The sequence below is a fragment of the Narcine bancroftii genome, chromosome 3 (assembly GCF_036971445.1).
Source record: "Narcine bancroftii isolate sNarBan1 chromosome 3, sNarBan1.hap1, whole genome shotgun sequence".
NCBI lineage: Eukaryota > Metazoa > Chordata > Chondrichthyes > Torpediniformes > Narcinidae > Narcine > Narcine bancroftii.
Window position 1 is genome coordinate 273912420 of NC_091471.1, and position 144179 is coordinate 274056598.

Genomic DNA, 144179 nt, shown 5'->3' on the forward strand with positions numbered 1-144179 from the left:
GGCCAGCGTTCTGGAGCCCAAACTGTGATCAATCTTTTCCTCATTGACCTTGGGGTCAATTTTTTTTTCTTTTAAACGGCTGCTTCAGCCAACTACCTCTGCTCCGGCTGGGAATCATTCCAGGAAACCACAGTTCACACGACTTGGCACATCCATTGATTAATTATTTGTGATTCTTTTTTTTTTAAATGTGAGACCTGACTTGGAGTACTGTGTACATTTTTGGGCACCTTATTTGAGAAAAGATGTGCTGGGGTTGGAGAGGGCTCAGAGAAGATTTACTAGAATGATACCAGGAATGAAAGAGTTAGCACATGAGAAACTTTTGTTGGCTCTTGAACTGTACTTGATGGGGTACAGAAGGATGAGGAGGGCCTCAGAGATGCTTTAAATGCTGAAAGCCCTGAACAGAGTAGTTGCGGCAAGACTGCTCCCCATGGTTGGGGAGTCTAGGACAAGAGGGCACAACTTCAAGATAAAAGAGCGTCAATTTAAAACAGATGCAGAAACATTTCTTTAGCCAGAGTGTGGAGAGTCTGTGGAACTTGTTGCTACAGGGAACTGTGGAAGCGAGATCGTTGGTTGTATTTAAGGCAGAGATTGACAGGTTTTTGTTAAGTCAGGGCATCAAGGGTTACTGGGAGAAGGCCGGGGAGTGGGGCTGAGTGGGAGGATGGATCAGCTCATGATTAGAATGAAGGAGCACACTCGATGGGCCAATTGGCTTACTTCTGCTCCTATATCTTATGAATTATGACTCATGCTGGCAACTTAATGACGTTTCAGTGAGAGTCATTGGATTGCAAAGGTCATTAAACATTCCTGCATTCAATGCCCTTTACAGGTTTGTTAAATTATATATTAATATTTAATTGCCAATGTCCATTCAGGTTGAATATAATTTGTCATTGGTCTTTGAAGAGTCAGCTACATCCCAATAGATCTGATACAACAGAGCAAATATGGGAAAAGCCAGGTCATTGGTTTCAATGGCTGTCATTGCAGCCGTCTGAACCAGCCACGTAACATGACAGTTTGTAATGCTAAATCTTCAGCTAGAGTTGAAGGTTAAACCCATCGTAAACATTGTTTGTCACAAGTTACAATGTGATCTGACATTAGTCATATTGTACGACATACTGTGCAGTTCAAGACACACACCTTTTGGGTGATTTACTATTTACTATTCCCTGGTGCATGGAATTTTAATTTACACAGACAGCACAGAAACAGGCCTTTCCCGCTCATGAACCAAATACCCCAGTTGACCTACAACCCCTGTAAATTTTGAAGGGTGGGAGGAAACCATAGCACCTGGAGGAAACCTATGCAGACATGGAGAGAACATAAAAACTCCTTACGGACAGCACCAGATTTGAACCTGGGCCACTGGTACTTTAATAGCGTTGCGATAACGGCTACACTAAGCATACTGCCCTTGTGCCCCCAGAGATCACATCAACCATCCAACAGGCATTTACTCAAATCCTAGACTAATCTCATTTCATTCTTCCCATCTCTCCTCAAATCCCATCATTTAACTCTGCACAAGGGTCTATTTAAAGTGTCCAATTAATTTCCAACGGCATGTCTTTGGGTTGCGGAAGGTAACCTGAGCAGTCAGAGGGTCTTTGGGTTGTGGAAGGTAACCTGAGCAGTCAGAGGGTCTTTGGGTTGTGGAAGGTAACCTGAGCAGTCAGAGGGTCTTTGGGTTGTGGAAGGTAACCTGAGCAGTCAGAGGGTCTTTGGGTTGTGGAAGGTAACCTGAGCAGTCAGAGGGTCTTTGGGTTGTGGAAGGTAACCTGAGCAGTCAGAGGAAAGTGGAAACCACACACGAGTGCCCAAGATCAGAAATGAACCCAGGCTGTTGGAGATGTAGGGGCAGCAGCAACCCTTACTGGGCCCTGTACAAAATGGTCTTGCTGCATCAGGACTTGGGATGCTACCTGTCACACTGCTCTGCCACTGGCCAATCACCAGCTTCCAGAAGCCACACACAAATCATACATCTATCACATTTCCTTTATTCCTCCTCACCTCTGCCAACACATCACTGACCTGATTGAGAGAAGGGTCAAGAAGGGCCCAGGCATGAAATTCCAGTTACCCTTCACTTTCTATGGACGTTGCATGACCTGCTGAGTTTCTCCAGCACTTTATTGTATTGCCTCGACCACAGCATCTGCAGACTTTCTTTTAAACACAAGAATTCAAGAGTAGGGAGGTTATGATGAAATTGTACAAGGCATTGGTGAGGCCAAATTTGGAGTACTATGTACAGTTTTGGTCACCAAATTATAGGAAAGATATAAACAAAATAGAGAGAGTACAGAGAAGGTTCACAAGAATGTTGACAGGATTTCAAGGTTTGAGTTACAGGGAAAGGTTGTGCAGACTAGGGCTTTTTTCTCTGGAGCGTAGAAGATTGAGGGGGGACTTGATAGAGGTGTTTAAGATTTTAAAAGGGACAGAGAGTAAATGTGGATAGGCTTTTTCAATTAAGAGTAGGGGAGATTCAAACTAGAGGGCATGGTTTAAGATTGAAGGGGGAAAATTATAAGGGGAACATGAGGGGAAATTTCTTTACGCAAAGGTGGGGATGTGGAATGAGCTTCCGACAGACGTGGTCGAGGCGGGATCACTGATTACATTTAAGGAAAGACTGGATAGTTACATGGATAGGAGAGGACTGGAGGGGTATGGACCGGGTGTTGGTCAGTGGGACTAGGAGGGTGGGGATTTGTTACGGCATGGACTAGTAGGGCCGAACTGGCCTGTTCTGTAAGTGGTTATGTGGTTATGGTTATATCGGCAAATAATCACTAACTGCAAAAAAAAGTTGAAACAAGGGAGAGCATTCAGGTGCGAAATGTCATTTCATTGAATGAAGGATCACCCCCATCATAAGAAATCCCCCTAATTCATCTGAACACTATTTTGAATCTTTACCATCATTAGTTCAGAGCCAATTTATCTCACAGCATTTGGTAAATGCAAATGACATCTAATTTTGCTTCATATTTTAAGTAATTTAGAAAGATCCAGGAGTTCAGTGCGGTGCGATGAAAGGGCTCTGCGCTGTTGGGGTTTGGAAAACATTCAAAGGGATAGAGAAATCTGCTGTGAGTACATGGAACCCAAAGAGAGTGGCACCTTTTAGCAATGCAGATCCTTTATCTGAAGGTTCTCACCACACTTCTCTCTGAGTTTCCTTCGTGCTGAAGTCTTCACCGGACATCCTCTGAAAGGGAAGCCTGTTCATTTACTTGTGGGTGGTGATGTTGCCTGAAAAGATGGATGGAAAGAAATCCTTGTTCAAGAGACTTCGGCCTCAAAAATCAAGATGTGGCTTTAATTACTGCTGAAAGATCAGCTAAAACCAAACAACGAAGACACTTCAGCCCCAGAGATCGACTCTCAGATCAAGCTAATACTCCTTTCCAAAACTGTCAAAGGGCAAATAATCCAGCACTGAGTGCCACAAAAACCCATCAATTTCATATCAGTGAATCTATTGTTTTGTTTTTTCTTCTTCTTTTGAATCAAGTAAAAAGGTCTGTTACAAAAAAACATGACTGTGTCATCAAGCACTCTCATTAAAGTTTCTGCAGAGCTGTCAGTGAGACGGTGCTCATTGCTTTTACCTGCATGCCTCTGACAACTTCAGAAGATATAGAACATTCTTTTAAATCAACAGTTTGTCCCCTTCAGATAGAATTGTGATAATACAATTTTAGAGTTGCAATGTTCTTTCTCTTTCCACCCAATTGCAGATGAAAGCGAATACTTGGAACTCAATGTCTTACTCAGAAATTTCAGTCAGACTTGGAAAGAGAATTGAAACTGGACCTCTGCCCCTTTTGGATTAGAATTTCTCCTTCTGTTACCAAGAGTAGCAAGCTGCTCGAATAACATTTCACATGTCCTTCCATATTAGCAACTTGACAAAGGGGTCATTCCACCCTTACTAGTTACTCAATGACAGGGAAAGCCCAACTTGTTCTTGTAGCTAACCCTCCCAACTTGATTAATCCAATCGACACGATGATTAAAGTTTCCCATAATTATAGTCTTTCTCCTTTTACACACTCCTGTTGATTGTTTTCTACAGCGTGTCCACTCTGGGGATTGGTACACTCCTTAAGGCACCATCTTCTCCCTTTTTCTTCTTCCTCAGTTACCTCCAGCCAAATGAATTCAACATCTTCTGCACCTTAATCCTCTCAGAACTTTGTATTTTATCTCCTCTTAATAGTCCTACTCCTCCACCACTTCCGTTCCACCTCTTCTTCCCAATATACAGATATTCTGAGTCTTAATTTTCTTGATATACATTGATGAAGGGCTCAAGATCGAAACATTAGTCTTTGCTATATCAACACATGCTGTGAAGTGTGGAAAGGGCATCCCTTGCATCGAAGCTTGGCCAGGCCAATCACTGCAACAGAAAACCCCATACTCACTTAAATCCATTCACACACACACTGTTCCTTTCTGAAGAGTGGGGTATCCCATCGAATCCCACAAACTGACTGAAAGGAACATCATCGTCCTATGGGATGGATCACCAGAATAAAGTATACTGTTTGACCTGCTGAGTTTCCTCAGCTTTGTGTTTAATTTTTCAGATTTGATCTCCTTTTCGACAAAATGGTTGTCAAATCATACCCATTTATCTTTCATTGCGCCATTAGCTTATCCCCATATTAAACTGATGATTAGTGCAGCAAGATGGTCATCTTCTGCAGGGATCCTTTTTTCTTTGATTTCTCTGTCTTTGGCTTTTTCATTCTTCAGCTCTCCACTGGAAAACTTTTACTGGGTATGTTCAGAGTGGGAGTGCAACATTACACCTCATCAACCCTTCAAACTATCCAAAGATTATCCAAATCAGTAAAATAAATCCAGTTCTGCAGACAGGCATCGCCACTTGGTCCTCATGTTGGTCACTCTTTAGTTGGCCACTGGGTGTGGCTTTGAGTCAATTGATTGGCATTGCTACTGCATACGACTATGCAGTATGAAGCATTAGGCAAACAGTAACCTTCACACCATCTGTTGGATCCATTTTAGACTGCAGAATAATGAGACTCTCATGACAATCAGCAGTGCTTTCATCAATGATACAATCAGTGCCATCTGTCAAAAGAGACAGGATCAGTGTCTTGAGAACTGAAGAACTGTGCAGATAGCAACAGGTTTTGAATTGAGGCAATTGCTAGAGTAGGTCAAGCTAAAAAGTGACATTAGTTACACTCCTACTGCAAAAGTATCAACAGCAGTATCCCATCATTTACCAAACGTCTTCAACATGATCCTTCATCATCTGTTCATCTCATATCATTGCAGCTAAAATTCACAAAACTGACAACTATCCAGAGAGGCCGAATTATCACATTTCAAAATATTGCAACAGTTTGTTTTATAATTACAATGTGGTTCTGCGTGTACTGAATATTCAGATTATTATTCGCGCTAAACTTTATATGACTATTTTAATTACCAAAAAAGGCAACACAGTTGGCGTAGCAGTTAGCTCGATGCTGTTACAGCACTAGCTGCCTGGATTCAAATCCAGCGCTGTATGCAAGGAGTTGGTACGTCCTCCCCATGTCTGCTTGGGTCTCCTCTGGGTGCTCCGGTTACCTCCCACCCTTCAAAACGTATGGGGGCTGTAGGTTAATTGGAGTATTTGGGCAGCATGGGTTCATGGGCCGGAAGGGCCTGTTTCCATGCTGGATGTACATTTAAAGGGAAAACTAAACAAATTTATCTTCTTAAATTTTTGGAGGCCTGATTGAGCATTCATAGGTATTGACTCTGCACAACTCGCACTTTGCATTAATCTCATTTATTATGAACAACTAAAAAATAGCTGTCATCTTTCCAAGGATTGTTTTTTTTTCTGCAATGTTGCTATGAATCTTTTATTTTCGAAGTACTTGCATTCATACAATTCAAAGCCCTTCATTCAGGGAATTGTACTTCAGAAGATTTGTTGTGTAACCAAAGACTCTTGTAAATTTCTACAGGCGTACTGTGGAAAGCATTCTGATTGGTTGCATCGCTGTCTGGTATGGAGGTGCCAATGCACAGGACAGGAACAGGCTTCAAAGAGATGTTAACTTGGCCTGAGTCATCATGAACATTAGTCTTCACTCCATTACGGACACCAACAAGAGGTGGTGTCTCGAGAAAACAGCCCTCCATCATCAAGAACCCTTGCCACCCAGGTCAGGCCCTTTTCTCACTGCTACTATCAGGAAAAAGGTACAGGAGCCTGAAGACAAGCACCCAACAGGACCAAAACAGCTTCTTCCCCTCTGTCATCATTTCTGAATGGATAATGAATCAGACACAACCTCACTTTTTCCTCTTCTTTCATACCAATTTTTTTTAATGTAATTTATAGCAATTTTTGCACCTGTGATACTGCCACAAAGCAATTAATTTTAGGACACAAGTTCACACAATAAATTCTGATTCTATTATGCAATCTTTCTTTGGATGAAACATTAAACCAAGGCCTTGACTACAACCTTGAAGATTCCAGTAAACTGTTTCAAAGAGGTGAAGAGGCCTTATCCTTGCTCTCCCTCAACCAATATCAAAACCAGCATATTTTGTGGTCATTTACCACAACAGTAATTATGGTTAAGTGGCTTATGGTTAAAAGGTTGCTTTTTGCAAATTGTGTCTTTTCAAGTGGTATTGCATTAGCTGGAAAGAGTTTTGGAATGCTCTGAATGAAGAATTGAAGATTGTAATAGCATGTCACGGCAGTGTAAACAAATGCTGCAGTCATGCTGTATGCAAAATTAAGCAAAAATGATTGATGAACTGATGTACAGTAATCACTGGGGAAAGAATGTTGTACTTCAAATATTGCCATGGCAATTTTAACATTAAAGTTATTAAATGAATTAACTTGAAGTTCAGTGTGGCACTTCTGACAAGGCAAGTTTATATTTTTCCAAGCCTCCAAAGCACTTTATGCAGTAATTTAGTGGTAGTTTATAATTATTAGTCTTGGCCATTTTGGCCATCTCACTCAAACCAATGTCCCTCAATATGGCATCCCATTCCACAATCTGATATAGAACCAATATTGGGCTTACTCCTTTTTACAATCATGCCCTTGTTGTTTAAGGTAGTTATTTGCTGTTACTAGTTAAAGTCAGTCCGTTTGAAATGTTTAAATCAGAACGCAGCATTTTAAAAAAAGATTGTTAAAATTACCTGTATCCTCCTTTTTGAATACCCAGCAATTTGGTCACGTAATCTTTCAAACATATAGCAGTCTGTGTGTAAAAGAATGAGATAGCTTAGTTTGTTCAGAGAAAGTAAACTGAAGTTTTATTTCTTTATTAATTTCCTGGTCATATTTTACTCCATTAGGTCAGGCAACATGGAAATTTATTTTCCAGACATTAAAAATGCAAAAGGTCTTAAAATGATTAAACTTATTAATAATTCTCTTCTTTACTTGTCACGAAATATGAACATTCAGTTGTATTTTAACTTTGAAGTAACAATCGCCCCCTTTATGTGCATACCAAAAACATAAAGCATTGTGGCTTACATTTGTTATACTTTTCCAACAGAAAATGTTAGAAAAACTCAACTGGTCAAGCAGCATCTGTGGAAAGAGAAACAGTCAATATTTCAGGCTTGCCACGTGCATTTTATTTTATTTTCATTTGCGGACAGAATTATCACCCACTTCTGACCACCAGCACACATGAAATCTCTCAAAACTCCAGTATGATCTGTTTCCTCTCCCTCCTCTGCCACCCTCTCCCCCAATTCCCTTATAATACTTTATAACATTCCTACTTCTGGACAGATATAATTGACATTGGAAAAAAAAAATGAAAAAAAAGAGAAAAATTAATCAACATATTTCCTTTAAAAAACCTGGCTAAAAGTTTTTATGACTCAATACACCACAACTTTGAGAGCTACCACAGAACCAAGCTGTTTATGGATCAATCAACAGAAATATATGACAAGAAATGAATAATGGAAAGCTACATGTCCATTATTTGTGAAGCTCAGCGAGCAACCAACCTGCACCTGTTACTTCTGCGTTTTATTACATCACTAGTTTAAGCTGCATTAAACCATAGTAGCCCAATGGAAGGAGAATGTACCAACCATTGCAACAAACATTGGTGTAAACAGCACAACATTGTGGTGTATCAATCTGTTGAAGAATATTCCCACCTTTTCTGGTGTAAATTATATAATGGGCCATGGTTTCATAAATGCTACATCATCCTTCACATCTTCACTAGGTCCAGGAACAGCTGCTTCTCCTCCACCATCAGACTCCTCAACGACAAACTCAATCAGGGACACATTTAAGGACTCTTTTGCACTTAATTGATTTTTTTAAATTCTCTCTGTATTGCAGTGTTTACATTCATTATCTGTTTACATTTCTTTATTTCTTTACATGTATACACTGTGTAGTTTTTTTTGCACTACCAATAAGTGGTAATTCTGCCTCGCCCACAGAAAAGAAGTATCTCAGGACTCTATGTGATGTCATGTATGTACTCTATCGATAAATCTGAAATCTACTCCAATGTTTCAGTTGAGGAACTACTAGGATTTCAGAAAACATGAACTTCACTCTCATGCCCAAATAGGTTTGTAGCAAGTTCCTTCCCTGGATACATTAGGACCACAATTTCTTATGCCTTGGATTCCACTATATTTACAATCTTTAGTTGTGAAGAATGGAACAAAGCTTGTGGCCACACACCTATCAGCTGTTGCTTTACCACTGTGGTTAATACATCTTTTGGCATTATTTCTTAATTTAAAAATGTGCATTGGCTCCACTTTGGTACCATCCAAATCCTTTGACAATACAGTGAAGCATTTCAACACTATTTCTAACTCAGAATGCTCTGCCGAAATGGATACTACCTGTGCAAGAAATGTTCTGCCCTTTTGTGTACAACTATTGGTGAACATTTGAAACTGCACACTTTTTGTCACCTCAAGAGGAGCTGAAGATCCAAAGGGTCCACTGCTTTTTCTTGTACTTTGTTGGACTCAAATAAACTGCCATATTTCTATATTTACACAATAAATACAACTGAAATGTTCTTAAAGTGCAATGCATCTTGAAATATACCAAAAGGATTATAAATAATATAACTATGGCTTTTTGGTAGACTGATCCTACTGTTTACCTGAACCACATAACAGACACTTCATTTGAATTCATGAAATAAAATGTGGCTTAACATGATAGAGGTGCTATCTGACTTTTTGTTGTTCAGAATCATAATGCAACATGTAAAAGTGTAAAAATATTAAAACCCATGAATAATTTGGAAAATATATCCTCCACCTTCACACAAGATGGTGCTATTGGGCTGTTCTGACAGAATGCATTAAGCCTGAAAACTATCCACTCCTTCAGAAAAAGGGATTTCAAATTTTTCATTACCAAAGAAAGTAATTTAGTGATGGTTCCAAATACCTGGTAATGTGGCTTGGTGTTACTGCTTAGAAATTTAAGTTAGTTCTTCAACAGGTAAATGTCCGAGCCACTGGGCTGAGACATCTGTTTCTTCGCAGACTGAATTTGCTTTAGCTCAGCCCAATTCTCTCATTTTCTTGAAGATGTCTGGATGCAATTTTACAAGGTGCAAGCTCTACAACCCATGAGCACACCTTAGTAAGGAAGGAGGGGAAGCCATGTTGGAAGTAATGGAATGCACAAAAATGCTGGAGAAACTCAGCAGGTCACACTGCATCTCAAGGAAGTACAGGTTTTAGGCCTGAGCCTTTCGTGAAGGTGTGAGCAAAAACTTTGCAGGTACCAGAATAAAAAGGTTGGGGAGAGGAGGGAGCAATGGGCTGGAAGGGGCACATGCTAAAAGGTCAGAGGTCAGATGTGAAGACAAGTGGTAGGGTAGGAGAGAAAAAAATGCAGTTAAATTTAGACATACAGCACAGTAACAGGCCACTTCTGCCCACTAGTCCGTGCTGCCCAATCTCACCCCGTTGACCTACAACCCCAGTACATTTTGAACATTGGGAGAAAAGTGGAGCGCCCATAGGAAACCCGTACAGACACAGGGAGAACATACAAACTTCTTAGACAGCAGGGATTTGAACCCCAGTCAGATGCTATAAACAGCATTATGATAACTGTGCCCTCTAATCATGTTACGGGGAGCTGAGAGAGAGAGAGAGAGATGGGGTTAATGGAACTGGGTAAGTCTATGTTAATCCCATCTGGATGGAGTGCCCAGATGTAATATTATGTACTTTAAGCTATTGCTCCTCAATTTGCAGGTAATGATGTTTTGGCAGTGCATGAGACCATGGATGGACCTATCTGTGTGGGATTAAAATGGTTAGCCACTGAGAGGTCCCTTTTATAGCAATGAACACAGAAAAGTTGATCAACAGAACAATCTCACCATCTGAGGCAGTTGAGGTAGATGATCACTGCAGATTCACAAGTGTGGCCTCACTTGGGAGGACTGAATGGTGATGAGGGAGGAGGTCTGGGCGCAAGTGGAACATTTTGTGCGGTCACTGGTGTGGGTATCCAGGGAGCAATTAGTGGGAATGGATAAATGGACAAGGGAGTCACGGAAGGAATGATCCCTGCAGAAAGCAGAAGAGAAGAAGATGTGTCTGGTGATTGTAGGTAGCAGAAATTGAAGGATATGTGGGAGCCTGTCCTTGCTGCATCTTCGGGTGGAGAAAGCCATGTGGGAAATGGAGTAGATCTGGGTATGGGCCGAGTTGATGGCATGAGAGGGGAACGCCACGTGTTTTGAAGGAGGACATCTGGGATGTTCTGAAATGGAAGATCTCATCCTGGGAGCAGATGAAACAGAGAAAATGAGAAAAAGGAATAGAATCCTTGCAGGGGACAGGGTGTGAAGAGGTGTAGATGAGGAAATTGTGGGAGTTGGTAGGATTGCAGAATGTGTAGAGTTTTCTCTCGAGATGGAGACAGATTGAGAAAGGGAAGAGTTGCCAGAGATGAACAAAGTGAATATGAGGTCAGAATGCAAGTACAGTACGACTCCGATTATCTGGAATGGTCAGGACCGGGTCTATTTCAGATAATTTTTTTTTCCTCAGAGAACAGGTCATTTTTTAAAAAACATCCCAGTAGCAACACCAAATCATTTGTGACAGTGTTTAAACAACAAACAAACAACGTTTAGGCTTTTTAACCACTAAAATAATGTTTAATTCTCACCAAAAAAAATTGCTGGCCACTGCTGATCTCCGACACCTCCCACCGCTGTGCACCCTAGAGACCTGCTGCCGGCAGGAGCCCGAGGTCCCCGGTAAGTTCAGCTCTGAAAAATTTCAGACAAATTAGGACTTCGGAAATTTTAAAAAAGAATTTAGATAACTGAGGATTTCAGCAAAGCCAATTTTGGATAATTGGAGTTGTCCCGTACTATTACCTACATCACTGTTGACATCACAATGGCTTTATCACTGCAGCAGTCATTCTTGAATAAACATAATGATTTCACAAGTTACATTTTAACCATTTTATTAATTAAAACTGTTTTATTTATAGTACATTTACAAGTATTGCAATTATTTTTGCTGCAATGGAAGTGCCAAGTTCTGGACTTGCCAGAAAGTATGATGATCATTTAATGCACCCAAGTGCTGAAAACACCTTTTACATTGTCCCTAGATATTTACATGTACAGTAAAAATACGAGCAAGTCAGTTCAATCCATCAGTTCACAAAGACGAAGAGCCACTGGTCTCCCTTTGATTCCTATGGAACTTCTAATTGAATTGCACTTCCATATCCATGAAACAGAGGCAATGCATTTCAGTAGGAAACACTTCATGATTTAAAATGGAAAGTTAAAATGCAACAAGGTTCCAAAAATGCTTCCAAAGGAAAGCTTTAAATATATTGAATTGAGTGATTCATTTCATTTCAGTTCAAATATTGCAATCACTGAAGAATGCCCTTCAAATAATCAAAGTTTAGGGCAGTCAAGTAAATCAATTATATAACGCATCGAGCAAGCCCATTTTCTTCTGGAGGATGAATAGGTACAAATAATTGGCTGCTATAAAAATGCAGGAGGTTGGCAATTTATTATGAAGATCTCTGCCCAAAGTGATGGGCTAAAAATGTACCTTCACTTCTTCAAGTGATACTTTTCAATTATCCTTAGGGAAATAATATACTATACATGACAATCTCTATAACTGGACATAAATCCAAGTGAAAATAATGAAAAGGCATTTACTCCACATTAAAAATGTGAGAAAGACTGGGTTTCTTTTTTAATTTTAACTGAACTTCTAAATCCTATTACATCAACATAAAGATCCAGAATGGAGCACAGGTAACTTTAGCATCAAGACATTGTTCCTCAAGCAGTAATGTGAAATGAAAGACAACATGCAGTTTGAAATTTTACGTTACCATGGTTCATTTCCATCCCTGCTTCGCCAAACATTAAAAGATGAAGAGAAAAGACGATATCTTCTTAAAAAATAAAGTTGGTAGAGTTTTTATTTTCTCAATATCTGCCACAAATAGCCACATTCCATTATGCAAATCATTCTCAAAAACTCTGAAAACCTTGGCCGGTACCTTTTGGGAAACAGTGTGTTCCAGGTCAACTAAATTGTTTAAATAAAAGATGCTAAATGTGATGTATCAATGTATAAAATACATTTCCAATATACCTACCCAGAAAAGATCCTGGCAAAAAAATCCTTTCAGCTGACTGGTGATATTTAGGACACCAATGTATTGTGTGCATCTGAGTCCGCACCAAAAATATACTTGTCAGTGGGTAATACGACAGGAGAGAAATTATGCAAAATTCAAATTATTTTTTTTTAATTTTAAATTTAGATAAGAGTGAAACATGGAGACCTTTCCCATTTGTGTGAGACAGTTATCATATTTTGAGATGAAGCTTGGTAGAAGCCACCTCTGCTTATTTTTGGTGAGGCTGGAGTGGGTACAAAACAAATTTTGAATGAATAGAGGAACTTCCCTTTTTATTTGCAAAGCTTACCAAAGACGAAAGTCTTGCACATACTGAGAGATTTGGCCTCCTACTCCAAAACACCACCAGTCAAAAGCATAATAAATTCATTTTTTGCCCAGGAATCATTTTAAAATTCAGATCTAGACAAATTCCTATATCCTAGCAACATTCAGGTATATTCACATATATTCATATCCACATTTACTGATCTGTACCATATGCTGCTAAGTTGCCCAGGAGAGTTATAGGAATTTTGGGTTATATGTAAAATACTGATCTATTCTAATCAATTTTTTTTCAATTCTCCATTGGGCAAATGAAAACTTCCAGCAATTTTTCCACCTTTACTAAATCTCAGCACTTCAGATTCCAGGTGTGACTAATCCTCAGCTCTCAGAATGAAATGCCTCCCAATAGACATCTACAACCGAAGAACTAAGTTGTCTTCGTGGAAATATTATGCCCATTCACCCATAAGCCTTTGTAGATACGAACGAAGGATTTTGATACAAACTCAAGACCTCCAATCCAGATCACCAAAGTGCATGATTTTTTTAAAAATTCTCCCAGTTAATGATTTTAATAAAGCAGCAGACAATTTTAAGAGGCAGGCGTAGAATTATAAACTACATATTTCCCTTCACTCTTTCCATTCTTTACACTAACTGCATAGTCTTCTCCACGTTCTTCAAATCAGTTGGGCCCTACTAAAATGTACATTAAAACTGCACTGACCAGCAAATTATGTATCACTGAGATACAGTTTTTATTATAAAACTGTCGATGAAAAAATTCAAGTTTCTATCATTTTAATGTTGGAAATATATTGTATCATTGATCATTAGGCTGGTAACTTGCGAGATCAGATGCAAGAAAAATGCATTTTTACAAAATGTAATGATTATTCACTGATATTACACAATTGATGGAAATACAGTATTAACAACTTTAGTCAATGGAACGGTTACCATGTATTGGGTTGCATCACATTCGTGTACACCATGTGTTACCTACTGACAAGCATGCTCTTGGATATATCTTTAGATTCCATGTCTGATCAGGAAATCAACACTTACAAAGCAAGCCAGTTTATTTTGTAAGTGATAGGCCAGACGATAACCAAGAGATGGGCTGCATCTCAAACCACTTCAAGCAAGTTAGTAGAGGGTTTGCAGTTCTTCCACAATTCAAATATTTTCAGACTTCCAAACAGCAAGAGCCAGTTAAAAATAATTCTTTTTAGCAGATATGTGGTCACCACTTCAATGTTTCAAGATAAATTTTCAACCCCATGCTCACACAGCCTTGAAGCAAGCGATGCGCCACTTTCCATTAAGCAAAAATGGGATGATGTTGGGGCTCACTGAGCAATGGTCAATGCAATTTAAAAAAAAGATACCTTTGAAAAAATATTCCCTTTTTTCGTATGAGGAAACAAAACTAAAATAGATTGAAAATACCCAGAGATACAACAGCTAGGTTAACCTTAAAATGCATTTGAAGCTTCAAATAATTATGCAACGGAACAGCAGAAATCTTCCACTGCTTAAAATTCACAGCAGTTCGACCACAGCAATGCGCACACAGGGTTGTTTACCCACAGTGAGATGAAATAAACATAGCAGCTTGTCCATAAGAAAGTTTTTTTTTTAAAAAAATCGGTCCCGTAAGTTTAAAATTATAAAACAAAACAGTATGGAAAAAAGGTGAGTATTCATATTTGAGTTGACATTTTTAGAAAAGAGTTCTTGGTTAAAGAACCTTCATTTACTCTGGCTTCCGTTGTGCCATGCATAATACAATAATTTAACTTATAAAATGTATCACGGTAGTCAAACATTATGAAAACTGTCTTTAAAAATAATTCAGGAATTGTTTGTTGAATTCTCGTTACTTGGTGAACTTGAGGCAGAGGAGGACGATGAGGAGGAAAAGTTCATTCTTGATAAATCAGGAGGATTTGTTGCTGTGTTTTGCCCACTTAAGCTTTTTCGACAGACTGGACAAGTGTCATGCTAGGATTAAAGAAAGAAATGTTTTTTAAAAAAAAACAAAAAATTTCTGGTGAAGCATACACATCCATTTTTAAAAAAAATCTACTATTGGAGTTTATTTTCTCACCGAGATTTAGACAGACAGCACGGTAACAGGTCCTTTCAGCTCGTGAGCCCATGCTGCTTAATTGACCTACAACACCCTGAATGTTTTAAATGGTGGAGGAAACCAGAGCACACAGAGGAAACCCACGCAGACACAGGGAGAATGTACAAACTCCTTACTGACAGTGCGGGATTCGAACCCTGCTCCTGTTCGCTGGTACTGTATCAGCGTCGCGCTAACCATGCCTCCCTGATTTCAGGCATTGCAATTTTTTTTTTTTTTTAAAAACCAATTCGCCTTCATTTCACTAATTCAAATAATTTAAATTCTATTAGAAGCATACTGCCAACAATTTACTTTAATTTATGGGATTACTTTTACTTGAAATATAGATCTCAATAATGTTAAACAAGAAAATCTGCAAATGCTGGGGTCCAGCACATTGCACAAAAGTCCTGAAGAGACTCAGTAGATGAAGCAGCGTATACAAGTAAAAGACAGTTAATGTTTCGGGCCTGAGCCCTTCATCAGGAATGCAGGCAGATGCTCAAGTAAAAAAGTGGGGCAGGGGTGAGAAGCGCAGGCTAATGGATAAGAGGTAATAGGTGGATACAGGTATGAGGGTGATATCAAAAATTAACACAACGGATAGCATGGAGAAACCAAATAGCTGGAAAGTTACAAGGGAAATCTTCCCCAACCCGCTCTCCCCCCCCCCAAAAAAAAAGAAAATCACAAAAGTAATTCTGAGGAAGCTTCAGAAAGCAGGGAGTGAGGCATCTACGTTGAGGAGTTGAAAAATAAATGTACCAGTTATTGAGCCTGCTGGTCCTTATCCCACCAATGATTTCTTTGTGGATGGAGCAAGCTGAACAACAGTCTGGAGTTTATGAGACACGTAGAGCTGCTGGTAAATCAATTTAATGTCCATTTCGACTTCATCTTTATCAGTCCAATCCTTAGCCTCTGGCATCTTCTGTTCCTTACTACGACCAACTTCTTTGTTCCCTTCCACTCATTTTTCTTCACACTCATTCAAACAAATCCCCAACCTCCTTTAGAAACCTTCTGCCATCTCAACTATCCCTACTTTATCTGCAATTGGTATTTCTTCTCTTTAGGTTGGTCCATTCCAAGACCTACTTTTGGCCTCAAACCCAACTGAACCATCCCCATTTCACCAAGATTGATAGCCATCCACCTCCTGTAACACAAGACTCACCTCTCAACACTATGGTTTTTCATTGGAACTGTTTTACGAGCTTCAAACATTTTTCTCCTTGCAGGTAAAAACAAATGCCATTCACTTTTCGACAACTTTAAACTCCAAGTTGTTATATTCTACACAGGTCAGTTAATCTATTACGCATCATGTTACAACTAGCATCTTGAGCAGAGTTTATATTTCAGTAGCTTAACACATTCAAAAGTCTTGCATTTTATAACAGTGGCCATGCCTATGGATCCCTGTACTCCTGTTAATAAGAACCAATATTCTATTCTTTTAAATGGTTATCCCATTTAAATAAATTTAACCCAACTCAAACCTATCAATTCTTTAGCAATACTGTCCTCAGATTTCATATTTATTGTCAGCATACAACCCTGAAATTCTTTTTTACTGCTGGCGAGGCAGAATTACCACTTATTGGTGTCCAAATAACTACTTCAGAAGGTACACATGTAAACAAATAACGAAATGTCAAACTGACTGTGCAACAGAGAGAAAAAAAATCAATAAAGTGCAAAAGTAAAGTGCGTCCCTGATTGCGTGTGTTGATGAGGAGTCTGATGGTGGAGGGGGAGCCGCTGTTCCTGAACCCGGCGGTGCGAGCATCTCATTCACATTCTCTGATCCATCAGCAATAATGCCTTAAATTGCTTCTGCTTCCTCACTTTCAATTAGCTACTAAAACTACTACACTGAGCACCATCAGAAACTCAATTCCTTTTATCCTTTCTCTGTCAGTTGATACAAATCTATTTCTTGCCATTTATCATCCAATTGGACAAAGGATCAGATATGCCAAGCTGAGACTTTGAGGTGAGCAACTTGCAAAACTAAATCTAAAGCAAGACTGCAGACACTGTGGTTGAAGTAAAAACATGATGCTGGAGAAACTCAGCAGGTCAAGCAGCGTCCTTTATAGAGCAAAGATAAAAATACATAACCAACATTTTGGGCTTGAGCCCTTCATCAAGGTATATGAAAATGTAGGCAGGTGCCCCAACAAGATGGTGGAGGGGAGAAGCACTATTTCAAAGGGAGAACACAGCAGCAAACAGGGGAAGGAGGGATGGCTCTGTGAATAGAGAGGGAAGGGGGTGGAGAAGTGAAGACAAAGAGTAAGGGAAGGGAGGAAGAATCAGAAGTAGCCAGGAGAGGTCCAGTTGGAGAGTCCCCAGACGGAAAATCAGGTCTTGTTCCTCCAATTTATGGGTCATTTTGGTGGGATTGTACACGAGGCCATGGCCAGACATGCAAGTATGAGAGTGGGGTTCAGAATTAAAATGGTAGACCACTGGGTGATCCATGTCCACTGATGCTGACAGAGTGAAGGTGCTCAGTGAAGCAAAAACTAAGCCAGTCCAGTAAACTAAAAAAAGAAAAACTAAGAGTATTCAAAATCGTATTTCTTTTTTCAGTTGGGGTGGTGGGAAGAAATGGCAGAAGTTCAACAGAAATTAAATATTTCCAGCAAATGGGAATTTACACTATGCAGCTTATACCACCATAATGTTAAATTTTATTGGTTTTCCACATGTCATAACAAGGGCATTTGCTTACTTCCTGATTTTTTTTTTTTAAAAACAGAAGGTGTATATAGATACTGTTGAGGCACCAAGAATTAGTCGTTTTTCTTCTCCTTTTTAAAACCAGATTCTTAGTACAACTCAAAATTGAACAGGAATTAAACTTGGGACTTTCTGGTTTACTGAGCCACTGGGAACACTTACATACAGTAAAATTAACACAGAAAATCTGATGTGTTCTCAGCAGTAAAACTTCTGAAAATATAATCCAATCTGAATGGTTTCTGTATGAAAGCAAGGAAATTTCAGTTGCCTTTATTCATACAAATGTCATCATTGCTTAAAAACTCAAGAGCTGAGAAAAATCCTGACTTGCGCAGAACCAAAATGAGCATTTTTCCCATAACTTTTTAAAGCCAAGTTATTAAACCTGCCTATTTGGACTGTGCCATGAAAATGCTCGATTGCTCACATTTGCTTCAGAGAAAGTCGAGTCCACGACCTACACAATTTACAGTCAGAGACTATCATTTCCAAAAATCAATGGAGGAAGCAGCATAAATATTTAAATTTAGACAATAGAGCACAGAAACAGGCCATTTCAGCCCATGAGCCCATGCTGCCAAATTACACCCAATCAAACGACAACTCCCAGTATATTCTGAACAGTGGGAGGATACAGGAGCCCCCAGAGGAAATCCATGCAGACATGCCGAGAACGTACAAACTCCTTACAGATAGTGTGGGATTCAAACCCCACTCCCAATCGTGGAGCTTTAGCAGCATTGTGAGCTAACAGTGCCACCCCCCAAAAAAAAAAACGCATTTGGAACTTTTATCCGCCTGATAAATGCATGAGGTGACTACTTCATTAACTAGGTCGAAGGAAGTTTTCACTCATCTTGGGCTCTCAGGAAATTACATGAATGTGCTGTGTTAGGACTGACCAAGCCCTTTCATTTATCATCTCCAAAATCTCTAAACTCGCTTTTCTGGATTTTTGTTATTCCCGGTGATTGACGAGATAAGTAAGATGCAAGGGCGCTTCCATATATTTTGGCACGTCTGCATAGTTCTTCCACTTTAGTAAACAAACAATTATTAACAAAGATCATGGAAGTGGAGGGAGGTTTAGATTGTAGATGCCTGCTGCAGTGGTCCACACCGAGAAAATATGCAAATATAGATTGATTTGCCATTGCAACAAAGAAGTACTGTTTTTCTTATGATAAACTAGAAGTAGTGCATCAGCCAAATGTGGCAAGGTAGAAACGACTAAGAATTTCAGAAAAAGAACTCCACAAACATATTCTCAAATGGCAACAAAATGCTCTCCCTGATCAAAAAACAAGTTAGACCCACATTTAATAAGATTTGAAGGTAACCAAGGTGAGAGCAGCTTGTGATTGAACTGAAAACAGAGCTACTGTGATTATTGTCCCCTGTATATGGATGCAGGCTATGGTTACTGCCACTTCTACTTTTAGTAGCTGAAAAACTATCTCCAACAATTCGAAAGCAAAGTATTGCAGCATCAGTAATCGTTGATCCTAAATGTCTCAGTTCTGCTGACATTAAAGCTAATGCAGGCCAGTTTTGTTGGTAAGGATGTCATTCATACGTAAAATTTATGAATACCAAGAGACCCACTAACACATTCATATGTGCAATTCAATCTCAAAAGCCACCAAATATATGTTCAAGCAGCTGACATGGCACAAAGCAGAGTTCCACTGAATCAAGACAGTGTTTCCATCTATTAAATATGTGAGCCATACATCTGCTTCAGACTAAAAGTTAAGGATTACTGACACCGCAATGGATACTCATTTAACAATTATGCAAAAGTGAATCAAAATATCAAATTTTATTTAAAATAGTATAGCTTCTACATATGCACTACAATTCTTACATCCTGAAGCTAGACAGATATTTTGTAAAAAATACAATATTAAATGGCATTAAAAAGAAACAATATAAAAAGTAGTTAATAAACATTCAGTTATCCTTGTGCAATAGAACAGAGTCATCTTGTGGGGTCAGAGCAGCTCCTGATTTGTGTAACAAGAGGAGGTTCAAGAACTTCATAGGTGTTAGAAACTTTTCTTGAACCTCGAGGTGTTGACCTCAGGCTTATGTACCCTCTGCCCTAAGGCAGTTTGTGACCAGGGTGTTGATGTTCCTTTATGATGCCTGCCAAAAACTGGAAAGGGCGGTTATCTGAAGTTGTTAAACTGCAAAACATTGAGTCAGAAGATTCACCCATTATCAATATCAAGAAACAAGACTGGATAATAAGTATTTTTCTTCCTGATATTAAGCAAAGGTAAGCAAGTCATCCAAATGCTGTAAGTGGAACACCCCATTTAGCCAACTTATCTAATAGTCAATTAAACTTTCGACAATCTGTACCCTGCCTCTGTTTAAGCATTGTTACTTCAGAATGTTTTGCATGGTTTATTGATCAGAATCAAGCTCACTTTTAAAAAATATATATATTAGATCGTACCTTTCATGTTTCCTCACCCATTTGTTGAAAACAAAAATGTTCTCTGACTTTACTACTAAAATGGCCTGTATAAAAAATTTATGATGTCTTCTTTGCTTAGATTCTTCAACCACAGGAACACAATTTTTTCCAACTCTCACCAGCTGAAGAATGCTCTCCGCAACCATGGGCAAATGAGGACTCTTTGGTTAAGGGGAGCAAGAGGGGTTGATTTGCCCAAAATTTTACACGGGCCCACACTGTGAACAGGCCGCCTCACATCTCACCTCCGGGCTGCTACCTCCTCTGCGAAGCGGCTGCCTGCTTGCTGAATGGGCGGAGGGGGTGTGGGTGTTGGTACACGGCACCCATGACCTTCTCCTCCACTGCCTCCAGCCCAGCCTTCGCGGCCTGTCAGCCCGCCACACTGTCCAGACCTTGTTGAGTTGGGGCCCCAGCCTGAGCAGAAAGGTACAGACAGTTGTGGCGAACTGGTGCACAGGGGTGGTCAGCCAGCTCCTGGGCTTGGCTTTGTTGAGGTTCTGCAAGTGGTTCACACCTGTGTATTTCTAAACATCCCCCATCTGCAGGCCCACCACATATGCGCCTGCTGGCCCAAGTACTCAAATCCATCATGCATGCGCAAAAGAATAAAGCGCAGCCAGCCAACGGACCGTGGGACGGGATGCAGCTGAAAGTAAGGCTGCGGCTGTGAGGGAAAGAAGGTGAGATCAGGCAAAGCCGGGAGATGGAGCTCTGAATCATTCAGGTCTCCCTCTCCCCTGCTTTGCCCGAATTTTCCCCATTGATTTGACCAATTTTGTTTTTGGGGGGGTGGGGGGGGAGCGGGTACCCCTTGGTTTGTGCACCTATGTCTGCAACAACTCTGTCACATGTTGAACAGGAGCATACAAAGCAAACAAGCGTAAAAAGAGCAAACAAATACCCTCTCGCAACACAATATTGTAGATTGATGATACGAGGACATGTCTTTATTATCTCTTTGAACATATTTTTAAAGCTACATTTATATTGGTTACAAATGCTAAAACTCATCAAGAATCTATCCTGTATTTTAATATTACTTTTATATCACTGTGCATCAAAGAAGTGATAGAATCAGTTCACCTAACAGGACAGTGAACAGATCAAACCTAAAGTCAGCTCCATCCATTTTGATCTCATGCAGGTCATAATAAAATTTGTTACTTGCCACATATTATACAAATTTGAAACAGTTTTGCTTCTTACCATTTCTAGCCACGGTATTATACAATCATTGTGGAATAAATGGTTGCATGGGAGTTGCCTAACTGTTTCTCCAACACTGTAATCTTCTTTACACACAGGGCATTCTACACCAGAACCTATCAAGAAAGAAATGACACATTCAATTTGCTTACAATTACTGTACAATTAAAAGCCTGTTTAATGCAAACTAGTTGTCCAAATTAATTCTTTTATGCAAACTTGGACACAATCCTCAGGTATCATCTCAAAGGCTGCATATGACTTTTAGCTAAAATAAAATCTAGTCACCTTGCTGTTTTTAAAAAAAGTGGTTTTAAAACTGCGATAAAAATGGAGGTAGGAAAGGATATTAACAATGGGGAAGAAGAGAGGGGAAACATTAAGCTGGTGGGTGCACTTTAGTCTAATTATCTCAAAATTACTTTTGTCAACTAATTACAATGTACACAATCCTTTATCTGGAACCCATGGGGGTCAGTGCGTTCTGAATTTCGGATTTTTCCGGATTTCAGATTAAAAGCCAGCTGCCCCAGATTTAAGCCCATCAGAATTGTGCTGCCGTATCCATCCCTTTCCAGTCGCACTGCCATCTCTCTCCCTCGCACTGCTCACCCGAGTCGCACTGCCATCTCTCTCCTTTCCCCACCCACCCGAGTCGCGCTGCCATCTCTCTCCCCCCCACCCACCCGAGTCGCGCTGACGTCTCACTTCTTTCTCTCTCTCTCTCTCTCTCTCTCCCCCCCCTCCCCTGTACCAGCACCAGGAAAAAAAAATGCCGGCTTTTGGAGCTTTCTGGATTTTAATGTCCGGATAAAGGATGTGTACCTATATTAAAATTTTTAATGAGCAGATTTTTTCCCCTTTCCCCAAACAAGGCAACAACAGAAAAAGAAACATAATACAACATTAAGATCTGATACAGAGCTATATTCAAAACCAGCCATTTAATGCATGCCATTCCAATCAGCAAGTCCCAGCATATTTACACTAGGCATCCAGAGGCAAAAAAAACCTGAAAAACCTATTTTGTACAAGGACAAAAAATAGACTATTCAGCCCTCTGCCCGATTCACCATTCAGCATGGCCAGGGTTAATCTTTCCTACTCAAACCTCAAATCCCTAGATTCCCTTAATATCTTAAAATTTTATCTCTCTCTCTCAAATATAGCCAGTAATTGGTGAAGAAATGACTCCTCACCTCTGTCCTGAATAGCTGACCCCTTACTTTAAGACTGTAAATCACATAGAAACCCTGCATCTGAAAAAACATCATATCCTCTGAAGAATTGAGATTGTACTCGTTAAACTTAAGAAAATCTGGGCCTGGTCTCATTGTCTCCCTTCATATCATCCTTCAAATCAATTACATGATCATTTGCAGCATTCCTTTCAGTACGTATATCCATCCTTGAATTGGGATATCAGACTGTACACAATATTTTAGATACAGACTCATTGGGGGTTTGGACAGCAACCTTCTTTCAACAAAGACCCATGTATTCTTTATCTTCCTAAAAAATTTCACAATGTTTTTAACTGTACAGTGGGTGAAGCAACTGCTTCATAGCTCCAGTGTTCCGGGTTCAATCCTGACAACAGGTGCTGCCTGCATGGAGTTTCTCTGTTCTCCCTTTGAGAGCATGGATTCACATGGTCCATTGTCAATCCAAATCCACAATACAGAAAAGTACCCAACAGGTTGATTGGTTCATGCAACTTGTTCCAAATGTGAGGATGAAAGGCAGAAGTCAGCAGATGATGAGGATACAGGGAGAACAAATAGGATTAGTGTAAAATGGTGCTTAGTGGGCCAAAGAGGCTGTCTACTCGCAACCCTACCTAGTTTTGCATCGTCTGCAAATTAAAATATCCTTCACATGATCCCCTCATACATAAACACAAACTCCTGCACAGAAGCCCGTCACATCCTTTAGGCATAGCCTGCCAATCTAATTGTCATGCTTTTTCTACCTTTTTTGTCCTGTTATGCCAGCATATTTCTTTCAATATCATACTGCCTATTGTTTAAAACGCCTGCATGACATTTGGAATGCCAATTCAATGTTTAAAGACACCACATTCCCTATCTTAATTTAATGTATTCCATGAAAACTTAAAAAAATAAAATAATCCAACAGGTTAATTCAACATGCATTAATTCAGGAGAACCATCATTTCCCATTGCCCTGCTCTGATGTACTAATGAATAAATTGCACCATTTTATTGATCGTACATGCTCGTGTAATCTTCGATACCCATCCGAGCAAGTAGTTTCCAAGGTCAAAAATTTGACCTGTGTAAAAGTCACGCCCCCCCCCCCCCCCCAAGAAAAGTGGTGCAAAAAATTTAACAATTGCATGAATATATACAGTATGACTGATAATCATGCTTAAACGGTCCATAATTTCTGGTTTACTCATTTATTCATTTTGAGTGGCGTAACATTGATACTAATCAATGCAATTGCTCTCAAATATATGGAAGCTTTTCACTATCAGTTCTCCCTAGTCTACTTTTGTATTCTACTAATTTTTTTCATTCCAAGTGCCTTGAACCTCCCTTATTGAATTCTGAAACTTTCTTAGTCTTCATTATATTACCAGAAAAAGTGGCAAGTCCAAGTCTTTTTCTCTGATCTAATACAAACTCAACTTCTGTTACTACCAGTGTAATTACTGTATTTGCAATTTAGACAAATCGCTTCATGCCTTAGAAAAAGAAAGGAAGCAAAAAAAAAGTGGCAAAGCATCATTAAGTGTTTTGGAATAATATCCAGGGTATTACCTAACCAGACATCCGATGACTAACTTGTCAATCTGATATCAAATGCGTTCCTGGACTCATCTATGAGTAGAACCGCAGCGTGCTGTTAGTTTTCAGAGATGGAATCACATATGGTGTACTCTCCCGTTCCAGATACTTACTTTGAACTCAGAGGTTGCAGAATTCCACAACACCTGTTAAATATTAAGTGTATTATGTGATGTTATAGGTGAGCACCTCAATATGCATCAAGCTACAAATATCTCACCCTAAGAGCGAAGCTACTGTTGATCACTCAAGTGATTTCACATTTCATTTTGCCATTTCAAGGCACCCTTAAGCTATCAATCATTTTCCTCATTACATCTTATCACTAGTTCAGAAACACAGACACGAAAGGAATATACAAGTTCATTTTTAGTTGTTACATACAAATCAACAGTTTTGTTCATCTTTCTACATCTTTAATTCTGTCCCTCAGCCTCTTGTGACTCACTTATAAAATTTGATACAGACATCTAGAAGTGTGTTTTTTTTTTAAAAAGGAGATTATTTTTATATAAAGCAAGAAATTTTCAACTTGTGGAATGAGTTGAGATGTCCTCAATGTATTATTTTTGGACAGGAGTCTACACTAGAAACAGTTGAAAATTCAGCACATATTTGTTTTGGAGCTTAATGGAAAGAGTTGCAATTTAGTCACTTCATGTCGTATAGAGGAAAACAAAAGAGAAAAACATTAGCAAAGCACCTAAATGAACATGTTCCTTTTTTACTGCACCCTTAGTCGAGCAGATCTTCATCTTGATGTCAACACAATCCTTACCAGTTGAATATGGAGAAGTATCGGGGTACAAGATCAACGCAAATAAAAGTGAAGCAATGCCAATGAATAATGCGGATTTCACAAAGTTTAAGAAAGAATCGCCATTTAGATGGCAAACACAAGCAATGCGATACCTAGGTATACAACAAAATAAAAACCTCGGCCATCTATATAAACTCAATTACCATCCATTAATGAAAAAATTACAAGACGACTTAGAGCATTGGAAAGACTTACCACTAACACTGATAGGAAGGATAAACTGTATTAAAATGAATATTTTCCCAAGGATACAATACCTATTTCAGTCATTACCAAAACACCTAACAGAGAAATTCTTCAAAGAGTTAAAGAAAATAGGAAATTCTTATGGAAAGGGGGGGAAACCGAGGATAGCACTAGATAAATTAACAGAATGGTACAAACAAGGAGGCTTACAACTACCAAATTTTCAGAATTATTATAGAGCCGCACAATTAAGATACCTATCAGATTTTTATCAAACAAGGGAAAAACCAGATTGGACCAGATTAGAACTAGATAAAATAGGGGAGAAGATACCTAAACATATACTATATAAATGGGATGAAAAATTGGTGCAACGTAGGAATTCACCGGTATTGCATCATCTGCTTAACATTTAGAAGAAGATTCATGTAGAAAGGAATAAAACAAATTACCAACTACCAAAACTAATATTGACGCAAAATCAGCTAATCCCTTTCACAATAGATAACCTTTCCTTTAGAGAATGGGAGAGAAAAGGGATCAAAAGAATAGAAAATTGTTTTTCGGGAAATAAATTATTATCCTTTGAACAAATGAAGGATAAATATAATATAATTCACGATACAATGCTTGCATACTACCAACTGAAAACCTACTTGAAGGACAAATTGGGAAACAGTCTGAGGTTACCAGAAGGAAGTAATTTTGAATATGTGATTACAGACACAATGATAATTAAAAAATTTGTAACAAACATGTACATCAAACTGCAAGAAAAGGAGAACGAGGAAATAAACGGTAAACCTAATCAAAAATGGGAACAAGATCTAAACATAAAGATAAAGAATGAAACATGGGAGAAGCTATGCTCCGGAACTATGAAAAATACAATAAACACGAGGTTACGCATGATTCAATATAACTGGATACACAGGCTATACATCACACCTCAAAAGTTAAATAAATGGGAGGAGTCACGTGATGGAGTAGTGGCCGGACGGTGAACTCCAGCCCTCTCCAGAAAAGTCGGGAAAACACAAAGGCACAGAAATAAAAGTTACAGAAAAGTGAGTATAAAGGTGGAAAGAAGATGGCGACAAAAAAAGAAAAATCGAAAGCAACGGTAAGAAGAGAGGAAGAGAAGACAAAGGAGGAAAAAGGTGAAGGCCTTACCTGTCCGAAGAGGCCCGCTGCGGAGAGAGAAACCCGCTCCCTCAGGTCGGTAAATAATGGACTACAAAAATGGCTCGCAGAGCCGAGTAAAAGTGCGCAACCGCGCATGCGCGAAGAATCGCACATGCGTGATGCGAATGAAAAAAAACACACCGACGGGAGGGGGGACCAGCTGGGGAGTCGATCTCCACAGCCGGCAACGACAGCTGCAGAACACCTGCAGCAAGAAGAGACCACAGAAGACAATAGAAACAAGAAAGAAGAGGAGGAAAGGGCAACAAAGAAACAACAGATGGTCAACCCAGATGAAGAAGAAGAGGAAGAGTACGGTGAAATAGAAGAAGAAAAGAAAGGCAAGGTAAAGGATATACTTGCTCTTATTAAAGGATACATGGAGTCATTTAAAGAATGGCAAACACAGGAATTTAAGGATTTAAGAAAAAGAATAAACAACACAGAAGAGAAAATAAATAAAATGGAGATGACCTTAACAGAAATGGGAAAGAAAATGGACAAGATGGAAGAGCGGGCAGTAGCAGCAGAAATGGAGGTAGAAGACTTAAAAAAGAAATTGGAGAAATCTAATAAAAAAACTAAAGAGACACAAGAACTACTAGCTCAAAAAATAGATACAATGGAAAACCATAACAGAAGAAATAACATAAAGATAGTGGGCCTTAAGGAAGATGAAGAAGGCAAGAATATGAGGGAGTTTATAAAAGAGTGGATCCCTAAGACCCTAGGATGTCCAGAACTACAGCAAGAAATGGAAATAGAAAGGGCACATAGAGTATTGGCCTCTAAACCACAACCACAACAAAAACCAAGATCTATTGTAGTAAAATTCCTAAGATATACTACAAGAGAAAAGGTACTGGAGAAGACAATGGAAAAAGTAAGAGAGGGCAACAAACCACTGGAGTATAAAGGGCAAAAAATCTTCATTTATCCAGATATAAGTTTTGAACTCCTAAAGAAGAGAAAAGAGTTCAATACAGCAAAGGTGATTTTATGGAAGAAAGGGTATAAATTTATACTAAAGCATCCAGCGGTATTGAAAATATTTATTCCAGGACAACAAAACAGACTATTCTCGGATCCAGAAGAAGCACGAAAATTTGCAGAACAATTACAAAAATAGACTGAGGGAGGAAGACAGGTAATGAGAGTTAAAATGATCACGATTGATATGTATGTGGGTAAAGACAAAAATAGACTGAGGGATGAAGACGGGTAATGAGAGTAAAAATGATCACGATTGATATGTATGCGGGTAAAGAGGTATAAGAGTGAATAGAGACAATGAGCATACATGAATGTATCTGTACTTAGAGGAAAATATAGATAGTATAGGCAAGAATTAATAAGGGAAGGTAATGGAATAGAGAGAATAAGGAGGGAATTAAAAGAGTGACCTTTGTGACATATGAAAAGTGAAATCTTTTCTGGGGGAGGCGGGGTGGGGGGAAATAGCGGTCACTGCAAAATCAGTTGACGCTTGCGAGTGGATTCGCAAATCCAAATGGAGAGGGGAGATGTGGTTGTCCGACAAGGGATAAAGGACAACTCAGGAGGTGAAGGGGAGATTGGGGATAAATAAGATAGAAATAGGAGAATAAGGAAAATGTTGGATGTTGTAGGAATGTTGTCTTATAAAGAGTTGAAAATAAGAAAACAGAAATGGAAAAGGAGGAAAGGTAATGATGGAAAAACGGAAAGAGAAGATAAACAAAATATAAAAGGGCTACGCTGAACTATATGTCTTTAAATATTAATGGAATACATAACCAAATTAAAAGGAAGAAACTACCAAATTTAAATGAATAAATGTATTCCATTAGAAAAAATAACATATAGGTTAAGAAATAATATTGAAATATTCGAACAAGTATAGGAGCCTTACATTAAATACAATAGCGAAAACCTACCGGGGACAAACATTACCTAAGTTGATGGAAGGAGAAGGAAAGAAAAGAATGGACTCAGTAGAATTTCTGGTGTAATTTTGTTGAATGACAACATTGTCTGACTGGCTTAATGCAACCTAGATTGTATACCTAAAATGGATGAGGGGGGGGGGGTGGGGGGGTGGTTTGGGAGGAAAGGGGGGGGGGGAGAAAAAGTCACTGTATATGTGTGAAAAAGAAATAGTGTATATCATGGCTAATGTGATTTATGGTGTGAAAAATAAAAAATTTTTAAAAAAAAGTTAAATAAATGGGACCCAACAGTATCACACAGATGCTTTCGCTGTAAAAAGGAAACGGAAACAACAATTCATGCAATTTGGACATGTGAGAAAGTGGAAAAATTTTGGGAAGATCTAAACCAGATATTAAATAAAATCACAAAAAGCAATGTACCAAAAAACCCAGAGATCTTCCTCCTATGTAATATAAGAAACAAAGAATTTGGACTCGATTTGGATGGAGCACAAAAAAGATTTGTTATGATAGCCCTAGCTGTAGCAAAAAAATGTATTATGTCAGCCTGGAAATTAGAAGATAACTTGAGAATACAACAATGGTACATAGAAATGAATAAATGTATTCCATTAGAAAAAATAACATATAATTTAAGAAATAACATTACAATATTTGAACAAATATGCGAGCCATACATGAAACACAATAGAGAAATCCTACCATGGACTTCCACCACCTAAAATGACAGAAGGAGAAGATAACGAAAAGAACTGACTCAGTAAAATTTCTTGTTTATTTTTATTAAGTGACCACATTGTTTAAAGGGTTTAATGTTCTTATAGATTGAACTTTATATAAATGGGAAGGGGGGTAAGGGAGGGAGGGAAGTGAGGGGGAAAAAGGGGGAAAAAATGACACTGTATATATTTAAGAATAAAGATGTTTGTATGTATCTTGGTCAATATGGTTTATAGTGTGAAAAATAAAAATTTTAAAAAAAACAATCCTTACCAGTTTTGTCTCTCATGATTATTGCTGATATCCAACTGTAGTAGGCATAGTGCATTAAGTTTGCCATTTTTCAGAGAACTTCAACAAATCAAGTACTGCAGCCATTTCCAATTAATTGAACTATGCAACGAGCAATCTGCACATTAATAAGATGCAGTTACGTCACCTTGCATTTCGCGTGGATCTATTAGAGCCATGGAAGAAAAGTGGCTCATTGGACAGAATGTGCCACTTTGAATGGAGTTGTACATTTATGACTACGTGACCAGGCAAAATGCGAATGCCATCTACAAGTTTGTCAACGACACCAGAGTTGTCGGCAGAATCTCAGACGGCAATGAGGAAGTGTACAGGAGGGAGATAGATCAGCTCATTGAAACAACAGCCTTGTGCTCAACATCAGCAAAACCAAGGAGATGATTGTGGTCTTCAGAAGGAAGTCAACGGAGCACGACCTAAACCTCATCGAGTGCTCAGTAGTGGAGAGGATCAAGAACAAATTCCTATGTGTCAACATCTCCATGTTGATGCAATTACAAAGGTGGCTCGCCAATGGCTATACTTTGTGAGGTGTCTGAGTAGGTTCAGTATGTCACTGAAAACTCGTAAACTTCTAAAGGTGTACCATGGAGAGCATTCTAGCTGGTTGCATCACTGTCTGGTATGGAGGCGCCAACTCTCAGGACAAGAATAAACTCCAGAGGGTTGTTAACTCGGGCTGCGACATCACAGCCACCAGACTTCACTCCATCGAGGACATCTACACAAAGCAGGGTCTTAAAAAAGCAGCCTCTATCCTCAAAGACTCCACCACCCAGGCCATGCCCTCTTCACTCTGCTTCCATCGGGAAAGAGGTAAAGGAGCCTGAAGACGTGCACTAAACAGCACAAGTTTCAATTTAGGATTGTATTTGCTCAAGTTCAGAAGAATGAGAGGAGATCTTATAGAAACATATAGGATTATGAAGGGTATGGATAGGATAGATGTAGGAAGGTTTTTTGTGCTGGCTGGGGAAGCTAAAACGAGAGGACACAGTCTCAAGATTCAGGGGAGTAGATTTGGGACAGAGATGAGGAAAAATAGTTTTTCCCAGAGAGTAGTGAATGTTTGGAATTCTCTAACCAGGGAAGTGGTTGAGGCTGCCTCATTAAACATATTTAAAATTCGGTTAGATAAATTTTTACATGATAGAGGAATTAGGGGATATGGGGAAAAGGCAGGTAGGTGGAGTTAGGTCATAAATTAGATCAGCCATGATCATATTGAATGGCAGAGCAGGCTCGATGGGCCATTTCTGGCCTACTCCTGTTCCTACTTCCTATGTTCCTAAGTTCAGCTTCTTCCCCACTGCCATCAGATTCCTGAATAATCAATGAACCAAAGGCACTGCCTTATCTTTTGTCCTGTATTTTTTTTTTATATATAGTCATGTTGTAAGATGGTTATAATATGAATGTTTGCTCTATGATGCTCCTGCAAATACCAAATTTCATGACTTGTTCATGACAATAAATTCTGATTCTGAACTAGCAATATCAAATACACATCTTTAAGACAACTCAGCCAATCTCTCTCTCTCTCCATAGATTTCAAAAGGGCCCAGAGGCAAAAAAAAAAGCAACACATTTTCCCACTCAGTTTCAATGTCACGAACAAAAATAATTTTTTTTACAACCTACATGCTAATACTATTTAGAATGCAAGATTCACACCGAGTCTTGTTTCTTGGGAGTTCAGCAATAGGCCACTATTATGGAGGTCTCAACAGGGAAACATTTCTTAGCATAAATCACTCACTTCCAAGAAAATTCAGAAGCCTTGCTAATAGTTAAATATTTCTACTTTCTCAGAGAGAATATTTTGAATATCTGTCTGTACAGAAGTAGGCAGCCTTCAAGAACCCATTTACATTATCTCACTTTATCCTCCTGCTGGTGCTCTGGTTTCCCCCCACATTCCAAACATGCATGTGGTTGGTAGGTTCATTGGTCACATGGGTGCATTTGGGAGGTGCAGGCTCATGGACCAGAAGGGCCTTTTGTCTCTAAATCAACAGTACTGTATCTCTTAATTTTAAAAAAAAATATTCCTATCAACTCTTTACAGATTGGGATCAATTTACAGCAACTATTTAGCCTACCAACCTACAGATCTTCAAGATGGGATAGAAACCAAACCATGCAAAGGAAACATACTGGATCACATACAAATTTGACACAGACAGCACCGTCAAAGGATGGTGAATCTATGGAATTTGCTGCCCATCGAACGAAGTTGGATAGACTTATGCAAAGTATGGGAATTAAGGGATATGGGGAAAAGCCAGGTTGGTGGAGGGAGGTGAGCCTATCATTGGATCAGCCATGATTTCATTAATTCATATGCTTTGGACATGCCAGAGCCTTGAGAAGTAGTGGAATGAAGTATGTCAAACTTTTTAAATTTAATTTTAAGCCTAATCCTTTAATTGCCTTGTTTGGTATTGTTGGAGAGTGGCATCTGATTTGCATGTATTGCCTCTTGTGGCTAGGCGGGCAGTGTTGCTCAGATGGAAGGGTTTTGCTCCACCCACTCAAGCTCAAAATTTAGTGATCAGATGCTCAATTTCCAATTTGAATTTTAATTTTCAAACATTGTAGGGACTTTTGGGAATTATTTTCAGAATTTCTGATTTGATACGAATGCAGATGTGATGACTAATAAAGTAATTTATCACTGACAAGGAATTCTTTTTTCCTTTCCTTGCCAAACAGCTTTGCTTTTGGTAATGGGTTTAGATATTCTTTTTATAATAAAATATTACTGTTATATAATTTGTTTAATTGAGAATGCAGGGTTACCTTGGATGAATTGGTATGATCTAAGTATAATGTACTATTTTTGATTTTTAATATGTATTCTGTAATTTTTGATGTGAAATAAAAACATTGTAAAAGAAAGGCAGAGTCCTCCATTCCTTTCACCTTCATATACCTCCCCCCCTCCCTTTAAATGTACTTTTGCACATTGCCTAAACCAGCTCCAAAGATAGCACGCCCCCTATTCTCACTACTCTCTCAGTAAAGACTTTTCTTTTGAATCCTCTATAAAAATTTCATGTCTTTAGCTCTGCCCTACCATTCCTCTATCAGCTTTCTCTCCAAGAAATACTGTGATGCAATAACCAAAATAAAGGGTTGACATCTTACTTCCTCTCTTTATTACACATGCAGTATTCCTTAAATATGTATTAAAGGATATTTTATTAAACTTTGGGTTCAGTTTGGAAAAATTACTTACAACCACCCCTGGGAATAGGTAATGGCGTGATGCCTCCAAAACAGACTTACTTTGCACTTGCATATTTTTCTCTAGACCTCTTCTAGGTCATGCAATTGGATTATGGTGATTTTGGTTCAGATTTCTTTATAATAATTTATCAATTAAAGTGATGAAACAAAACAGAGTTCTCAAGTGCAAATCCAAACTCTTCCCTTCTACACTAGAATGAAATAGCAACATTTATTCGCCTTGGGTAGTTTTTCCACAAATAGAGCTAGTTATAAATATTACCTGTCAGGAAGTTGAAAGTGCTCTGACATGCATAATACATGCTTTTGTGCTAAGGAGTCACCAGATACCTAACCACTTCAGAGGCTAGCATAAGCAAAATGAAGAAGCAACATGCAAAATGCTTTAAGGCAGAATAAAGGAGGAAAATAATTTACATCCTAATAATTCAGTTATTGAAATTTCAGCTTTTTTCCTCCAAACATTTTATTTTTCTCAACTAGTAAACAGCCTATTATGAACTGCAAGATTTCCACTTTGAAGCCAAAGTCCAAAATTATATCCCACTTAAAATATCATTTACTACAATTTTCATGATATCCGCTAATTTTCAGACCATTCCCGACAAACGGAGAAAGAAAAATACGACGCGTTATATCTAATCTGATCTATACCCACCTACTTGTTCATCTGTTATTTGTACAGTGGGAAGAGTCTTGATTTTCTCTTTGTCTGCAGGAGGTGGGCCAGTATTTTCAAATTGATTCAGCAGCTGGAAGCAATAAATGTCATTTTAGTTGCAAATGAACTTCATCACAGAAGCTTTAACTCTTTAAGATTTAACTCTTTCATAAAAGATGATTTTTAGAAATCACAATGGCAGAAACAAGAATCCTCACAGGACAAAATATCAAGTTCCCAGCATTAAGAGCCAGTTGCATCCATCCAAATGTCACACCTTGCTACATTATTGTTGACCTTTGCAGTGCCAAGATATCATAAGCTGAATTATTACACAGTTATCCTGACAAACAGATTCAACTTCTGATCAGAACTCGGAACTGAACAAAAGCAGTGGTAGAAATAAAGTTAGTTCAAATGTTTTCATGTATGTTGCAATCAAAATCACAGCAATTTCTCGGAGCCAAGCATGGACTTCATGCAAGTACAGGATCGGAAAGTCAAACAACACTCTTCTTTCCTGAACCTTGGCATGAGTTAATTTCAGCTGACATACGAAGGATAGCCTCTTGGATAATCTGATAGAGCCATGTGACATCTATGGAGCTACAGCCCAATAAAATTTCAAAGACGTACGAGGCTAGTAAGTCAATTGGTCATGTGTGTATTTGAGCAGAGTGGGCTCGTAGGCCAGAAAAACTTGTTATCGTGCTACATCTCCAAATTAAAATTAAATTAAACCAGAGAAAAGAAACCTCAAGCCTGTACCAATGCTCTCTTGCTTCTTTTAGATTTATCAAGCTTGTTCTCACTAGAATCCTCTTCACCACCCCGCCCCCCCCCCCCCCACCCCCCCAATCCCATTAGTTTAATTTTCTGTTTATGACCATTTAGTGACAGTCAGGTTTTGTTAGTATGGGGTGGTAGGTAGAATGGCAGTTGCGGGTAGAAGGCAAACAGATGAATAAAATTTGATAAGTTTGGAGTAGTCCTACTTCAATAACCCAAGACCAAAATGCATGCTTTTCAACTGTATTTTTGTTTCAATCTTTCATTACAGTTCTGGTGTGAATAGTGTTACATTAAGCAAATTAACTAACAATACATAAATGCTGGAGAAACTCAGCAAGTCCTGCAGCATCCATGGGAGGTAAAGATATAAAACCAATGTTATGGGCCTACCTGTGTAATGATTGTGTCCAAACCATTTGCTCCCCATGCATAATCCATTGGATTTGAGTGCAAGAAACCCCTTTAAAAAGTTCAGAAAAAATACATTAAAAACAAACAATAGACAACAGTAGTACTTTAGGATTCTCTGGATTCTGTTCAAATAGCAAAATAAATGGGTAAATTAATTCAGAACTTTAGACCCCACCTAGATCATAGGATACAGCACAGGAACAGGTCCCTGGCTGCATGTGCTTGTGCCAAATCAAATCATACTGAGAATTTTCTACTTGCACCTAACAGATATCCTACCATCAACTTTATTTTCAAATATCTAAAACCACTTATACTCTACTCTTTCTTTTCTTTGGCTTGGCTTCGCGGACGAAGATTTATGGAGGGGGTAAAAAGTCCACGTCAGCTGCAGGCTCGTTTGTGGCTGACCAGTCCGATGCGGGACAGGCAGACACGATTGCAGCGGTTGCAAGGGAAAATTGGTTGGTTGGGGTTGGGTGTTGGGTTTTTCCTCCTTTGCCTTTTGTCAGTGAGGTGGGCTCTGCGGTCTTCTTCAAAGGAGGCTGCTGCCCGCCAAACTGTGAGGCGCCAAGATGCACGGTTTGAGGCGTTATCAGCCCACTGGCGGTGGTCAATGTGGCAGGCACCAAGAGATTTCTTTAGGCAGTCCTTGTACCTTTTCTTTGGTGCACCTCTGTCACGGTGGCCAGTGGAGAGCTCGCCATATAATACGATCTTGGGAAGGCGATGGTCCTCCATTCTGGAGACGTGACCTACTATTGCATCTGCTTCCACCACTATTCCTGGCAGCCCATTCCAGGTATCTACCAACTCTGTGTAAAATGTTGGCCTATACATATTCCTTCTTTGCCCTCAGCTTTAACACATGCCCCCTCCAGTGCATTTAAAATGCAATATGAAGTACGATAAAATACAAAATAACAATCTTCTGTTTGGATGCCCAAAAGAGCTGCAGATTGATGAGCATCTAGGACAAGAGTTAATTGCTTCAAAATCAATGCCAATTCTTTTGGCAATTGGTGCAATTAATACTTTGTTCCATTTACTTTCAAGTCCCATTACCTGATGCTGAAAAATTTATTCAGAAAAGCTGCAGCAGGTTCCGAAAACTAGGTGAAACAAAATGGGTTTGTGTAGAGGCATTTCTTCCCAAAGGTAGGGAAGAATGTCATCAATAAGTGCAAAGTGCACTCATTGTTGGGACATGAAGCCCATACTGCATTCCAGTGGCCACCCAAGACATTTCTTTGTTTTATTCGAAGATCGAAGTGGATCACATCTGCTGAAATGCACCAATTTCTTCAGCCACAGAAAGCTACATCCGATGTGATGCGCATTCTGATGATGACATGAAGCTGTGCAGAAGCACCGGGTTCATAAGCACCAAATGCCATTGCACTAAAGCTCTATCTGCAGGGCTAGTCTTTTTTTGAATATTTTATTTAAATGAACATATATACGATAACAAATCACAATATTACAATGTTTACAAATATATGTTGATATACATATATAATATATATATATAAAAAGGAAAAAAAAACTAAAAGACCCTACCAAAACTATAAAAAACTCCTAACCCCCCCCCCAACCTAAACTAATCCCAATGACTAAAATCTAAATCTAAATATAAAATGCGCATTGCGTAGCTATAAATTAATTTGGATTACTTTAGATGACACTCAAGGATCCCAAAAATATTGTTCCAGAAGTTATTATTCATTTAGGGAAATCTTCACTGGTCAGGGAGATACAAAATAATTTTTTTAAATTATAATTTTAGTCTCATTATTCTACCATACAGGCTCCAAATATGTAAAAACGCAAAATATTTACCCCTTAAATTGTAAGTTATTTTTTCTAAAGGAATACAACTTTGAATCTCTATGTGCCATCTTTCTCGTGTTAAAGAAGCATCTGATTTCCATGTAATAGTGATACATTTCCTTGCTATTACTAAAGCCAGCAACAAATTTCAATTGAAAATCTGACAAAGATAATTTAGGAGTAATACTTTCCTAACAATAATAATTCAGGATTTAATGGAAAAGCCACAATAGTCGTTTGTTGTAGAAACTTACTAACAGAAACCCAAAAAGGATTAACCTTCAAACAAGACCATCTAGAGTGAAAAAGAGTTGCAACTTCTTTTCCACATTTAAAACATTGGTCCTTAATCAAATTACATCAATATATCCATCAACATAACAATCACCCAATTTTGAAATTCTATTATTCCAAATATTTATAAAAAGATCATCTTTGGATTAAAATTAAGAGAGGATTAATTAATGGTATTTTTAACGATAAAAGATTTCCATCAATTTCTAACTTTATTCCAAATATTAAGCAAATGTTTTAACATCAGAGCATCTTTATCCATTGTTATTATTTTTAGTTCCCATTTATAAACTCTTCTGATATAGTTTCTCCAATTTTACTTAAAATTCAATTTCCATCCAAGATGGTTTAGTTTTAACAAACCAAGAAACAATAAATCTTAATTGCCTTGCCTTATAATAATTCTTGAAATTAGGAAGTTGTAATCCTCCTAATTCATATTTCCATGTTAACGTTTCTAATGATTTTCTTACCCAAGAAATTTCCTAACTTGTTTATTTAAATCTTGAAAAAAAATGAGGTATAGAAATAGGTAAAGTCTGAAATAAATATTGAATTCTCTGAAAATTAGTCAAACTCTTCCAATTAAAGTAATAGGCAAATTCACCCATTCCTTTAAATCTTCATCTATCTTCTTAAATATTGGAATGTAATTTGATTTATACAAATTTTTCAAATATTATCAAATATACCCAAATATTTGATCTTATCCGTCCACTTAAATTGATCTTCTTTTCGACATTGTGAATAGTCTCCTTGTACCAATTTCATTTCTTCACTTTTATTTCTGTTTATTTTATATCCTGAAATTTTCCCATACTCAAACAACTGACTAGAAAGTGTAGGTAATTATAATTGTGGTTGAGTAAAATAGATTAAAACATCATCAGCAAATTAAATTTATGTTCAGTCTGATTTATTACAAACCCTTTCAACTGTCAGTCATTTCAAATCTTTCGTGCAAGTAGCTACATAGCTAAAGCAAATGAAGCTGGTGATAGAGGACATCCTTGTCTACTTAATCTAGTTAAATTAAAAGACTGAGACATCTGTCCATTTGTTATTAACTTAGCTTTAGGATTTCTATACAATGCCTTAAACCAATTTATAAAATTCAAACCAAAGCCAAATTGACTCAAGGCCTTAAATAAATAAAAATTCCCATTCTAACCTATCAAAAGCTTTTTCTGCATCTACAGCCACTATTACTCTTAATTTTTTTTTTCCTCTGTGCTAAATGAATTATACTTAATAACCTTACTATAGTTTCTGAAGTTTATCTATTTTTAACAAAACCTGTTTGGTCTATATTTATTAATAATAATTAATAATCATTAATCCTATTCACTAACACTTTTGTTATGATTTTATAATCAACATTTAATAACGATTTAGGTCTATTTGAAGGTAGTTTTAATGGATTCCTATATTTTTTAGGAATAACTGCAATTATTGCTGTGGAAAAGGTTTCTGGATAATGCAGTTTAAAAGCTTGTTCTATTATCTTCATAAATAAAGGAATCAATAAGTCTTTAAATTCTTTATAGAATTCAACTGGAAACCTGCCCTCTCCTGGAGATTTACTATTTTGTAAACAATTAAGTGCATCATGAACCTCTTGTTCAGTAAAAGGACTATCTAAATCATTTTTACCTACCATTTGTGACAAATATTCATCTATAGCCTCCTCATCATGTAATGATTCAGAGACATACAACTTTTCAGAGAATTCCTTAAATACGTCATTTACTTTTTCTGGTTTAAATGTCACATCATTGTTTTCTGTTGTATTGTATTAATTGTTCTAGAAGATTGTTCCACTTTTAATTGCCAAGCTAAAACTTTATGAGATCATTCTCCTCATTAATATTTCTGCTTAGATGGTAATATAATTTTCTCTGTTCTATATGTTAACATTGTATTATATATATATATATATATATATATATAATTTGGTCTTCTTAAATAAGCTTTTAATGCATCCCAAATAATAAACATATCTTCTGTTGAATGTAAATTTATATCACAATTCTATATATTTTTAAAAAATCAACCCTTTTCAACAATAAAAAAATTAATCTCCATCTCGACTGTTGCTTTTCAGCAAATTACAATTCAATCAACAATGGAGAATGGTAAGATAACATTCTTGTTTTATAATCAACATAAGACTGTTAATTGATATTCAGACAAAAGCCAAAAAAATGTATCAAATTTACTAGAACAAAAGGAATAATCCCTATCCTTAGGATGTATCCTTCTCCATATATCAATTCAAATCCTTCATTAAAGATAACAATATTTTAGCTGCTTTTGATTTAACTATAGTTCTTGATGATTTATTCAATAAAAGGTTCCAAACAGAAATTAAAATCCCCATCTACTAAAACATTTTCATGGACATCTGCTAAATTCAAAAATGTACTTATGTCAATATTTGATCATCTGTATTTGGTGAATATATATTTAACATCCACTCCTCAGAAAATATTTGGCAATTTACCATTACATATCCACCTGATGGATCTGTAATTACATTTTGAATTTTAATTGGTAAATTTTTCTTAAATAAAATCACTACTCATCTAGCTTTAGAATTAAATGGAGAGAAAAACTACCTGGTCTACCCAATCTCTTTTTAATTTCATGTGTTCTTTTTTCAGTTAAATAAGTTTCTTGTAAAAAAGCAATATCTACACCCAATTTTTTAATGTAGGATAAGATTTTCTTTCCTTTTTTATGGTCCCATTAATATTAAAACTCAAAATCTTAACTGCTTTATTTATTTTCATTATCTATACATTTTTTAAAAATTCATATCGACCACTCCTATCCAGGAAAGATTCCCACAAGTTAAATTTGGTCCTGAATGTCAAAGACTGCAACCCAAAAATATCAAAATAAACACATTATAAAAAGTTATTATATATAAAAAAAGAAATAAAAAGGATAAAACAACCCCCCCCCCCCCAAAAGAAATGCTGAAAATACCTAGAATTACCACCCTCCATTTTACGGGTCATGGTCAAACCACGAAAACACACGTAGCCATCAGAAATGAACAAACACGTCCTCGACCCCCAGTGGAAAAAAAAACTTTTCTGTACAAAAAACAGTACTTTCCCATACAGAATTTCTTCATTCATCAAGAAAAAGAAATAAAGGAGAAAAAAAAGGGGGGGAATTACACCCCCTATTTTATACATCAGATTTGATTTATTTCAACAAATCATCATCTGTTGGTATTTGAGTTTTAGACAAACCATTCTCATATTCTTCAGCATGGACATGACTTGTAAAAAAACATACTGCTGCTCTGGCAAAAATACTTTCAAAGTAGCTGGATAATGGAGAACAAATCTATAAATTTATCATAAAAAACCTTTTTAACTGGGTTAAACTCTCTTCTTTTCTTCAATAGAGTTTGACTCAAATCTGGATTTTAAAAAAATCATACCCCTTCATAATTCAAATGTCCCTGGTCTCTTGCTCTTCTCATCACTAAACCAAGAATCCTCTCTCTATCTTGATAGTTTAAAAATCTAATCAGGATAGATCGAGGTCTCTGATTAGGACACGGATTTGGTCTAAGATCTCTATGAGCTCTCTCAATTAAAATCTTGTCCTTAAGACATTCTTCTCCTAATATTTTTAGTATCCGTTCTTGAAAAAAAAAATCGGATCACATCTTCTGACATCCCCACAATTTTAAGATGATTATTTCTGCTGTAATTTACCGAAATGTCAACTTTATCAAGCAATTTTTCATTCATAGAAATCAAACCAGTCATTGAATCTTCATTTATATTTGATCTTTCTTCAACACGTTGTACTTCTTCACATACATCTTGAATTTTCTCTTCCATTTTATCAACTCTGTGAAACATTATCAATTTAGTTATATCCGTTCTGACTTTGCTTCAATTCTAGTTAAAAATTTAAAATTACTCTCCAATATATCAGAAAGTCTGTCAATTTTAGTTTCAATTGTATCCATTTTCTTATCGTCTTTTTCTTGCCTTTAGATCTTTCTTCTTTTGAACTTGTCCTTTCTTCTTTGCCTATATAATCCTCTGAGACCTCTTCCACAGAAGAAATATCAACCGCCTGTTCAGAAGTGGAGACACCAGAGTGGCCTTTAAAATACTTGTTTTTTTTTCTTTACAACACACGTGCCCAACTTCTCCTGCATGCGCAATGCAGTCTTAGTTTTTCCAATGGAGCCATCTGTGCGGGATACCGCAGAGAAGGCTCCGGAGGGTGGTCTGTCAATTGGGCCCTCACCAGTGGATCCAGAACCAACTTCAGCAGCCTGCTTCGATGACAAGGTCGGCCCGAGTTCTCTTTCCTTTCTCTCTTCCCATTTTAATTTTGGTGTAGTTTATGCAGCTTTTTTCTTTTTTTGGCGACATCTTTTTTTCTTCTGATGAACTCTTTAAAGTAACTTTAAAACAGTTTTTGTAACTTTAACTTTTCTTAATATGCACCTTTTTCAGTAAATCCCTTGGGAGTTGGTAGGTTGCGTGGTGTTCCTTACGACATCATGTGACGTCCCCCCCTGCTATGCTATTGTCAAGGATGGATCCGGCCACATTGTCAGAATTGGACTGTGTCACACCACTTATTCTTTGCACAAAAGAAATGGTGCTGAAGAACCACAAATCAATCAGGCAATTATCTGCACCAATCACCATCAAGGTTCCAAGGTAAAAGGAGATGGCGGATCCTGTAGGATAGTTTCCAAAAAAAAACTATTAAAAGTTGTTTGGCAAATGTCTCATCAGAATAATTTTCAAACCAAGACCCAGATGCCTTTCCACTCTTTCACAATCTATTACAAAGATCTAAAAAGAAAGCCAGATCTTTGCTGAAGTTCACCCTGAAGAGTTACGCAAGGCAACAGCTGTTTGCAGGGGCATGCAATGAAGTAAAAGTTGCCTGGTGCTAGAATATACAAAAAAAGGAACAAAAATGCATCACCTAGAGCTGTCAGCCTGACCCACCAATGAATGGCTGGACCACCCCAGGCCTCCACTCCTCTTCTGTGGCAGTTCTACAAAACCTTCATTTCCCCAATCTTCAAAAAAAAATCCCACTCTTCTTTAAATATCTCCAATAATTGGCCTCCATAACCCTCCAATGCAAAAAATTTCTTCTAACCTAGATGAAATTCACATGTATTTGACGTCTAAAGGTCTTATAACTATGCAAACTTTGTGAAGAATTGTGCAAACCATATAAACCATCACGTTTAAAGGTCCAACACCATTTTGTTTTAGACCAGATCACATGGAACGATTAAGGCCCTCCCACCACTATACACCAAGGGGCTAGAATCTATCTAATATCTTTCAAACTCAAAATGCTCATGGAAAACATGAGAATGAAATGTTGATACGATGACATGGAATGATGACTTACAAATGTCCTGTATCCGTCCTTGCAAATATTATGAATAAATAACTTGAAAAAGGAAATGAAATTCAAATGTTGTATTTCTTTTGTTGCCATTTTCTGAAGCAGACATCATTCAGGTTAGTCCCAGTTCAATAAAATTCCAACTTGTTTTTGGAATTTATACATCTTCCATTGCAATATTTTCCTGAATCTATGTTGCATATTTGTTGGTGATCATGATCCAAGTCACATCTATCACCTTAAAAAAAAGGTTAAAACTCCACTGCTTCTGTGGCCTGCCATTTTTAGATGAAAAGGTCTGAAAAGTCAAAAAAATTGTTCTTAATCAAGCATTTCATACTTCAGTACAATATTTATCAGAATCTTTAGCCATCCATCTTACCATGGACCCAATCCTAAATGTGGCACTGCAGTAGGTGCAATGATTCCATTAACCAATTGCTGAATAATTCTGAAATTAAAAAAATTCTGAGTGAGTATTTTTAACATTTCAAATTTCTTATAGCAAACACGTACATCAACTCCCCTGATAAAATTGCAACATGGAAACCATGGTAATGCATTGTACTGTAGGCATTAAAACATTTCTCATTTTACATTGTCACCCAATTCTAAATTTTTCATAGGATTTTCAGATTACACATGCTTAGGTGCATTTATTGTGTTAAACAATTGCTCCAGTTCAGTCATAGCGGATAATTTTCATAAGGATACCACCAAGACATAATGACTGTCACTTCAGGAAGGGAAAACCTGATGTTTAAGATCCAATGATCTCTGGTCCTAACACACTAATGGCATCGTGAAAAAAAGCACATCAGCGCCTCGACTTCCTCAGAAAACCCTGGCAAAATTCTGAAGATGTGGGGTAGAAAGTGTGCGGACCAGCTGCATCACAGTCTGGGATGGGGACACTAAAACCTCAAGCTTCAAACCCAGCAAAACATAGTGGACTCGGCCTAGGATATTACAGGTTAAACCCATCCCAACATCGAGAACATCTATAGGGAACGCAGCCAGTGGAGGGCAGCAACAATCATCAAGGATTCACATCACCCAGCACACACTGTTTGCGCTGCTACCACCAGGAAAGAGGTATCGGGGCAACCACCAGGTTCAGAAACAGATGCTACCCCTCCACCACCAGACTCTTCAACGACAAAAGAACTCTTATGTTTGCACTTTTTTTTCCTCTCTGTTTTGCTGTTTGTTTACATGTGTACATTGACTCAGTTGTTTTTTGCACTGCTAATAAGTGGTAATTCTGTCTTGCCCACAGGAAAAAAAGCTCAGGGTTGAATGTGATGTCATGTATGTACTCTGACAATAAATCTGAAGTACAATAAACACTAAACTTCAGCTTTAATATGAAAATAAAGACATTCTTATTTAACAAGTTGAACAACAGTTTAAACTCAAATTCCAGGACATGCACTTACCCTTCTAGGGTTGGCACTCCTTCATTCCGTGTATTTGGCCGCCGTGATGGGAAGCGGGGTGCTCGGGGTTGCCTGGAACTATATCGTGAACGTGATTGGTGCTCCCGCTCTCTCCTGCTTTCAGAGTCTCTGTTTTCATCTGAGGTTTGATTTGTCCCAAAGGAAAATGGATCAAAGGCATCATCCAAAATACCAAATGTAAACTGCCCGTAGCTTCCTTGCGGTAAAGAAAGCAGGTGCTGGTCCAAGCCCTAATGTAAGCAGAATTTTTTTAAATTATGAACATTGTCCACTACCATTAAAAAAGAAAGACATTTTTCATTTGACCTAATCTATCTTTGAAACTAATTTACCCTTGGACAGGATGGAGGTTTAGCTATTCCCTTCTCCACCTGCAGAATTTTGTGCAAGAACCACATTAACCTAGTGCAGAAGTAACAGAAGGCGAAAAAGGAAATTAAAAATCAATCATGACTGCTTGACAACAAGATCAAAACAGTATTCCTTTTTTGAATGTATTTTTTGTATTCAAATCATTTATGGACCAATTAAAATTTTCTTTCTTAATATTATACTGATTCAATACAGTACCTTGGAGCATGGTTTGCTGCTGGGTTGATTTAGCATAGAATAATCTAGCCTATTAAATTTAGTGCAACACATATTGGGCCATCATGAACATGTTTTAAGACTTTCAACTTCCATACATCATTACACTGTGTTGAAATCCCAAAGTTCGAACTGGCAATCCACAATACAATAATATAAAAAGCAGTCAAAAAGGGTGCTAAATTTGGATCAAGATACATTTATCAGAATGTGACTAATTTCTATCACGGCAAAAGACAAATAAGTGTTCAGTAAAAGTTAAACCGTAACAAACTAGAACTTCCTCATAGGAAACAATGTCTCCTCCTCATTGATTATCAACACAGACAGAAGCGCACCTCAAGGACGCATGCTTAGCCCACTGCTCTACTCATTATACACCCATGACTGTATGGCCAGACGCAATTCCAATGCTATCTACAAATTTGCCGATGACACCACAGTTGTTGGCAAAATCACAAATGGCCATACAGGAAGGAGATGGATCAGCTCATTGAGTGGTGTCATGCCAATCTTGCGCACAACATTAGGAAAACCAAGGAGATGATGATGGACTTCAGGAGGAAGTCAGGAGAACACAACCCAGTCCTCATCAAGGGCTCAGTAATGGAGAGGATCAAGAACTTCAAATTCCTGGGAGTTACATCTCTGAGATCTGTTCTGAAACCTCCACGTCGATGCAATCACAAAGAAGGCTCGCCAGCAGCTATACTTTGTGAGGTGATTGAGGAGATTCGATAAGTCACAAAAGTCTCTCTTAAACTTCTACAGCTGTACCATGGAGAGCATTCTAGCTGGTTGTATCACTGTCTGGTATGGAGGCGCCAACTCTCAGGACAAGAATAAACTCCAGAGGGTTGTTAACTCGGCCCGCGTCAGCACAGGCACCAGACCTCACTCCACTGAGGACATCTACAAGAGGCGGGGTTTTAATAAAGCAGTCTCTATCCTCAAAGACCCAACCACCACCCAGGCCTCTCCACTCTGCTACCATCGGGGAAAAGGTACAGGAGACCCAAAGCCAAACACTCAGCGACACAAGGGCAGCTTCTTCCCCTCTACCATCAGATTCCTGAATAATCAATGAACTAAGGACCCTGCCTCACTTTCTTGTTATAAAAGTGGTTCTATGAATGTTTGCTGCAGAAAACCACTGAATTTCGTGACTTGTTCATAATAAATTCTGATTCCGATTGTATTTGTCCTTTTGAACACGGAGTTGTGCACATCAGACTTTTGGATTCATATTTGAAGGTAGAAGCACACTTCATCTATTTCCATTTCCAAGAACCCAAAGCATGGAACAACACATTTTCCTTTTCGTACTGAGGAAAAGCATTTAGATTCAATTTGTGTTAAATGTTACTAAGTTTAATACAGTATCCATCTTCAGCTCCAAATACAAAACAGGTTATTTTGACAAAGGTAAACAAAGATATTGGAAGAGGTTTAAATTACAAATATTCTCTTTTTCTTTTTAATATATTTTTGTTAATTTGGAAGAGAGTAATACTCCATGTCATATAGAGAACATAAAAAAATCATAAAATGGTGCCTGATTGGTGACTAACATCTAGGCACAGTAATTTTAAACTTTTGGTTTTTTTGCCTATTTATTTTTTGTGATTTTTGCTTGCCGATTGCTTGAATTCCTTTACTCTTCTCAGCCTGATTTTATTCAGCCTTTGATTTAAGATGGCATAATTTCCTTGACAAAAACACCATTTATCACATTTACACTATTGCCCTCTGCTACTGTGTTGCAAGTGTGGCTCCCATAATGACAGCAGTGGAAATTAAACTCAAATAGAATAAAAGTGGTAAATGCAAGAAACATTCAGTATCTCAAGTCATCCTCTCGGGAGACAAATGTTGATTGTTTCAGGTTAATGACCATTTAACAAAACCATTTAATGGAATTTCTGTTTTATTTTAGATGTCCAATATCTGGAGGGTTTTTTTAAACTCTAAAGCAGGGGTGTCAAACTCAAATTCACGGAGGGCCAAAATTAAAAACTTGGATTAAGTCGAGGGCCGAACTAAATATTTATTGAAAATTTTCAACAACATCTGCATGTTTTCTCTTCTTTCAACATATGTAATGTTAAACTTTTTCTTATTAAAATAAATGTTTAATAATAGTTTTGGATAAACTCTTTCATTGTCATTGGCCCATTTCCTTTAGCGTCTGAAACCGTGCACATGATGAGTCAATGAGGGATGATTAAAGCAGTGGTCTTCAAACTTTTTCTTTCCACCCACAGACCACCTTAAGCAATCCCTTACTAATCACAGAGCACCAATGGCACAGGGACGCGAGTGGAAAGAAAAAGGTTGAGAACTGTTGTATTGTGGTAACTCCACATCTGATTAGGTTAATTGTTAGACAAGTGGTCAGAGAAGGACACCCCCCCACCCCAAGAAAGGCTTAAATCACAGGAACAAAATAAGCTTCCATCTCACTGCTCCCAATCTTACACACAGTCCTGATGTGGAATGTGGGGTCGCAGCTCCACATTCACCCGAGTTCAGGTGCTGTCTGTGTGGAGTTTGTACGCTCTCCCCTCGTCTTGGACCAACAGGTCAGTCGCCTGACGAAGGCACCCGAACCCCCCGTTGAAACGCCGGCATCCGGGGCGGTGGAGGAATTGGCTGAGAAGAGCGCGTTGCTCCCACCCCCCCCCCCCCCCATGGTTGGAGAGGGATTAAACTGCGATCTCACGGCGCTGGGCTCGTCTCCAATAAAAGGAGCGGGAGGCAGGGTCCACCGCGCACGGAGCGAGGGGGGAAGGCATCGCCAACGACACGTTCGGTCCGTCGTCGCCGCTGAAGCGCAGACCCAGCGAGGATGGTCCCCCACTCCAGCCGCGTCTGTGTGTCCGGGAGCCGGGCGGGCTGAGTGCAGCGCTCCGATCCCCGGGATTCGGGACTCTGAGATCCCTCCACACCTCCGGCGTCTTCATTTTCACCTTCAGTGTGCATGCGCTATACTGGCGCGGTGGGCAGCGGGCCAACTCTAATATATATTTAATATGATCTTGCGGGCCAAATATAATTATATTGCGGGCCAAATTTGGCCTGCGGGCCAGAGTTTGACATGTGTGCTCTAAAGGCTTAAATGATGAATAGACATTCTCAGAATTCACTCTTCCTCCCTGCTTGCCCAAGCCACACTGCCGCTCTCTCCCCACTCGCCCGCCCGAGCCGCACTCTCTCCCCACTTGCCCACCCGAGCCACTCCCTTTGTCAATTAAAGGTCGCTGAAATTCTACTGAAGGACGATCACTGTGCAATCTCCTACCGTTTTCAGGTGAGGTAAGACCTCAGGCTCCCAGGCAGGATCAGGGAGATTGGTGACTGCATGGGGAGGTGTCAGAGATTGACGACTGTGTGGGGAGGCATTGGGGATTGCCAACAGCTGATACAGTATTCTCCTGATGCTACTGGACTGCTTTCGAGAAAATTCCAATACATCTGAAAAATCCGCTTAACCAAGATAGGTCCAGTCCCAAGCATCTCAAATAATTGGAAACCTACTATATAATTAAATTTAAAACATAAATATAAAAATATAGATGGATAATATTCATAGTTATCCTAGTGCGAAAAAAAAGCAACTTTGCAATAGTATAGACAATCCTTTTGTGGTATCAGAGGAGTCCTTGATTAGTGTAACAAGGAGAAATTCAAGGGCCTGATAGCTGTTGGAAAGAAACTGTTCTTGAACTTTCATGAAAAATTCAATTAATTTAAGATATGTTGCAAATCCAATATATCAATGGCTTTGCTTATTAGTTATTAACATTTTCAACAAAATACAGCAGTTTAAACTTTGAACTTTTAAAAATCATATTTTCTTAGCTTTTTCAATCAAGTGAATTCTTATCCTGTGATGTCAACTATTGCAATTTATCCTCCTCCTTTCTCTCAATTCATCCTATGCTGTTCCCCAAGTTCATTATACCACTATTTGCCCCTCCCCTTTATCTGTCCCTCTTAATGCATGTTCATACTCTTCCTCGACCTCAGCATCACTCTGTTACCCCCTTTGTCTTAATTATCAAAAGGATCATATCTTCTAAGTCCAAGCAACCATTTTCCAGAAATGATGACCCCACCTCCCCCACTGGACAAGTGGAGTTGGGAGTCGATTAAAATATTTCACAATTTATTTACATGTCTCTTTTAAAATCTTAACTGCTTTGTCTGTCACTTTCATTTGCCACAATATTTCTATAGCCATAAACAAGCCCAATCCCACACATCTTCAATTTGATAGCCATGTCCTTATTAAAACTTTTGTTCTGAGTCAGTTTTTAGGGAATTTCTCTGGTATGGCCTTTGCTCTACTTTCTTAAATCTAAAGGGATAAAGAAGTGAAAATGCTGTAATTTGCTTAGACTTTCACATGTACTGCATCTGTATTTATTCAGGAAACTGGCAGAGTCAATGAAAGTGAGGCAAACAACCAGCAAGGAACCTTTACTCATTAAAGAGGAGGAGGTTCTTGCTGTCTAAAATGGGTGGTTAAGAGGAGGTGTTTGCTGTCAAAAAAGGGTGGACCCCAGGGTCTGACAAGGTATTCCCTTGGACCTTGAGGGAGTCTAATATAGAAATTGCAGAGACCACGGCAGATATATTTAACACGTCCTTAGCCATGGGTAAGATGCCAAAGGATTGGAGGGTAGCTCATGTTGCTCCATTTTTTTTAAAAAAGGAGCCAAAAATAAACCTGAAAATTATAGGATGGTGAGCCTGACATAGTAATTGGAAGATGTTCCAAGAGATTGGAGAATGAAAGGTCATGGATGGTGTCTGCATGGACTTTTGTGAAGGTCCTGGATGGGAAGTTAGCCAGGAAGTTCAACAGCTCTGCATTCATGGTGAGGTAGTAAAGTGGATCAAACATTCATTTTACGGGAAAAAACAGAGAGTGGTAGTGAATGGTTGCCTCGCTGACTGGAGTCCTGTGACTAGTGCTGTTTGTCATCTACATCAATGATCTGGATGACGGTAATTTACGGGTAAGGTAAATTGCTGATGACACAAATAATGGAGGTGTAGAGAACAGCAAGGAAGGCTTTCAAAACTTAGTTATCTAGACCAGCTGCAAAAATGCCATATGTAATTTAATGAATACAAATATGAGGCGTTGTGCTTTGAAAAGATAAATCAAGTAGGGCATATACAGTAAATGATAGGGTACTGAGGAGTGTGGTAGAACAGAGGGATCTGGGAATATAGATACAAATTCCCTGAAAGTAAAAATAGCTTCTGGCATATTGGCCTTCACAAAGCAAAGTACTGAGTATAGGAGGCAGGATGTTATGGTGAAGTTGTACGAGACATTAATGAGGCAGAATTTGGAGTTTTGTGTGCCATTTTAGTTACCTAACCACTGGAAAGATATCAATAATATTGAAAGAGTACGGAGGATATTTTCAAAGATGTGGCTGGAACTTGAAGAACTGAGTGACAAGGAAAGGTTAAACAGGTTAGGACTTTATTCCTGGAGTGAAGAAGAACGAGGAGAGATTGGATAGAGTAAATGCAAGCAGGCTTCTTCCACTGAAGTTAGATGAGATAAAAACTGGAGGGCATGGGTTTAAAGTGAAAGGGGAAAGTTTAAAGGATTCTTCACACAGAGAATGGTGGGAGTGTAAAACAAGGTGCCAGATGAATTGGTGAATGCAGGCTCAATTTTGACAGGTACATGGATGGGAGGGTTTTTGGAGAGATATGGTCTGGTTGCAGTTCAGTGGGACAAGGCAGAATAGTTCATCTCATACCAGAAAGGCCTGTTTGTGCTGCAGTATTCTATGACTCCCAAAGCACCAACAAGGCCTGCTCATTTGTACAAAACTGATTAATAAAGAACTCAAGAAATCAACTTTATTCTTACTTCTGATTTGCTTAAACCTTCCTCCCACGTCATCTCTACTCAACAACTGGGAGGCCGGAATAGACTACTCTGATGCATGAAAAAGATCAGCTGCCTTGGAAGTTTCCCTCCCTTTCCGAGGTTCATCAAGCCAAGATTTTTCTCTAGTTTCTATCACTCAATTCTTGTTCACCTTGACTACCCTAGTTTGCAACCCTACTCCCAGTAACATGTTGGCCATCCAGCTACTCCATGGCACCAAGTGAGAGACATTGTTAATCGTAATAATCTTCTTATTATGATCTTCCTCAAAAATAAAAGATTTGACTTTGAATCCCCTACCGTCATTTGCACAAATTAAAAATACTCTGAACATTTCTATCCAATCGTCTTCTCTGCTTTGAAGTGAATATACAGAACCAATGTTCATAGTAAATCTTTCCACGGCTTTCACATCCTTCCTACAGAATTCAGTGCAAACTCTGGCTCTGCTATAACTAAAGGTTCAACATAATCTCCCTATGCCTCTAAACACAAAGTTCAGGACCATGCATTTTCTCAATTGTGTTTGCAACGAACTACGCACAAACGCTTTTAAAATGTTCTGTTTTTGGACTCCCTCAGAATGGACCATTTTATTTCTATTCTTCGTATGCTCCCAAACAAATGGATCACTTCACACTTGCTGCATTAAGTTTATAGAATGTCTGTCTAATTCACCCAGCTAGTATTTAAGAAGATAAAAAGCAATCCACCTCATTGTTTACCATATTATAGCTTTGTGACATGTACACCTTTTCAAATGGTGCCTTACTTTATATTTTATAAATATTGTTTCAAACACAATGCATGCATCAACATTTGTTGGTGTCATACATCAATATTATAATGCTTGCTATATACCTCAAGACAGATACAGGTCACTCAATCCACAAGATGAAGTTAGTATTTATCTTCCAAATGAGTAATATTACATATTGTAGCATGCACATATTAGTGTGGAATTGCAGGTTCACATTTTAATACACAAAATGGAATGTACCAATTGTACAAAGCAAATAACCAGCTTAAGTACAGGTACATAATCTTCTATCCAAAATTCTGAAAAATCAAACATTGTTTCCATGGATGTCATCTGCATGTGTTTGGCGCCAAACATGACCCACCCCATCCAGCATCATGTCTCAGTGCTCCTACCAGTCAGACATGTCGAGAGTTTGCCCAGGAGCACAAGATACCGCTTCTGCCCAGGAGCCCAATAACACTGGAAGAAGTCTTTAAAAAAGACTCCAACTGTGTTTAGTTTAGTTTGAGCCAGTTTATGTTTGATCTTTTACTGTACGTTTATTTAAAAATAATGTACGCTAGTAATTTTATTGTCTGTTTTAATCTCACTTCATTTATCACCCCAACATCACCCAGCGTGCTGCAAACTACCCCCCCCCACACCATCCAGCATCGCCACTCCACCATCCAGCTCTGCCACCACCCAACCCCCCCATCCAGAGCCGCCACCACCCAACCCCACCTCCCTCCTCCTCCCCCCACCCCCCGAGGCCTTTCTAGTTGGACTGTGTCTTTGTTTTGCGCAAATCTGAAATCAGTGCAATTACTTAATGTATCACTGTTACTTTTATTCTATTATCCGAAAAATTCCATATAGTGTCCCAAGCATTTCGGATAAAAGATATGTACCTGTATTTTCTTTACCAGAGAGAGGAAGTGGCTAATGGCCAACATGTAATAGTGTTTAATACCTACATTTTGGAATATGAATAAACAGACAATCCTTGAAAATCTCCATGTTATATACATTATTGTCATTAATCAATGATCTACCATTCCATAATAACATCACTAAGGATATTAAATGATCACTAATGTAGCAGATTTTTATAACAAGTTATTTTTGAATGTCAAGTTCCTGTTCTCAGCATGTTAAACTACATACTCCAATTCAAATATCATTCCCAGAGTAGCGAAATAAACACTCAATAAGCACAACATTTGTCATTGGTTGACAGCAAGACTCTTGGCTATTACAAAATGGAATCACATCTCTATACAGCCATAGATGCTAAATAAACATCTGACTCCACACATTATAACAACTTGCATCTACATAGTTTTCAGAACATTAAAATGTCCAAAGATACACAAAAAAGTGTAATCAGGCTTAAAAATAACGAATTAAAAGGAGATTTTGGAAGGAGTTACTTGTTAACTCAAAAGTGGGTTTTAAAGACTTTTTTTTTTAAAAGAAGTAGCTCTATTAAACCTTGGACCTACACAGTTGACAATTTTCAGTAAAGAGAAATGTTTACTTATGTAGAATGAATTGTTCAGTATTTTAGTCAAAGATGAATAGATTTATACATAGTAATAGAATTAAGGGATTAAGGGGTACAGTAGATGGAGATGAATCTATCATCAGATCAGCCATGCTCTCATTGAATAGTGGAACAGGTTTGATGGACCAAATGGCCTACTCCTGCCCCTATTTCTTGTGTTCTTATGAATAATAGCGGAGTCTACAGTATTTATAACCTGAGCCTAGCTTGCATCAGGAGCCAAGCTCTAAATGGACTGCATTTTTAGGTTTTTGGTCTTTGGCTTTCCCACTTGAGCCCAAGTATTCTTACTTCATTCAGTAACCTGAACATCTTTGGCTCTGCTGGGCATCATGCATATTTGAAGTATTTCGGAGAATCATCTGGATGATTCCCTTTTTATTTGAATGAAGAACATTTTCTTTGTAGAATGCCAAGGAAGATGTTATCAGCAGGCTCCTGGAAACCAGGAATATTTCAGATGATGTAAGTAGAAACCTCCACAACCTTCATACTCCCAACGAAAAGGACAACTACATTTCAAGTTTCCATCCAAGCAAACATGACAATCAGTATGCTTAATCTTTATTGCTTGAGCTTTGCCTAGGACGAGAAAAACGTTGCACATTGGCAAAACATTTGATGCTGAACACTCATTTACCTGGCCTCAGACCCAGGGTTTAGGTTTGCCTCATCAGCAATAATCCACCTTTAGCTGCTGCTCTTATGTAACTCCAATACCCATGTTTTTTTTATAAACCTGGTTCACTTAAAGCATATTGACTATTCATATCTTTATGTTCAAGAACACTTAGGTGGTGGTAAAGGTTTATATCATGTGATAACCAAGAATGCATCACATTGCACTTATTCCAGGAATACTGTTGCATATGGTCACACTTTAGAAGGAATAATGTCTGGCTTAGAAGTCCAGAAAATTTCAGCAGGTTTTGCTACAGGTATTGGTTTTGAGAGCTTCTAGCCCATGCCACTATACTTGCCCACCTGCCTGCATTAGTTCCAATGTGTTATTTCCTGGCTCACCAATGCATGGAGTCCCTCCCAGCAAGGAGGTCAGATGGTGGCAATAGCCCAAATTTAATCCAAGCCCAAAACCTTTTTCCTCCCTGCTCAACCTACCAATGCACATAGTCAGATCCCTCTGAGCTCAAGTTACTAACCAGGCTCTAAAGTACAGGCCTCTGCACAAGTGTCAGTTTATGATCAGCTCAGCTTATTTTGGAGAATTCAACTCCAAGCATTTTCAAATAATATCTACACAGTGCTATCATTTTCTAAAAATGATTTGAAAGTATTTTTTAATGAACACTTTTGTGTTTTCTAGGATTAAAGTAGAGCAGACTGGTAACTTTTTTTAAAAAAAAGATCAAAAAACTAAAATATAGCTATTAATTTAAAGTGATATTCTCTCAGAAGCCAAGATAAGAATTACAATAAATTCATATGAACATTAGGGCAAGGTCATTAAATATACTTGAACCCCTGGAAAATAATGCTACCAACCTCAAATAACTGTCGAGTCTGGTCACTTGTGGAAGCTGTTGAATTCGAGCCATTTTCAGCATTTCTACAAGAATTCCAAATATTGCATAATTAACAGTGTCATAAAGTATAGTTTACCATAAGAATTTCCAACCAGCTATAATGCACAGTAAGACAGATGTATTCATCTGCACCAACTGCAGAATTACACTGAGTCCATCTGAAAGGCAGATAAAAATAGTAATATTGTTCTATTTTGTTTGAAAAGTTCAAAAATGTTCCCTAAAGGCACAAGAGAGAGGAGGTGCTAGAATCCACAGCCAAAAACAGAACTAGCTGCTGAGGGGACCCAGTGCATCAGGCAAACGTTGATTCACAGATGCTGCCTGACCCACTATGTTCCTCTAGAAGCTTTGTGCATCTGATGCTATTCGATTATGGACATTGCTAAACTTTGCACCTTTCCCAGGAAAAATATAATTTACTACTCCCAGTCATCAATTTAAAGTAAATGATTCATTTAGTTAAATAGTAGCACTAAACTACCAAATGAACTTGTCAATCCTCAACTGAAGGGTAGCTTTTTACACAGGAAAAAAACTTTGGAAAGACTTCAATCCAGTGCAGTATTTAATTTGCTCATTTGAATTCACACAGAGAAAACACAACACCAACTTATTTTAGTTTCTTTTTCCATAATTATGATCCCTTTTTGGACCTGATCTTCCACTCATCAAGACATTGATGAAGCAGCTCCACAAAATATTGTTGGATTGGAAGCCAAGAGATTCTTGAATACACATCAGTAACGTAAAAGGTTTATCTGTTTGAGTGCAGAATTGCTTTAGGCAGATTTGTTTTCCTGCTATCAAACAGGATTCAAGATGAACCTACAAAGAACATAATGGAAGAAGCTACACGAGAACCAAACTTTTTCAAACATAAAATCCTAAGCCAGATAACCAGAGAACGACAGCCAATTTCTATTTGTCCTTGTTCTAGCAAGTCCAGAAGACATCACTTCCTCTTCCCAAAAGATTTTTTTAAAAACTTGTCCTGAATTAATGTTGGTTATACAGAGGCAGCTTTTCACAGGAACTATTCCTGTTTTGACTCAACTTTTACCCCTGGGGTGAAGAAAAAGCAAATCAAGTGGAAATTCAAGTAACGCATTAGAAGTTTTTAGACTTTTCAGCCTCATTCAACTTGTGGTCTCAATAAATGAACATTTCTGCCTTCCAACACTTGGCCAAACAACATCTCGGTCATTTGCGCAGCAAGAACTATAACCCATAAGGTTATGAAGTTATCAAGGCATATCCAAAAAAAAAACCATCTTACCAAATACTCAGTTCAATTAGAATCACTGAGCAAGTCTATTGTAAAATATCATTAAGTTGTTAATGCACAGAAGAGTCACTACATTGACTAGAACGAAAGTTGCTTTCCTGTGGAAAATATTTATACTTGTGCAAGTATTTCATGGTGCTAAATTAATATAGTATTTAGTTTTAATATCAAATCAACATGGCCGAGTTGTGCCTATTTCATGCAGAGAATGAAATGAACGTATTATTCATTTAGAAATATTCGTTTTCAAAATATCGTGAGATAAATTCATCATTACAGAAACAACTCTCTTACAAGCTTTCTGTTGTGACCATAATTTGCGGAGGGCATGATACTCAATTAAAATGTAATTGATCTCACATTGCATCAACAGAATACAAAGATAGGGATTATCTTACGAAAGTAATAACATACATCCATTCAATCTGGGAGCTAATATATTATATTCTAGACTCCGAGGTCAAGTCTTTCATGCGCACAAGATTCAAGAATATGCTGTTTTATAGAGATTACATATTGCATTGCAAATTATAGGGTGCAATATTCTTATTCAAGAACTGCAATTATTCAGTCCTTCCAAGACTTTCAAAATTTTCTGTAAATAAATAGAATTCTAACTCCACAAAATAATTTCATTTTTATGAGAGGAATGTCTATTGACCAATAAGAGAATCTGTCTCACTTGGTTGGACTTTTATTTAGCCAATCACGAGTCTCAAGTAAAACCTTTTATTGGTCCTACACAATCACCTCCTTTGTTCTCCCAAGGATCTATACGTGCACAAATTTCCCAGATTTAACCAATCCCTCCAGAATTGTTTCTCATTTACAGGCTGGTTCTCCCCACACATTACTCAATCTTGAGTTTGCACTCCTCAGTTGATAATACCCAGTTCCAACTCTCCATTTCTTTTCACTCTATTTTCCGACTACTTCACCAAGATTCATTACTGAATAAGTAGAAAGTTCCTTCAAGATTGGCAAAACTAAAACCAACATAATTACACTTCCTGGATACCAAATTCAAACTACTTCTTGGGCTATATCAAAATCTAAAGCACACTTTGAAATTTTGGTGTCAAATTTGGCCCAAAATGAATTAATAGATCACTTGATGTCACATTTGCAACATCTGACTGCCTTACTTCAGCTCACGTACAGCTGAGCCCCTCATCCCCATCTTTGACAATCACTTCAATGTACTCTTGGCTGGCTAGTTTTTCTCCATTGATCTGATCATCAAAACCACCCATGCCCGAACACACATCAAGCCTCATGCATCCATTACCCACACTCCAACAACCACTATAGTTGACCTAAAAACACAAAAAGGCAGAGTATAAATGCAAGTTCTCTTTTTGCTTGATATTATTGCAAATCAGAAGTGCTCTGGAAAATCCCCACAATTACAAAGACAATACTTAAAATGGTACCTCAATAAAATGCAATAATTTGCAAACATCTTGCTGATAATTATTTCTTGAGTGGACAAGAAAACTGCAACAGTATTTTCAATTTAACTCTAATATCCATAATAAGAAAATATTACAGGATTACGATTCTACAGTCAACTTTTAATTTTTTTAATATAATTTAATTGATGTCAACAATTATTCTAAGGGCTATTTTCATGCCACAAAATTTCTTGTCCAATTTGTCATGTTGATGAGCATCTATGCTACTTTACCTTGGTACTTGATCAAGTAATTCTTCTATAAATCCAGAATCACATCGTGGACACGTATATTCCTAGGGAATAAAAAAAAGTATCACGAGCAATTCTAAAAATAACTTTAAAATGTTCATTTGAACCCCTCTGCTAAAGAGCCCTTCAAAAAAAGTTTTAGACTTGAAATATTGAAAATAATATTCATAAGTGAAACTTAAGCTGCAGAGTAGAAGTCCACACTAATTTCTTTCAAGAGTCAATTGGTGGAGAGATTTTTTTATTCATCAACTACGAGACTTATAATTTCACCCAATAAAATAACTAGCAGACAAGATTCTGCTAATATTGTTCAATAAATATAATCAATTAGGTGAATAAAAGATTGATAGTTTCAGATTTCCAACTGCAACTACAATCAGTCTCAGTTCAGACTTAGCTCATCTTTCCCTTTTCTCACATGTACATGTCTAGTTTTAATTTGAAAACATCCATTTATCTGTTCAGTTAATGTCAAGTCTATTGTCAACTGATTGTACAAGCCTACAAAACAGTGTTCTCTGGTTCTTGGTCCAAAACATGCAGATACACAACCAAATACAACATACATCTAGACAAACAATACATATGAAGGATGACTTGATGAAAGTCAACCTTCCACATTTTCCTCCAAGCATTTTAGGATTCTCACCAAGATGTAATTATTTCCACCTCTAACATCTCCAAGCAATTTTTTTGTTAATGTACACACTACTTTGTGGATGTTTCATCTGAAAGGTAACCATATTTGTTTTACCTTTCCCAAAAACTATAAATCTTCAATGTAATAAATGTCATCAATTTTATTTGCACTTTCGCTTATAATTCAATAGCTAATTTTAAATATCTCGAGCAGAGTGGTCCACAATGAGCTTGCTGGATGGCAACCCCATCATAAGTTGAGGAGTACCTGTATCTTTTCTTCTTAACTACCCCCTTTCCCCCAGTCTACAAAGTTTCTAATACACTCTGTAGCCACTTTAATCAATTACCTGTATGATACCTCAAATACATCTGATAACATTGATGCAAAATTTGAAAGCTACTTGTTGCCAAGCACAAATTATAACCGTGATCAGCCCCAACAGTGAAACATGAAAGTCTGCAGGCACTGTGATTGTAGTAAAAATGCACAGAAATGCTGAAAGAACTCAGCCAGTCTCACAGCGTCCATGGGAGGTAAAGATACAGGTGCTCTCAACTTTCGATGGGGCTTGTGTTCTGGCAAACCAATTGCAAGTCAAAACAATTGTAAGTTGAAAAAGAATACCGCGCCTACCATTTTTTATAATTACATTTTGAATACAGGTACCTTTATTCCACACTGAAAAGACCATAATGTACACAGCTGAAAGCACAATGTGGATAAGTACGTGTGAAACATTGAAATGACTTCTGGTGACAATTACATGGAATAAGCTGTGCTAATCATTAACTCCTGACAACACTCAACTCTTTCCACTTCTAGACCTAACTTTTATTTGGACTAAGGTGTTCAAAGTTTAAAGGAATTGTTTGTTATTGAAGATATTAACAACTACATCAAGAAAATGGCTCCAAAAGTTCCTAAGAAAAAAGATACTACCGAATTTGAAGCAGAAGAGGGATCTAATATCTTGGTAGTGGTTGCCAGAATGATTAAGACACAACTTTAAGATGTTATGAAAAAGTTGGAAGACAAACTTGACAGATCTGTGGCAGCCTAGCCTATGTTTGAAATTCATTTAAAGGATTTGGAAGAAGCTCTGCGGGGGGTGGGGGGGGGACACAAGTTTATGAGAGAAGATAAAATGGAAGAGTTGCTGTAAAAGAGCAGACTGACCACAAAATAATAAATTACTGTCTCATCTGCTCAACCTTAGAGGTCGGAACAGAAGAAACAATATCCATGTCTTGGTGGTGAGAAAGGGAAATCACTGAGATACTTACGGAATTATTTGCTGACGAAGATTTTAGTGGAGATCTCCTGCTGGATCACGTTCATTGAATTTCCTTTCCGAAACAGCAGATTGGAGATCGATCAAGAGTGTTAATTGTATCTTGTCATTATTTTCAGCAAAAAGAAGAGATTATTCAAGCGACTTGAAAAAGGAAGGACTTGAATTACCAAGGCAATCCCATCAGGTTGGTTGAAGACTTTTGCCCTGAAGCACTTGTGGTGAGAAAAAGTTCCATGAAGTTATAGATATCTTCTTCAAAGGACTCAAACCAGTTACGCAGTATCCGGCACGCTTGCCAATCATTCAGAACAGTGCAGTGACCAAAAAAATGCATTTCAGTCAAGAAAAAAATCAGATATTAAAGACAGGAAGTTGCAACATTTTCAAGTTGAAAGTATGGGGCCCATTCTTAGAATTTTTTTTATAATTGGAAGAATCAATCATTAATGTACGTCCCAAAAATTCTTTGTCTATTCCCTTGGGGTCTCCAGTGATTCTGTCATTGTTAATATTTTTTCTCTTCCTTATGAAAAAAGGGAACCTTGATTAGAGGGATGGGATAGATTAGATTAATTTAGTCCATTAGTTTTTAGGTTTTTCCCCTTTCCTTCTTTTTTTATCTTTATTATCTCTTTATCTTTATTAAATGGTACTGACATGATTGCATACATTATGTTTATTACTAGAATGAGTTATTATAAGTAACTATTAATGTAGTTACGCACATTTTTTTCCTAGTTTTTTCTCCCTTCTGCATGCATTTTCTTGTACACAATTGATTCATTATGTGTTTGTTATTTATTATGTATGCTTAGATGTTAAATGCAATTAAAATATTTTAAAAAAGAAACATTAAACTAAATTGCCAGATGGTGACGATGCTAAAGCAATAGGATAATCCACTTCACTCTCATATCTACATATTACAAGCTCAGGAACAGATCAGAATTCGAAATTGAAAATACAGATTCTAATCATCGTGACTGAAAAAAATCACAAGACAGACCATTGTTAGTAGGAGAGCACCTGCATTTTATTGATTTCTCAGGCTTGACCTTCTCAGTAGCCATTCATTTCATTTCTACACCCCATTCCCTTGCTAACATGTCTGTCCATGGTCTCGTGCATTGCCAGAGTGCCGGCCCACAAATTGGAGGACAATACCTCATCTTCTGCCTGGGCACCCTCCAACCTGATGGCATTACATCGATTTCTTCGGATTCTGTTAAACTTCCCTCCCATTCCTTCTCCCTGTCACCTTTCCCCCACCTCTATCTCTTTTTTCCCTCATTCTCCTTTTACAGAGCTAAAATCAATTCTCCCCTCTCCTCTTAACTAATTAAAATCTTTTATTGGTCTGGACTCCTCCCCTGCCAGTTTTCTTTATTCTGACGCCTTCCTGTTCTTTGCTTAATCCTCGAAGGGCTCAGGACCAAATGTTGGTAATATATTTTTATCTCGTATGGATGCTGCGAGACCAGATGAGTTCCTCCAGCATTTCTATTCAGCCCCAATTGTACACAACTTTGTTCATGACCTCATTCTGAATAACCATCCTCCAGCCTTATTCTGAAAATGGGGACATCCAATTTGTTTTCCTTGATTGCCAGTTATTTTTTCTCCCATTCAGAGAAATATTCTTTCCAAACTTCGTGAATGTTGCATTTTCTTTTTAAACTTTATAAAATCATTTATCATCTCCTCATTTAGCACCCTTCTTAATTTAATTTCCCTTTTATTATTTTTTCATGGAACACTATTCCTTCTTGTAACTGATAATTGGTCTGGATTTTGCATCATTTGCAATACAGAACACTCTGAACATTAAGCTGCTGATAACGATCTGGTCTTCCTCTTTACCAATATCAATTGCAGCCAACTATTACGTTCAGAAGATCTCCAAAAGCTTCAGGCGTTTTTAATGTGCTAAAATGTAAAGTGTAAAATGCACAAAATTGCACCACTTTAAACTTCTCAAAATCAAATGAACACATTTCAGATCTGACGGCTTGCTCAAGAAAGAGGTTAGCTGCTGCCTCATTCACATGCTGATGCTTGAGAAGTGGTTCAGTTCTTAAAAATCTTTCCCTGGTGGCCCTGGGCTAGTGGGAGGGCAGACAAAAAGCAAGAGTGGAAGACTGGAAAGGGGATGGGAAAATTTCCACCACCCCCAGCCAAATGGAATAGGTCCAATAATATCTCATGGTCACATATGATCCAAATTCCCACAATAAACAGTAGCATCAGGCTCACAAGGAATCAAAAGCTATTCAGTGCCCTATAAATCACATCCCTTACATTGGTTTTTTTTCTGTAAAATACATTTCCCCTTATTTCCCCTTTAGGATGTTCCAATCGTTTGCCATTTTGAACAATTTTGCCCAGTTTACTTTATCCCCTGAATTGCTCCAAATTCGCTCTTTTCTAATTTATTACCTTGAAGCAAATTTCCTTTGTGATCATTATAAATATATCTTTCTAATTCCTGTTCTGGCTTATTATACATTTTAAGATTCCTTCCTAGTTGACCTTCTTCAAAAATTAAAATAAATTCAGAGCCCCCAAATTGCATCAAAAGGCATGAATGCATTCAAGATTGCATCCATACCAATATCCTGAAGCGTAAAGCCCTCCAAAAGGTAGTGGTCACAGCCCAGAACATCCTAGGCAAAACCCTCCCCACTATCAAAAACAAATACAGGTAATGGTGACATCAGAGAACAGCAACAATCATCAAGGATCCACATCGCTCTGTTCTACATCAGGAAAGAGCTATAGGTCCCACAAGACTTGCACCACCACACTCAGCAACAGCTGCTACCCCTCTACCATCAGGCTCCTCAAGAACAATCAGGGCTCATTTAAGGACTCTTACTTGTATACTTTATTGCTTTGTTTCTGTATTAAACAATTTGTTTATATTTGTTTGCACATACACATCTCAGCTTGAACACAGTTTTTTGCACTACCAAAAAGCGATAAGGAAAAAAATCTCAGGGTTGCATGAGATGTCATGTAAAAACTCTGACAATTAATCTGAATCACACAGCAAGTTTGTTTTCACATACACGTATTCAATAATATCCCAAATTGTATCAATTATTTCAATTGTTATTTTTGTCAAACATCTTAATTCAACATCATTCACATACTGTATGTCAGTAAAATGCTATCAATGGTGCACTAGCAACCCAACTCCATCACAGATCAGAAAGGCTTAGTAACTGTGTGCCAACATTGAAGGCAGTAATCTAGCATATCACTTTCTCCTGTTTGCAAGATAAACTAATCAAGACACAGTCACCACCTGATTTGCTTGAGGATGCTGACCAACCTAATGAAGCAATGAATCAGATCTACACTTGCATTATGGGAGAAAATAGAACCCTTCATCAAGACTGACAGTGTTGTGGGAAGATCATCAGTAGAACGAGGACAAGATTGGAGGGGTGGACACAGGCCAGTCAGGGAATGTGGACCAGGGAGGTGTGAAGAATAACAGGTAGATGAGGTTGCATGGGCAGATGTCAAAGGGGGAGAGAGGGACAACAACAAAAATCAGGTGAAAGAAGAGGAATCATACAGGATGAAGTTGGACAGATAGAGGAATGGTGATATGTGGAGACAAAGGTCACAGCGCTGGATCCGACAAAAAGATGACAACAGTGATACAATAATTATGTAAAGGCACTGTTTACCACAGCTTACAAACAAATAAAGAATTTCTATATGGTGGGTTACTGTGTGTTTAACGTCCACACGACGATACAATGGGGTAATTAGACTTGAGCAAGGCTCGGAAAGGGCAGGAGCCAGGGTGAAGGTTCATCAGGTGACTGATGACATTGGAGGGATGACAGATGCAGCTCACAACACTGCAATTTTTCAAATCCACCAAAGAAAATCACAACAAGAAATCTGCTCCATAAGTAAAGTGATGGGGGAGAGGGGTAATGGACAAATGGGCCCAAAGAGAGGGGGCCTGTAGGCGAAATGCAGTGGAATAGGATGGACCCAGAGAGAAATGGGTGGAAGAAAGGAGACAAAAAAATGGGGTGGGGAGGATGGTGGGGGAAGAAAGTGATGAATCAAGCTCGAGAAACATTATTCATTCCACATGGCTAGTCTACAGCCCAATGGTATGAACAGTGAGCTTTCCAAATTTCAGGTAATGAGACTCCTCCCTTACTCTGAGCCATTTCCTTTTCTTCCCCCCTCCCAAAATTAATTCCTCAATCAGTTTATACTCATGGAAAGTCATCCTCCTTATGTTAACTTCTTCCAGCCCCATTCTTTTTTACTGTCTGATTTTGAATATTTGCAGAATCGTGCTTTTTATTTTATTTATTTTGAATTTCTAACCATTTTGTTTAAGTGAGCAAGTAATAACTAGCACTGATTATCAGCTGTTTAAATTTTAATGTGCCTTTTCAAAAATTTCCATCAAAAAACAGTTCTATCAACATCTCTTGGTCAACTTATGCAGACAATACAAATTTGAAAAGATAAAATTAATTGAATTTATGTTCCAAATGAACAAAAGAGAGAAAAAATAGTTCAAACAGTCTTCAACACGGTCCAATTAAATACTAATCAGAACCCTTTTGGCTCCTTGATATAGTGTAATGTTTGAATGGTGCCCACTTGCATCTGATAATTTTGCATGGACAATGAGAAATTCCAAAAGGATAGCAATTTTAAAATAGAAGAATTCAGTATATTTTGCTTTATTTAAATTTACATTTCCTGATTGTAACATTGGGGTTACTCAAACTCTTGGATAAAGTTATGAGTATTTAACTGCTTGAATTAAGGGCATTTACAACATTAATGATAATATTCTATGTTCTTTTTCTGTTTTATTAAATAAATGGGTAAAAACAAAGATGGGTAAAATAACAGAAACTTAGCTATGCTTTGAGTACACTTCCTATCAGCACAAAATAATTTTCACATAACATTTAGGAGATTTCTAAATATATAATTTTCACAGTAAACCCATGACCATTAAAATGTGGATTGACCTTCTCCCAATTCAGTTCAGAGAGGAATATAAAAACTTTTTTTTTAATTATTTAAAACAATATCAAATGTCTGTAGTTTTTTTTTCTCCCGAGGAAGTGAAATATATTGAAATACAAATTTTAGGAAGATGTGACAAACCAATTTCCAAATCCCTCTCAAACCAAGTTGGATTTTATTTTATGGACCAAAGAGTGGTTGAGGTGTTACAACTGGCCTGTTTACATTTGCACTAGTAGGCTCACATTCTACTTTATCGAAATAAAAGCTAATACAGTAAAACCCATTATCACTCAAGCACCTGGCAGCCTCAAGCAATCAGCAAAAAATATCAAGGAAAATATATATTTTTTAAATTAAATAAGAATAAAATAACTGTTAAAAAAAACAATGCGCAACTTTAAAATTGTAAAACTAAATGTTCTCTGAAGTAACATAGACTTTTGGTGAAGATGGGAGCAAATATTCAGCCAGCAGAGGGCCTTGGTTATTCTTTGCTCGTGACGGCTATTTGAATAAAGTTGTGAGAAACAGGATGAAGAGCTGGTTGATGCCACTCGCCGTAGGAGTGACTAAAATGACTCCTTATCGCTATTTAGCAAGAGTCACCCCGGACAGAGGTTTTATCTGTAAACTTATGGGGGGGGGGGGGTTAATTATCTCTAATGATATTGTTCTTCTTTCAGGCAGCTCTTTGGGGGGGGGGGGGGGGAAGCGGTGAAGGAACCTGCTGATATAGTGGTTAAATGTTTTCAAAGAATGTGTCTGAAAATAAAGTAAAATCCTTCAAGGTTTATAAATTCATGCAAGTGAAGTTTGTTCAGTGCAAGTGCAGTCTAGTATTTTTGTCTTTTAAACTGTTTATTCTTAATGCTGGTGTAGAAGTTTAGTTAAGTCAGAATCATAATTATTGTGACGAACAAGACAAGAAATTCAGTGTGCACGAAAAGTAAGACAGTGTCTTGTTCATTGATTATTCAGGAATCTGATGGCAGTGGGGGGGGGGGGGGGGGAAGCTGTCCTTGTGCCATTTTGTGCTCGTCTTTAGGCTCCTGTACCTTTTCCCCGACAGTAGCAGAGTGAAGAGGGCATGGCCTGGGTGGTGGAGGTCTTTAAGGATAGAGATTGCTATTTTAAGAAACCTCCTCATGTAAATTTCCTCAATGGAGTGAAGGCTGGTGCCTGTAATGTCGCAAGCTTAATTAACAACCCTCTGGAGTTTATTCTTGTCCTGAGAGTTTATTCTTGTCCTGAGAGTTAGCGCCTCCATACCAGCCAGTGATGCAACCAGCCTGAATGCTCTCCATGGTACACCTGTAGAAGTTTACGAGAGTCTTCGTTGACCTACCAAATCTTCTCAGACACCTCACAAAATATAGCTGCCAGCGAGCCTTCTTTGTCTCAAGCAACTGGAAAATACATTTAACCAGCATCAACCAGTCCCCTTAGGTGCCGGATACCTGGGGTTTTATTGTAATCTGTGTTTAATACAAATTATTGTCAATGGGGAAAGAGAATGGACTGGAAGTTTTTGCATAGGACAAGATGGTATTCAACAAATTGCAGCACAATATTGTCATGAACAAAACATTCACATTCACAAAGCAAAACAGTCACATGTCATGAGCTGCATCTTTCCAGAGAATAGTATGCAAGCTCCCATGGGCAATCACTTGAATCTTTCACAAGGACTACATACAACACAAAGAAATTTAAAAAATGAATTTATGTACAGCACCTTGCTTAACTGCAGTTCCTTCCAAGGGTCATTAGCAAGTTAAAACACAAAATGCTGGAGAAGCTCAGCAGGTCAAACAGTGGCCTTTAGTGTCAAACAGTCTCCAAATAGTCAGCAAGACTCCACATCAATGTAATTGTGATATAATATTCTATTTTAGAAAAGTTATAGAATAAATACTAGCCAGCATTTCAGGAGAACCCATTTGTCCCTCTTTTATTAAACAGTATCATTTTTACATCTGGCCTCAAAGTTGGTTTGTAACAGTTGATCAGATGTCTTCCACCTCCACTAGATGATGCAGTAGTTAACTAAATAGAGTGCAAGCCTAAAATAATTGCTCACATTTAGCAAATAAAGTTCATGCTACAACCTACAAATTCCAACCAAGAAAACACTATTGGAAAGAACGACTTGAATGTTTTAAACTATAGTCATCGTTTCCTGAAAAAGTGGATCTATAAACTGAAACAGAAAGCTAAAGGAACTTTGCCAATGAATGTTTGTTCCTTGAATCAACAGTCACATTTTTTTAAAATTAAAAAGTATCGATTTCAGCAAAAGGACACAAATCTTTCTCAGCAAATCATTGAAGTCTTTACTTGATGTCCTGGAATGTAACCTTTTAAAAAACAAAACCAAGGATTCACTTTCACTATAGCTTTACTTTGCAAATATGCATCATGCTCTTGAATCCAAAACTTTCCCTCAAACTTCTAGTTGCTCCAAGAACTTGACTGACACTTTTAGATGCCTTCCATAAAAAAAAATACAAAATAGGAAAGGAATTTAATTTGGCAAATGCTCATATCATTGCTGCTTTCCTGATTTAATTTCAGTTAACACTAGGTGGCGCTTGGAGAAATTCTTGAGTCAGTTGCCAAATTCTGCTCCAACTAAACAGAGGCACAAGTTGTCACTCATTTCCAAGAATGGTAAAACCTGGAAATATTTCCATATTACATACAAGAATGGTAACTTCAGAGCTCGTGGGGCCAGGTGAAATAAAATTACACACTAGCTTTGCAGGACAGAAACAGGCCTTACAGCCCACCCTTGTACTGAGCCCAGAGTCCAAGCTTCCCATTGAACACCCACTTACCTTAATCCATTTTGTCCCCATTCTCCTCACATTCTCAATAACTCTCACCAGTTTTTACCACCTATCCATGCACAGAAGGCAGCTTATGGAGGCCAACTGACCTATTAACCAGTACATCTTTGGAATGTGGGAGGAAATTGGAGGACTGGGAAGAAATTCAGTCACAGGGAGAATGTGCCCCATAGGCAATGCCCAAAGTCAGGATTGAAGCCAGGTCTCTGCTCCTGCAAGGCAACAGGTCTTCTAACTGCATCACAATTCATCTGTTTATACACTATTGCACAGGTGAAAATTAATTGAAATTATACAAAAATACTATAAATGTATAGTGAAATCAATCCAAATTCTGCTGGAAATACACAAGTATGACTTGCAATTGCATTTGATTTAAGTCAATTGTAATGGATAACCAGAGGTTACAACTTTTGCATTTTGAAACTTTTATACACCACCAATCAGATGACCTTACCAGCTTATTTCCAGTGTAATGCATACATCATACTATTGCCTACGCTTCGTCATATACATCCTCCCTCAAGATCCCTGGTTAACATGCCTTTCCTTCCCACTTCCAAACATATTCAACCAGAAACATTGATTCATTTTCCAAATGCTGTCTGGCCTACTGACTGTATGCAACATTTTCAGTTTTTAATATCCTGCTTGAGAAATCTTATAATCCAAATTACCAGCAAACTATTCTCAATTCCCTTCCGAAAACATCAATTCAGTTCATGAAGGACTCGCACAGGCTGCGAGCTGCTGGCAACTGGTGGCCAAAGGACTCACACTGTGCTGGGGTTTGCTGGAGACTCCCTGGTAATCAGTATCAGGACGGGGATCTGTAAAGGTTGTCGGAGGCAAGATCGCCCCAAGGACCTCGGGTGCTGACAGCTTCATGAACATATTGGAGGTTCTGAACTGTGAGCTCAGGTTCCCCAATGGATCAGACAGGAGACTGCGTGGCTGCAGAAGCATTGGCACATTCAATGTCTCTGAAGTAATACAGAAATGATGGAGAAACTCAGTAGATCCTGCAGCAGTTTCTCCAGCATTTATGTGTATTGCACTCAGTTAAACAAGAAAGTCTGAAGATGCTGGAGCTGAGTCTCTCACATCCCTGAAAGGGGTCTCTTTTTCTTTTTGGTGGGGATGTCTGGCTATGTTAGTGACACCTCTTTGCATGCGTTTATGACAACCATAGTTGACAATTTTTGTGTATTATTACATGACAATAAAAGAATCTTGATTCCAACATTATCACCCAATTAATTAGACCATAACAACTTGCCAGATAAATACAATTTTCTCTCATATTCATTCAAGGGATGTGGGGATTACAAGTTGAGCCAGCATTTAATTGGTAAGTGTCATTTTAACTGCTGCAGCATAAATTGCATAGAAATTTTTAAATCCAATTATGTTTCTTCACGAGATTTCCAGCATAGTAGTCCTTTTTTCCCCAATCTATATGAAGGAGGAAAATAGGGACCAATGGGCACATTATTACAATAGGCTATTGGTTTCAACCAAGGACTGGAAATGTTCAGATGAGTTAGCATGTGAGGAAGGGGTGTCAGGGTGCTGGTGCTTCATTAACACTGTCTTGAAGTGTTCTGTGTACTCGGTAAACCGGCTTATATATCACAACGCCTGCACACTTCCCTGCTTCACTCCATCGGAGGGTGGCAGCTCGCGCATGCGCGGGGCGGGGAGGACACTTTCTGGCAGAAGGCACCCCCCCTCCCTCCCCCTATACATTGTACAGGGCCCATTATGTGGCAGGCGGGTGGCCGCTCGGGCCCCGGCTCATGTTACCCAGGAACGAAGGCGCCTGCCACCCAGCCTCAGCTCAACCCTCACCTGGCCGCCCACCGCCAGCTGCCAACGGGGCTCACCCGTGCGACGTCCTCGCCGAGCGGCGGGAGGAGGTTTACTCACCGGCAACTTGGGGAGAATCTCGGCCGAACAGCGGTGGCAGAAATAGCGAGACTGCGAGGAAGCCTCCGCCATGTTCACGTAACTCGGCCAGAGTGACGTTCGGTACGGGTGCCCAGGCGTGTCCAATTATTACCTCATACGCCGACTGTGACGTGCCCGGCACCTGTCAATCACATCAGGACGCCGTGTCTCCGCTCTGGTCCCAGCGCAGCATCGGGCGCTCTGCAAAAACGACATCTGTGGCTGGGGGATCCGAGTTAATGCACGAAGTGGCTGACATTCAAGTGGAACTGGGTAAAAAGGCAAAGGGTCCATTCGTGTCACCTCATCCTACATTGAGAATGTAACATACATGAAATGCTTTAACTTTGTCCACAGTGCAAAGTGTGTTGGCAGAAATGAAAGCTGGAAATGCCAGGGACATTCTGTAAGAAGAGAAACTGTGGGAAGGCAATGACCTTTCATAGCAACAAAAAGAAAATATCAAACAAGTGAAAAAGAAAGTCTGCAGACCCTGTGATTATAGCTAATGCAGCAAAGTGCTGGAGAAACCCAGCAGGTCTCGCAGCATCTGTGGTAGGCAAAGATAGATCACCAATGTTTCGGGCCTGAACCCTTCATCAGTGCAGTGGAGGACTCTGAAGCCCCAGGCGTTGGTGATCTATCTTTGCCTCCTGTGGGACCTGAAAATCACAATTACAGCTTCTGCAGACTTTCGTGTTCCACTCCATTCGGATGCTCTACCGCGAAATCTCTCCGAGGGATGCCTACCCTGAAAAGATTCTCCTCCTCTCTTCAAGGGGAGTTTGGGGAAAGCCTCTTTCTGCTGCTCTCAAGCTCTACCACCCTGTAGTCGCCCAGACTCGCTGCCACAGCCACATGTCCTTCCTGGCATCTTGCCTCATGCTTTCCTGCTCTGTTTTCAGCCCTCTTGAGTTTGGACCACACAAGGATCTCTGGTACCTGCGCTACAGTGACCGCAACCCCTCTCAAAAATCTCAGGGACCTATGCAACAATGGCTTTTTGACGAAGTGCTGAACATTGGTCATATGTGTATCTTTGCCTCCTATGGATGCTGTGGGACATGCTGAATTTCTCCAGCACTTTTGTGTATCAAGTTGTTCAGAAATTAAGGTGAGGTGGGATGGCAAAGAGACCAAAGGTTGCATCTGTGATGGGTTGGAAACCATTTTAACAAATGGCAGCAGTGCCAGCTAATGTTGTGCAGAATGCCTCCATTGACAAAATGGTTCAGAGAGAACAGAAAGTTTGTGAAAGGTTTGAGACCTAGAGAGTGATGATGGTGCCAAATGAGAGGTTGTCAAGATATTGGTGAATATAACAAATGGTATCAGACTCACCCAGACTATCAACTGGCTGGTACAGAGGTTTACAGTTCCATTCTCTTTAACCTTGCACCCCTTCACTTCCGTCATTGTAATTTTCTTTCGGTGGTGTGCCTCAATGTCTCTAATTCCAATTTTAGCCTTCATGTCCTTGCTTGCCTCCTTTCAGACATTGTCTCCGTCTTCCCCCATCCTGCCTTTTTTTGCTTGTCTGCTTTCTCCTAAATGGCCATCAATTTCAATTCCTCATCCCATTCCCTTGCTGACATATCTGTCAATGGTCTCGTGCACTGCCAGACTAAGACCACCTACAAATTGTTCCTACAATACCTCATCTTCCATCTAGACACCTTCCAACTGTATAGCATTAACATTGACTTTCATTAAACCCTCTCCATCTTTGTTCCCCTGACTCCATTTCCCCAGCACTCGCGCTCTCTCTCTCATTCTCTCTCTCTCTCTCTCTCTTCCCTTTTCCCTCTGTCTCCTTTCACAGAGCCAAAATCAATTCTCACCTTTCCTCTTATCATGTCCAATTAATACCTTTTGTTTGTTGGTCTGGAGCCAGGGATGGGCAACCTTTTAATTTCGGCCCATCGGAGGTGTAGATTAATTGGCCAGCCAGACTCATGGGCCAAAATGGCCTGTTACCATGCTGTATATCTCAATTAAAAATTAAAATGTTGCCCACCCCGTTGGACTCTTTCCCATCCCTATGTCCACCTTTCTCTCAGTTTTTATTGAGGCGCTTGCCTGCTTTTTTGCTTTACACCTTGAAAAAGGGCTAGAGGTTGAAACCTTGTTCGCTTATCTTTACCTCCAATTGATGCTAAGAGACCAGCTGAGTTCCTCCATTATTTCTGTGTAATTTTACTACAATCGCAGCATTTGCAGACTTCCATGTTTCACTTCACCGATCCCCTACCTGTTCCTGTCTTCGACCTTCACCCCTTTCTACCCATCTTTCCTCACCCTTCCTTGGCCCATCTGTCACCCAGAGGCACTTATCTCACCCCTCCAGTTTGCCTCTTTACACCAGCGATCTTCCTTCTCCACTCTCAGTCTTAATGCAGAGTCTTGGCCTGACATGTCAACAACTCCTATACCCCCACAGATGCTGCTGACCTGCAGCAGTTTGTATTTCAGAATCACAGTCAGGTTTATTGGCGTGAACATATGTCATTAAATTTGTTGTCTTGCGGGAATAGGAGCAGCATTACGATAAAATTACAATTACATAAATACAAGATTCAAAAAAAAAGTGAGGTAATGTCCATAGGTTCATTGTCCATTCAGAAATCTGCTGACGGAGGGGATGATGCTGTTTTTGGAATGTTGAGTGCTCGGCTTCAGGCTCTTCCCTGATAGTGGCAGTGAGAAAAGCACATGACCTGGGTGGTGGGGATATTTGATGATAGATGCTGCTTTCTTGAGGCCCCACTTGTTAAGATGTCATAATGGAGGGAAGACTAGCCTTTCTCTGTCCTATGCACTGCGCCTCCATCTGCTTTGCTCCAGATTACATCATGCGGCCTCTTTTTTTTGTGTTTGAGGCAGGTTGCTTACATTTTCCCCATTGAACACCATCAAGACGAATGTACTCAATTGGGAGTTTTGCCGTTTCTTGTCCACTGCTTCAAACTGTTTTGTGCCTTTTATATCTCTTGCCTTTTGTCTTTGAATGAATGAAAGTGTTGTCTTATTGTTGTTTTAGTGCCTTCATGTGGGACTGGCTTTGTTCTCTTGTGCTTTTCATGTGTTTCTGTATTCTTTAACTTGTTTCACAACTTTGTGTCTCAGAGATTTCTCATTGTTTCCTTTCTTCTTGTAGGGTTTTACAGCCTGATGCCCCTCTTCCTTTTTCCCTCCTTCATAGGTTTGCTAATCCTGTTTACCTCTGTCTGAACTTGTTAGTGTGGGGATTGTTATCACCCTGGAGTATTGACCATCCATGCTTAACTAACAAAAGGATGGAACAGGCTTGGAAAAACATCTATAATCACAAAATGTTGAGTCCGCAGGATAGAATAATAGAGAAAATAGAGATTGAGATAAAGCTAGCCAAGATAAAAGTAATAAGTATTTTCAATTTTAATATAAGTTACAGGCCCTTCTGGGCCACAAGCTGTGCCACCCAATTGCACCAAGTTAACCTATATCCCCCATACATTTTTGAAGGGTGGGAGAAAACCACGAAGACATGGGGGGGATGTAGAAACTCCTTACAGACAGCACTGGATTCGTACCTAGGTCGCTGGCGGTGTAACAGGTGTTAGTTACGCTAACCGTAAAATATCTATAGATATATTTTAAAATGTTTTAAAAAGTGAGCATTTGTCCAATAGGAAATATGTCTAAGAAGTTAATGACCGAGAATGAGATAAATACATATTTTGTATTTGTTTTATTCTAAGTGACATCTAATCAAACGTTGAAAATGAGAAAGGACTGAGGAAAACTGTAATCGACGAGGCAACAGTACTGAAGCCGAAGGCTAGCAAGTTTAAGAGTCCTGATGGACCTATTTCTGGGGTCTTGGATGCGATGAGTGAGAGGGTTCATGTGTTGGTTTTAATTTTCAAAAATTCTCTGAATTAGGATCCAATGGGTTGAAAAACAGCAAATATTGTATACAGAAACTGCAGGTCAGTTAACTTCTATTTTGAAGGGGGAAATTGGACACTAAAAAAAATTGCAGGTTAATAGCATAGGTCAACTTGGTTTTGTGAGAGGAAAATAATGCTTAACCAATTTATGTAGAGTGTTTGGAAGAATTACCCCTGCTGTGGATAAAGGGGAAACCAGTGGATCTGCTTTGAATTAAGGCATTTGATAGGGTGACACACCAGGATTATTAAGAAAAATAAAAGCTCATGGTTAATGAGATAGCATATATGGAGCAGTCTGCTTGAATGTTCTAGAAACCTAGGTGGCTGATGGTTTAAATATATGATTGGTAAGCCACAAGGCAGACTGTCTTAGGGCAAGACTAGCTGCTCGTAGCAGTGCTTCTTACAATAATGGAGTGCTCACACTTTGCAAATTGATTAAAACATTGCTTTGCAATAGGCTATTGGTTTCAACCAAGGACTGGTTTTCGTGTTTGCTTTCAAGCAACCTCAGGTCCACTTTAACAGATTCTTGATGCTCACCATGGGTAGAGATAGACTGACAACCTTGCTTCTGTTCCCTGTACAATTACACTATGCAAAGGATAAACTCTGGTTGTACCAACATTTGAAATCATAAATTTTCCAAAAGGTCATGGTTGATGCAAAATACTAGAAAGATGTAAGGAGGCTAATGGGGACTGTCACTCATTTGTACTTGTTATTGCAGATACAGAGACATACCTCATGCAATGATGACATTGTTTTGCTATAATTTTTTTTTTAAGTCCTGATCTGTTTTAAAATTATATTATCCCTCTTTAGTTTTAAAAAGAAACTTGAATGTGTTAAATATTATTGAATTATGTATAGCGCACTGGTTCTCGATCTTTTTCTTCCCACTCACATCCCACTTTGAGTAATCCCTGTGCCATCGGTGCTCTGTGATTAGTAAGAGATTGCTTAAGGTGGGACGTGAGTGGGAAAGGAAGGTTGAGACCCAATTGTTACTGAAATATTTTCCTTGAGAAAAATTATCATTTGCCCATTTCCTTTGGAGTTCTGAAACCGTGCACATAACGAGACCATTAGGTACGATTAAAACAGTGGTTTGCAAACTTCTTTTTTCCAACATACCACCTTGAGCAATTCCTTGAGCACCTATTGGCATAGGGAATACTTAAAGTGGTATATGTGAGTGGAAAGAAAAAGGTTGAGAAGCACTGGTATAGCATTAAATGCCATATGAAAATATTTAATGGGGCAGCTATTTGTGGTAGTTCATTTAGAAATAGAGCCAAAGGTTTTAAAATAAAACATTGAAATTCCATTATTTTAATGTTTTATGCAGTGACAGGAGTCTGGATTTTAATGACATTTTTAAAATTTAAAACATACATCTTATTCATAAAAATCTGCTGGGAATTTAATATGAAAAGTACATTTCCTTTGCATTCATACACTCAGGAAACCAATGCATTCTACTTACAAAGTACCAATGCCATTGGCCCTTGTTAATTACTTATGAACTTGTGTGTCAAACGCAGAATGAAAAATTACTGTGAGCCAAGACCGATTAGAGATGACAGCTTTCTTTCCCTGATGGACATGAGTAAAACCTATTTAGTAATTGTCACTCTTACCAAACTAGCACTTTCTTTCACAAGGTATAAAACATTCTCAGACAAAAGTTCTTGGAGCTAGATTCCATATAACCATATAACCACTTACAGCACAGAACAGGCCATTTCGGCCCTACTAGTCCATGCCGTAACAAATCCCCACCCTCCTAGTCCCACTGACCAGCACCCGGTCCATACCCCTCCAGTCCTCTCCTATCCATGTAACTATCTAGTCTTTCCTTAAATGTAACCAATGATCCCGCCTCGACCACGTCTGTCGAAGCTCATTCCACATCCCCACCACCCTTTGAGTAAAGAAATTTCCCCTCATGTTCCCCTTATCATTTTCCCCCATCTTAAACCATGCCCTCTAGTTTGAATCTCCCCCACTCTTAATTGAAAAAGCCTATCCACGTTTACTCTGTCTGTCCCTTTTAAAATCTTAAATACCTCTATCAAGTCCCCTCTCAATCTTCTATGTTCCAGAGAAAAAAGCCCCAGTCTGCACAACCTTTCCCTGTAACTCAAACCTTGAAATCCTGTCAACATTCTCGTGAACCTTCTCTGCACTCTCTCTATTTTGTTTATATCTTTCCTATAATTTGGTGACCAAAATTCAATTTATTGTATTGTATAGTAATAAAACAGTGTCATATTATATGAAATTTAGTTTTTCCCTCTTTAAGGTAGACAATTCACCACTGGCAGGAATTGCCTAAGCATCTCTTACAGTTTTACAGTCAGACTTACAGTATTGTATGTACTCAGAGCCCAAACCAAACAGAACAAAGTCACAATCATACAGCTGATACAGAACCCTGGAGATTTTCCTTTCATTCTCTTAAAGGGGAAAAATAGTAAAACAAGTTCAGCTGCCAATTCTCAGTGGTATTTTCTTGTTTGAACTCTACACAGCCAATAGCTAAAATAGCCAAAAGAAAAAATCTACCCGATGGGTCAGACTCTTGTTGAACCATATCATTACATAATGTGGTTCTGCTTTTCTACAATAAATATTTTCTTTAGGAAAAGATATTTTTTTAAAAAAAACTACAAAATCTTTAAGAAACAACCAACCAATGTTAATTTTAACACAATCCCTTTGTGACAAATTTTTATTTTTAACTGTTCTGTAAAATTAAATGTAAAAATTTACATATCTCTCAGTGCCTTAATAAAATAAATCAAGAGCTACATTGTTAATGTTTCCAATAAAATTTGCTTTATCATTAAGTGTATGGTGAATAATGTGTACATCATTTTACATTTAAAACTTTTTTGCTGAATTTGAAACACTTTTGTGTAAATTTGTTACTAACTGGATCTTAACAAACATCAATGATATTCAAAGCAATAATTGAGCAATAGAGCTAGGACAATGAAGGTAGGTGAAATTAGTCTTATAAATGCTGCCTTTAATTTTAAATGTTGATACTTTAATTTGGTGAAATAAAGATTGTGCGATTGCATTTGTCAACATGCCTGTGGAAGGCGCTTTAAGCCTGGAGAATAATATTTCTGTGGTTGAATACAAATGGAATCAAAAGTATTCCTGTAAACTTGATCACACAGAGCTGAAATGACAACACTGAGCATTGGCTGAGTCTTCTTTGGCTTGGCTTCGCGGACGAAGATTTATGGAGGGGGTAAAAAGTCCACGTCAGCTGCAGGCTCGTTTGTGGCTGACAAGTCCGATGCGGGACAGGCAGACACGATTGCAGCGGTTGCAAGGGAAAATTGGTTGGTTGGGGTTGGGTGTTGGGTTTTTCCTCCTTTGCCTTTTGTCAGTGAGGTGGGCTCTGCGGTCTTCTTCAAAGGAGGTTGCTGCCCGCCAAACTGTGAGGCGCCAAGATGCACGGTTTGAGGCGTTATCAGCCCACTGGTGGTGGTCAATGTGGCAGGCACCAAGAGATTTCTTTAGGCAGTCCTTGTACCTTTTCTTTGGTGCACCTCTGTCACGGTGGCCAGTGGAGAGCTCGCCATATAACACGATCCTGCTTTGCGGAAACTGCCAAAATGTTTGGCCTGGAAGTCAGCCTGAAGAAAACTGAGGTCCTCCATCAGCCAGCTCCCCACCATGACTACCAGCCCCCCCACATCTCCATCGGGCACACAAAACTCAAAACGGTCAACCAGTTTACCTATCTCGGCTGCACCATTTCATCAGATGCAAGGATCGACAATGAGATAGACAACAGACTCGCCAAGGCAAATAGCGCCTTTGGAAGACTACACAAAAGAGTCTGGAAAAACAACCAACTGAAAAACCTCACAAAGATAAGCGTATACAGAGCTGTTGTCATACCCACACTCCTGTTCGGCTCCGAATCATGGGTCCTCTACCAGCACCACCTACGGCTCCTAGAACGCTTCCACCAGCGTTGTCTCCGCTCCATCCTCAACATCCATTGGAGCGCTTACACCCCTAACGTCGAAGTACTCGAGATGGCAGAGGTCGACAGCATCGAGTCCACGCTGCTGAAGATCCAGCTGCGCTGGATGGGTCACGTCTCCAGAATGGAGGACCATCGCCTTCCCATTGGCTGAGTAAAGACTAAAAATAAGCTCAGTCCATTTAATCAAAAATATATGTACAGTATGTGAAATGTGATGTATCATAAAGACTGATGATATCTGATACACATCTCTATTCATGTTTCAACATTACAGGCCCATGCCTCTTTTATTCTCTTGAATTTCTACATCAAGCTTCACCTCAAAAAAAAGTTCTCATGTCTGTGCTGCCACATATTAATAATGCATCGTCAGGTAACCAGGTTTCATTGAAAACATTTTGTGTCCAATGCTTTAATATGCACCAGCATTACTCATTTCAGGACAACTGCATAAAATTATTGTGAAATCCCTCACTTATTATTACACTTAAGGTAAGCGATTCCTCGTTGTACTCCTGAACTTGAAGATGATATCGACCATGATCAACAAAAGATCATTTATCCTGCCAGATGTGCATTGAACATAAAAGCACATTGTTAATATCAATATAGTAAAATCTATGATATCTGGAATTCAAGCACATAGCAAAAAAATGAAGGAAAATCTTTTTTTAAAATTAGAATAAATAAAATAGGTAAAAGATACACACGTTTAAAATTATAAAAGTAAATTTTCTTTGAAGTAATACATAAACCTTTGGTGAAGATGGGAGCAAACATTCAGCCAGCAGAGGGAGGGCTTTGGTCGGGCTTTGCTCACACCAGCTGTTTGGATAAAGTTGTGTGATGAGGAGCTGGTCGATGCTGCCCACTGTTGGGTTGACTCTCTTAAAGTGTCTCCTTATTCCCACTTAGCAAGAGTCGACCTGGTCGGAGGCTTTATCTGTCAACTGGGGGAGTGGGAGTTATTGTATATAATGTATTTGTTCAGGTTGGAGGGGGAGAGGGACGATCCTGCAGAAGCAGCCATGTTAAACGTTTTCAAAGAATGTGCCTGAAAATAAAGTAAAATGCTTTAAGGTTTATATATTCATTCAAGTGAAGTTTGCTCAATGTAAATATAGTATTTTTCGTCTTTTAAGCTGTTTATTCTTAATGCAGACACATTAGTTATCCATTCGAAGAGTACGTCTTGAGCAACCAGAAAATAGACTTATCTGATATCTAACGATTCCTGTAGGTGTCGGATACTAGGGTCTTTACTGTAATAAAAGAGAGGTCCTGGGATTAACATGATGTCTCATCTGATAGCCATAGAATTTCATTAAACTTTAATTCAATAAATTTGGAATTTTAAAAAAATTCATGGAAATCATGAAGCTATCAAATTTTCATAAAAATTCTTATGGTTTGCAAATAAATAACATTCAATGTAATTCTCTACCCAGCCTCTAAAATCTCTCCTTTAAATGGCTGCAGAAAGACAGGACTTGAAGACAATTCCCACTAAAAAATATAATTTGTTAGTATTGATTTATTCTAAGATCTATTTTCTCTCATGTGCCCATCAATTTCTACCCCACTGCCACCACCACCCCCCCCCAACACCCCCCACTCTCCCCCCGATTCTTCTGGTACCCACATAAAAGAAAACAAGTTTTATGAGGGAAGGTTAGCAGAGCTAGGAATTTTCCCTTTGGAGCAAAGAAGGATGAGGGGTAACTTAATAAAGTTATAAGAGACTTAAGTAAGGTGGATAGCCAATACCTTTTTCACAGGATGGAATAGCAAACATCAGAGGACATCTGTACTGTGACGGATTATGTTATATTTTATATTGTATATAGATATGTTTTTGGAAGATAAATTGTTGCATTTCTTTTTAGTGTAGGTCACAAAAAGAAACAAAACACTTCACAACACAGATCTCATTTAAAATGCCAGAGCCCTGCTCAAGCCAGACAGTCCAGGCTCCAAGTGCTTTTGAAAAAAACTTTGAAGAATGCCTATAGAGACTTCCCAAGTAAGTGTTAATTGGACATGCCGTGGAGTAATGGATTAGTGTTTTGGAAAGCAACAGATGAACGGACTCAGAAGATTATGTGTGGTGCTGCAGTCTGCCTGAATGCAGTTTGCTGTTCTAGGAAGGTCATGTGGTTTTGCAAGCAGAGAGAGTCAAACAGATTTTTCTCTGAGAGAGAGAGAGAGATATTTCAGTTCTACAGTTCAGCAGCACCAGCTGGGACTGGAACATGACAAGCTGGCAAACTTGTTTGAAACCCCATTTTGAAGATGGGATGTGAGTTCTTAGTTCAGCCTGTTCAAAGCCCTTGTGGTCCATACAAGAGGAGATGGCTGGCTGTATAATGCTTCACGTGAGATAAGGGAAACTGAAAAGGAACCTGTGGTGACCTGAAAGAAAGAGGTTATTATCTGGAAAACCCTAAGGGGGCATGGTTCTTCAGCAAGACACTGAAGTGGTTGATTGGAAGGAAACAATTTGTGTCTAATGAGCAACAAATCTCTCTCTGAAAACCAACAAGTACCTTTCTGACTGGTAACCATTAACCTTTCAAGCACCAAAGCCTGGTGAAGATTCATAAATGTTAAATTCTGTGCACAGTATAAGAATTGCCTGATACCAGTGAACTTGGAGGAGTGAGAAGTGAGATTGGACTGTGAATCAAAGAACTTTTCTGAAGTTATATACACACATTACATACACTTGTGCTTACAATTAGAAGGGGGTTATTAATAGTAATAAGTTAGAGTTTGATCATGTTTTAATGTTTAAAGATAATTAAAAGTAACTTTTGTTTAAGTAACCATTGGTCTTATTGAATTCCTATTGCTGCTGGGTTTTGGGGTCTTCTGGCTTGTCACAATGTGAAATGATGGCAGGAAGGTTCAGAGAGTTATGGGTGCCTTGATGGTGGCGGAGGCTGAAACAATAGGGGCATTTAAGAGACTGACACAGGCACATGGATGAAGAAAAATATAAGGTTACGAGGTAGGAAGGGTTTAGTATTTTTTTGGTAGGAATATATAGGCCACCACAGCATCAAGGGCTGAAGGGCCTGTACTGTGCCATAATGTTCTATGTTCTAAAAGTAGGAGTGATTTACAGTTGCCACTTAACCTGCACTTTTGAGATGGGCAAGGAAACTGACTTAAATCACAGGGATCCAAGTTCTGGAGCTATGAAAACAACCCCAGCTGCTGCTCCACTGTAGGTTATTGCTGGGTATCACAGCCCATCAGCGTGCAGCATAAACCTATCATTTTAATTCTCCACATTACTGTCATTCTGATTTTTTGCTAATTGGCCTTCTGCACTGTTCTAATGAAGCCGAAGAAATGGCATATCATCTTTTCATTGTACATTTCACAGCTTTCCAGACTTGGTGTTAAAGTTCAGAAATTTCAATGCGAGGCGTGCCGTATACAAAACGTGCTGGAGCAACTTAGTGGGTCACGCAGCATCCAAAAGAAGAAAAGGGTAACCACCGTTGGATACCCTTTACTCCCTATGGATGCTGTGTGGCCTGCTGAGTTTTTGAAGCGTATTGGTGCATCACAGTTGACTCCAGCATCAACTGGGAGACACTCGTCAACTTTCTTTTAAATCATAGAAATGAGAAATAAGAAATCAAAACAAATGTCTGAAATCTGAAATAAAACTGGAAAGCCAACAGAAATATAGGGAACTGGTGGGGAATTGGAATTAGTGTGACAGGAAGATTGGTTGATTCTGGGAGCTGTGGACATTTCATGGAGGGAAAAGGGAAAAACAACCAAAAAGTTAATAGAAAAGAAACATTTAAAACAGAAGCAAAAAAAAAACTAAGAACCAAGGGAAGGTTCAAAGTCTCAAAGTGTCTCTAGATATTTTTAAGACAAGATAGATCTAAACTTGATAAGCAAGAGAATGAAAGGTTAATGAAGATATCTAGAATGAAGAGTTCGGTTGACAATCAGGATAATTAGGATCTTATTAATGAAGCAGACTTTACAGCAGCCAATCTCAACCATATACTAGCTCAACCCCTCTTGGGTCTCTGCTCATAGTTATGAGCCCCCTTCCCTGATTTGTTTTTGAAGAGGTGATAAAACAAGTTGGTGGTGGTAGAGCAGTGGATGTGGTACATATGAATTTTAGTAAATCATTTGACAATGTTCCCCATGGTACATCCCAGAAAGTCATGAAACATGGGTTGCATAGAAACGTGGCTTGGATTTGGAATTGGCATCCACGGAAGGCAGAGTTTAATAGTAGATGGAGCATATTCTGCTTGGCATTTGGGGACTAATGGTATTCGGCAGGGATCTATTCTGGTCCCCCCCTTATAAATGACTTGGATGAGTATATGGAGGACTGGGTTTGTAAGTTTACAGATGAAGTGAAAGGAGGAAGTGTTGTGGATCATGTAGAAGGTTACTGTAGGTTACAATGCCACATAGACTGAAGACAGAGTGCATGATTAATAGCAGCTTTTAACAGTATGCAGGAACAGAGGGACCTTGGGGTCTAAGTCCATAGATCCATCAGAGTTGCTGTGCAAATGGACAGGATGGTTAGGAAAGCAATGCTGCTAACCTTCATTAGTCAAAAACCCACAGCATAATGTCACAATTCTGCAAAACAGTTAAGACCACACTTAGGATATTGTATTCAGTTCTGGTCTCTTCGTCACACAGGAGGTGTAGAAGCTTTAGATAGGCTGCAGAGGAGATTTACTAAGATGCTGCTTGGAGAACATCAATGGGGAAAGGTTGAGCGAGCAAGGGCTTTTTCTTTGGAGCGACAAGAGGATGAGAGGAGACTTAATGTGTGTAACATTATGAGAGGCATTGATAGAGTGGACAGTGACCAACATTTTCTTAGGGTGGCAGTGGCCTATACCAGAGGATAATTTTTAAGGTGAGTGGAGGAATGTTTAGGGGAGATATCAGAAAGTTTTATACATAGAGAGGGGTGGGAACCTGGTCTGGACCACCGGGGATGCTAATACAAAAGGGACATTTAAAAGAATGGATGTGAGAAAAAATGGAGAGTTATGGGCAGCAAGGGAGGGAAGGGTTAGATTGGTCATGGAGTAGGTTTGCAACATCGTGACTTGAAGCTCCATCCTGTGCTATACTCCTCTATGAAATCTCTGATCAGCCCCATAATATGATCAACTCTGCATGTGATGGATTTGATTGTGTTTAAATTAATCAAATGGATTTTTAAAAGCTGAAAAGAGGTTGTTATTTACAGGGGTGAAAATATTTTGATCCTTCATGTTTTCAAAAATGCTGTAAAATTAGAATATTGCATGTTTAGCACATTTCAAGAGTACCTGGATATGTGCTCGAAAAACTGTGAGCTGCAGAGTGAGAGAGCCAGTACTAGAAGATGACTTTAAGCTGATCAGCTCTTTATGGCTGAGCAATGCAGGCTGAATGGCCTCCTTCAGTCAGATAGATTTCCTGAAATTCAGTCCAGAATTTAGTTGCAGAGGCAGCAAATACAAAATGCAGGAATATTTGGACCCAACAAGAGGTCCTCACCGGTAAATCTCTTCCCAATCCTTGACAAGGAGTAAATATGTTTCAGCTCAGGCAGTCTGAAGGCCGTTAATTCATTGTTCGTGAATGGCATTTGTTTTTATTTCCAATGTTTTCAATAATAACATTCCCATGTTAAAGCTTGGCTGAACTTTGGAATTTTGGTAATGATGTACTTTTATTATGTGTTATTTTAAACAGTTTGAAGCAGACATTAATATCAAAGAAGACCAACACCTAACAACTTTTTGTACATATGCTTTTGTGCAAAAGGTAAAATGTGGGAAAACTATACAGTTTCCCAGGAGTTGGCTTTATATTAAAGGGTAAACTCTTAATGAAAAGTTGCTGAAACTATGTGCCTGCAGATTTCTAACATGATATTCTTACAGTTATTTATTTTTACATTGGTTAACCAAATCACTGGATTATTTTTAAATTACTTAATTGTCAAAAGTATATTGTTGTTTTATCTTTGTCATTTATTTAATCAGTTGACTCATTTGAAGTAAAATAATATGTACTTTTTGGTAACTGTTTAAGCAATTTTCATTTTCGTAAATCTGGGAAAATATTCCCAGTATTTCATGTCACAGTTTGTCAAATAAACATTTAATTGCATAAGTAGATTTGCAGTATATCTCATTTATTGGAGGATCAAAATATTTACACTCTTGTATCTAATGTCTTTTAATTTTTGTCCAGCTGTTTTAGATTTATTTGTTGTTTAAAAACCATTAGATCTTCAGATATCTGTTTATATACATAGTTAGTGGATTTACATGCAGTTACAATCAATTCACCAGAATATTTTTGATCATGTTCAGAGGTTAAAGAGAGATATCCTTGAGATTTTATTTCTAAGTTTTTGTTGCATTTGCTTTTCTGACCAGTAACTTGGCTGGAAGTGATGGTGTGTAAAACTGAATGTGACTGTGTATGGAATTAGATGTGATGTTGTAAGGAATTGGAGGTGACAGTGTATTGAATTAGAAGTGATGGTGTATGGTATTCGATGTGATGGTGTATGGTATTCGATGTGATGGTGTATGGTATTGGATGTGAAGCTGTATGGTATTGGATGTGATGGTGTATAGAATTGGATGTGACGGTCTATTGAATTGGATGTGTTGGTGTAGAGAGTTGGATGTGACAATGTATTGAATTGGATGTTATGCTCTACAGCACAGGATATAGAGATATCCAGAAGTTCTGAAAAATTGGTACTGTATGGGTTTAACAGAACAACTGAGCATATGTCCACTTAGGTTGACCCAACAAATCTGATGCCCTACCCATATCCCACCACCTGTATTCAACCTCCAACATTGGCTCTGTTCTGTTCAAAACAAAAATGTCATTTGATATCGTGGACTCCTATAATACAGATTTTTCTAACTTCCAGCATTTCTTTAAAATGCCTCAACTATCAAGGATAAGAGAAGTAGGTACATGGGAGTACAACCATTTGCAAGTTTCTCTCTAAGTCCATCTTGATTTGGAGTTTTTTTTAACCATTCTTTCTGTGACTTTAGGACGATTAAATTTGTGGTCAGTATTATTTTTTTAAATGCTAACATTCCTCAGATCTGAAAGTTTGTTACTTCATAACAGCACAGAAGGATACTATTCAGCTAATTGAGAGTATGCTAACTCCCCTGGGGAATTAATCCTATCAGTCTCATTCCCTCTGCCCCAGTAAAGTATTCTTTTGCGCACATGCCCATCAATTCAAATTTGACTCTATTCTTGCTCTTAAGATAGCTAGATTAGTCAGTTGGCTTAGCAGCACTCCTTTGGGGCATGTGAGGTAACTGGAACTGGATGAAGTGCACATGATCATGGGGAGAATGTGCTAGACCTGCACAAACAGCTCCCTCGCAGAACAGCAAATCTCTAAGGACAACATGGCTTCATCTGATCCATTCCCTGGTGGAAGTTTTTCATAAAACTGAACAAAGCAAGCATTATTTACCAATCAAAATGATGGTTCAAAGGCTTTACAGAAAGATAGAGTCAATGAAGTTAACTGATTCAGACCTTAAGTATCGTTTTACAGGCTTTATTTTGCTTGATATGTCACAGAGAGTAGGTGACAGTTTTCACTGCTTCCCAACTCTGAAACCTACTTCTACAAGTACTTGTATTTATACAAAGAGCAGTACCAGAAAATAGGATCACATCATGGAATAAACCCATTGGAAACTACATCAAGACCTTCACTATAATTTGTGTACTAAAATCTTAGTTTTTCTAATATGAAGGAGAGTATCAATTATCACTGTTACCATATCAACAACAACTGCTAATGCCCTTGACAATGGTTAAGGTTTAACTTCTAAATAATATCTCGCTGAATAGATGCACTATTAAAACAGGCTGTTCGCCAACTATGTTAGGTGTCAATATCAAAAATGCAGCTTTCTTTCACAGAGTGACTGTCAATCTTCATAAAATTTCTTCCACAGATAGTGAGTTTTTTGACCTACATGTTCACCACCAATTTTGTGGCTTTGACCGAAATATCACAAATGAGCAGAGCCATTCATCCATTTCCCACGGTAGGATTCTATGACTCAAGGCGAGGCCCTCCAATTTCTTCTGGTGGTACAGAGGTGCAGTTACCTATCTGTGCAACGTACAGAAATTTGAACCATGGGCTTATCCACAGTAACTCGGCATTATTTTTAAAGTTGCTTCAAGAAGACAAACTTAATAGTGTCATCTCACACTATAGTGAGAGCTCTTCATGTCATCAGGATCTTCCACTTCAACCAGGGTTCTATTTCAGTGACAATTTAGGGACAGGAGCAGGAACCATGAGCTCCTGCTGTACAAGAGAACATTGAAGCACCCCCAAGCCAGGGGGTATTGCTGTACAATTTCAGATTTCAGCCACATTTTGCAGTTGAGATTCAACATCAAATCTACTACATGGCACATCTATTAAACTTGCTAGCCAAGTCACACATACTTTATGTACCTTTTGCAGCAATTTCTGCAAATGTTGTTGCAGGGTTTTAATGGGAAGGCAGTGGAGGGGTAAATATTGTATCCACAAAACTGAAGGTAATTAAGAATATTTGTTGATCTCATAATGTGGTATTGCATTGTGGGAGAGGAAAAACAAGGCAGAAAAAAGTGAACATAAATAAAGAAGGCTTTTCCCAAAAGCAAAAGCTATTGATATATGTTCAGTCAAGATACAGGGTAGGGCATTTTCATTGAACTGTGAAAACATCTTTGAAGAACTGAGATATTTATATAACATAATCTTCCGGGCATATTTTTCAAGAATATGTTTTACTTCTGCAAGAAAAGATTTAATCTCATCCTCTGCTCTCTCACCTGCAATCTCTGGATCTCTCCATTGCCACCTTCTCCCTTCATAAGACTCATAGAACAATGTCTTGCTATAACTCATTGTCTTCCAAGAACTTAAATTTGAACCAGAGTTGAAATGAAGTAGAAAGATCAAAGGGTCTAGATTGATAATTTGTTATAAGTAGCAACACAGGTTAACAGAGACTCACAAAGTACAAACAAACGAAGATTTATTTCTAGAGGTATATTGTTGAAAAATAGCAAAGTTACACAATATACAGATTCTGGTTAGATCATGCCAGCAATATTCTGGTCTTTAGATTGACAAAATAATCCATAGGTTTTGAAAATGATAGAGAAATTATAAGGGTGAAGCCATAGCTGAGAGGTTATAATCTATTCAATGTGTTAGTAAAAGCTACTGATAAAGATCTTTAAAATTATATCAGAATTTAATAAGGTAGATAGTGAAAAACGTTTCCACTTTTGGGATGAGGCAATTAGGCTCCTAAGAATGAGAGAGTTGTTAATAAATCCAGAATAAATTCAAAACCTGGATTGAGTATATATCTTGTAAGATCATGTTGTTTTTGAGGCAAAAAGATCAGATGTTTGTGTTGAGCCCAGAGGACCCCAAAACCCAGCAGCAATAGATATTCACCAAGACAAATGGTTACTTAAACAAACATTGCTTTTAATTATCTTTAAACATGAAAACAGGATCAAACTTTAAATTTTTACTATTAATTTAACCCGCTTCTAATTCTAAGCACCCATGTATGTAATGTGTGTCTATAAGTTCAAAAAAAATTATTTGATTCACAGTCCAATCTCACTTCTCACTCCTCCAAGTTCACTGGTTGCAGGCAATTCTTATACTATGCACAGAATTTAACATTTATGAATTTCACCAGGCTTTGGAACTTGAAAGGTAAATGGTTACCGCTCAGGAAGGTTCTTGTCAGTTTTCAGAGAGAGATTTGTTGCTTGATGGACACCAACTGATTCATTCTGATCAACCACTTCAGTGTCTCGCCGAAGAAACTTGCCCCCTTAGGGTTTTCCAGATAATAACCTCTTTCTTTCAGGTCACTACAGAGTTCCCTTTCTGCTTCCCTTATCTCAGGTGAAATATTATGCAGCCAGCAATCTCCTCTTGTATGGACCACAAGAGCTTTGAACAGGCTGAGCTAAGAACTCATAATCCAGCTTCAAAATGGGTTTTTCCCACAAGTTTGCCAGCTTGTCATGTTCCAGTCCCAGCTGGTCCTGCTGAACTGTAGAACTGATCTCTCTCTCTCTCTCTCTCTCTCTCTCTCGAATGAAATCTTCTGAGTTTGTTCATCTGTTGCTTTCCAAAACAATAATCCACTACTCCACACCATGACCAATTAACACTTACTCGGGAAGTCTTTATAGGCATTCTTCAAAGTTTTTGCAAAGGCACTTGGAGCCTGGAGTGTCTGGCTTGAGCAGAGCTCTGGCATTTTAAATGAGATCTGTTTTGAAGTATCCGTATGTGACCCAAACTAAAAAACTTGCCACAATTTATCTCCTATAAAACATATCTATATACAATATAAAATATAACATAATCTGTCACAGTTTGTCTTTCAGGCAGCTCCGGAGAGGGTGAGTAACTTGCAGATGGAACGATAATTAAATGTTTTCAAAGAAGCCTTCATTAAAGATGAAATAGTGAAACTTTTGGAATGCAGACGCAGCATGGCTTTAGAAAGGGAAGATCTTGTTTGACAAACTTGTTAGGATTCTTTGAGGATATAATGGGTGCGGTGGATAGAGGGGAACAGGTTGATGTTGTATATTTGGATTTCCAGAAAGCGTTTGATAAGGTGCTGCACAAGAGACTTATCAGTAAGTTACAGGAAAGTGGAGTCCAGGGAAGTATATTGGCCTGGATTGAAAATTGGTTGTCTGACAGGAGGCAGAGAGTCGGGATAAGTGGGAGTTTTTCAGGTTGGCAGAGAGTGGTAAGTGGGGTGCTGCAGGGGTCAGTGTTAAGCCCACAACTGTTCATCATTTACATTGATGACTTGGAGGAGGGGACAAAATGTGGTGTAGGCAAGTTTGCGGATGACACCAAATTGAGTGGAAGAGCAAATTGTAATGAGGATGTGGAGAGTCTGCAGAGGGATATAGTTAAGCTGGATGAGTGGGCAAAGGTCTGGCAGATGGAGTACAATGTTAGTAAGTGTGAGGTTATCCACTTTGGCAAGAAAAATAAAAGAGCTGAATATTATTTAAAGGTTGAAAAACTACAGCATGCTGTTGTGCAGAGGGACTTAGGAGTGCTTGTGCATGAATCGCAAAAAGTTAGGTTGCAGGTGCAGCAGGTTATTAAGAAGGAAAATGGAATGTTGGCCTTCATCGCTAGAGGAATTGAATTCAGGAGTAGGGAGGTAATGTTGCAACTGTACAAGGTACTGGTGAGACCGCACCTGGAGTACTGTGTCCAGTTCTGGTCTCCATATTTGAGGAAGGATATACTGGCTTTGGAGACGGTCCAGAGGAGGTTTACTAGGTTGATCCCTGGGATGAAGGGGTTGACTTATGATGAAAGATTAAATCATCTAGGATTGTATTCGCTCGAGTTCAGAAGAATGAGAGGAGATCCTATAGAAACATATTGGATTATGAAGGGTATGGATAGGATAGATGTAGGAAGGGGAAACTAAAACGAGAGGACACAGTCTCAAGATTCGGGGGAGTTGATTTAGGACAGAGATGAGGAAAAATAGTTTTTCCCAGAGAGTAGTGAATGTTTGGAATTCTCTATCCAGGGAAGTGGTTGAGGCTGCCTCATTAAACATATTTAAAATTCGGTTAGATAAATGTTTACATGATAGAGGAATTAGGGGATGTGGGGAGAAGGCAGGTAGGTGGAGTTAGGTCATAAATTAGATCAGCCATGATCGTATTGAATGGCGGAGCAGGCTCGATGGGCCATTTTGGGCCTACTCCTGTTCCTACTTCCTATGTTCCTATGAATGTGACTGAAAATAAAGTAAAATGCTTTAATATCAATATTTTCAGGGTAAGTACAGGAAAGTACTATTGTCTTTGAGACTTACTTTTACAAACAATCTAAAATACATTTATCCGGCATTTTCCAATTCCCATAAGTGTTGAATACCAGGGGTTTTACTGTATAAGGAAAAGTAAAACAGTGCAGGGACCCTGATGAAGAGTTTAGGTTCATAACATTAACCATTTTTCTATCACTGATGTTGCTTGATTGAGTTCCTTATGCATATTGCTTTTGGCTATAGATTCCAGAATTATCTGTCTTATGTGTGTCTTTTAGGTTTAAAAATTATATCCAAAACCATTCTTGCGAGTTGATTAAACCATTTTTGTGCTTAATAATGTAATTCTCATATTTACGGAACGTGTATTCCAATAAACTGCACAATTGTTTTCTGAGACTTCCATACCCACTTACCCATTCTAAGTAAGGGACCGTCAGAGATGCTCTCAAATTTGTTATTATATTGGACCAGTTTGCTCTTTCTCTTTATTTTGGTTTTGAGAAATGCTTTATTGACTCATAATTCACCCATGTAAAGAATCTGTGAGGATCTAGGAGTTGTCTCACATTTGGTGGATATTAGGATCACACTGATGAAGGCCTCCTGATTGTATCAGAGGTTTGGATCTCGAGCTTGGTTTGCCGATTGTTTGAATGAAGTCTGTGCAGCCGCAGCGGTGGTCGGAGTGCTGGAGGTGTCTCTGAAGTGACCCTCTTTTGCATCTTTTTTCCTATTGTTAGGGGCACTGGGCAATGTTCATAGTGACTCTTTGTTTGCCTTACAGCAGACAAAATTTGAATTATATAATTATATTACATTATTTAAGTATTATTACATGATAATAAAAGGAATCTTTGAACATATCACCTGCAGCTAATTTTTTCTGGATGTTTTTCTCAATAAATGGATTGAAATTAATAAACATTTCCTTTTTTTTGTCATAGTTCACATTTTCCACTAATCTTTTACATTTCAGTGTCTACTTAGTATATGTTTCATCTTAAACTTTCTTTCCTTCATCTTGCTTTTAACTGGAGTATATTCAATGTGAAGACTCAACTGCCCTGCTCTCACGAAAGAACTCTGCTCAAGAACTCAAGTCATTGAATCACCATGATTGCTTTGTCTCCCACTCTCTGATTGGCGGTTCTTCCGTTTAGAACATCTGCTGGTAAAGCTGAATTACTGAGTTTACCTTATATAGTCAAATTAAGTGCTAAACACATTTGAAGCAATATCCAGATCTGATAAAATGTTGTCAGATCCTAATACATTCTTGGATTTGAAAAAACAAAATTTGTGGTCGTTTTCAACAGATACTCGTCAGAAAGTCCACAAAGGTTTTACATTACTGCCATTACACTGAAATAAAACTAAAAAACTAATGTGGCAAAAATATGGAACTAGACTCCAAATCATTCCTGTCATGAGGAGAAATTACTTTTGCTGAAATAAGTGTATACGTGACCTTTTCCAGGGTATATGAAAAGCAGCACAGAATATATCCTTTGAACATGTCCCTATTGATATATTATAAGTTGGTAACATTACATGTCAGTGGTGGAAAGTGGTAACATCATTACAGTGCGATTCTTAAATAACAAAGGAAATTCTGATATTCCCAATAACTATAAACAGGTTTCTGTCTGTAACTGGTTCCACAAAAATGATTTATTTAAAGTTGGGCTGTAGATCTTCTCAAATATTCAGCTAAAGATATAATGATTTCATGTGATTTATAAAACAAACGATTAAAAGTCACGTCAAAGACAGAGGATTATTTAATTCAGGTGAAGTTAAGAGGGAAAATCCAATGTGGAACTGAAATTTAATTAAGAAGAGAAATTCTTGAAATGCATGTCAAGTTGTGGGGAATCCAAAACAGACATAAATATTGAAGTTGTAAAGCACCTAACCACATTTGTCAGAAAGCCTTTCAAAACACCAGAGAGTGTTTTTGAGAGCAGAGCAGTCAATGAAGTTTTGAAACCTTTCAAAACACAGCATACACATTCTAAAAAGTAAAAATGTTAGAATGGAAGATAATCATCACATAACAAGAAATAAAAGGGGAAATTACAGCTACTTTGCACAATGTTTTAAAATCTCTAGAATCACAGAAAGCGACCATTTGGCCAAATTACATTTGCAAGCTTTCTGGAAGAACAGTCTAATACTTCCCCCTGCTTCGTCAATGGTACCAGCATTTGGGTTTGTTTCAAAATCTTATCCAATCAATTGGCAAAAGCCCATATTAAATCTGCTTCCACCAGCCTTTCAGGCAGTGTGTTCCACAATAAAATTAGGTGGTGTGGAAAAGGTTTCTTCATCTGCTTTAGTTCTTCTGCCAGTCAACTTAAACCAGTTACCTTTCATTCTCAACTATTCTCTTTCCTAGGGATACACCAACCTCTGGGTATGAAGCCATATTTTATATTTACATTTGAAAAATGGAAAAGAAAATAGCCATTATCTTAAAAAAAAACTTAATTTCTCAACATGGCAATCCAAATAGACAAGAATTATTGAGTGAAGTCAATTGATGACCATCAAATTTAAAAGTCTCGGTGACTCTGAAAGGACTCTCTTTCTTACTGCAGGCTTAAATAAATTTTGTGTAATATTACACTTTCTATTTTATTACTTAACAATAAAAAAGAATCTTATTCAAGTGCTCAATAAAGAATCATGTCCTCAAATCTATCTACATTTGAGGTATGTTTGGTTTTGTGATATTTCTGATTAAATAATGGTGAGTGAATTCAATGAAATAAGATCAGAATTATTTTCACTGAAGGGATACATCATGGAGGTAACAGTTGGTGTAGCAGTGAATTTATAGCACCAGCAATTGGGATTGGTCTGAGGGTTCGAATCCTGTGCTGTCTGTAAGGAGTTTGTACGTTCTCCCCATGTCTGTGTGGGTGTTCTCTGTGGGCTCTGGTTTCCTCCACCCTTCAAAACATGCCAGGGGTGTAGGTTAATAGGGTGTAAATTGGGCGGCACGAACTCATAGTCCAAAATGGCCTGTTACAGTCCTGTACTTCTAAATTTTTTTAATTTTTTAAAATAAAGTTATAAACCATCATAGATTAGAACAGTGGCATCAATAAATTTGACAGTTTTACCAAGTACAGCAAGATAGAAAAACTGAAGGTAAATAACAACACTGCAAATTTCAAATGTGCACGTTTTCAGCAAATTATGACCATTAGAATAAAATGCTATTTCCAAATTATACTCATGTTGCTGGAATACTGGCTGACACACCATCTTTCCCCAGTAGGCAGTCATTCCATATCTGTTTCAAGTATGGCATAATTTAAGTGCTGCAGCCTGACTGATTGTTTCATGGCATATTAATTCAAAGCCAGTTTTAATTGCCCCTCACTGGAATTACCCCCAAGAAAGTAAGCTCTTGAACACAACAAACTCAATCAGGGACTCATTTAAGGACCCTTTTGCACTTTATTGTTTGGTTTTTTTCTCTCTCTCTCTGTATTACACAGTCAGTTGTTTACTTGTGTGCGGTGAGTAGTTTTTTTGCACTACCAATTAGTGGTAATTGTGCCTCACCTGCAGGTAAAAGAAACTTAGGGTTGGATGTGATGTCCTCTATGTACTCTGACAATAAATCTGAAATCTCATCCTGACATTTTCAAGCAATGGAAAAAAATCTTGTAGGATTGTTCAGAGATGGCAACAGGTGCCTCTCTAGCAACATCATAGAAAAACTTCACCAGACATTTATGACTTGTATGACCTTACTGTGAAGAATTTAGCAGGTGTTTTGCTAAAATAGCCACAGATGATGGAAAACTTCACTGACATTTAAGAGTTTCAGAGGAAATTTTTGATAAAATGAAAAACTTTGGATAATTCTGAGTTATTAAGTTCATCCAGGAATCTACAACCTTGTTACTATCTCTATTTCTTTAAGCTTTTCAAAATTATTTCACCATTTTCAAAATTGTGAAGAACATACAGGATATTGCAGGTTTTTTTTTCCATTTGATCTACATTTTACCTATTCATGCTTTCTTAATTGATTTATGAGTAAAACTGACATGACTGAGAGCATCATCATCCCAGACAGGTGAATTGATTGAAGGTTTGGGACTGGAGAACTCTTTCTCTCTTGCTACATCCACACAGTGCTTCTCATCATAACTTTACAGACATCCTAAAGGTGGTCTTAATTAAGAAGACCCTGTTTGAGAAACCCAGGCCCCAGACTGAGTTGGTGGCAGCTCTTTAGAAGTTTGTTATTAAATGTAATACCACCATTGGAAACAGAATACTTGCCAATTCATTTTCTTTCAGCTATAATTGCTTTCAGATGCAGTAATTTGTTTGAGGGCCAACTGTATAAATTTGACCTTAACGTATAATAATAACAGGTTGAATAACACACTGGTGTCTGCCATGTCAAGTTGTGAATGATTCTGGGAGGATTTTGACCGTCACTGACCAATCTAAGAATGAGCTTGTTTTGCTCACAAGCACCAGCTGCTCCAAAAAATTTGCTTAACTTCTTTGACAGAAGTTACATAATGGGAAAAATGACTGTATGCCAATACACAACTGTGTATTACACAGTAAACATGTCAGTGTATTGACCCCACAATATTGTAGCAAATTGGACAATGATTTATGTAAATCAATTACTCAGAGGAATCGCATGGAGGTATTCAGATCCAGTTGTGAATTAATGAAGTTCAACCATTAAAATGCCAATACTTAATTATTGTGGATTTTGTTCCAATCTTTCCATTTTTTTCTATGATTCTTCACTTGCTTGGATGAATGAGCTCCAATAACATTCAAAATCTCCTCATCCTCTGGAACACTGCAGTTTGCTTGCCTGGCATTCTATCATCCATGCTGAACACTTGTTCCTTCCTCCAGCCCACTCCAGTGGCTGCAGTTGTGTGCAATCGACACAACATTCTCAGGCTATACAGACTCCAGCTCACAAACTGGCAGCTCCTCCACCAAGGAGGCTTCAGGTCTCACAATAAGTCACACACCATTGGAAATATATTAAAAACCCAGAGATGCTGGAAGAACTCGGCTGGTCTCGCAGTGTCCATAGGAGGTAAAGATGTATCACTGAAAGTTCATGCCTGAGCTTCTTGAGATGTGAGTGAAATTAAAGGTTGGGGAAAGAAAGGGGGAGGAATGGGAGGAGGGGAGGAGTCCAGACCAACAGACAAAATGTGCCAATTGAAAATGGTTTTGGCTCTGTGAAAGGAATCAGAGGGAAAAGGGTGGAGGAGAGAGAGAGAGAGAGAGAGAGAGAGAGAGAGGGGAAAGGAGACAGGGAAATATGGGGGGAGGGGTTTCTAATGGAAACCGGAGAAGTTGATGTCATTGCATCTGGTTGGAGGGTGCCCAGAGAGAAGATACAGTGGTATAGTGTCATTCCTTCTGCCCCCTGTAATTCAGGACTCAGAGCGAAGTACCTGTGCTCGCAGGAAGACAGGTCCATAAAGGCAACCCTTTTTTGAGGAATATTTGGGATGGACAATGCATCTGTAGGAATCTCTGAAGAGAAAGAAAATGGGGCTAATTAAAGCAACATTTGGTGGAGCCCTTTTTAGTCTCTGTCCTCTTCCCTCTGAAAAGAAAGGGCATAAAGTTGCAGAATGTCAAGTCTGTGTAGAAGCAGGGATCACGAAAAAAGCTTGTTTGATGAAAGGGCCCCATATAATTCAGTGCTGAAATTGAGTTTATGAACAGCAACGTAATGAAACTCCAGAATATCACAAAGACGAGAGAAGATCACGGAATAACATTTTGGGGGGGTCATTGAGTTCTAATATGGTGAAGGTTTCAGGTTATCCATGCTCCATAAACAGACCAAAGACATACTCCAAGAATATAAAGAAATATTTTTTTTTGTAGAACTATACGCACCTCACACACCTGGAAAACCCATTCAATGTCCATGTGTTAATGAGTATTATTTTTGCATAGAGCTGTAGTGATATGGTTAACTGTGTTAAATTGAACAAATATGAATATAATTGTTTGCATGTGTGTGGACGGCTACATTCTTCTCAGACTTCTGCAGTTAATCTCAGTAATTTGCATTGTATGAAAACACGACAAGAAAACACGCTGTGTGTGCCGATGGTACCTACGGGGGCTCAGCGTTTGTTAACGTGCGTAAAACTGCCAATTCTCAACTTCATCCCATGCAAATACTGATTGGAATTTTAATCCAGCTTTTGATGAAAAAAATCCCTTTATTTCAATGATAATTACTCACTTCCGAAGTCTGATCTTATTTATCTAGATACCGTAAATAGCTGCAAAAAGTACATTGAGTGCCGTTCACTAGTTTAGCAATTTCCACTGGAACCAATATAATGACAAATTCTTCCTCAATTAGAGTAAGATTTTATTTCAACATGTTTGCATTATTTCAACATTTAAGCAGTAATTTGTTTATATGTTTAAAAAGTTAAGATTTTTCTACATGATATTGGATTAATAAAGGAAAGCTAAGTGTGAAATGGAAAAAAAATTGAAACCTTAATTGTCACGCAGAATTAAATGTCCCTTTGATAAGTGGTGAATGAAAATCAAAATCAATTGCTGATAATTCCAATTTAGTTTGTTAAAACTTTAAAATATTCAAGGGAAAAGGAATGGGGCCAACAACAATATCAACAATAAAACCCATGGTAAAATCCAAAAATTTAAACCATTTGTCATGTTGCCTTTGGCATGGACAAGATCCTCCAAATGGTCCGCTTCAATGGTGTAATTTCTGATAATGTGGTAAATTGGGTCAGCAAGTTTGCAGATGACACAAAGATGGGAGCCATTGTGGACAGTGAAGAAGGTTTTCAAAGCTTGCAGAGGGATCTGGACCAGCTGAAAAAAATAGGATGAAAAATGGCAGGTATTGCATTTTGGAAGGACAAACCAAGGAAGGACATAACGCATAAATGGTCGGGCACTGAGGAGTGCAGTGGAACAGAGGGATATTGGAATACAGATAAATAATTGCCTGAAAGTGGCGTTACAGGTGGATAGGGTTGTAAAGAAAGGTTTTGGCACCTTGGCCTTCATAAATCAAAGTATTGAGAACAGGAGTTGGGATGTTATGGTAAAGTTGTATAAGGCGTTGGTGAGGCCAAACTTGGAGTATTGTGTGCAGTTTTGGTCATCTAATTACAGGAAAGATATCAATAAGATTGAAAGAATGCAGAGAAGATTTACTAGGATGTTCCCTGGACTTCAGGAACCGAGTTACAGGGAAATGTTAAACAGGTTACAACTTTATTATCTGGAACATGGAAGAATGAGGGTTGATTTGATAGAAGTATTTAAAATTATGAGGGGGGGGTATAAACATAGAACCATAGAAAACTACAGCAAAGAAAACAGGCAATTTGGCCCTTCTAGTCTTTGCTGAAACATCATTCCTTGAATCCAACTGACCAGCACCCATTCCATAAGTGGAGGTCAGTGTGACTAGAGGAGAGTCGCAGAGATCTGTTCTGGGACCCCTGCTCTTTGTGATTTTTATAAATGACCTGGATGAAGAGGCGGATGGATAGGTCAGTAAGCTTGCGGATGACACGGAGGTTGGATTGGAGGAGTTGTGGATGGAGATGAAGGTTGTCGAAGGCTACAGGAAGATATAGACAAGATGCAGAATAGGGCAGAAAAGTGGCAGATGGATTTTAATCCAGATAAGTATGAGGTTATGCATTTTGGAAGGACAAATCAGAAGACTGCGTACAGGGTTAATGGTTGGTTACTTAAGAGCGTGGATAAACAGAGGTTCAAATCCATACATCCCTCAAGGTCATTGCACAGATTGATAGGATAGTTAAGAAGGCCAATGGGATATTGGGCTTCATTAATAGGGGGATGGAATTTAATAGAGAGGACATGTTGCAACTCTACAACTCTTTGATAAGACCACACTTAGAGTATTGTGTTCAGTTCTGGTCACCTCATTATAGGAAGGATGTGGAAGCAATGGAGAGGGTTCAGAGGAGATTGAGCAGGATGTTGCCTGGATTGGGAAACAAGTCTTATGAGGCAAGGTTAGCAGAGCTGGACCTCAGCTCTCCCCTATGTTCTCTTTGGAGCATAGAAGGATGAGAGGAGACTTGATAGAGGTCTACAAGATTCTAAAGGGCATAGATAGGGTGGACACCCAGCACCTTCCCAGGGCAGGATCAGCAAACACCAGAGATATGCAGACAAAGTGAGTTAGGGAAGTTTAGGGAAGATGTCAGGGGTAAGTTTTTTTTTATGTAGAGAGTTGTGGGTGCCTGGAATGCCTTGCTGGGGATGGTGGTGGAGGCTGAAACATTAGGGGCATTTAAGAGACGGACACATGGATGAAAAAAAAATAGAGGGCTATGCATTAGGGAGGGTTTAGTACATTTTTTAAAGCAAGATATATGGTTTGGCACAACATCCTGAAGGGCCTGTACTCTTCTGTACTATTCTATGTACTATGTTCAATAGTCCTCCAGACTTCTTTCTTCCATGTATCTATCCAATTTTTTCTAAAACTTAAGAGATGATCCAGTATTTACCATGTCAGATGGCAGCTTGTTCCAAACTCCCACCACTCTCTGAATTAAGGAGTTTCCCCTAATGTTCCCCCTAAATCTTTCACCTAAGTTCATGTCCTCTCATATTTATCTCTCCCAATCTAAGTGGAAGGAGCCTACTCGCATTTACTCTGTCTATCCCCATCATAATTTTGTAAATATCCATTAAATCTCCCCTCATTCTTCTATGCTCCAAGGAATAAAGTCCTAACCTGTTTAATCTTTCTCAACTTCTGAAGATCCGGCAACATCCTAGTAAATCTTCTCTACACTGTTTGATTTTACTGTAGTTTGGTGACCAGAACTACACCTAATACTCCAAATTTTGCCTCGCCAATATCTTGTACAACCTCACTAAAAGATCCCAATGCCTGTACTCAATACTTTGATTTATGAAGGCCGTGATGCCAAAGCTTTCTTTACAGCCCAATCTAACTGTGACACCACTTTCAGGGAATTATATATCTGTATTCTCAGATCCCTTTGTTCCTCTGCACTCCTCAGTGCCCTACGATTCACCGTGTATGTCCTACCTTGGTTTGTCCTTCCAAAATGCAACACCTCACATTTATCTGCATTAATTTCCATCTGCCATTTTTCAGCCCATTTTTCCAGTTGGTCCACATCCCTCTGCAAGCTTTGAAAGCCTTCCTCACTGTTCACAACACCTCCAATATTTGTGTAATCAGCAAACTTTCAGATCCAATTTCCTACATTATCATCTAGATCATTCATGTAGACAACAACAATGGTCCCAGCACCGATCCCTGAGGCACACCACTAGTCACAGGCCTCCAGTATGAGAAGCAATCATCCACTACCACTCTCTGTCTTATCGCATTCATCAATTTCGAAAGCATTCTACCACCTTCTAGTTTCTGAACCTTCTAAATTAAACTCCCATGTGAGATCTTATCAAAGGCATGTAGACAACATCTACAGCCTTTCCTTCATCTACTTTCTTGATAACCTTGTCAAAAAACTCTACAAGATTCATTAAAAACAAACCACCATATATAAAGCCATGCTGACTATCCTCAATTAACTCTTGGCTGTCCAAATAATTGTATATCCGATCACTCAGAACACCCTCCAATAATTTACCCACTGCTGACTTCAGGCTCACCAGCCTGTAATTTCCTGATTTACTTTTGGAGCCTTTTTTAAGCAATGGAACAACATGAGCTCCAATTCTCTAGCACCTCACTCATATTTCTGCCAGGGCCCCTGTAATTTTTACACTAATCTTCCTCAAGGTCCGAGGGAATATCATGTCGGGCTCAAGTAAATGTGGATAGACAGAGTAAATGCAGATAGGCTTTTTCCACTGAGGGTAGGTGAGATACAAATTAGAGGACATGGGTTAAGAGTGGAAGGGTCACTCAGGAGGTTCAAAGGATTGTCAGAAATGGAATAACTCATACAGTTTATTTGTATGCAGATGACCTATTAGTTTATATTTCACATCCCAAAAGATCTATTCCAGTTATGCTTTCTCAATTCAGCTCTTTCTCTGGATATAAATTAAACCTTCATAAAAGTGAACTTTATCTAATTAATATACACTCAAGTTCCATTAAAAGTTAAAATTACTAAAAGATATAAAGATTTATATAAACTCAATTTTTCTCCTCTATTCGAGTATGTGAGATTGTCTTTTTCTAGATAGTCTCCTTTATCATTATCTTGTATTAATTTAGTTAAAATGATAATTTTACCTAAGTTTTTATGTCTATTTCAAGTGATTCCAGTTTTCATACTGTAGAGTGAGTTGAAAGAACCAAAGACTTGTTGATCCAAACCAAGGCTTTTATTAACTAAAAGAATGGAGCATATCACATGTAGGTAGACCAGTCCAGAATGACCTGGTCTGGCTTGGAGCAATCCTTTAAGACCTGCCAGTAGGTGTGGCTACACTCTCAGCCAATCACAGTCATCCTACACTACAATCTGTACATATACACTTTGGTGATAGAATCTGTATTATCACACATACTAATGTCTTTTTTTTAATAATATTGACCCAAAAGTTTCTGCCTTTATTTGGAAGAACAAAAACTCTAGAATTAGTAAATTTCATTGACAAAAATTCAAAAAAGATGGAGGTATGGCCCTAATTTTAGATTCTATTACTGGGCTGTTAATATTCATTCTGTAACTTTTTGGATTTTTTTATTCTGATAAATTGGATCATCCATTTTGGACGGATTTAGAATTGAGATCTGTATAGCAGGATTCAGTGGCCTCTTTTTTGGGTAGCTTTCTTCAATTTAGTTTTTCCAAGATCAATTTAGGAATTATTTTAATTTTTGTTTTATTTAGTGCTGTCTTTCATAATTATTTTTTCATTCATCAATAATTGATCAACCCCTCTCTATATGGAAAAACAAAGGTATAACTTCTTTTGCAAATTTATTTAAGGAAGGTTGTTTAATGTCTTTTGAACAGCTGGCAAGTAAATACATCTTACCAAATATTCATTTTTTAGATATTTACAGATTAGAAATTTCTTCAATACCATATTGCCAGGTTTCTATCTGTATATCCACCAGATTTAGTTGATAATGTTTTACAATTGGATCCTTCTCAGAAAGGATTAATTGGAATTATATATGATAGAATATTGAAATTACATCCAGTACTTCACAATAAAATTAAAAAGGCTTGGGAATGGAACTTGCAAGATCCTTATCAGAGAATCTCTGGGACAAGATTCTTAAACTGGTGAATACATCTTCAAAATGTACCCAACATTCATTAATGCAATTCAAAGTGGTGCATTATGTTCACATGACCAAAGATAAGATGGCTTGTATCTTTTCTAATATTAACCCTACTTGTGTCAGATGCAAATCTGATATTGGTACATTAGCACATATGTTTAGGTCTTGTCCATCTTTACAAATCCATTGGAAAGAAAATTTTAATATCTTTTCAACTGTACTCCAGGTGGAGCTACGACCCAATCCAATAACTGCTCTTTTTTGGATTATTAACCCAGACATAGGGAGTTCTTCTATACATGCACAGCAGGTTGTGGCCTTCTCTACATTGTTGACTAGAAGAGCCATCTTATTCAAATGGAAAGACTCTAGATCTCCAACAGCATTTCAATGGTTTAAATTCAGAAAAAATTGGATATCATGTATTTGATTCATCGGTGAAATTTGAAGATACACGGTGACCTTTTACATCCGATTTTCATTTGATGTAAAAGTTTGTCATGTGATTAGATGTACTCATTCTTCCAGATGAGATCTTTTTTTTCACCATGTAAATCAAAAGCTACAAAATATACAAACCCTCAAGATAAGCTGCTCAGATTTTTTGGGGGTTAGTTTTCTTTTTTATATATAGAATAGGTTAAGTGGGTTTATGAGAGAGAGAGAGAGAGAGAGAGAGAGAGAGAGAGAGAGAGAGAGAGAGAGAGAGATAATATTTTTGATGAATTTTCTGTCTTCACCCAATGCAGTGGAGGGGGGACTGAGTTTATACTCTTTGAAGTTTTATCTTGATATATACATATGAGATATATTATTTTGTTTTATTCTCTTTTCTTGATGTATGGTATTTATTATAAAAACCAATAAAAATGATTGGAAAAAGTAAGAGTGAAAGGGGAAAAGTTTAGGGGGAACTACTTCACACAGAGAGTGGTGGGCATGGGGAACGAGTTGTCAGCTGAAGTGGTGAATGTGGGCTCAATTTTAACATTGGAGAAGCATTTGGACAGGTACATGGATAGGAGGGGTATGGACTGGGTGCAGGTCAGTGCACAGACTAGAAGGGCCTAAGGCGTCTGGTTTTTTTTTCCTGAAATGTTCCATGGTTCTGATTTGGAATGTGGTCTCCCTTTCTCTTTCGTAAATGCAGTCTAACCTCCCGAATGCGCAGCCTTTTCTCTGTTTTGTAACAAATGGAATGATTTTCTGCACCGTTTTTTTCTCTACAACTGTTACAGTTAATTCAGGAAACTAGTACGAAGTTAATCAGCAAGTCGGCAACTTGTGGAGGTCTGTAAAACACGTAAGTCTGCAGACACTGATTGAAGTCGAAGCCCAACGCTGGAGAAACACAGCAGGTCAAACAGTGTCCTTTATGGAGCACAGATAAAGATGCAGCCGAGGGGCTCGCTCTGTCCCCGCAGAGACCAGCCGAGGGGCTCGCTCTGTCCCCGCAGAGACCTGCCGAGGGGCTCGCTCTGTCCCCGCAGAGACCAGCCGAGGGGTTCGCTCTGTCCCCGCAGAGACCAGCCGAGGGGCTCGCTCTGTCCCCGCAGAGACCAGCCGAGGGGCTCGCTCTGTCCCCGCAGAGACCAGCCGAGGGGCTCGCTCTGTCCCCGCAGAGACCAACCGAGGGGCTCGCTCTGTCCCCGCAGAGACCAGCCGAGGGGCTCGCTCTGTCCCCGCAGAGACCAGCCGAGGGGCTCGCTCTGTCCCCGCAGAGACCAGCCGAGGGGCTCGCTCTGTCCCCGCAGAGACCAGCCGAGGGGCTCGCTCTGTCCCCGCAGAGACCAGCCGAGGGGCTCGCTCTGTCCCCGCAGAGACCAGCCGAGGGGCTCGCTCTGGCCCCGCAGAGACCAGCCGAGGGGCTCGCTCTGTCCCCGCAGAGGACAGCCGGAACGTTGTTCTTTATCTTCGCTCTGTAAAGTCCGCTGTTTGACCTGCTGGGTTGCCCAGCTTTGTGCTTTTAGTAACTTCTGAACGGGTTGAACATTTGAAAATGTGAAGCCCAAGGCTTCTTAGGCGATGTCGTTCCTCGGTAAAGGGAAATAACCTGGAAACGTGGGTAGGTCACCCTCAGAGGAGTTCTGTTGAGGGACGGATAGTTAAAATGACCTAGTGCGTGGAGGCTTCTTTTGGTGGTCGAGCGGGGGCGGGGGGTGGGCGATCGGCCGCTTGGATGTCAGGTTCTAGGCTGACTGTGTCAAGCCGGGGCTCTCACTGGCTGCTGTCAGGCCGCCCACCAACGACGCCTCTCATTCACACGCCTCCCCGCCAGTTACTTAAGGATCGGTCGGCAAGTCGGAGCCCGCATTCAGTGCGAGGTCGGCGGAAAGTTTGGGAACTTGAGGTTTCAATCCTCTCTCTCTCACCATGTTGGTCAAGAAGGTCTTCGCAAGTCCCTTTGTTCTCGCCCTGCTCTGCCATCTCATCGGCCACAATCCCTCTCACGGTAAGGTCGCTTCCTACCCTTGTGGGGCACTTGTTTAGAGCTGCAGCTCGGAGCTAAGTGTTTTGTCTTTCACCGGATGTTTTGCGAAGCCCTCGCTGGCAACCTATGCTAAACAATCCTTCACATCCACCGACATCTTGTCCCAATTACAGAACTTTTCACTCTTGATAGTTGCGTAGTGGCCAACACTGAAGACCACCCGAGGGGCTCGCTCTGTCCCCGCATATACCAGCCGAGGGGCTCGCTCTGTCCCCGCAGAGACCAGCCGAGGGGCTCGCTCTGTCCCCGCAGAGACCAGCCGAGGGGCTCGCTCTGTCCCCGCAGAGACCAGCCGAGGGGCTCGCTCTGTCCCCGCAGAGACCAGCCGAGGGGCTCGCTCTGTCCCCGCAGAGACCAGCCGAGGGGCTCGCTCTGTCCCCGCAGAGACCAGCCGAGGGGCTCGCTCTGTCCCCGCAGAGACCAGCCGAGGGGCTCGCTCTGTCCCCGCAGAGACCAGCCGAGGGGCTCGCTCTGTCCCCGCGGAGACCAGCCGAGGGGCTCGCTCTGTCCCCGCGGAGACCAGCCGAGGGGCTCGCTCTGTCCCCGCAGAGACCAGCCGAGGGGCTCGCTCTGTCCCCGCGGAGACCAGCCGAGGGGCTCGCTCTGGCCCCGCGGAGACCCGCCCAGGGGCTCGCTCTGTCTGGCCCCGCGGCGACCCGCCCAGGGGCTCGCTCTGGCCCCGCAGAGACCAGCCGAGGGGCTCGCTCTGTCCCCGCAGAGACCAGCCGCGGGGCTCGCTCTGTCCCCGCAGAGACCAGCCGAGGGGCTCGCTCTGTCCCCGCAGAGACCAGCCGAGGGGCTCGCTCTGTCCCCGCAGAGACCAGCCGAGGGGCTCGCTCTGTCCCCGCAGAGACCAGCCGAGGGGCTCGCTCTGTCCCCGCAGAGACCAGCCGAGGGGCTCGCTCTGTCCCCGCAGAGACCAGCCGAGGGGCTCGCTCTGTCCCCGCAGAGACCAGCCGAGGTGCTCGCTCTGTCCCCGCAGAGACCAGCCGAGGGGCTCGCTCTGTCCCCGCGGAGACCAGCCGAGGGGCTCGCTCTGTCCCCGCAGAGACCAGCCGAGGGGCTCGCTCTGTCCCCGCGGAGACCAGCCGAGGGGCTCGCTCTGTCCCCGCGGAGACCAGCCGAGGGGCTCGCTCTGGCCCCGCGGAGACCAGCCCAGGGGCTCGCTCTGGCCCCGCGGAGACCAGCCCAGGGGCTCGCTCTGGCCCCGCGGAGACCAGCCCAGGGGCTCGCTCTGGCCCCGCGGAGACCAGCCCAGGGGCTCGCTCTGGCCCCGCGGAGACCAGCCCAGGGGCTCGCTCTGGCCCCGCGGAGACCATCCCAGGGGCTCGCTCTGGCCCCGCGGAGACCAGCCCAGGGGCTCGCTCTGGCCCCGCGGAGACCAGCCCAGGGGCTCGCTCTGGCCCCGCGGAGACCAGCCCAGGGGCTCGCTCTGGCCCCGCGGAGACCAGCCCAGGGGCTCGCTCTGGCCCCGCGGAGACCAGCCCAGGGGCTCGCTCTGGCCCCGCGGAGACCAGCCCAGGGGCTCGCTCTGGCCCCGCGGAGACCAGCCCAGGGGCTCGCTCTGGCCCCGCGGAGACCAGCCCAGGGGCTCGCTCTGGCCCCGCGGAGACCAGCCCAGGGGCTCGCTCTGGCCCCGCGGAGACCAGCCCAGGGGCTCGCCCCAATAACCAGCCAGCTCTGTCTTCAGACTTTGGATGGCGCGCTGTGGCTTTTCAAAAAAAAACACATAAAATAATGCGAAGTACTTTTTTGTTTTATTCATCATATTTGTAATCTTAATTTGCTCTCTTCAAGTTCCCATAACTATCAACAGTCAAACGTCAAACTGAACTCACAGAATTGGAGAGGGAGAGAGAGAAACTCAACGATTTTTGTGGAAAACCGACACTGTGTGTGAAAGAGAGGGGGGAAGAGAGGGAGAGGGGGAAGAGAAGGAGGGGAATGGGTGGAGAAAGGAGTGGGGTGATGGAAGGAGAGCGAAGGGCGAGGGTAGGGGTTGAAGGGGTCACAGTCCCTCAACATTAGCCCCAGATGAGCTACAGCTATTGTTTTGCTTTTGGTGGGGTTGGATGGAAGGTGAGACCACTGTGGTCGAGGGAAGTGGGGCATGTGGAAAGTTGCTGGAGGAGATACAAGAGCTGCGATTTGCTCACAGGGCTGCCTCGCCTCATCCCGTCACAGAAACTGAACACAACTGCTGGAGACGTTGAAGTGTCTTTTAACCGTAGTTCAGTAATCACTAGCTGTGCATTTGGCCGTGGGATGGGCTCATACATTGGGCAGGGTCGGCAATTCAAGCCGTGGTCTTGTCTACATCTCCCGCGACCCTCAACGAATAGCTGTGGTGTACAGGGCTGTAGAAGTCCCCCATCCACCATCTAAAAGGAGGTTGGATCAACCTCCACCTCTTTGAACAATTTTGGAATAAACCAATTAACTGAAAGAATAGGAACTAAAAAGTCGATTATGGGGACTGGTTTGGATTCGTGTTGACAAAGCAACAAATCCTGTCGGTTTGATTCGAGCAAAGATGTAGAGAATCCGCTTTGGGGATTGGGCATCGCTGCAACGTCGAGGGTTTTTTTGGTGAATGAGAAGCAAACCCCAAGGCCAACTGTGGGCTCGTTTCCTGGTGCGGGGACGAGCTCCACCCTCCAAGTGGTGTTTTAATATATGTAGCTCTAATTATTCCACCACCAGAAACATTCCTTGAAATGCAGATTTCCATTAATAATACAATGTCCTTGACCAAAGCCGCCTTCGACTGTTACGGCCTCCGAGATAAACAAGCTGTAGATTATTCTCCCACAGACGGATCCATAAACATAAATAAATATTTTGTGCTGTATAATTCCATTGGCATGTGATTGCAGTTGGAGATACGAAAAGTGTATTTTTGTTCTCTGTGATTTTTAGTAGATACAAGATGACCACCTTTGTAAGTTTCTTTTCTGAATTGGCTTATTGGTAGGGTGGTCAGTGGCTCAACTGGTTGGAGGTCAACAAGGAATCCACAGATACTGGAAAACTAGAACCATACACGTGATGAAGGGGTCAGCAGGTTTTTCAGTATCCTTGGAAAGCAATAGATAGTCCAAAGTCAGAAGGTTATTGTTCAAAGCCTATCAAAATACAACAATCTTGGCTGAAACCAGTCGAGTCGTGACCAAGGTGGTATCTTGGATTGAGTGGATTGGGTCCAAATGCAATCATCTCTCAAGGTTGCCTTTGGGACACTGGGCTTCCTTGGTGAGGGGACTGAGTTCAAGAGCTGAGAGGTCATGATGCAACACAGTTCTGGTCACCTCATTACAGGAAGGATGTGGAAGCTGTGGAGAGGCTACGAAGGAGATTTACCAGGATGTTGCCTCAATTAGAAAATAAGTTTTATGAAGCAAAGTTGGCAGAGCTGGGACTTTTCTCTTGGACTGAAGAAGGATGAAAGGTGACTTAATAGATGTCTACAAGATTCTGAGAGGCAATGATGTCAAGGTGACATATTTGTGAGCAGCTCTGATGGAAATAATCAAAAATTCCTGTTCAGAACTTCTAAAAATCAAACACAAAACCAGAAAAACAAAATCAAACTTACCCGTTAAGATCAATGGCAGACCTCAGAATCATGAGAATCAGCAGGTCTCCATCAGGCCACGGGATTTTTAAACAGCCGGCAATCAGGCCTTTTGAACTTCGCAAGAATCGCAAACAGCAGCCGCTCAGCACATTTAAACGTCACGGGTGATTTTAAAAGGACAGCGCATGGACCATTTAAACACCGCTCAAACTACCAGCGTCAGACCCACGGGCCAGGTAAAGAAGACCCAACCATGTGGACATGGGTGAAGGGGAGGCTACAGGTCACGCTGAGACACCAGGACCTGAGGCTTCCACTCCTTGCCATCCTCTTGGCCAATGTACAATCCTTGGAGAACAAACTTGCTGAACTCCAGACTTTAACAACAGAGAGACTGTATGCTACATGATGGCTTTATAGAAACATGACTAAATGTGGACATTCCAGACATGGCGCTGCAGCCCAAGGGATGCACCCTCCATCGCGCTGACTGAACATCAGCGTCTGGAAAAACCAGGGGAGGTGGCATTTGTGTCATCGTCAATTCATCGTGGTGCACAGACGTGACGGTCACGTCCCAGTCCTACTCCCCCAATTTACAACAACTGGTGATCAAGTACCGCCCATTCTACCGGCCGAAGGAGTTCACCACCATCATCCTGATTGCAGTCTACATTCGCCTCAGGCTAATGTCAGGCTGGCACTGAGGCTGTGGTTAACAGCCATGAGATAACACATCCTGATGCCTTCCCATTCATTGTGGGGACTTCAGTCAGGCCAACCTGAAGAAGACTCTAACAAACTACCACCAACATGTCACATGCAAGATCAGTAGAACCAATACGCTACACCACTCTGAAGAACACATACCGAGCCATAACACGACTACACTTCAGAAAGTTTGATCTCCTGGTTGTACTTCTACTCCTGGCGTACCAGCAGAGACTGAGGACCACAACGCCAGTGGAGAAGATGGTGAAAGTATAATCGAGGGGGAGAGAGAGGAGCATCTGCAGGGCTGTTTTGAATTGGAGAAAAGGGACATATTCAAGAACTCATCCATAGACGAATGAATATGCAACGGGTGTCATCGGCTTAAGCAAGACCTGCATGGATGTGTGCCCACAACCAGAGCTCACTGGAGTGCCACTCTGGCACCTCAGGGGGCAACTCTGGCAGATTTATGTCACTATTTTTGGTGAGCTCTGGCACCTAAAAAAAAAAAATTAGCACTGCACCCCTGCACACGCACATATTGGGTGTTCCCCAACCAGAAGCCCTGGATGAATCAGAAAATTTTCAACCTGTTGAGGGCGAGAACAAGGGTGTTTAAGGCTGGGAATTGGGATCTTTACAAGAAGTCCGGTTACGACCTGCAGAAGGCCATCTCTGAAGCAAAGTGGAAATTCCTGAGGAAGCTAGAGACAGAGATAAATACACACCTGCTATAGCAGAGAGTGGAGGCCATTACAGCCTACAAAGCAAGGCAAACATTATAGATGGCTGCAATGCTTCATTACCCATGAGCTGAATACCTCCTTTTCTTTTAAAATATATCTGCTTTGGGAAGAACATGGCCTAAAAGAATCCCTGAAAAGGCTGAGGACCTTGTGATGTCTATCTCTGAGGGTGATGGCAGAACATCATGCAAGAGAGTGAACTCACAAGGCATCAGGCCCTGACAGTGTACCTGGCAGGGTACTGAAAATCTGCACCAACCCAGTAGCCAGAGTGTTCACAGATATTTTCACCCTCTCATTGCTGCAGTCAAAGGTTTCCACCAGCTTCAAAAGGGCATCAATCATCCTGGTACCCAAGAAGTGTAGTGTGAGCTACCTCAATGACTACAGCCCCGTAGCCCTAACTTCTACTGTGATGAAATGCTTTGAGAGGCTGGTCATGGCCAGAATTAACATGTACCTAAGCAAAGATCTGGAGCCGCTGCAATCTCTCCACAGCAGATGCAATATCGCTAGCTCTCCACTCAACTCTGGATCACCTCAAAAACTGCAACTCATAAATTCAGCTGCTATTTATCGATTAAAGCTGGTCCCTCCGTGCTCATCAAGAAGTTACAAACTCTCGATCTCTCAACCTCTCTCTGCAACTGGATCCTTAACTTCCTCATCAGAAGACCAACGTTAGTACCAAGTGGAAACAACGTCTCCTCCTCACTGATATCAACACAGGCGCACCCCAAGGATGGTGCTTAGCCCACTGCTCTACTCATTGTACACCCATTACTGTGTGGCCAGGCACAATTCCAATGCTATCTATAAATTTGCCGATAACACCACAGTTGTTGGCAGAATAACAAATGACAATGAGGAAGCGTACATGAGGGAGATGGATCAGCTTGTTGAATGGTGTAATGACAACAACCTTGCCCTCAATAATCATGAAAACCAAGGAGGAAGTCAGGGGAATATGGCCCAGTTCTCATCAAGGGCTCAGTAGTGGAGAAGGTCAAGAACTTCAAATTCATGGGTCTCAACACCTTTGAAGATCTGAGCTGGACCTTCATATTGTGATGTAATCACAAAGAAGCCCCGCCACTAGCTATACTTTGAGGTGTCTGAGGAGATTCTGTATGACACTGAAAACCCTCGTAAACTTCTACAGGTGTACCGTGGAGAGAATTCTGGCTGGTTGCATCACTGCCTGGTATGGAGGAACTCTGTGGTGACCTGGAAGAAGAGGTTATCACTTGGAAAACCCTGATGGTGCAAGTTTCTTCGGCAAGGCACTGAAGTGACTGATGGAAGTAAATCAGTTTATGAATCTCTCTCTGAAACCAACAGGAACCTTCCTGAGTAGTAACCATTTACCTTTTCACTAGAGCCTGGTGAAAATTCATAAATGTTAAATACTGTGCACAGTACAAGAATTGCCTGATAACGGTGAACTTGGAGGAGTGAGAAGTTAGATTGAACTGTGAATCAAAGAACTTTCCTGAACATATACACATTACATACACGCATGCTTAGAATTAGAAGGGGTTTAAGTTAAGTTAATAGTAATAAGTTAAAGTTTGATCCCGTTTTTATGTTTAAAGAAAATTAAAAGTAACTTTTGTTTAAGTAACCATGTGTCTTGGTGAATTTCTATTGCTGCTGGGTTTTGGGGTCCTCTGGATCTGTAGCAACAGCTTCTTCCACAGATTCCTGAATAATCAATGAACTAAAGACACTGCCTCACTTTTCCTGCACTAGTATTGTATTTTTTATATATTATTATAATATGAATGTTTGCTCTGTGACGCTGCCACAAAAACACCAAATTTCATGACTTGCTCGTGACAATAAACCCTGATTCTGAAATTCTGATTCTAAGGTAGACATCCAGTACTTTTTTCCTAAGACAGGAGTTGCAAACACCAGAGGACAACTGAACAAAGTGAAGGGAGGAAAATTTAGGGGTTGTGGATTCCTGGGTGGTGGTGGAGGCTGGAACATTAGGGATAATTAAGAGACACTTAACCAGGTCCATGGATGAAAGAAAAATAGAGGGTTATGGGATAGGAAGGATTCAGTATTTTTTTTCTTGATAGGAATATATAGGTTGGTAAAACATCAAGCACCAAGAGGCCTGTACTGTAATGGTCTAAATTCTTTGTTTATTGTCAGCTCACGAGATACAGTAAATGACTTTGTGTGTTATCCAGGCAAGTCAACCTATACTTAAGTACAACTTTCAGATGAGATGTACCTGTTTTCTGAGGGTAGTGTTAGAGATTCAATATTTTTCTCTTATTCTATTTGTGGAGACATGTTTACCAAGGCAAGGTCAGCGATATTGTAGATGACACTTCCAAAGTGTTTCATTGGTTATAAACACTTAGCAACATTGTGAAAGAGACATAGAAAATGCCACACAAGTGCACAGCTTTACCTTAACTGAACAGTTTCACATGAGAAATAAAAGGAGGTGACCATAAGACATAGGGCCCATTTTCTCACTCAGCCACACTGTCTGGCCTTCTCCCATAACTTTTGATGCCCTGACTAATCAAGAACCTATCAATCTCTGCCTTAAATACACCCAATGACCTGGCCTCCACAAATGCCCTTGGCAACAAATTCCTCAGATTTATCACCCTCTGGCATCACTGTTCAAACAGATGCCCTTTAATCCTGAAGTTGTGCCCTTTTGTCCTAGACTCTCCCACCATGGGAAACAACCTTTCAACATTCAAAATGCTTCAATGAGCTCCCTCCTAAATTCCAACGAATATCGGCCAAGAGCTGTTAAATGCTCCACGAATGATATCTCTTTAATTCCCGGAATTATCCTAGTGAACCTTCTGTGAACCCCCTCCAGATGGCACTTTGAGCAGAATCTAGTAGTGATTGGTTGGTCAAAGCATAGAAAGTCTTTAGGCAGTTTTGTGCATGTGTTAAATGCTCCTTCACAGAATCCTTCATAGTTGAACTGGGAACAACACTATATTCCATCTTCTGTCATTTTGGCCATTCAGTTTACTTTCTTTGTTGGTTTCATACTTCATTTTGCATCATCACAGTCTTGGATGCAATACACTCATTTCCTTCAGGCAAGTCATTGATATCAATTGTAAACAGCTGAAACCCCAGCACAGATCCCTGTGGTATCCCAATAGTTGCAGCTTGCCAACCAGAAATGGAGCCACTTGTGTCTCAGTAAAAGGCCCTCTTAGTTGAGAACAAACACAGCATCAGAATTCAGTCTCTTAGCTTTCAAAATGAATAAAACATCTTTGAATATCAGATGAAAATAAGAAACTGCAAGGAATTTTCCCTACTTAGCATAAAAATGCATCTGTCCGCCATACAATAAACAATTAATGCCAACATAAGATGACCTCTACTTTTCATCAGATTGGAAAATGACCTCTATTTCCTGTCATGGGTTTATAATTTCTCCATTTAAGACAAGATATTCCTTGAAGTCAGCCAATTATGCTCCAACATGACTAAATTGTCAGTTCCCTTGTAGAATCCAGTTTTCATGTTGCATGGACGCTTTTGCTGGAGATCTTGCATTTTGTATTATCTGGATTTGGCAGTTTCAGATGTAAATGTGCAGCTGATGAAGCTGAGTTTTGTGGTTCGGGTCTCTCCCAACATTTCTCACTCATGTTTATGGTGGCATTGTAACTTTCCTAAGTTGCAATGAACTGTCTTCATTATAATTTGCTCAACTAGCATATGCCAAGGTTTAATAATTACTCTAATCTTTGTATATTACAGGAATGCACGTATATTGGTTTATTCTCATTTTCTCCCATTCTCATTCAAAGATGAAAAGTAATCTTTTTCAGTGCTAGTACACAGACCAAAACTACTTAAACAGAAAATAAGCTGCAATAGAATTCTGGTATGTACATTACAACATATCCCAGGAGCAACACATAACCTGTGTATTGTGGCTTATGCAAATCAGCCTTGTTTCAAGGTGGTCCGCTCCTAATTGAAACCAGTACTATTCTGCAGTCAACATGTTCTGAAAAAGAAGTGAAGGTATTTCCAGTGAGAACACAATTCTGGAGAAACTCAGCAGGTCAATCCATGTACTTTACATCGCAAAGATAAAGATAAAGATAAAGATACAGAACCAGTGTTTCGGGATTATGGGTTTCATCAAGGTATGAACAAAATGTAGGCAGGTGCTCAAACAAAATGGAGGGAGGGGAGGAGGGGCTGAGAGAGGAGCACAGTTTAAAGCTTAATAGCAGCAGGAAAACAGACATGGAGCAGTGAGAGAAAATCCCACAGAACTCTCTTCAGAGAGTAAAGGAGAACTTCTTAAGGGTATTTCCAACTAATTTAAACTTCCCCTTCAAATTTTCCATTTTTTCTCACCTTCAAGAAAAGCTTTGCTTTGGCCAGGGTTAAGGCCCTTCCTTGTAGCTTTATTTCACCGACTTGGCCGCATGCAACTTGTGCAAACAGTTGACACAGATGCACTGCCACATCTTCTCTCGTGGATTGAGCTACTGTCGGCCCTGATGTAAAGTGGAAGCAAAAGCTTGAATCATGGGTCTGATTAATCACATAATTACATTTATCCAATCAAATCATGGGTGGAACCAAGTATGGCATTACAGTATGGCACAAACGTGCTGGAAAAACTAGCAAGTAAAGAGTCCCTGATGAAGGGCCCAGACCTGAAATGTTAGACACCCTTTACTTCCTGTGGATGTTGTGTGACCTGCTGAGTTTCTGCACTCAATTCCAACACCTGCAAACTCTCGTGTTTAGTTACAGAGATGGGAAGCCAGCTGTGCGTTTAATTCACTTGATGCCTCATCTAGTGGTACTGAACCATTGGATAGTTGATTTTTTAGAACTTTACTGTACAATGTTACAAATGATCAGAAATTCAATACTTACTTTAAGAATGCCATGCAGGCAAATATTTACTAACAATTCATTTTTGTTTTTGCATTTTGCTTCCTTCAGCTGGGGTTTGTTGGCTGCAGCAAGAAAGAAATGGAAAATGCCAAGCTTTGTCCATGACTCGGACTGACCGAGAGGAATGTTGCAGGAGGGGAAGTGCTCAGGCTGCATGGACAAATCAGGATATACCAGAGAGTGACATTTTGAAACTTATCATTCTTGGCGGAGTTCATTGCTACCCATGCCACAGTAAGTATTGTGAACATGGAAGGCCAGAGATGGCTCCTAAAGCATATTGGCATGCGACATTAAGAAGTAGATTGATATGAAAATATCACATGAATAAAATCATAAGAATGGGAGCAAGAGTGGGCCATCTGGCCCATCGTGTACCTGCTCCACCATTCAATGTAATAATGGCTGATCTGATGATGGGCTCATCTCCACCTACCTATCTTTCCCCATATCCCTTAATTCTCCTATAATGTAAATATATTTACTGAGGTCACCTCAGTTATGGAGAGTTTCAATGGGCAGATAATTCCATAGATTCACCACCCTCTGAGAAAAGCAATTCCTCCTCATCTCTGCCCTAAATCTGCTCCCTTGGATCTTGAGGCTACATCCCTGAGTTCTAGTCTCCCCCACCAATGGGAACAACTTACCTACCTCTATCTTATCTGTGCATTTCATAATTTTATACATTTCTATAAGATCCCCTCTCATTCTTCTAAATCCCAGCGAGTACAGTCCCAGATGACTCAATCTCTCCTCATAGGCTAACCCTTTATCTCTGGAATCAACCTGGTGTACTTTCACTGCATCACCTCCAAAGCTAGTACGTCCTTCCTCAAGGAAGGAGACCAGAACTGCACGCAGTGCTCCAGAAGTGGCCTCACCAGTATGTTGTACAGTTGCAGCATAACTTCCCTACTCCTAACTTCAATCTCATAACATGTACCAAATCATAATGGTTTTGTGCTACATATCCATTAATTGGGATCAGACTTGAATTGGAAATCTTACCAATTGTGGCTAACCATCCTTCTTCAAGGTTATGGAAGATGCCAACTTGCTGCAGAGTTTGCTGAGAGGTAAAATAGACAAACCACAGAAATGCTGGAGGAACTTAGCAGGTCTCACAGCATCCATAGGAAGTAAAGATATGTTATTGACGTTTGGGACTGAGCCTTTCCTCAAGGTGTGAGTTAAATACTGGGGAATTAAAGGCTGGGGAAGGAAAGAGGGAAGAATGGGGGAGGGAGGAGGACAACCAACAGACAAAAGGTATTAATTGGATATGACAAGAAGAAAGATGAGAATTGATTTTGGCTCTGTGAAAGGAGACAGAGGGAAAAGGAGAGAAAGAAAGAGAGAGAGAAAGGGAGGGGGTGGGGACACGCAATGTGATTGCAGTGCAATACACTAAAATGTTGGAGAAGCTCAGCAGGTTATTGCAGCATCCAACGAGCTTAGGCCTGAAATGTTGGTTACCCTTTACTTCCTATACCTGCTGCGTGACCTTTTGAGTTTCTCCATCATGTTTGTATATTGGCTTATGGATAAGGCAGGCTTTAGACATTTGTCACAAGCATGATATTACAGGCAGCCTCATTCAGGAAAATAATCTTTAAAATTTTTTATTTTTTAAATTTAAATTTGTATTTTTAAAAAATTACATATACAGCAACGGTAACAGGCCCTTCCACCCCACAAATCTGTTATGCCCAAATACCCCAATTCACCTACAACCCCCATACATTTTGAAGGGGGTTTCAGGTTGGAGCCCTTCATCAAGTCTGGGGATGCAGAGCGAGAAGCCGACATAAATAGGGCAGGTGAATGGAGCAGATCACAGGCCAAATAGTGGACCAGGAAATGGCTTCACCTCCATCTTGATGAAGGCTCCAACCCAAAAATCCATTAATTTTTTTTTTCTCCCACTCGTGCTGTTTGATCCATTGAAGTTCCCCCAGCAAACTTGGTTTGGCTTCAGATTCCAGCATCTGCCATCTCCTGCGTGTTTCCATTTTGCTCATTCTGACTGTGATGGCAGTACCTTAAAGAAAATGTCTCATTACCTATTTCCTGGCTTCAAATTTCAGTTGTAGCATTAGGACACATGTATAAACTAAACTAAAAATATTGTGAAGGGCCAAGTGTTCTCAGTTGTAGTTTCTCCTCCAGGACAAATTACTTCGAACAACTGTTTGCATCTGAATGTACATCTGACTTGATGTATGTCTGATTTCTATGTCTGATGGTCATGGAATATACAGCATGTCTGGTAGATGATTTAACATCTTGAAGTAGTGGTCCCCTCTGAAGGATGTGGGGAGAAGGCAGGTAGGTGGAGTTAGGTCATCAATTAGATCAGCCATGATCGTATTGAATGGCGGAGCAGGCTCGATGGGCCATTTTTGGCCTCCTCCTGTTCCTACTTCCTATGTTCCTATAGCTTCACAATGGATGCTTCATTTGAAAAGAAACAGTGTGTTGAGCAACATTTATTAGTAAAGGCAAGAACTTCTGCTCTGCCATTGTGTGATAACGTTGTGTTATGAAAATGATGTGACATTATACTGATTGGTATATTGGTTATCCTTTGTGTATTTATGCATTTAATATTATTTATTGAACAATTAAATGTTAGTCCTCTGGTTCATGATGCCCTTTAATGTCGAAGGTTATGAATGCCAGCAGTAGAATGACCACTGGGACATTCACTCAATTGGCATCATTTTAAAAGTGGAACTGTAATCATTCAAGGTTCTGACAATAATATCACGAAAGGACAACTCTCCATAACTGAGGATTACAACTGCATTGCTCACACCTGAATCTCTTAATAAAAAAAAAACACTACTGGAGTTCTTCATCAGTTTAGAAGTTGTCATCATTCATTTACTTTAAGGATTCCAGAAAATCCTGGAGGAGCTGCTTTCGGTGCGGGAGGGCAATGTGAGTGGAGTAATTACATGGACATGGGGGATGGAGGGGATGCTGAAGGATGCAGTGTCAGTGAAATGTAATGGTGCATCTAGTTTTGTGTTTCAACACATAGGAATATAGGAACATAGGAAGTAGGAACAGGAGGAGGCCAAAAATGGCCCATCGAGCCTGCTCCGCCATTCAATACGATCATGGCTGATCTAATTGATGACCTAACTCCACCTACCTGCCTTCTCCCCACATCCTTCAGAGGGGACCACTTCAAGATGTTAAATCATCTACCAGACATGCTGTATATTCCATGACCATCAGACATAGAAATCAGACATCCATCAAGTCAGATGTACATTCAGAATATCTGCCCTTTCTTCCCTCCTCTCCAGCTTTTTAATTCACACACCTGCCTGCTTTACACTCATACTTTGAAGAAGGTTTCAGGTCTGAAACGTGTTTCTACCTCCTCTGGACACTGCGAGACCTGCTGAATTCCTGCATAATTTTGTGTTTTTACGAGATATTTTTCCTTTTTTTAAAAAAAATCTTAAATTAATAATAACATTGCAAAGTCCCCATTCTTTTCCTTAAGTTATGAAATTTAATCTAATCTGAAGCTCCGATGACTGCCAATATTTTCAAATTGATTATTTTAGCAGTTATTATTTCAGTAAGTACAATGCTGTAACAGCACCAGTGACCTGGGTTCAAATCGGTGCTGTCTGCAAGGAGTTTGTACATCTCCCCGTAACTGCATGAGTTTGCTCCGGTTTCCTCCCACTCTCCAAAAACACATGGGTTAATGGATCACTTGGGAATATTGGGCTCATGGGCTGGATATTGTGAAACAAGAAAGTTTGCAGCCGCCGTGATTGTAGCACCTGTTACCGTGCTGTGCCTCTAAATTAAAGTAACAGGCACAATTCTTTTTAATTTAGAAACCTGTGAGGGTGTGGACTGTGGACCTGGGAAGCTTTGCAAGATGAACAAACATAATAAGCCAACATGCATCTGCGCACCTGACTGTTCAAACGTCACAAAGAAGGTCCCTGTCTGCGGAACTGACGGTAAAATCTACAAGGATGAATGCAGCCTCCTTTTGGCAAAATGCAGGGGATTGCCAGAACTGGAAGTACAGTATCAGGGAGAATGCAAAAGTAAGTTGTGCTTATTTTCCTGCCACATTTGGTGTTTTTGTCACCAATTTACACCTCCAACAATCGTCAGTTATGTCCTATCAAAGGGACTCGTTGCTATTACTGATGAATCTTAATCAAAGAGATGCTTTGGACAATGAGCTGAGGATTGTCTGTGCATCCTTGCATAAACAGGCTGAAGACCACTGGGCTCAGTGAGTGTATGTATGAAATAGATCGCGTTATCGTGTAGAGATCATAATTTGGGGTCTGTGCTTTTACTTTGTAAGATGCATTGCAAAATTGACTACACTTCAAAAATACTCCCTTGCCTGAAATGTACGTTGGGGCATCCAGAGTGGAGTGTGAATAGAGTCATGTAAACAATCTTTCTTCTTGAGTATTGGTGGAGAGAGACCTGCATTCCAGAACATTGTGCTGTTTTTAAAGAATGCTATAAAATTACAAGGATTATTGCAGTAACATGAGAAGAGGTTTTCTGAATTTTTTTTCCAATCACTGGTTATTAGACTGACACACCCTGCTCTTTCAAAAACAGCAAACCAGAGGTCATTATTTTTGATCTTGATCTTCAATATTCTGGGATTATGGCTAACATGAAAGCATTGTTTAAAAACAATTTGTGATTTTTGTCCTCTTATTGAATTGTTTTCATGTAGGCTTTAGTTAAAAGGTCCAGTATTAAGCTCATCCAAAGCTAAAGTTTGTAATATAAAGGGGTTCTGCATCATAGTTGAGCTCTGTTCTACTATGCTATGCACTTATTCTACCCAAAACAAAACTTTTCCTTTTGGCAGGTTATAATCCTCAGATTTGTAAAAATGAATAAAGAGCTTATTCAACTGAAAAACATTGTAGTATGTACATAGATTTTTGATACAACAATTGTGTTTGGAAGTATCAGATTTGGTGGATCACAGAAAGAAAAATCTGGGCATAAGTGTTACAATTACAGGTAACTTTAATGAACACACAGGAGACAAATAGGAGAGAACGTTAAACAATAAGTAATTATTCTACCAAACAACTATATAGACATTCACATCGGACCCAGGTTGGACTCTGATACCAGTGGCCACCTATCTTCATTCTACATGCTCACACACGTGTACACACTACAGACAGGGATGTTCAAGAACACTCCCAGTTCCCTGTACCAATGGCGATGTGGCTCTCTGCAAGTACTGATATATCACAGTACTATGGCTTAGCTAAAGTGTAGTGCATTCCTTACCCATGACTCTTCCAGTGATGTCCACTATACAAAAGGCCATGGACAGACATGTGAGTGTGGGAGTGTGATTCAGAACTGAAATTTTTGGCTACTGGGAGTCTCTGTCACCGATGCGGATGGAGTGAAGGTGCTCAACGAAACGATCTCCCAGACTGCACCCAGTCTCTCTGATGCAGAGAAGGCCACAAAGAGAGCACCACAAGCAGTTAGTCAGTCCTGTGGACACACAAGTGAAGTATTGCTTCACTTGAAAGGCGAGTTTGGGGCACTGGACTGTGGTGAAAAAGAAGGTGTGGATACTTCAACCACGGTGTCTACAGATCTTCGTGTTTTACTTTTGATCCTGGTTCAGGTCTGATTTCTATGCTGTCTGTGTGGAGTTTGTCTTTTTTCTCTGTGCACATGAGTTTTTCTTGAGACCTTTAGTTTCTTCTCACATCTGAAAGTCAGGCAGGTTGTCAAGTGAATTGATGTCTGCAAAGGACACCTACTATATAGGTGAGTGGTAGAAACTGGGGAAAGTTAATAGGGATGTTGTGAAAATTGAATTATTGTAAATGATGAAAGTCTGCAGACATTGCGAATGTAGTAAAAAACACAGAAATGCTGGAAGTGCGTCCATAGGAGTAGAAATTATTTTGTTGGTCTACACTATGAACCACAGGGCTATTTTCTGTAATGTATGACTTTATAATTTAAAGCATTATTAGTTTACTACATAAGACTGCTGTTTAACAGTGAATGTAGAGAATAATTTACATTTTCTGGAGCTGCATCCATTACTAAAGGAGAATGTCCTCGTTTTCCTCTGCTTGTATTAGTCACCATTGTGTATTATTAATGTTTTTCAGAGTCTTGCACGCAGGTTTTGTGTCCTGGAACCTCTATGTGTGTGATAGACCAAACTCACAGTGCACACTGTGTGATGTGTAGAGTGATGCCATGCCCAGAACCATTCTCAATGGAACAGGCTCTCTGTGGGAATAATGGTATTACCTATCACAGCGTGTGCCAACTCAGACGTGCAACTTGCTGGCTAGGAAAATCCATTGGCGTGGCCCACTATGGTAGATGCAACTGTAAGTAAGCTCAAATAGCTGAGCAAAATTGTACCAATTGTGTAAATTAAAATTGTATTTGGTAGTGGGATTATACATTGGAGCACATTGCATTCAAACTCGTCACCATGAGGGCAAAGCAGGACACTTCAATGATGGCTCTGGGTACTGTCTGCAGAATATACTGCAGTTACCCATCCTGGGTGCCCTGATCTACTAAACGAGCAGCCTTCAACACCAAGATCAAGGGCAGCAGGTATATGGAAGCACCTTTCATATCGCACACTATGCTAACTCCAAAGCAGATGGTTGTTCCTTCATCAAAGGTCTAGATCAGCCATTCTTATCCTTTTATTGGCTATGGCTCCCTTAGGACTCTGTTCAAAGTTTATGGGCCCCCTTCCCTGTGAAGCAGTCCAGTTTAGTTGATTTCTTTCATACAACGACAAAAGAAACATAAAAAATGTTATGATTTCAATTTTAAATGTGCTGCAGCCCCCCTCCCTCCCCCCGCATTGAGAAAGGCTGGTCTAGATCCTTGAGATTGATGACGAGTTCTGGCTATTGCAGTGACCTCCAAATCTCAGACTTAAATAGATTTATAATCTTCCACACAGAGAGTAATGGGAGTGTTGAATGAGGTGCCAGGTAAATGTGAGCTCAATTTTAACATTTAAGAAAAATGTGGACAGGTACATGGATGGGAGGAGTATGGAGGGCTCTGGGCTGGGTTGAGCTCAGTGGGACTAGGCCGAATAGTTCGGCACAGACTAGAAGGACTTATTTCTGTGCTGTTATGCTCTATGGTTCCGAGAGCTACTGAGTTCATGGGATTTTGACATCTCTTTGTGCACAAATGATTTACATCTACAACCAGGCAGTGTTTGAAGGTTATCTTTTTGTTCCCAGCATCGGAAGAAGGTATCAAACAGAAAGGAGACGATCAAGAAAATACAGTGTTTTCAAAACTCCTCCTTGGATGGTAGTCTAGAACAAATATAGACATCAGCAGAGAAGATAAAGACATTGGGTAAAAATTCCTCTGGATATTAGAGTAGTGTCTTTGCAAAATGTGGCATTTGATACCAGGCTGGTCGCAAAATAGCCATTCACTGCTTTCCACTGATCACTGAACCAAACTCTCCTTTCAGTGTTGATGCATTCATTCACAGATCCAGGGCTAAAGTTCTTTCTCTTCATTCCAGCAGCTCATTGATTAAACCAGCTTGCAGTAAATTCTTCATGTTGAACATATGCACATTCTCTTAATTATCCCTCATAAGACTCCCTAGCAATGCATAGAACAGGAAGTATCCTACAGGCCCAGGGAACTCTGCAACATCAACATCTAGTGTGACATTGATGGAACTGTCGTAGTCCTGGAATTGCACAGCACAGGATCAGACCCTGCATCACACCACATCCACACCAACCCTTTTGTCCACCTGTGCCAACCCCATTTGCCCAGTCAGATCTGTATCTTTCTATGTTTATTTTGTGTCTGTCTAAATTCCTCGTAAACACGATTTCACCACCTTCTGTGGTGGAACATTTCGATGTGCAAGTGATTTGAGGTGTTGGGAAAGAACAAGAGATACCTAGGGAGATTAGAGAGCATGAGAAACAGATTACCAAGACTCCATGTTGCAATGTAATATTGCAATCAAGTCAAGTACCTTTTGAATATTGCTAATGGTTACCAGAGTCATCTCCTAGAAGGAATATGTATTGTATTAGGGAATTAAAATCATAAGGACCATTAATACTCTTATTTGCCATTCAAAACTAAATTAATATTCACTGTGACCAAATCTGATCTATTTTTACAAAATAAGGGTTACCAGCAGCTACACAACTCCATTGGCTGTTCCATTTGTGTATTAGTATCAGGGTAGCATGGTTAACATCGCTGTTAACACAGTGTTATTACCACGGCAGGGACCCAGGTTCTCATTGGTGTGTCAAGAGTTTGCACATTCTCCCTGTGCCGGGTTCTCTGGTTTCCTCCCTCCCTTCAAAAATGTATGAGGGTTATAGGTGTCCTTGGTCCATGGGTCAGTATGGCCTGCTACCATGCTGTATGTCTAAATTTTTAAAAAATTAAATGTAAATGTTAATGGTAAGAAAAATATACAAATATCAGTTGATGAACAGTAGAGAAAAGAGAGACAATCTAAGGAATACTTACATTGTCTCTCAATTATCAGTCTTTTATTTTAAACTATGGTCCCCTTTGGGAAAAGTTCAGGAGTTGCTTTCCCTGTAAAGCCATCAAGTTCTGGTTTCTTCCATGCTTCTCTCCTACATAAAAATAATATTTGTGTTATGTGAGGTGAAACAACAACAAAGCTGTGGCCCCCATTGAGAATGGGGATTGGGCAGGAAAATGGAAGAACCATAAGTTCAGCCATGATCTTGTAGAGCAGCAAAACAAACTGAAAGTTTGAAGGGCTCTGGGGTCTGTGCTGCTTTTACATCTGACATTCTACTGGGATAGTCTTGCTGACTACTATTCTGATGTCCAGTATGATCTCTTTGAGACACTGACGTGCTGAGAACACTGACACTCTACTGCATCCTCAATTTATAGAATTTCTATCCCAGATATCACAATTTTCCCTGTGGAAATGCTACACATTTCATACTTTGTATCTGGATAACCCATCTGTGCCCTATTTATATTCAAAGGTGCCTGGTTAGATCATTCAATGCCTCAGGAATATTTGTGCCAATTTTAACCGATAGACTCATGTTAATAGTCATTGCTAAAGTACTCTCTATGAAGCTCCTTGACGAAATCTGTGCTTTCCTGAGAGTTTGTTATATTCTCAGAGCAGTCGGAGGAATTTCCAACTTGTAATGTTTATATTGTACATACTAATACCATATATTTATTGTAAGAAAAGCAGTGAAGAAAATACTCCATTTTATTTATACATTATTATATATGTTGTTTATCAGATGTTGATCATTACCATCTGAATTAATTATAATTATTTTTCACAAAATTTGCTACTTTTTGATCACAACTGTAAAAATGGATGTATTTCATCTCTTAACCCAGTGTTAAACTGTTTCATTCCTACAATTAAGAAGAGACGTGTAATAGATGATATCCTTGTACTGCATGGATTAAGTTAATGAACTTAGAGGTATTGTCCATTGTTTGTCTTTTCTTAATAAATCCAGTTTCGTCAAGTTTTACTATTTTTGGTACACAGACAGCCAATCTGTTTGCTCATAGTTTTGCTATTATCTGATTCCACCTGCATTGAATTCGCCCATCGTTATTGAATAAAGATCTACCGGGACCAATGCCTGAAGAGGGCGCACAAAATCAGTGAACCGGTGCGGACTCGAAAGGCCAACATGGCCTGTTTCCACTCCGTAAATGGTTATATGGTTATGGTTAATTATCAAATTGGGATATATTATCGTCATGAAAGATGTACATAGTGAGAAACACGTCAGGGGTTAGCGCTGTGTTATTATTAGTGACAAGGATTGATTTGAAAATTTGTCTATTGAATTGATCAGTGTTTCAGGCAAACTAAAGGCTGCTAGGAATTTACACAAGCAACTTTGTTATTCATAGCACAATGCATTATCACCCCATCTTACAGATGTTTTCTAAAAAATCAGCTACAAGTTTGCAGTTACATTGAATTAATATTCTCACGTTACCCTTGTTTGGTAGAAGATACACTGATGAATGAAAGTTGGTTTTTGAACTTTGTCATAATCCGAATGACAACATGGTTTCTACTCTCAATGGCTCATATGAATTTGGTTTGACCAGTAATCACAGACTGAAGCCATTAAAATATTGGATAGAGGGTTCCATGCAAAGTTATAAATGCACTAATATAAGTGATTCTTCAAACATTTGCAATGATGTTGGTGCAGAAATAATTCAATTGAAAAAGTACCAATGTAAATTAGGATTTTTTTCATACAAGGATGGTTCGCAAACATCAAGCAGGGAAAGAAATCTGGTGTGTGTGTCACTCCAGAACCACACGATGTGGTATATTCTCAATTACCCTGTGAAAGGGCCAATAATTCACTCAATTCATTCCTGCATAATTTGTACTAATTGTCCATGTTATGAAAGGCAACGTTTATTGACCTTGCCAGTAGTGTATGCATTTCATGAATGAATAAAATATTACTTATTGGAATGTAAGGACTGTCACAAATGTAAAACATCCCCAGTATTTTTGTACCATTTTGTTGGACTCCAAATTCTAACCATAAAGATGTATCGATTTAAAAAAAAAGCTTTTAAATAGAAATAGTATGTTATAATGAATACAAATTGTCATACGGACAAGATCTCTGTTTGTAATTCTGTCTGAGGAGAATTCATATTTTTTATCTTAATATTGTTGGACCATAAAGATATTGTCTGTTTAATATTCATTATTGTGAAAACTATGTACTATGTATGCTGTTTCCTATCCCCTGAAATCTCATTCTGTGAGATAATGCATCTTTTCATAGCTGCGAGGATGTAGCAGTCCAGTTCCCACTAGTCATTCAGGCAGCTCCGTTCATGTGAAATTGTTGGCCCAGAGCTGATAGAAAGTGCGACATAAATCCAAGACTTTAAGCCCGACAACATCGCTGATAGTCACTGAAGATATGTACATCAGAGGCCTGGAATTCTGACCAAGTTGTTCCAAATCAATGATTTAAGTGTCAACATTCCTCCAAGGTTGAATGGTGGCACATTTAGTGCTGTGTTTAGTGCAACGCTGTTACAGCATCAGCGACCCAGGTTTGATTCTGGTGCTGTCTGTAAGGCATTTGTACATTCTCACCTGAGTTTCCTCCAGGTGCTCCAGTTTCCTCCTCTGCTTCAAAAATGTATGGGGGTTGTAGGTTAATTGGGGTATTTTGGCGACAAGGGTTCGTGGGCTGGAAGGGCCTGTCTGTCTAAAATTTTTTTTAATACAACAGCGATTTGGGATAGGTTCATGAAATTAACATTTTCTGCATATGCGTGGAATTAACTGATGATCTTCAGTCCAACTGTTTAATTTTCAATCACATTTTCAATATTTCCATATAAACAATCTCTCTCCAACTAACCTCAAATTTATAGACCTTGGCAACCAATAAAAGTGTGATAACTCTTCTTTAACAAACACCTTTGCACACTGAGCCACAAATGTTCTTTCAATCCCTTTCCCACATTTTGTTTTCCCTGATTTATGTCCAATATTAATTTGCCCAGTTACAGTTCACATAGTTGGCAGGTCAATTGCTCATTCCATATTGGCTCCTTGCTTGGCTTATTTTTTCAAATCCTGTCAAGACTTGGAGAGAGAAGTGCTGAAACGAGTCCCTAAGTTCAGAGTGGCTGAATCAAAGAGAAAGGGCTTTGTTGTTAATAATATGCAACCAGTCATTGCTTTGTTGGTGTACCATTATTAACCTGTGGATATTATGCCTTCAGATACAAAGAGAGCTGAATAGAAAATATTTAAAGTAGAGTATATTCATAGCTTGTTAAGATGCTTTCAAGAAAGAGTTAGAGCTCTTAAAGATGGTGGAGTCAAGGGATATGGGGAGAAGGCAGGAACGGGGTACTGACTGTGGATGATCAGCCATGATCGCAGTGAAGACCGAATGACCTACTGATGCACTTGTTGTCTACTGAAGTGAAGGAAATATAAATGGAATGACTAAACTTTTTATATTTTAATTGAGGTATTTATTTGCCACACAAGTACTGTAATTCATAACAGAAGTTCACTTCCTGAGACATGATGGTGAAGCCACTGCCTCAGAGGTCAAGAAATTGGAGTTCAACCCTGACTTTAATGTGGAGTTTGCCCATTCCCCCATGACTGTGTGGGCTTCCCTGGATGGTTTGGTTTCCTCATATTTCCGGAAGGGCGGCATGGATAGTGTCAAAGTTAGTGCCACACTATTACGGCAACAGCGACATGAGTGAGTTTGGCACTGTCTGTACGTTCCCTTTGTGCCAGCATGGATTTCCTCCAGGTGCTCCGGTTTCCTCCCACCATTCAAAAAACATTGTTGGGGTATTTGGGTGGCACAGGCTTGTGAGCAGGAAGGGACTGTTACTGTCGGTATGTCTAGATGTTTTAAAAATGTGATAGGTTCATTGGCTGCTGTGAATGGCTGTTAATGTGCAGATGAACAGTAGAACTGCTGGTGTGGGGGATTGATGCAGAAGTGAGGAGAATAAAATGGGTGAGGAGTAGATTAGTATAAGTGGGAGCTTTACAGACAGTGTGGTCATCAATGGATGGTAGGGCCCGTTTCTGTGACACTAACCTTTCAGATTGCACTGAATTATCCTTTCAATCCTCTAACTACTGGTTTACAGGTTTTAAGTTTTCCTGTCATGCCATAGTCAAGCCTTGCCATGTCACAGAACCAGCCTGTCCTTTGCATGCCTGTGTTCTTTTTCTCATGGATGTACATGCTCTGCTGTTCGCATCCAAGTTTGTTTGCATGGAGCGAGAACATGAGATACAAGAATACAAATATACCTGGCCAACCAGCGCAGCCCTTTTTGCTAGAAGTCAGAGTCATATTTTTGATGTCATGTTAATACAGTAAAACCCCTGGTATCCAGAATTCAAGCTACCGGCAAAGAAATTGAGGAAAAAAAATTAAAATAAATAAGAATAAAATAAAAGGTAAAAATATACATGTTTAAGATTATTAAAGTAAATGTTCTCTGAAGTAACACATAAAACTTTGGTGAAGATGGGAACAAATATCCAGTGGAGGGCCTTGATCGGGCTTTGTTTGTAGCAGCTGTTTGGATAAAGTTGTGCAAAACAGCAATGGCATCACCCAGGATGAAGAACTGGTTGATGCCGCTCACCGTTGGGGTGACTCAAAGTGTCACCTTATCCCTGCTTAATAAGAGTCACCCTATGCAGGGGGAAGGGGTTAATTATCTATAATGCTATTCATCTTTTGGACAGCTCCGTGCAGGGGGAGGAACCTGCAGATGCAGCGATGGTTAAATGTTTTCAAAGAATGTGACGGAAAATTAAATAAAATGCTTTAAGGCTTAAATATTTGTGCAAGTGAAATTTGTTCAGTTGAAGTACAGTTTAGTATTTTTGTATTTTGTCTTTTAAACTGTTCATTCTTAATGCAGATATATTAGTTTGGCTTTGTCTCAAGCAACAGGAAAGCAACAGGCATCTACCAATCCTCATAGGTGCTGGATACCAGGGGCTTTACTTACATAGTTACATGTTACATATTGCATGTTCAGAATTTTTATTTCTCACAAAATTTACATTGTGAAAAAATATTTTTGAAATTGAAAATAATGACTCATGATTTGGCATTGGAGATGGATAGTGAAGCAGAATTCTAAAAAGCAGTTCAATCCAAATCACTCTCGCCTCATTCTCAATGGCAATGTTGCCTTGAGAGAGCCCAAATTGTTCACTTTTTGAGAATGCTAATGAGATAACTGAGGCAACTACATTCAGGTTGTATTACTAACCAAAATTGTTCGCAATTATGGCTCCTTGATGAAAATGGAGAACCGTGGAATCCGAACAGAATGCATGAGATGTTTCTCCAATTTCCTCCAAATTTTAGACAGTTACTTTCCAAAATTATCAAAGTTCAGATTTATTGCCAGAGTATATCACATACCAGCCTGAGATTCCTTCTCCTGTGGGCCAGGCAGAATTACCCATTATTGATAGTGCAAAAAAACTGTACTCCAGAAAATACATACACATGTAAACAGATAAAGGAAAGTAAACAAACTGTGCAATTCAGCAGAATGAAACAAACAACCTGGTTCCTCAGCTCAAATCATTGAATTTTCACTTTTCCTGCTCTTGGATGTTAAAATGAGGGAGTGGGTTACCTCTGCCATTACAGAATTAGGAGTGGGTTTCCTCTGCCATTACAGAATAAGGAGTGGCTAACCTCTGCCATTACAGAATGAGGGAATGGGTTACCTCTGCCATTACAGAATGAGGAGTGGGTAACCTCTGCCATTACAGAATGAGGAGTGGGTTGCCTCTTCCAATATAGAATGAGGAGTGGGTTACCTCTACCAATACAGAAGACATCATTGTTCATCTCTGAATGCAATGGAATGAAAAAAGTGCATGTTCTGCTGGAAAAACACTAAGTAATGCAGATGAATATAGCTCAATTAAATCATCTGACAGGAAAGACCCTCCTAGATCTATAAACGTCACAGTCTCCAGCTGGCAAGCTGATGTCACTGAGTGTGTCCAAATGTGTTAGGTGCTTAATAAATACCTGGAGATACAGTTCATGCTTTCTCAGCGCTGCTGAGTAAATCATTATGAAACAAATCCATTTTAAACTAGGTACAGTAATTTAAAGTGCAATCCTATCGATCTTTAATTTGAAGCAATATGTTAAGCATCTCAGTACGTAGAAACCAAATATATGGAATACCGTATAAACTCATAGTCAATCCCGTGTAAAAGTCAATCCCTTTTTTGGTCATAAAATCATGTATTTTCCGTATATCCCATGTAACAATTGATTCTCTCCCCCCTATTTCTGGCTTAGACTGCCCGCCCAACTGAGCTCCTGACACCCCAACTGGAAACCCTTGACTTGGTCGCACGCCCATTGGAGCTCCCGACGCCCCAACCGTGGATCCTCACCTTGACCACCAACCCATCTGAGCTCCCGACACCCCAAACGCTTATTTACCACCTGGTCCCAGCCATCCCAGTTCCCAATCCCTTGAACAATGCAGGTACTTAACGCAGTCAAAAGAAGTATCTGTCTAAAAGTCGACCATCCCCCCAAATTTGACCCAAAAAACATGGCTATTTTATAAAGGCTAAAGGTACATTTGATTCATATTCTATACAAGGTGACAGGAGTAAATCTAAAATTATTATTACTTGAAATTACTACAATTTAAATCAAGTAAGAAAAAGCTGTGTTTGTTGACTTTTTAATCCGAAAATAACAGACATTTAGGAAGAAAATTTTGCTGTAAATCCAGGATTTTCTTCCAAGCACTAACAAAAAATCAGAATTTGAAATTAAACAAAATTATTTCTACAATTAAGCTTGGAATATTTATGCCAACCTATGCTTTCAATCCTGGGCTCTACAAAGTCCTGAGGCATTCAAAGAACAGAAGGCAATTTAAATAATATTAACACCAACCATTATTTTGCTATATAATTACCACATGTTGTATTAACAGCCAATTTTAAAGCTTTCTTTTAGATGTTGTAATAGTGTGCAAGTACAAATCTACTGGAATTTCTAGTGTTTCTTCAAAATCTGTGATTGGGATCACGGTTTTGTCTATTTTATGTCTTTCATTAATGAAGCTTTTTTATTTCCAACCATCAGTTCCCAGAAATATCGTGAGACAGGGATTTGAATAGAGGAGATCATCTGGCATGTGACTGCTGAGATCTGCATATGTTTATCAGTAAAAATTACTCCATTATATATACACACACTATAGTGTGGGCGTGTGCATGTGTGGATACCTGTTTTGCTGTTTCGATCACGATGGGGCCACATCTTTCAAAGCCATGCTCTTGTAACTTGTAGTCATTAAACAGGAAGCTCAACACTCCAGCTATGAACATCCAGCTTCTGATTCACTCAAGAACTAGTGACAATGGGCTTGGATACTGTCCTTTCCATTGAGCTCTGTTATCCAGAGAGCTCTGCATTCCATTTGTAACATGCCTCCAATTTACTCACCTTCCCTGCCATCAATCTGCCTCCACCATCCCGATAAGCAGGGAAAATATCTGTAAGCTTTACTTACAGACAATCATGGAGTAGTTTTCTCCACTAATCCCGATTCATATTTTATTTGGCAACACAAATTGCCGACGCCACTTTAGCATAATCAGGATATGCTATGGCTCGCAAATATCTCACACCTTACTGTTGGCCTGATTCACCAGGGGTTTCAAGGTGACACAACCAGTGACCTGTAGCAGGACACTGATGATGGCTTGCAGAAAAGGACTCTTCAGTTTGATCCACTGTATCATCCATGGCTTGGAAATAGAACTTTGCCTGCCTTAGACATGCAAACTCTGAGCAGGTTCTAAGTATGTGTAAAAACAATAGACAATAGACAATAGGAGCTGGAGTAGGCCCTTTGGTCCATCGAACCAGCACCGCCATTTTACAGATCATGGCTGATCACTACTATCAGTACCCCTTTCCAGCCTTATCCCCATAACCCTTAACTCCTTTGCCCACTAGAGTCTTATCTAACTCTCTTTTGAACATAATCAGCGAATCTGCCTCTACCACCCTCTGTGGCAGAACATTCCACAGATTCACACTTCTCTGGGTAAAAAAATGTTTTCTCATCTCCGTCCTAAAGGGCCTACCCTGTATTCTTAAACTATGCCCTCTAGTCCTCGTCTCCCCCATCATTGGGAACAAGTAATCCGACTTCACCTTGTCTATCCCCCTGATGATTTTGTATACCTCAATCATGTCCCCCCTCATCCTTCTAAACTCCATCGGATACAAGTCCAGTTTTTCTAGCCTTTCAGCATATGTCAACCCCGCCATCCCTGGAACTAACCTTGTAAATCTGCGCTGCACACCCTCTATAGCTAGTATGTCCTTCCTCAAAATTGGAGACCAAAACTGGACGCAAAACTCCAGGTGGGGTCTCACCAGGGCCCTGTACAACTGCAGAAGGGCGTCTCTGTTCCTATACTCCAATCCCCTCTTTATGAAAGCCAACATGCCATTTGCCTTCTTCACAGCTTTCTGAACATGCATGCTAGTCTTCAGTGACTGGTGAACAAGTACTCCCAGATCCATTTGCTCCTCCCCACTCCCTTGCTTGTCTCCATTTAAATAATACTCAGCTTTCCTATTATTGCCCCCAAAATGGATAACCTCACATTTGCTTACATTGAACGTCATCTTCCATTCAGCAGCCCACTCCCCCAACCTGTCCAAGTCCCTCTGCATTTTCCTGACATCCTCCTCACACCCCACACCGCCACCCAGTTTCGTGTCATCTGCAAATTTGCCCAAGTTATTAATAATCCCCTCATCCAAATCATTTACATAAATTACAAACAACTGAGGACCCAATACCGATCCCTGCGGCACTCCACTCATCACATCCTGCCATCCTGAAAAAGACCCGCTTACCCCAACCCTTTGTTTCCTATTTCTTAACCAATTTCCTATCCATGTCAGCACCTTACCTCCAATACCATGCTCCCTGATCTTGCCCACTAGTCTCCCATGCGGTACCTTATCAAAGGCCTTCTGGAAGTCCAAATACACCACATCCACTGGCTCTCCCAAGTCCACCCTCTTTGTCACATCCTCGAAAAATTCCAGAAGGTTAGCCAAGCATGACTTACCCTTAAGGAATCCATGCTGACTAGCCCTTATACTATTATTTCTGCCTAAGTGTTCTGCTATTACTCCTTTTATGATAGACTCCAGTATCTTCCCCACCACCGACGTCAGGCTGACCGGTCTATAATTTCCCGTTTTCTCCCTCCCTCCCTTCTTAAAAATCGGCACCACATCAGCCACTCTCCAATCCTCAGGGACCTCCCCTGAATCTATGGAACTTTGGAAAATGTCGACCAGTGCTTCCACAATTTCCATAGCAACTTCTTTAAGCACCCTGGGATGCAGCCCATCAGTCCCTGGGGATTTATCAGTCCTCAGTCCCAACAATTTACTCACAACCTCCTTTTTCTGGATCCGGATATCCATTAGATCCCCTACTTCCCCAGGAAAGTTCCCCAAGTCTCTTGATACCGCATGACCACTACCCCCTAACTGACCATGACCTATATCCTCCTTGGTGAAGACAGTTGCAAAGTATTTGTTAAATTCCTCAGCCACCTCCTTGTTTCCGGTAATAATTTCACCCTTTTCCATTCTTAATGGACCAATTTTAGACCGAACCAATTTCTTCCACTTCACATATTTAAAAAAGCTTTTGCTATCCTCCATTATATTATTTGCTCATTTCCTCTCGTACTTCATTTTTCCCTCTCTTATGACTTTCTTAGTTACCCTCTGATGCTCTTTGAAGGTTTCCCAATCCTCTAACTTCCCACTCCGCTTCGCTATCCTATACTTACTCCCTTTGGATTTGATATTACACTTGATTTCATTAGTTAGCCACGGCTGCCATTTGCATCTCCTAGAGCCTTTCCTCCACTTTGGAATAAATTTGTCCTGAAACCTGTGAAAAATGTCCAAAAATACCTGCCATTTTTCCCCAGTTGTCCTCCCAGCTAGTGTATCTTTCCATTTTATTTTGGCTAGCTCCTCCCTCATAGCTGCATAATCCCCTTTATTTAACTGCAGTACAGATGCTTCCGACTTCCTTTCTTTTTCCCTTTCTAATTGCAGCTCAAAAGTAACCATACCATGGTCATTATTCCCTAATGGCTCCCCTACATCGAGGTCACTTATTAACTCTGCGTCACTGCACAGCACCAAGTCCAGAATCGACTTCCCCCTGGTAGGTTCCTCCACTAGCTGCTCCAAGAAAGTATCTCATAGACATTCAATAAACTCAGTCTCTTGTGCTCCTGCCCCCGTCTGATTATCCCAGTCCACCTTTATGTTAAAGTCCCCCATAACTACTGTATTGCTACCACTTTGACATGCCACTCTTAATTCCTGATTTATACTTCTACTGATATCTAAGCTACTTTTCGGAGGCCTGTAAATGACCCCCATTATGGTCCTCATGCCTTTACAATTTCTTAATTCTATCCAAACAGACTCTACCCCACCTGTTTCAATGTCTTTCCTTTCAAACGCCTGAATTTCATTTCTTACCAACAGAGCTACCCCACCTCCTCTTCCTAACTTTCTGTCTTTTCTATAGGACGTGTACCTGGGAACATTTATTTCCCAATCCTGCCCTTCCCGCAGCCATGTCTCCGTTACTCCGACAATATCATAACCTCCCATTGCCACTTGTGCCTCAAGCTCATCCATTTTATTCCTTACACTCCATGCATTCATACACAATACCTTGATACCATATCTCCTTTCTCCCTCCACCTTTGTTCTCGATGCACTTGCCCCTACTCTCCTATTCTTTTTAGTTCCCTTTTTCCTTATTGTTTCACCGTCTAACGGAAACACCCCTATATTCACTCTCCTATCTGCTTCCCTATCAGTCCAGTTCCCTTCCCCCTGCCAAATTAGTTTAAATCAAATCTGACAGCATTTTTAAACCTAACTGCCAGTATATTGGCCCCCATTGCATTCAGGTGTAAACCATCCCTCCTGTAGAGGTCTTGTCTTCCCCAGAAGAGATCCCAATGGTCAATGAACCTGAATCCCTGCACTCTGCACCATTCCTCCAGCCACACATTTAACCTCCTGATTTTATTATTTTTGTCCCCACCCATGTACAGCACAGGTAGCAGCCCCGAGATTACAATCCTGGAGGTTCTGCTTCTTAACCTCCTTCCGAGCTCACGGTAGTCCCTCTTCAAGTTCTCCTCCTTCACCTTATCCATATCAGGACTTCTGGCTGTTCACCTTCCCCCCCCCCCAGGATACTCTGAACCCTATCCGAGACGTCTCGCACCCTGGCTCCTGGGAGGCAACACACCATACGGGAACACTTGTCAGGTTCGCAGAATCTTTTGTCTGTTCCCCTGACGATGGAGTCCCCAATGACCACCTTGTTCCCCTTCCTTCCTTTCCGCACCACCGGTTCCCTTGGTGCAACCTCTGGCAGGTTATCTTCCCCAACTACATCCAATACACTATATTTGTTGCTAAGAGCAGTAGCCACCAGGGTGCTCACCACAGAGCTAGCACCTTTCCCCCCTCCCCTGACAGTAGTCCACTTACCTGACCCCCCAATCCAGGGGTAAGCACTTCCCTGAGCGTTGTATCTATAAATTCTTCACTCTCCCTGATAAGCCTCAGATCATCAAGCTGGAACTCCATTTCTTTAATTTTATTTTTTAATGCTTGTGTCTCATTACATCCCCTGCAGGTATGTCCTGTGGGAAGATTTAAGGTCCTGTCGCTTACCTCCTCACTCTCTCTTGCGAGCCTAAGGTCATCAAGCTGGAGCTCCAGTTCATCAACTCGGCCCCTAAGGAACCCCACCTCTTTGCACTTGGCACAGATATGGTCATTTGGGAGGGTGGAGGTCACCCATGGCTCCCACATCTGGCAACTTGAGCAGAGCACTAACCCCATAGGCATGGCTCAGCTTTTTAATGTACAGTGCACTCACCTAGGAAGTGCTAATAAAAACAGCCAACCTTTCGCTCCGCCTGCTTTCGCCGAAGCCTGATGAGCTAAAGCCTGGAAATCCCACTCCTTCGCTGGGCATCACTCTATTTCTTACATTCCTATTTCCTTTTGGACTCTTAAAAAGTAATATGCATTTGTTTACAGATGTGAAAGGAAGAGTGTAAAACATGAAAATCTGCAGACACCACGATTGAAGTGAAAACACAAAGTACTGGAGAAACTCAGCAGGTCAAACAGTGTCCTTTATGTAGCAAAGATAAAGATACAGAACCAACTTTTTAGGCTTGACCCCTTCATCAAGGAATGAGAAAAGGAATAGTAGTTGGTTTCAGGCCGGAGTCTTGGACACATGCTTAATGAGTCTCAACTGCTAATTTGGAAGTTTCAGCATTTGTATATTGTCAAGTAAATTGAAGAAATATTATGGAATTTCTACGAGAAACGATCTCATCTGCAACTACAAAAGTGTAGAGGTCACCAAGCTTCTACTTTAGTTAGTTTCTTTGTAATGTTGCGTTGCATGTTACCATTTTCAATATACTTCTCCCATACCTAGTGAGAAAATACATCCCCAAACTGACAAATCTTTAGTACATTATTCATCAATTGTTTCAGACTACTTGTTGTGGTAAGTGTATATTTTTGAGGAGAAGATAAATCAGGGTTCCAACAACCAGATTTAAATTAATCTGTTTTAAATTAGATTGAATCTGGTTTAAATTTGAGTTTAAAGTTACTCAAAGCAATAAAGTGTTCATGTACATACTTCAAAAAGAGCCAAAGACTAATATATGGCAAAACTCATCATTATAAAAATGATTTTTAAAAAATTAAAAATCCAAACCAATATTTCAAGACACAAAACATATTTGAACAATGAAAGTGGATGTGGCAGGGTAACTATAATCACTGATCTGGAGGCCGTTATTTATGTTCAAACCAAATCAATTAATGGTGTGGAGGAGCACGCGGCAACAAATTCGAGAAGGTTGTAGTGTTTAAAAGATTTGTCTATTGAGGAGAGCAAGTCAAAGACCAAATTTGGTGCTGCAACACTGACTTTTATAAAAGTGCCTAAGATTTTCAAATTAAGTTCCATTTTCAGCATGGAGGGTTACATTAGAACCCAAAGAGAGCCTTCTCATAATTCAAGGATGACAACATCGGCATTGAATCCGTCCATCACAATCAGTTAGCCAGCTTTGCTTTATATCTCTTGCTGCTGGACATTAAGAAAATTCTATCAGTCTTATTCCAGAGAGTTTAATTTGTTCCACCATCATAAGCCTTTTGAGGTGAGCATTCTTGATAGCTCATATTTGCTGCTTGGAGAAAGAATGTTTCTTGATTCCACTCCTGAATGTTTTGGATCTAATTTGAAATTGTGTTCCTGCTGGCTAACATCCCTTTCAGATACTCAGCCAAGAAATCCATCTCCTGTTGGCAGTGAGATGTGGACAACATAATCTGTCTCTTAAATTCATTTAATTTAAACCAATGCATTTGAATTTTGGAGAAAACCATAGATCTCCATGAATGATTCAACAGATGTAGGCATACCTCTTTAAAACAAAGTAATGTTCTATCAGAATGTAGTACTAAGCATCCAGACATCAGGTTAAGGAATATTTACACTTCTAAAGGTGGTTGATAGTGAGGTGCCCAAATCCCCCCTCACGATGTACCAAGAAGAGATCCCCGTATGTTGAGTCACTGATCACAGCTATCTTTCTGGCTGACGACCAAGCAGAGCCTTAGAAACACTAAGGCTACTTGAGCAGAGCAGAGAATCAGAGACTTCAGCGAACAACCAAATCTGACGCTCAAATCTTTTTTTTAAACCATTCACCTGACTCAGGAGAAGAATGGAATACTGTTCTCTTGCCTGGATGAGGGCAACTCCAACAACAATCAGGAACTTAACACCATCAAGGACAAACTGCCATGTCCAGCAACCAATTTAAACATTAATTCCCTCCACTACTGGTCACCAGTGGCTCCAATGTATACTCTTCACAAAATGCACTGCAATTCACTTCAACAACTCATTTCAAACCTATGACCTCCACTGCAAGTCAACCTGCCTGCGGGTTTCAAACAAAGATGCACATCATCATGAGCTGGAAGGATATTACCAGTCTGTCATCAGCACTGGTTCTAACTCCTGAAAATCCCTACTTGGATAAATAAAAGAAATAAATCATCTTTCTGATAACTTGAAATCGTTTATCATGCAAAAAAAATATTCATTAAAGTTATTTAGTTTATACAAAAACAATTGAATGGGAGTGGAATGTTAACAAATTTAATTCATATAGTAATAAACAAAGCACATTTTGGATTAATAATAGATCTTATAAACGTTGTTAATTAAACATGGAAAATTATGAGTTTACAGACTATTCTATTTTCAGATATCAGATTTGCATTTCTCATACTTGTTGGGTAGGTATATAGAACATCCACTGTAAATTTTAACAAGCTACTGTATATTTAAATGTATCAAGCTTGCAGATATAAATAGGCTGTAGTAAGTGGAAGAAACAATCAAAAGAACCAAATATAACCATTGTCCAATAACCAAACGTCTATGACTTGATAGATGAGTATTGATTTCACAATCTCAACTCAAGTAAAACCAAACAGTGGCAAGAGTTTCAAGCAAGATAAGCACGTATAAATCAGGTCGAGGCTGTTTCTGTGGGCCATTTTGTCCAGTGATAGCAATTTGGACTCAGCTTCTGATAAGAAAACAGCTGATTTTCCACAGCCCTCTGAAAGACCAACAATGCCATGAGATTTAGTCAAATATCCCAAATTGTAATTTGAATTTCAGTTAGGAGATGAGTGCACTCAGCATAGTTTGGAAAATTTCCTCACATTATCTACCTTCAACCAATGAATTTTCCAAAATAATACCAAGAAAAAACATCCAGGGTCTCCAGGAATTAATGAGTTTGTTATTGTATATGAACTCACAGCTTTCATTAATTTCTCTTCATTTAATCATCTGGAAAAAACATCTCAATGTATGAAATCATATGGTGACCAGAGATTTGGGAAAAATCATCTTAACAGTAAAGATCCCAGACTCATATTAGTTACCATGGCACTGTGTTCTCATCCCTATGCTTTTGCCCGAATATTTTTTTCTCTTTCCCAGTTCTAACGAAAGGACAAACTCTCTTTCCCTCTTCACAGATGCTTCCTGACTTCCCAGTGGCCAACCATTTTAACTCCTCGCACCAGTCCCACACCAGCATGTCCACCCACGATGGTGTGCGGCTGGTTTGTAACCAAACTGACGATACCTGCAAATTGGATGACAGCACCTAATATTTCATCTGGGCGCTCTTCAAGCAGAGAAAGCATTAAATTGATTTCTCCAATTTCCATGTGAACTCTCTCCTGAGTCTCTCTCTCTCTCTCTCTCTCTCTCTCTCTCTCTCTCTCTCTCTCTCTCTCTCTCTCTATTCCTTTTCCTTTCTCCTTCCTCCATCTCCCCAGCCCCTTCCTATTCTACCCTCCAACCCATATCCACCTATTATCCATTAGCTTGTACTCCTCTCCCGTCCCATCCATCCTCCTCCTGCTCTCCTCCCTCCACCTTTTTTATTCAGGAACCTGTTTTTTTTTTGCTCATTCCTTGACAGAGGCCCCAGGCCCGAAACATTGGGTACCCTTTATTTTCTATAGGTGTATGACCTGTTGAGTTTCTCCAGAACTTTTGTGTACAGGTACTCCCTGACTTACAGCCATAATGCAGACTGTAGGATTGGTCATATTTCAGAATGGACGTGTCAGAATTGCATACTTACTTCGTTAGTTGGCATCCCGGGGTCCATTGGCTGGGCACAGTGTCTTGATTCCTGTGGGCATGCGCGAGTCTTCATTGGCACGTGTGAGAGTTAAGCGCCCTGATTATATTGAATTCATGCCCTTAACTCTCACACATGTGCCAAATTAAATCCAATATGCGAACCGTGTGTGCACCAACGAAGACTCATGTATACGCACAAGAATCAAGATGCCAGCACCCAGCCTACCGACGCCAACTAGCAAGGTAAGTGCGGCCATTTTGGCTCTTACATACCCTGTATCCCTGTTATAGTTTGTCAAATACAACATAAACCATGTAAATTTTATATTTTTACTTCTTTTTTAACAAATTTTCAGAACTTTGTGTGGATTGGATGCAAGTCAGGGAGTACCAGTGTTGCACTACTTCCTGACCTGCTGAGAGTTTCCAAAATGTTTAGTTTTTGTTTCACATCAGCTGCATTTTTTAATTTCCATGCGGGCTGAACCATTCCCATTTTCTTCAGGGCATGACCAGAAAGGCCCTCAATATCCTTGTTCCAAAGAGAGTGTCCTGGATAATATTTATTTAACAAACATCACGAACTGAAGTCGACCAGGTACTCATCATGTTAATGGAAACATGCTATGTTCAAAGTGGCTAGCTACTTCATTACAAGGGGATTCACAAATGGGTTATTGACTGAAGTGCTCGGAGTCATCCTAAAGGTGTGAAACGTGCTGTACATGTAAACATTTTGTTCTCTGAGCTAAAGTATTTCACAGCTGATCAATTACCTCAACTGTAATTACTTTTGATATCTGGTTAAAGACAGAAAAATCGCACAGACAACAATATGGTAAATAAGATAGCTGGAACTCACTGCTTCCGACCAGTGACATCACTCTCTGGTACGGAGGTGCCAATGCACGGGACAGGAAAAGGCTACTGAGAGTTGTGAACTCGGCCAGTGCCATCACGGGCAGCAGCCTCCATTCCATCGAGGACATCCACAAGAGGTGGTGTTTAAGAAAGCAGCCTCTCTCCTCAAGGACCCTCATCAGCCAGGCCATTCCCTCTTCACACTGCTAGTATAGAGAAGGAGGTACAGGAGCCTGAAGACGAACACTCAGTAGCACAAGGACAGCTTCTTCCCCTCTCCCATGAGATTTCTGAATGATCAATGAACCACAGACACTACATCACTTTCTCTTATTTTTGCACTAATATATTTATTTTTAATTTAACTTTATAGCAATATTTGCACCTGTAATGTTGCCAACAAACAATGAATTTCATGACATGTTCATGGCAATAAATTCTGATTGCATTTTTTAATTTCCATGCGGGCTGAGCCATTCCCAGTTTCTTCAGGGCATGACCAGAAAGGCCCTCAATATCCTTGTTCCAAAGAGAGTGTCCTGGTTAATATTTATTTAACAAACATCACGAACTGAAGTCGACGTGTTCACGGCAACTTCATGAGATCAGGTTGCCTGATCTCTTAAATCTAGCTCAGCACATAAATAGGTCCCTGATGTTGTTTGTGTACAGTTGCAGCCATTTCATGTACTGACAAATTTTATCAACATAACAAACTCCAAACACTTCCCATCTCAGCACAGCTGAACGTTAATTGATTTGAGAATTTAGAGCATTTAGCACATTCGAAATCAGCATCGTGCATTTATAAATAATTTCCATGTTAACTCATTAAAACATCTGGAAACGTGGAACCTTCGTCAGCACCAAAAGCATACTTTTCTTTTACTCTAAATCTGAAAGGAAAAGGAAACTTTAAACAATTTTATAATGATAGTTGGTCACTATTATCTAGAATCAACAGTGGTGCAATAGAATGGGCAAGACTCCTATTTCAGGAAGTAAAGTCTGTGAACTGGGAGTCATTCAACATTTGAGCCTGATTGATTAATGGAATGTTTGATAATAAGCTCATGTGGTTCTGCTGTATAGTAATTCTGGAAATATATTTACAATGTCCTCTCCCATTTGTTGCTTCCTGTGCAATTGAAAAGTCATTCTAGAAAAAAATCTTCCGAGGAATTTACGAGGAAGATCAAACAAAGGTTCTGCAATACAAAGTTTATGAGGTTACAAACTCATTGATTGTCCAGTAAAGCTCTTGGTATCTAGAATTCAAGCAACTGGCAAAAAAATTATGGAAAACAAATTTAAATTTTAAAAAAGTAATAGGTAAAAAATATGTAATTTTTAAATGGCAAAAGTAAATGTTCTCTGAAGAAACACATAAACCTTGAGTGAAGATAGGAGCAAATATTCAGCCAGTGGAGGGCTTTGGTCATGTTTTGCTTGTAGCAGCTGTTGGAATGAAGTTGTGTGAAACAGCAATGGGGTCACCCAGGATGAAGAGCTGGTTGATGCCACTCACTATTGGGGGGACTCTCTTAAAGTGTCTCCTTATCCCTGCTTAGAGTCGCCCCAGTCAGAGGCTTTATCTGTAAACTTTTGTCTTTTAAACTGTTTATTCTTAATGCATGTGTATTAGTTAGACATCGTAAGAGTAAGTCTCTCAAGCAACCGGAAAATACACTTATCTGACATCTATCAATCCCCATAGGTGCCAGATACCAGGGGTTTTACTGTATTATGAAAAGTTGATTGATTTGTGCCATAAAGTCACACCATATGGAAACAGGCCCTTCAGCCTGACTTGCCCATGCAGACTAAAATATCCCACCCACACGAGTGTCTCTTCCCTGCATTTGGTCCAAATTCTTCTAAACCCATCCTATCATATACCTGTCCATTATTTTCTGCAACATTGCACGTGGACCTCCTCCAACGGTCACTTTTGCCTAACTGCACCTATTCAGAGTTCAATACTCACCAAAAGTTTCAATAATTAATCTACGATTACATGATTATCAAGCAAAAACCTTCAAAGATATTCTTATCCAAAGAAAAATCAATATTGATTATGTCTGGTTTAATTAAAATAAATAACGTGTATTGTTAGTTTTTCTGGACCTCCATGCTCTTCTCTCTACATACGGAGTACAGGTGCAATCTTTAGGTTGGTAGAACTCATTGCTCAAGTAGAGTTGACACCTTTGTTGCCATCTTGGAGCTCAAAATTCTAGCCAATGCACTCTCTTAAAAACTTCTGACTGAACAACTGTTCCTAGTGGGGAAATCTCCAAACAGTGTAATTTAAAGGGGTCATCAATTACACTGGACAACAAAGATTTTGCTTCCTGAACACTTTTGGGTGCATTTTATGGATTTTCAACAGCTGATCATGAAAATCATCTTAAAATTTTCTTATCACGCACTGTCTTTTTTAGATATAATCTATTTTTGTGATTTTCTGTCATATTTTAAGTCAATTTGAACCATACAAAACCACGAAGTGCACCATGTCATTGAAAATTCATTTTCTCCATTCACACTTCGACGTCTTCCCTGCTGATCCTGGTGCAGTCGGTGATGAACATGGTGAAAGGTTTCACCAGGACATTGTGACCATGGAAAAGTGGTATCAGGGCAACTGGAATCCATCAATGCTGGCCGACTATTGGTGGATACTGACACAAGAGGTATCAGATGCTGAGTTCAAATGAAAATCAGGCCAGCTGATCTAATGCAATTAAATAAAAGTTAATTTAATTTTTCCTCAACTTCCTACGTGTTACAGCACATCTGAAATTATCTTTGTGTTTAGCTTGAAGGTGTTTACCATAATTCCCAATATTTTTTTAGGAAGCAAATATTTTGAAAAGTGTGTTGTCCAATGCTATTTAATGCCTCCGTTGATGTTGTTTTATCTGTCCATGTGTCAGTCTTTCCATTGTTGATTCAATTTGTGACAATCTATAAAGGCACATGCTAAAGCACATTTGCCTGACTGCACAAGTCATTGCTTCCTGGTGTGAGGACAATATTTCTGAATACTTTAGTTTTAAACCGTCATCTCTGTTCAAAGTTTGAGATTGTGGCTTATATTCTTCTTATCACTTATAGTTGAACTTGAACTTCCCATCCTCAGACAACCCAATCTGATGGTATGGGGCAAGAGAATGTCCATTCATGTATAAGCATGCATGAATTTCTCAATTTCTTAATAGAAGTATTAACCCACTTTTATTACCTGGTGTCCTTCCGATAGTCTGAAAATAACAAAGTGAGGTCAAAACACATAAATGTAATTCCACCTCGCCCACAGGAAAAAGAATCTCAGGGTTGTATGTGATGTTATGTATGTACTTTGACAATAAATCGGAACTTTGAACTTTGGACAAAAGGTGCCACATGGAAGCTACTACATACCAAGGGTTGATGGGCTTCCATCAAAATAATTGCTTATGCCAGTGCCCTCTGTTTCCACAAGGGTCTGGAGATGACCCACCTTTTCCTTTCACTTGCAAAGGACAGTGTTCATTATGATTGCAACACAGATAGCAGAGGTACTTTCTTTGTGGATGATACCAGTATTGGTGATATAGTGGACAGTGATTATTATCTAAGGCTCCAAAAGAACTGGGAAGATGGGTCAAGGAATGGCAGTTAGAATTTAACTCAGACAAGTGTGATAGTAGGTTAAACCAGGTAGGGCTTACATGGTAAATGGTTGGGCTCTGGAGAGTGTTATAGAACAAAGAGACTGGTACGTGGTTCCAGGAAAGTGGTGACGTGAGTAGGCAGGGTGGAGTGGAAGGTGTTCATGGGTCAGATTATTGTGTACAGAAAGCAGAGACCACACGTGGAGTGGTGAGAGCAGATTTGGTCAAGCAGCTAGAAAAGATATTGTCAAGCTGGAAAGGGTGCAGAAAATAATCACGAGGATTTTCCTGGAAGTACTTGGCTTGAATGATGAGGAGGGGGCGAGATAAGATGTGACTTACCCCTCTGATGTGGAGGAGCCTAACGAGGGAGTTTACAGAGATTTTTATATGATCATGAAGGGCATAGATGAGTAAAGAAATATAAAACTAGAGGGCATAGATACCAGGTGAGAGGGGAAAGGTTGAAAAGGTACCTGAGGGCCACAGGAGGGTAGTGAGTATATAAAACAAGCTGCCAAGAAAGTGGAAGAAGTAGGATAATTGTGACATTCAAAAGGCATTTCAACAGGTACATGGAATGGTTGAGATGATGGTGGATCAAACACAAGCAAATGGTATGAGCTTGATTGATGTTTACGTTGGACAGGAGGGCTTTTTCTGTGCTGGCGAACTCTACAACTCCATAAGTTCTAATGACAAGCCTTATCTTAGAAAGGCAATATACCAACTAATCTCAGGAACAATAGTCAAATGTGCAAAGCCTCTGAAGTACCTTTAAACATCTGCTTTTAATTGTATGCTATTGAGACAGGGCATACATTCCAGTATCTTCTTTCCTGGAAGTTAAAACTTTTCCTTTCACAGTAAAAGTCCTAAAATCTGGACTGCTTGGGGATTGGGTTTGTCCAAATTTTCAGATTTTCCGGATTCCCGAGCAGTACTTTTAAAATTCAAATTAAGGAGAATTAACAGGTAAATTTTGACAGTTTATCTACAAAACATTTTTCATAAAAAAATACAACTTACAAAAAAAATTTAAACTTTTCCGTGACTTCTGCATGGTCATTTGTTGCCACTGTGCATCTGTGGTGCTTACACAATGCACGCACACACACAAAAGTCGGGAGTTTTCAGGAAGTCCAGATTCCCCAGTGGTACAGATTTCTGGCATCCGGATTTTTGGACTTTTACTCTACTTCATGGTACTGAGGAATCAGTTATGACAAGTACAAATGAAAGAAAAGCACATAAGCATAGAGTTTTACGACCATTGTCCGAGGCTTTGGAAGCTGATACTCCTTCGTTTACTTTGGTTTCTTTTTAAACAGCTGCCGATAGTGTAACTTAAATTGCAATAACATTTTTTTTTCCCTTCGCGACATCTGAAACTGCCCAATAAACAATCATTCATTACAGGTTGTGGCATAGCACATAGTTCTAAAGTTTAACAAACTGATATTTGGTTTATGTCTTTATCCTGTTGATGTCATATTAGAACCAAAGTCGTCGAGTAGAAAATGATTCATTCATAATGTACAACCATTGAGTAATAATTATGTTGATTTAAGTCTAAATCAAGGATAGACCAAAAAAAAACATTTTCTTTCAACTCCCAGGGAGAATTCTGGTGCTAAACACATTTTTCTTTTTATGCAATTGTACTTTAATTAAACACATTTAGTTCAAAACACATTGAATTCAGAATCGAGCATGGTCTATGGAGAGAGCAGTGGACTCAGGACAGAAATAGTGGTTGTCACTGAGTCCAGATTCCGGTATCTCACAGTCTCTTGTGTCCTTTCGACCTCTTTACTTGGATGAGCCAGTTGTCAGTTCACAAATGTTCAGCTTCCCACACAGTTCAGTGCTGGTGTCCAAAGACAATATTTTTAATTAATGTCAACAGTTATAATGGGGCAAAAATGTTACATTGCTGAAGGATGAAGGATGGCTGGTCTGTTGCACCTGGCATCCTGTTCCACTGTGGACAGCCAATATTATGATAATAGGGAAGGCTATTTGGCCCATTAGATCCATGCGCTCTCTTTGGGGTTGTGATAGTACAGGTCTATCACCAATGTACATAGTGTATATAGTTACTGTATCTAGACTGTGCTTACAGCGATTGGCTGAGAGCTAAGCCACTCCTATTGTCTGGGCCTTAAAGGGTTGTGTCCCTAGCCAGGTCGGATCATTCCGGACTGGTCGGCCACCTGTGAAGAGCTCCGGTCTTTTGCTAATAAAAGCCTTGGTTTGGATCAACAAGTCTTTGGTTCTTTCGACGAGCTCTACAGGGGTCCACTCACATTAGTTCCCATTCCTCCTCTCCTTGATCCACCATATCTTTGCAATTTTATCTTTCTCAGAGATGCTTGTCTACTCCCTATGCAACAACCTCACACTCAATGACATCAAAACCAAGGAGCTGAATGTGAACTTTACGGAGGGGAAAACCAGAGGTATACAATCCAGTGATCATTAGGGGATCAGGTGAGAGGGTGAGCAAATTTAAATTCCTGGGAGTCTCTATCATGGAGGACCTTACCTGGATCCAGCACACTAAGCGCATCATCGCCTCATCTTCCTCAAGAGTTTGCGCAGGTTTGGTATGACATCGGAAACCCTGGCAAATTTCTACAGATGTGTGGTGGAAAGTGTGCAGATTGGCTGCATCATGATCTGGTAGGGGAATGCCCATATC

The 144179-nt window shown here is 39.7% G+C and overlaps 2 protein-coding genes and 1 long non-coding RNA gene across 3 annotated transcripts; 1 reads left to right on the top strand and 2 right to left on the bottom strand.

The window, feature by feature from the left end:
- Positions 1-2822: 2822 nt before the first annotated feature.
- LOC138756491 (uncharacterized) lies at positions 2823-7640 on the bottom strand. The gene is made up of 3 exons (XR_011353099.1): positions 7583-7640; positions 7240-7301; positions 2823-3285 (listed from the first exon to the last, which is right to left on the bottom strand). It is a non-coding gene; the product is annotated as an uncharacterized lncRNA (long non-coding RNA).
- Positions 7641-11534: 3894 nt separating this feature from the next.
- rnf126 (ring finger protein 126) lies at positions 11535-68925 on the bottom strand. The gene is made up of 9 exons (XM_069928171.1): positions 68810-68925; positions 57049-57110; positions 54033-54096; positions 43689-43939; positions 42632-42700; positions 34687-34756; positions 33502-33595; positions 21625-21740; positions 11535-15046 (listed from the first exon to the last, which is right to left on the bottom strand). The coding sequence occupies exons 1-9, from the start codon at positions 68879-68881 to the stop codon at positions 14897-14899; spliced, it is 948 nt and encodes a 315-aa protein (XP_069784272.1). The 5' UTR covers positions 68882-68925; the 3' UTR covers positions 11535-14896.
- A 33367-nt stretch (positions 68926-102292) lies between these two features.
- On the top strand, positions 102293-122062 carry fstl3 (follistatin-like 3 (secreted glycoprotein)). Its single transcript, XM_069928172.1, has 5 exons — positions 102293-102470; positions 112527-112712; positions 116348-116566; positions 118652-118879; positions 119768-122062. Exons 1-5 carry the CDS (start codon positions 102392-102394, stop codon positions 119842-119844), a joined length of 789 nt encoding a protein of 262 aa, XP_069784273.1. The 5' UTR covers positions 102293-102391; the 3' UTR covers positions 119845-122062.
- The last annotated feature ends 22117 nt before the right edge of the window (positions 122063-144179 follow it).

What these genes read in the sequence shown, in the direction of transcription:
- rnf126 (XM_069928171.1), bottom strand. Translation starts at nt 68,881, where the DNA reads ATGGCGGAGGCTTCCTCGCAGTCTCGCTATTTCTGCCACCGCTGTTCG. An exon ending in TTACTTGATCAAGTACCAAG is followed by an intron (nt 54,097 to 57,048) that starts GTAAAGTAGCAT and finishes GAATTCTTGTAG; the next exon opens with AAATGCTGAAAATGGCTCGA. An exon ending in AGACTCGACAGTTATTTGAG is followed by an intron (nt 43,940 to 54,032) that starts GTTGGTAGCATT and finishes TGCTTACATTAG; the next exon opens with GGCTTGGACCAGCACCTGCT.
- fstl3 (XM_069928172.1), top strand. Translation starts at nt 102,392, where the DNA reads ATGTTGGTCAAGAAGGTCTTCGCAAGTCCCTTTGTTCTCGCCCTGCTC. An exon ending in CGGCCACAATCCCTCTCACG is followed by an intron (nt 102,471 to 112,526) that starts GTAAGGTCGCTT and finishes TGCTTCCTTCAG; the next exon opens with CTGGGGTTTGTTGGCTGCAG. An exon ending in GTATCAGGGAGAATGCAAAA is followed by an intron (nt 116,567 to 118,651) that starts GTAAGTTGTGCT and finishes AATGTTTTTCAG; the next exon opens with AGTCTTGCACGCAGGTTTTG.